Source organism: Cinclus cinclus, chromosome 17, assembly GCF_963662255.1.
Source record: "Cinclus cinclus chromosome 17, bCinCin1.1, whole genome shotgun sequence".
Taxonomy (NCBI): Eukaryota; Metazoa; Chordata; class Aves; order Passeriformes; family Cinclidae; genus Cinclus; species Cinclus cinclus.
Genome location: NC_085062.1, coordinates 11,212,480 through 11,339,437, shown reverse-complemented (window position 1 = coordinate 11,339,437; position 126,958 = coordinate 11,212,480). Strand labels below are relative to the sequence as shown.

At 40.2% G+C, this 126,958-nt stretch overlaps 4 protein-coding genes across 5 annotated transcripts; 1 reads left to right on the top strand and 3 right to left on the bottom strand.

The window, feature by feature from the left end:
* Positions 1 to 4,816: 4,816 nt before the first annotated feature.
* On the bottom strand, positions 4,817 to 15,304 carry RAB36 (RAB36, member RAS oncogene family). Its single transcript, XM_062504492.1, has 10 exons — positions 15,236 to 15,304; positions 13,997 to 14,085; positions 11,416 to 11,481; positions 10,648 to 10,749; positions 8,942 to 9,006; positions 8,303 to 8,354; positions 6,857 to 6,938; positions 5,774 to 5,864; positions 5,114 to 5,233; positions 4,817 to 4,881 (listed from the first exon to the last, which is right to left on the bottom strand). The coding sequence occupies exons 1-10, from the start codon at positions 15,302 to 15,304 to the stop codon at positions 4,817 to 4,819; spliced, it is 801 nt and encodes a 266-aa protein (XP_062360476.1).
* Positions 15,305 to 19,722: 4,418 nt separating this feature from the next.
* Positions 19,723 to 91,402, top strand: RSPH14 (radial spoke head 14 homolog). Its single transcript, XM_062504020.1, has 6 exons — positions 19,723 to 19,921; positions 21,178 to 21,280; positions 21,454 to 21,572; positions 88,662 to 88,887; positions 90,020 to 90,156; positions 91,143 to 91,402. The coding sequence occupies exons 1-6, from the start codon at positions 19,723 to 19,725 to the stop codon at positions 91,400 to 91,402; spliced, it is 1,044 nt and encodes a 347-aa protein (XP_062360004.1).
* GNAZ (G protein subunit alpha z) lies at positions 26,346 to 53,951 on the bottom strand. Its single transcript, XM_062504019.1, has 2 exons — positions 53,229 to 53,951; positions 26,346 to 27,091 (listed from the first exon to the last, which is right to left on the bottom strand). Exons 1-2 carry the CDS (start codon positions 53,949 to 53,951, stop codon positions 26,747 to 26,749), a joined length of 1,068 nt encoding a protein of 355 aa, XP_062360003.1. The 3' UTR covers positions 26,346 to 26,746.
* Positions 91,403 to 99,519: 8,117 nt separating the features above from the next.
* On the bottom strand, positions 99,520 to 123,604 carry SLC5A1 (solute carrier family 5 member 1). 2 transcript variants are annotated; one of them, XM_062504023.1, is made up of 15 exons: positions 123,515 to 123,604; positions 121,417 to 121,488; positions 113,929 to 114,033; positions 111,830 to 111,889; positions 111,381 to 111,485; positions 106,794 to 106,899; positions 106,447 to 106,527; positions 105,875 to 106,092; positions 104,797 to 104,932; positions 103,924 to 104,031; positions 102,848 to 102,998; positions 102,154 to 102,322; positions 100,945 to 101,160; positions 100,547 to 100,649; positions 99,520 to 99,743 (listed from the first exon to the last, which is right to left on the bottom strand). In XM_062504023.1, the coding sequence occupies exons 1-15, from the start codon at positions 123,599 to 123,601 to the stop codon at positions 99,520 to 99,522; spliced, it is 1,941 nt and encodes a 646-aa protein (XP_062360007.1). In that variant the 5' UTR covers positions 123,602 to 123,604. The 2 variants fall into 2 exon arrangements, with proteins under 2 accessions (XP_062360007.1, XP_062360006.1); XM_062504022.1 differs by lacking the exon at positions 103,924 to 104,031 and having other exon boundaries at positions 123,515 to 123,601.
* Between the last annotated feature and the right edge of the window lie 3,354 nt (positions 123,605 to 126,958).

Genomic DNA, 126,958 nt, shown 5'->3' with positions numbered 1-126,958 from the left:
TCATGTAAGTGCTGGTTAGTAGCAGGCTTGTCATTCTCTCAGTCCTACCCTCCTTGCCAATAAATGACAGGGTGGATTTCTGAGATGGGCAACTGGTAAATAACTCATACTGACAATAAGGGCTGCTTTGTTTGAGCGTTAGTCTCACTTTTGTCCTGTATGTTATTTAGCCCCAGTAACTCAGTCCCACACTTCACCTCTTGGTGAAGGGTGGCAAATGATTTGAACAGAATTCTGACTGCTGGGTATTGTTTTCCTTCTGAAATCACACCATCACACTTCCTTCTTAACCTTGCTTAAGGCATATGTCCTTCTCATGTATTAATTCAGCTTCTGAAAAAAGTGTAAAAATTACAACCCAAGTTCCATCTTACCTGTTTGGAGGACACGGAAAGGTGGTATGTACCCCTCATATCCCCCATAAAACTGTTTCTTTCATGTTTGTAGTGAAGCATATATTTTCTGGTAGATTTTGCTAGAAAAGAGAGTGGGATATAGCCCTGATAAGAACTAATAACATCCCAAAGGAATGAAAAGCACAACTCCACAGGAATAGCTTTCTTACCTTTGAGATACATCCTGTTTCAAAATCCATTAAGCAGTTTTCCTCTCCATGCTTTTTTATATGCTAATCAAAATATTTTGCAGTATTTTCAGCTATATCACAAATGGCTACTCATGTATTCACTTTTGCAGAGTTCATCCCTCTTGGTTTTTGTTTCCTGGCTTTTACTGCTCTTCCTACACTTGTTTCCTCAGCTTTTAACACATAACAGGCATTGGCTGACCTATATGGAAAACAGATTATAACCCAAATCATAATAAAATCTATATGTTTAACAAATAACTCCATAAATCTCTCAAGATGTCTCAATCTTGATGTCACAGAAATAAAAAAAAAAATTGCCTTTTGATACTATTTGTTTGCTCAGTGATAGTTTGACCAACAAAATTCTGACGTGCAATGTATTTGTAGGAATAATAAGATTGTACTGGCATGGTTATAAACAATGGCAGATATGTGACATGACTGGGCTATGTTCTGAATTCACACAGAACTTTTATTGAAGGCTCACCATTCTCATTTATTTCTAGAGCAGTTTCTATTTGAGTCCACTTTTCTGACATTTGTGTCCTTTCTGGAGGGAGTAAGAATAGGATGAGTCACATGAGGGATTGCTGTGTGCACACTTACCTTTTAGTGAATAATACTGTTAAACAACTGCACCCTCTTTACCTACTGAGGCAGCACAACTCCAGAAATTCCACTGGGAACTGTTCTCTGAATTTTTGCTGATACTTTATGCATTGAACAGAGCAGTATTTTAATTGGATACAAAATTTCTTTAAGACTACGGTGGCAAACACATACCTGTGATTTGAGGCTGAGAATCCTCCGATGAGGGGCTGAACTCGGGCCGGCCTGCCCGGCACATCCCCTCTGCTGGCCGGCGAGAGAACGCAAAGCGCTCCGAGCCGGCACGGATCTGATCCTGCAGTGACCGCCGGGCTCCCTCTTGTGGGAAGAGGAGCGGCTTGGCTCTGGGTACAGCTCTCGAGAACTGGTCCTCAGCATCATCCCACGCGAAAGGACCGCGGGTTTTCTAAGGACAAAAAACAAAACAAAACAAAAAAACAACAACAAAAAAACCAAACAAAACCAACAAAAAGTAGGACATAAGCTGAGCTTTTAAATTGAGAAATAAAACATGGTTTCTGATTAATATGTGGCTGAAACTTAAAAAATCATATTTTTCTTAAAGCAGCACTTTTGGTAGTTTGACAAAGCTGACAGGTCTTGGGAAGTCCCATCCAGTCTAAATAATTCTATGAACTCGGGGGAAAAAAAAGGAACTCTCTTTCTCCAGATTCAGACAATGGGAATTTCTCACTGTGAGAACAACTTTCAGGGCAAAAATACAGGAAAGTGATCAACCCGCTCCACCACCAAATACATATTCTCCTACAAGTTGCCAAACATTTCATTTTCACTAGCATGTTCAGAGATGTGATACGGAGTGTTGAGAGCATTCACCTATCAGTGTGTTACATTAGAACAACCTCTAACTATTGATGGGAAGCTGAAAACACACATAGAGGGACAGATTTATTAATGGAGAAATTACTCCAGTTCCACCACAATGTAAACGTGAACTGGGAACCAACAGAATTCAGACAGTTCTGAATCCTATGACCTATGTAAATATAAACAATCATACCTTAAGTGTCAAATAACTCAAAAGGAGAAATAACACCGTTAAAAATTAAAAGAGCAGGCTTTTATAGTAAGAAATTAACTACATCAGGTGGCTTTCTTACATGATTTTTCATCCATTACCAGAGGGATTGCTCAGCACAAATGCACCCACAATCCACGAACACGTTAGCTTTTACTTATTAAAGACAAGAAACAGCACAACTTCAGTATTTCTTTTGGGAAATGGATTGTTACAATTGCTCTTTGCCTTGGCTTCAGACTGACCCCAAAGTTTACTTCAATTTCTCACCTGCAAATTCCACAAGGTAGCAGAAACTGTGACTGTTGCCATGATCACTGGGGGGATTTCCACTGGTATAGAATTTGTGGTTTAGCCTGCCTATAGTTGAAGTTTTTTCAACATTGTTTTCCAAAATATTAAGGCTTCTTCAAAGTCAATTAAGTTGCTGATAGAATGGATTTACAGAGATAAAACACTGGCCAGGTAGAGCTTAGAGATTTATATTTATTTTCTATAGTTAGTCTCCTTTGTGCTTTCCTAAGCAACTCATCATTTGCAACATGATCCAAGATTCATTTTAGATGATAAATTATTAATATGGAGTTCTCTGCAGGGGAGGTTTCAGTGGTGTTAAAAACACCCTTAAAATCAACCAACCAAGCAAAAGACCCAAACATAAACACACAAACAAAAATGACGACAAAATCCCAACAAACTACCAACCAAAAAAACACCCAGTGTCTCAAAGCATCCATCATTTAATAAACAGACTCACACTATTGTCCCATGATAGCTGATGACTGACAGAGTATTGCATTTGTATATGAAGTTTTTGGAGCTCCAGATGATACCAAACAGTAATGACATCATGCAATGTGCTGAATCCCTACGAAAAAACTGTCCCAGCTGATTTTCCAGGCAACACGATCGCATTGATGAAGAGATTGCATCTCTGTGACTTTGTACCATAATTGAGCTCAGCAGCAGAAGAAACCCTTAGGAGGTATATTTCTTGGTGGGAAAAAAACCAAAAACTCATCTTTCTTTGATTTGTTCCTGAGTCATTTTGCAGTGTAAACACTGTCTCTCATGACAGCACTGAAGCCCAGCTAACCTGATTTGCTGCAGCAGAGTGAACCATCTCCACTCTCACTCAGGCTCAGGAAACACAAAGGCCATGGCCAAGCTGCCCACCCAGCACAGCAAATGCTACAAGCACAGAGTAAATTCACCTCCCATGTGAAACAGACTCTGGAATTGAACAACTGCACGGTTGTTCAATTGAACACATCGCACGGTTGAAATATTACACATTTGTGTAAAGAGCTCCTTTCGTACCCTCATAGATTCATTTTCTCCACCAAATGCTACATTTGTGTCCTTGCCTACGGGCAGCACAATTTCCAAAGTTAAGATCGTCTGATTAAAAAAGACACAGAGTTCCTAGATCACTGTTCATCATATTCTAGGAAGCTGCTCTAATTTACGTCAAAAAGAAAAAGTAATAAAAAACCATGTTCAAGCTATCTTTTCTCCCCTTTGTCCCATTTCTTATCAAAGTGGGAAAAATGGCAGAAAATTCAGAATATTTTCAGATTGATGCATTTTTTCATCAGCAGAAGTCTTTATTTCTCAGCATCTCAGATCTGAGTCCTGTTATAATTATTTTTAAAGATACTGTTTTTAAAAAGATTGAATAAATATCTCAATAAATTGTACTCTGTATTCACAGATTTTCTTCTCTCTCCATTTAAAACAACTGAAGTATGAAATTTAGAGCATTACATAGATATATATATATAATTTTTATGTCAGCAAGCCTCACGTTCTGGATATGAATCCTAGAAGCATGGAATTCTAAGTTAGATACAACAGAGTATTAGAGTTCAGAGAGCTACTTAAGAGAATGGAAAAGAACAACATTCTTATCTGGCAACGTTTTCAAAATATTAGACAGCTATTTTAAAACAACCAAGTTCCTACCTGGACTTCTTTTAGGCTTGGAAATATTTAATACTGGACTCTGATTCTCAAGTGGAAAATGAAAAGTAATACACATTTTTTCCAGGATGGAGAAACCACAGTGGAAACTATGCAGTCTACATTTGTGTATTTCCAGTCCTGATACTTAAAAAGATTTATTTTCAAATAGTGTCAAAACACTTGTAACACATAAAAGCAAATCACAGCTATTTTACATGATGATTTTAAAAGGCAAAACCATATTGATAGCACCCTTCATTCTGAACTGCCACTTGTTTTCTGCTCCCACAGGAATTACGACTCCTAGAGAATTATCAAAAAACAACACACTAAAATGACATCATTTTTGACTACAAGCCTTTCTGGCAGACAGGTGAGCCCATGGCATTGGCAATGTCTTCTTGCATTAAGACAAGAATGCTATGATTCAACAACACAGAGAAAGGTTTATATAACTGTACCACCCTGCACAGGGAGCCTGCAGCAGCAAGGGAACTCTCAGCAAGAAAGTTTGAGTAAGTTTTTCCTCCCTCATTTCTAAAATTAAAGCTCTCCGTTTCTGGTTTGAGAGCATTGTTGCAGAGAAGTGTGGCATTTGCAGAAACAGTTGACAGTTAGCAGCAACTCAGGCTGACTTGAGCTTTGTCTTCTGGAACTTCCATAATGTTCTTCTCTAGCTCTGTGGAAACAAAAAAGTTATAAAATCAACTTAAAAGAGATTATATCATCTGATACTAAGGGTAACAAAAGCTGGATGCAGGCCCAGTCACTCCTGTAGGCCAAAACCTGGGCAGACAATGATATGAATATGCTTGCAGGTATTTGAAACTGGCTCTAATGCTTGAAAAACCTCCCCAGTCTTTTGGACTATAAACAAGGAAAATGCACACAAAAAGCAAAACGTCACATACTGATGAGATTTCCTGCCCCAATTTGGGCCCTGTGCCCAGGAGTGTCCTCCAACTCCTTTATCATGGACTGTTCAAAGGCCAAGGCAGCAACTCGGGAAAAGAATTCTTTGACATTTTCTCCTGGGAAACAAGACAGAAATGATGTGTTTTTATAAAGGCACATCAGCAGAATATCATAACAAGCACATCTGTGAACAGCTGACTGCTCAATATTGGGGCAGAACAGGCCTCTCCAACAATCTGTCTCCCATTCTGATCACTGCAGAAATAATTTCTAATTTTCTTACTCTGGAATACTGTACCCTGTGCTGCACCTTTATTTTTAGCCAGCAACAGATAGAACTCATTTTGTGGTGTAATCTTTCTCCACTGCAAACGTTGAATAGTAGTGCACATGTGTATTTATGTAACTATCTATGAATTAAACATGCTCAGATACTGCAAAGCAGTTTGATGACTTCTTTCTGCAAACACGACAGTGAAAGCACACATACAAATTCTGAAATAAAATCAGCCATTAATAAGCCTGAAGTTTCTAATAGCAACAAAATGCAAGAAAAACAAACAAAAAAAAAAAGCAACGGGGAGATAATAAGCTCCTCCCACTGCAACATCAGCCCTCGTGGTTATGCTATTTTTACATCCTTCGCAGTAATTTACCTGTTTTGGCTGAGACTGACCAGTATTCTGCCTGCATCTCCTTGGCAAAACGGATGGCATCCAGCTCTGTCCTTTCACACACAGCATCTGACTGGGCAAACAATGAGCAATAACTTGAGCAGAAGTGGTGTGGCTGGGCTGGTAACAGCACAGGGCACTGCCATACACCTACGCTGTGATGCTTCCAGTTTTCTCAGTGGCTTTTCTGACCTTGCCTAGACTTGGGCAATCAGACATGACTGCAAGAATTTAGTACTGGTTTAAATGGAAGTCTCCACTCAGCTCCCACAGCACTGAAATGGAACAAGAGTTAACAAATGACTGGTATTTAACACATTCCGTGGTAAAGAGCTATCAAGTTAACAGCAGCTCAGTTAATGGTCTTGAAATCCTTATCACCCCATCATTCTCAGCAGAAGAGCTGTGGGACCAACTAGTAACAGAAGAAACAAGTTTGTTTTCAAAGCTTTAAAAATCTTTTCTCCACAGAAAGACAAACACAGGACTGAGAATTGTATAGAGAGACTGCATTCCCTCTGTTCTTTTAAAAATTATGTGATATTCAATTAAGTAAGAAGCCTTCCCTGTTCCTGAATAATGAACACACTATCCCTTAAAAGCCAATTTCTATTTTTTCCAATAGCTCTCTGAACTCCAATACACAGTTGTTAGTATCTATCTTAGAATTCCATATTTCTAGGATTCAAATCCAGAATGTCAGGCTTGCTGGCATAACAAACAAAAAACAAACAAACAAAAATGCTCTAAATTTCATACTGCAGTTATTTTAAATGGAGAGAAAAGAAGAAAACTTATGAACACTCACAGAACAAGAAGAAAACCTTCAAGATCACTATGTATGTTTACATATGCTTGAAAAATGTCATGCAAGAAATATTTCACTAACTACCCATTTTTTTAGAAAGCCTCTTCTTTAACTGGTTTCAAGTGTGCTGTTCAATTTACCTTTTAAGTTTTTCTCTCAAGGTCTTTATCTCAATGACATTGTGCACAACTTGCAGGGGAAATCACTTGAGGAACTCGGGAAAATCTGATTTCCTTATCTGCACTCAATTTACTCACCACCAAATCTTTTTTTGTTCCAACTAGAAAGATGAAGCTGGAATCTGGCTCGTTCTCCCTCAATGCATCTTCTAGCCACTGTCTGAAATACAAAAAGGAAATGACAGAGTCAGAGGGAACAAGGAGTACAGCAGAAGATGACAGATAATAGGGTCACAAAAAAAGTGAGTGGAAGAACTTATGTGAGTATCAAAAGCCTTTTATTCTAGACAGAGAGAGCAGCAGCTATTCCAACTCCTTTGAATACATGTCTCCCACTAAGGAAAAATCATACCCATGGCAGGGTACAAATTCAACAATCATTTTGGCACCTAGAGAGGATATTTCCCAGGACAAGGGAGAAGGTTAAGTTTGGTGCAAGATAAGGAATAAGAAAGCAAGAAGCAACTGAAAAGGTATGAACCACATAGCAGGTTAGACACAAATGGGAATAAAGAGTGAAATAATCTATTCAGCATTTTAAAACAGCTCCCTATGAAGGCTGTATGATTCTTGTCTCACAGGCTTTTATATTCTTGTTACTCTGGCAATCAAGTTTCTCTTGAGTCATCCAACACAAGTCAAGGAGGGAAGGGAGTGAGTGTGTGTGGGAAATCAGGTTCACAGGCTTCAATTACTTTCAGCCAAGCAGAGACACTAATATATATATTATTTTACAATGTCCTATGTAAATGAGCTAAGCACCATAGTACACATTCAAATAAGACAGAGTACAGGTTATAAAGAAGTCTGTACCTGCACTGCAGTCACAGCAGCATGTTAGAAATACATATGCTCTGAGCTGTGACAGCAATGTGGATCACAGATCTGTGAAGGGTTTTGCAGCCTGCACTAAAAGTAGAATGCATTTATTCATAACAATTAGTGTGTTATTGTAACCAAATCATTACAAGGATCAGAAGTAGTAAGTTTAGCTTAATCTACACATACTTGGAGTTTTTAATTTTCTCTCTTCTTTTTGACAGCCTGTCTCCCATCAGAGCCATAGAAACTAGAGAAAGAAAATTTTGGGATAACAGTGCACCTAAAAAATGAAAGGCTCATGAGACATTATGCATGAGATGCATCTCATCAATTTTATCACTTACATTAGATCCCAGCCTGTTATTCTATTTATAGCAAATGAAGTTTTAAAAAAAAAGCTTTTGGGGTGTACTTCATCCCTTCCTTCATGTCTAGCTGTGGAAGGATCAAGCTTTAACTGAAGTGCCTCTCCCTCTGCACTCACTTTAGAGGAAGTCAAGTGTAAGTGGTTCAAATTTATGCCCTGCATTTTCTTCAGAAAAATCCCTCCCCTATGTAATCAAAACTAGTGACTGTCATTTTTAATTTCTTAGCTCAGTAGAAAATATACTCATGATCCAGCAAGTTCTTAACACCTACATATGGAAGGCAATTAAACCTGCTGTAAAAACCTTTAAAAGATAAGCCAAAACAGAAACTCACTTGGTGTGATCCAAAGTTTGGATATCAGCCAGATCAAACACAGTTATTATAACTGCAATAAAAGACAAGAATATAAAAAAAGTAATTAAATTAGAAAGTGTATCAGCAGTCTCTCCAACCCATCTTCTTAAACAGAGATAATGTTTATGTATAAGGTTTAAGAACAGATTTAACACATAGGAGATGGAAGACTACCCATTTGCTCATTCCTTTTCTTTTTCTAGCGCCCAATAAGACCTAAGTCCTTAGTCTTCAACTTTATATCTGTAGTCTGCAGTCTCTAGTGCTATCAACCCTTTCATTTTGGAACCACTAATTACCACAGGATTGTCTCGTACCAAAGGGAAAGCCAGAAATATCTACTTCCAACTCCAGCATTAATCTCACCCAACCTCAAATTCTTTCCCCCCTAGTTACAAGTGCCACTTTCTATCACTGCATCCTCAGAACACTCAGAGCCTGCAGATGTGACAACACATCAAGTCATGAATGCCTTCATCCCTTCTGCCGTGCAATAATGGACAGTCCATTCCAGCACAGTGTCTAGAGGTACCTTCCTGAGGAGCATACGTGGATATACATTGCTGTACAAAACACAGCCTCCCAACAAAAGCAGGACCAAATTAATATTGTTCTCACCCTCTGCTCCTCGGTAGTAAGCAGATGCAATGCACTTGAACTTCTCCTGACCTGCTGTGTCCCATCTGTGCAACAGGGGAAAAAAAGAAATTTCAAGTTAATGAAAGCCAGGGTAACCTGAGTAAACATGTTAATGAAGCAGCAGACTGGTACAAGGCAGAGAAGAATGTGATACCAGAGAAGTGTCACCATCTGGAACATGTTATTCATTAACTACTGATAGAAATATACTAAAGCTTTATTAGTCAATGAAGACATGCAAACACCATTTTTACCTTTTCTTTAAAAATACTATATAATTTTGGAGACAATTCAAATATTTCTATTCTGCATGGTAATATTTTTTCCTTAAAACATTTTTTTCTTTCACCTATGTACTCTGCGTGTATTTCTAGGGCAATCTTGTTTTGTAAATTTGCTCTGCTAATTATAGCTAAGACATGTTAGAATCTTGCAATCTGCTTGAATAAGATATCTGTCCCTACATTACAAAATAGAGACCTGCAGCTCAGTCTACCAGGTACTAATGACACCATGAAATAAAATCAAGAATGTCCTTCTAATTAATGAACACAATATGCAGTGCCTTCAGCTACTGCCAGCACTACAGGTTTGGGTTTTGTTGCAGCCTTGTACTGCCAGTCAGGGATACTTTCAAATATATCTTGTAAGGAAATCTCTCAGCAAGAGGGGGCACTAGTGCTTATCATATGGAAATGTTCTACCCAGCTTCTGAAGACTTTGCAGATAATGCAACCTGACCTTATTGCTTCAGTTTGCAAAGTGTTGATGCACGAGTCTAGATTTTTAGAGGGACTCAAGTTCCAAAAGGATAGCACCTGGCAGAACTTCCCAAACACAACTGCGGTGAAATCAGTAGGAAATGGATTTTAAAGTATTTTTCAATAAATACCACGAGCCATATATTTACATCAGTGATCTTACCAGAAAAAAAGTGTTCCTAAGTAAAAAGGTTTTTAAGATTCATGCACTAAAATACCTCATGCACAGCACCTTATTTCTGCTCTAGGTCACACTACAGACGATTCCATAATGCCCTCCACTGTACAATACTGCTGGCCACCAGAAACACAAAGGGACACCACTCCACAGAACCAAAGCAGTAGAAGAAGGGCAGGACTCCCACTAGTCTGACAAACAAAGTTGAAAATCAAAGATACTAGGTTCACATTCTAATAAAACCACTCCAGCCTTTCTATGATATAGGGATAATTAATTAGTTGCTAATTAAGAGTTGTTGAAATCACTGGATACCTTAACATTAATTCCAGTGACTGCAGGAATGAAACCCCCAAAAGGTAAAGCCAAGTTCAGTGCTCATTGTGCCTACTAAACTCAAATCACAGACTGGGGTTACACTAGCACTGACCAAAGCTGTGGCAAAAGCTTCCACTTCCCTTTCATGAACGTTGAGTAAAAGAGACAGAAATCCACTGAAATAGTGCAGGACATCCAAGATGAATTTTCATTGACAAGCTTGTAATATTTTTTAGGGATGAGAAATCCAAGAGTGAAATTTCTACTAAAACTGCAAGTCCAGAGACAGAATCTTTTCTTCAGATCACATTATTATTTGTGCAATTGTATTACATTTTAAAAATCTTTATTCCACTACAGCCTGCAGCAATTCAGGCTCTGCTGAGACTGTACTCTATGCAATACTTAGCCATGCTCTTTCAACTAACATCTGGAGGTTATATGGCATTCCAATAATCTCAAAACGTTCAATCTCAAAATCGACTCCAATGGTTGCCTTGTAGTCTCGGTCAAAATTATCTTTACAAAATCTGCAAATTAAAAAAAAAAAATAAAATGATTAAATACCAGTAAGACAATTACAAATAACTGCAAAACTAACACTGCCTAGGGTAAATTATGAAGAAAAAAAAAACCTAACTGTGGATTTGCTATATAATGTAGAAGCAGACATAAAAACATAAAGACACTAACTAAAAGAAAAGGAGATACTGTTTAACAAACTAGAAAGCACATATATCTAGTAAGCTTTCAGGACAGTATGAGACTCAGAATAAAGCATCCTTGGGCTCTCCAGGGAGGTACAGTACCTTCCAGTTTTAGTTACAAGAGAATATATTTTGGGTCGCAAATAATGACCCAAATGAAACAGACTCAGACACTGGAATTTTTTTCCCAATTTTAGCCTTTAGACTGGATTCCTTAAGAAAACACTGTTGCATATTTGACTGGACAAAAATACCTCAGAATGTAACATATACTGACTGAAGTGCTAGAGCACAACTTCCTGTGCTGATGTATCAAGACTGTCTCATACTCTTGACTTCATTTTGTCTTCATCTGATAACAAAACCACAAAGTACTGGTTCAGATTCAAACCAGAGCCACGAAGCACTGCTCTAAAGTCAGCAATGGAAATGTTACAGCATTTCTTTGAGAAACAGAAGAATCAAACCATCAGCTGAGATATACTGTACCTGTTGATAAGACTGGTCTTCCCAACATACAGGTCTCCTACCACAACCACTTTGGATATTTTCAGCCTATTATAAATATTTGAAAATATTACATAGTTTTAGTAGCAAGTTCAACAGTCGCCTCCTAAAAACTCTGATCTAGATCTTTAAATTGCAAGTGAGGAGCACATGTACCTGTCACTTCAGTTTATGTATGTGCCACTGTGCTGCACAATCTGAGTCTTAAATTGCAAGAAAGAAAGCCACCCAAAAACCAAACACTTCTGGAGCAGAAATAGTCCATTTCTTACTCGGTTTATTTTTTTCTTAATTTCAATTCAGTAGAACAAATTTTATTCTATTAAAATTGCCTTGACTACAAGTATATACATCTGGCATATTTTTACATAAGTTTACACATAAGACCATAGTGTATCTGCATCCTTTGCATTCCAATTTACCCCAGGTTTCTCACTGATAATGACTTTAATAATACAAATGAAGTCCTAGTGCAGAAACAAGAAATTGCTGATAATAAAAGAACCCACTTCAGAACATGTCTCTGGGAAAAACAATCCACAGGGTTAGAGCCAATACATTTTCTGACTACCTGGAATAATATTAATCTGAACCTGGCTTCATGCAAATAATCCTCTTTACTCTAGGTCCTCCCACAGGATACAGCAGATGGGCTTTAGGTGATTCAACCTATATTCTTAAAATTGAAACTGTGTGTCCTTTAGGAGATCCAGGTGGATAAGTGAATTTAAGTTTATTTATTGACCTGAACTTGGATTGACATCTCCAGTGCACATGCTACAAAAACAGCTTAAGAGGTTTAATGTTCTTTCCTATCAAGGAATGGCTTTTTAACAAAGGAGTTAATCTTCTATTGAATACTATTTCTAGTTACATTAACTTCCATGTGACCCTGATTCTAAGTTATCAAAATAGCTGAAAAATTTACTGTAAATTGCATGACTCATATTTCCAAAAGAAAAGGAAAAAAAGACCCAAACTTATGTGCCAGTCAACATTAACTGGGTGACCACAAGCCCCTGTGCTTCTGATTGCTGTTAATGTGAAAATAGTGAATAAAATCAGTGACTTTAAGGGAAAAGCCAAAGACTAAGCATTGCCTTAGAGATGTGTGCTGCATTAATTCATAGTGGGGGGAAAAAACCTCCCTAGATCAGACCATTTAACACAATGGTGGACTATCAGGAGAGTATTAAATACAGCCATTAGCTACTGAATTTATCAGACTAGCTTTCCAAAGGACAAAGAAATGTTTTATTAGTTGGAATAATGGAAAAAGAAGACAACAGTTATTCCTGCCAAGCTTTAAAAGTACAGTATAAAACACTCTGGCTGCCCTTCCTACCCCCATTCCACCCAAAAAAAGGGACTTAAATGACCAAATAACAATCATATATGGAGAGCAGTGACAGAAAAGTAGTTTCATTCTATTCACAAAGACAAAACATACAGCTTTTTAGTTATACTCTGTTACCAGACTAAATTACATACAGAACTGGTTTATTATAGAAATAAAAAAATACTAATAATAAAAATCCCAAACAAATACATCTTGGAAATGGAAGGAAATATACCTCAATTCAATAAAGCATGTCTTAGTTGGAAAATTGTCCAGACACTTGCAACAAATTTACATGAAATTAAGATAGCAACTGTGTTTCTAAAAAGGAATAAAGTCACTGATGTCTCTCAGGGTGACATATTTTGGCTTAAAAAGTTTTTTTTTTTTAAGCAAGGCTCCCTTGTGAAATGAATAAAAAGTTGCATTTAAAGATGGGTATCATGACAAGTATCATGTCAGCAACTCTAGAGCTGGAGGAACAGTGAGCTAATTGTCAGTATTCATAGGAGCTCCACTTTACAGAGGATCCTTCACACAGAAACCAGAAGCATTTATCACTAAAATGTACAGCAATTTATTTTAACTGAATAGTGATAATTTCAACACAGTTTAGCTTTCTTGCCTTGCTTCAGAGATTAAATCAATAATAGTAACAGTTCTGGAGGAGAGATAATGCAGGGGAAAAAACTGACTTCAAGATTATTAGTAGAGCATAAATCAGCTTATTTTGATTTTTAAATACTATATATTTATCAGAATTTCCCTCCAGTTTTAAGGAGCCATTTAAGAGAATTTCTCAGCACATATACTTCAAAAAGACTAAAACCAGATTTCTAGATGTTTCAAGAAACTTTGAACTGCTGCCTTTATATCCCTCCAAAGCCTTTATTAACTGCTCCTTTAGAACACCTGCAGAGAACACAGCAAGGCTGGATCTGTTAGATCTTTTGAACTAAGTGTTTACTTAAAGGGTGTTAAAAAACTTTCTCATTTCTAAACTACTACACCATTTTTTCAATGTTACCTATTCCAGCAGAAGAGGCACTTGATTCATGTACTGTGGAACAGCTCAGAGACCTGCCCGTTCAGGGGCTTAGCTGCCTTGAAACATACTGCAGTGAGGAACATGAGGAATGAGGGGGGGGAAGCCAATGAAGAAAGGAGGCCATAAAGAGCTTAAAACACTTCCTTCCTTGCATACCGGGGTTACTGCAAACTTACCCAGCTGTTCCAGTGCTCTGCTGACAAGCAGCCCTGACCTGTGCATGGAAGTGCTCTTTAAACTGCAGACAGGCCTCAGGTGTGTACCACTGAAAAGAGAGAACAACTGCTGGGACAAACGGGGTGATGGCTACTTGGCAAGAAGCCAAACTGGCAAGGAAAAACAGATAAAATGACTGTTCCCAGGGTGTGTCAAGAACAGAGCTACCCTGGCAGAAGAAAACGGGTAGGCTGGGGTTAGAAGGGAGTAAGGTTTCCCCAGAGTTGTGTTTGGAAAAACTCCTTGGGACAACATCATCCTTTGAGCAATTTTTTGAGCGTCAGTGTCCAGCGTTGCCTAAGCCCCCATGGCCAAATCTGTTTGCTCATCATTCTGTACAACAGTAAGTGCCTTCAATTATCCCAACAAGCTAAGACACACAAGATAAACACAGAGGGGAGCACACCAGCAGTAAGTCATTATTACTACGAAGTTTTTAAATCCTTAATAAGTGTGATGCACTGTTTTTATTACTAGCCCTTTTAATGGGAATTAGTTAAAAATGAGGAAAATATATTTCACTTTGCATTTGCTTAAAATACCTGTGGTATTTTTCATAAAATTAAAAGCAAAATACGTGGCTGAGATCAAGAATGGAAAAAAGTGAACTCCCTTAAAAGGATCTTTTGAACAACTGAAAAAAACAAGCATTAATTCCTTGTCTTTCCTTGTCCTTAACTGTTCTATTATACTTCAAATACAAAAGTCTTTGGGGACATCAAAGGTATTTTGTCTGTGTTTCAACAGTGCCTAGTACATTGATCTACTTTATGACCAAGATTCTTCTAAAACAGAAAATTAAAATTGCCTCAAATTCTTTAACCAAAGCCTACTAATTAGATTTCTTTTGGGCAAATTAAATGCCAGTTATGGTTCCTCTTTTCCCTTGGTGTTGGAGCCATTTCAGCGTGTAATTATTACTGTTTTGCTGAAAAAATAAATATTGTAAGATAAAACTTCTGTAACAAGTCACTTTTGTAAAGGTTTGAAAGAAGAATAAGGATTATTATTAAAGAGATCAGCATTGAATGGGACTATGAGGTTACATTAAACTTTGAAAGAATCTTAAATAATTTTATTTTTACAGAAGACAACAAGTTGATATTAAATTAAATTAAAATACCATATTAGCACAATGGAAAGATAAATCAGTGTGGCAGGGTCTAGATACTGTGACCAAAGGGATAAAGAATGCTTACCTTGGGAAACTGGGAAATTCTTCTTTCTCTACTCACTGGGGGAACCAAATGCATTATGCTGGACTTCATCCTCCAAGTTGAATTAAATTCTACAAGACTGAAAATACGTAAAGATAAACACAATATTCAGGATTTACCTCAAAACAGGGACGTGATACAAAACATGATAAAAACTAACCAAGTTTTGCAGACCTGGTTTTTTTGTTTGTTTGTTTGTTTGTTTTTTTCCTTTTTGGCACAACTGTCAGTTCTTCAACTCAGTTTGCACGGAAGGAAAGCTGTTTCTCATGTAAAAAAGGACACCTCTGTGCATAGCTGTAGTAGCAAACAGTGGCCTTCTGAAACCACAAGGCACCAACTCTAATTCCCTGGGAGGGAGAGAATTGTTCACTTAATTCAACCCAAGCACTTGCAGTTTAGCCCTCAAAGGATTCTGCATGTTTAATTTAAAAATCTTTCTCAGCATTGTTTCAAATGCCTCTGCACTAAGCACATTAATTAATTTTAGGACATCCCAGATCTCATGTGGTCAGAAGAAGAAGGGAGGACATATGAAGCTGCCACATCTCTTGGCACAACATCAAACTTTCATCCAAGCTCAGCTCAGAAAGAATGAAATTCGTCTGGCATGGAAAAAGAATAATATTCACATGAAAATCACAAATGCATTCAGATGTCTCACCTGAGATATCAATTTGGTTATGTAAGGAAACCTCGTGGGTTGCTGGGGGAGGGGACCCTTATTAGGGCACCTATTTCTTACTGATGTTCAAAAGAACATCTCTAATGGGAGCATTTTCATTATGTAGCGAAGTGTAAGGAAGGACTCACCGAGCAGCAGCTGATGCAGCAGGATTCCAGCCGCACAAGCAGCTCAGCCCCCGCTACGTGGCCATAGCAACAGGTTTGCAACAATTCCCTTCCTCCCCTTCTTCCACCGAGCGGGAAGGCGGGGTTGGAGTAATTTAACTATACATGGAGCTGTAGTTTTAAAACAACAAATTCGTTTTAGTGGTCAGACAGATTCCTTTGATCAGAAACTGCTGCTTCATAAACCAAATGGTCCATCATCCTGGGTAAGGAAACAGTTCCATTTTCTTCAGAAATCGTTGTATATACGGGTACAAAGAGCTGGATTAACCTATTAGACAAGGAACTATTGGAGTGGGGAACTGTCACAGTGCTAATATTAAGCATAGCAGCAATTTTAAAGAAACACCCAAGGGATTTTTTCAGCATTTCAACTTGATTTCATCTCAGCTTTAAAGTCAGGATGTGCATGCCACTAATGAGACATTCTAAATTATATAAATGTCTTTCTACTCATTAATAATCTTGCTTTCTAATGTACAAAACGCCAAAGACAAGGAATAAGAAATTACACAGCTCTTTTGCATTACCTAAGTATTGTCAATTAACTCATTAATTTAGACAGTGTTTAGTAAGCCAGAGTGGAACTTAGGATGCTAGAAGATTTTGCTATGTATTTTATTAGGGTTTAAATGTTCAACTTTCAGGAGAAAAAAAAGCTCGCCCATTCTAACAGTAATATTTTGATAAAGCTGGAAGAGGCTTTGAACCAGGAGACAAGTCTCTCCCACTTCTGCAGCAGACTAAAAAGGTTACAGGGCACATCAAAGCAGACCAGTCATTTTAAACAGTGAGCAATACAGAAGAAAGAACCCTATAGTTGTGTTTTACCAGCACACACAATGAATAATGCCTAAGAAAATGGCTAATCCACTACCTAGAATTAATGCTTTATACTCTCCCATGAGGAATTGCTTTCAGACCACTTCAGGCACGAATATGATCTCAGTTGTACCAAGACAGCCCCTTCCCCACTAAGAACCCAGATGTGGAGCTGCTGGGTTATTCACCAAAGAAGGTGAGATTATAGTATTTATCTATCACCATATGGAGAGTTCTAATTACACTACTTGTGACCATATAAAACACGAGAGATCTAGACCCTTGTTATGGTGTGCTCCTGTCCTTCTGGCCAGCTTGAATGTTTTTATGGCAATTTTAATGTCTTAATATCAGAACTATTAGTATAGTTCTGCAAACAGAAACTCCACGAGTTGGTAGGAGTTTCAAACTTGCTTTCTGCATGTTCTAGTTGTAGTTCAACACCTCCTAAGCACAGTAAACACTTGTCATGTGTACATAGACTGAATCACTGCTCCTCTCCTAGAGCTCTTTTACAAATTAAGCCACAAAAACCCCAGTTCAACAATATCAGTGAACACAAAGTACAGGAGGGACCAAGGCAACCACACAGATATATTTCAAAATTGAGAGGCCATCTTCACTTACACTTAATGTATTTAATCTAAATCTCACACATACACAAGCATATCCCAACTTACCATATAAACAAATAAGACACACCATTACAGGAAAAGAACTTAAGAAATAAACAGCTGCTAAAAATACTGAGAATTATCCATATTTTCTCTTCTTAAAGAGCTGAAAGGGGATTCAGTCAGCATGGAGGGCTGGGAACACAGTGTCTCCATGGCATCACAACCCTCCTTATCTCAACACTGCAAGAACAGTAGCGCCAGCAGCTTGTGTGGATAGACAAAGGATGTGAGGAAGGCATTCAGAAAATAATTTAACGTCATGACCACTAACAAAATCAGTATTCCAAGCTATGGTGAGGGACAAGACAGAAAAACTCACACCAAAAGCAGAGGTAATACTAAGGGACAAGTCTCTGATTTGGTCCTGTTCTTTCTACACTGAGAGAAGTTCATGTTCTTCCTCTGGAAATCAGGTGAACTTTCACAAGTACATAGTGGAAGTCTAATCTAATTCAGGTAAATCACCTGTAAAATAAATAATCAGCTCTAAAATGTTGCAGAAAAATGAATCCTTTCCAGAAAACACCTTTTAAAGTAGCAATTTTTCATTTATGGATTTTGAAGATCAACAAATCAGAACCTATTCCCGTGATGCATTTTAATCCAGCTGATCAGAATTACTTTGGATTTGTTAAATCCTTTTTAAGAACTTTGATTATTACAATTGTTACTCAGACATAATGAAAAATATCTCAACGACTTCACTGTCAGCACTACCCTTCTATAGCACAAGCTGTTCAGATTTTTTCCTGACGCCAGGTAACATCTGACAATCCAGAACACCCTTAAATTGTGCCACAACATTGCAATGAACTGTTCTTCCCGCGTACCTTCCTCTGAACAGTTCTGTGAAACTAAGTAATAATGGAAACCCTTATTACACATCCTAGTCGTTCATAGTGTCATTCTGGAGAAGATTAGGAAAGAAAACCTAGTCCCAAACTACCTCCTTCCTTCAGCCCTTGCACCCCACGGCACTGGCCTGCTGTATTTCCGCCCTTAACTCGACCACCATTTTGTTCGCTCTGAATTTTCCTCGATTTTGTTCAAGTAAAATTGCTTTGAAAACAGGGAGGGACGAGAGAGGCTCCACACTTCAGCAGAGACCCGAGGTAGAACGGCCTCCGCTCCGGGCCCTCAAGGCGGCAGCCCCGGCCCCTCACGGGTCCCCCGAGCGGCCGCGCCTCAGCCGCCCCGCTCCCGCCTACGCCACTGCCGTAACTCCCGCAGCGCGGGCTCTGACAAACGCGGCGCTCACGCTGGTGACGCAGGGCCGGCCCCGGGGCTCGGCCGCGTTAGTCGCTATTCTCGAAGAGCCCCGTACGCAAAAAGCGGGCGCCGTGGCAACCGGGGCACGCGCGCGCTGAGGGCCGGGCGGCGCTGAGGGGCGGCAGCCGGGGGCTCGGTAATGGCACGGGGCGCCTTCGATCGTTTAGTCTGTTTCGTTCGCTTTGAAGTGAGAAGTGGAGTTGTTTAGAGTCTGTTTTAAGTTTTGGTTTTGTGGTCAGCTGTTTTCAGTGTTGGAAGTCGTAGTGTTCAGTCAGCTGAGGCGCTTTCCTTACTGAGGGAAGGGAGGGCGGGTGGGGGAGCCGCCCTCACGTATTCTATCAAACGTGACCGGATTCTGAGGACAGGTTTTAACCAGATCCCTCTAAAAAATGTGGGTTTTGTTTTTGTTTTATTTTTTTTTTCTTTGAGGAAAAAGAAGAGGTCTTTTTTTCCCTTTGCTTTAATTTTATTATTTTGAGCCGCCTCTGATTTTGGGCACTGGGTTGCTTCACTTAAACCCTTTAAAAAGCATTCCCTCCATGAATTTTAACATCCTTGAAATTTCAAGCTTTCTTTCTCTCCCTCTGTTTTCTTTACAGTGTTCAGTGAGAATTAAGCCAGATTAAGACAATTCAGCAGATGAACACACATTAGTGCTGATGATGCACGATTCCAGCCTCTTTCACAGCTTCGTGGCAGTGTATGTTTGCTGAAAGAGCTCCCTGGGGACACAGGGCACTCTTTAAAGTCAGTAGGAGTCCTTATGGTACATTATCTGCCCAGTCACCGAGTACAGCCATTTTAGAGTGTTTTTAGGGATAGGGAGAATCTTTCTCGGGAAGATTTGGGATGGCAACACCTCGTATCTCAGCCTGCCTCCCCCCTGATGTAGACCCCACCAAAGCTGCTCTGGCCTTTGGGAGGAGGGCCCTTCCCAAACTCAATGAGGAGCTGCAGTCTCCCGAGCTGCTGAGCCAGCAGCGGGCGCTGATGGCTCTCTGCGATCTGGTCCATGATCCAGAAAAAGTCTACCAGGCAATAGCGTTAGGTAAGCGATGTGTTCTCACTAGCTCTGACACAGTGGGGCAGGCTGAGGGGGGAACCCACTTTCTTCCATTACTTTCTCCTTACAATATCTTTGATGACGCAAGATGCCCAGGAAAAGTTTCCTGTTTGTTTTATCTTAGAAAGGTAAAGAATATTACAATGGCATATTCATGACAGTTATTTTAAGAATTATCATCACCTTAGGATTCATCAATGGCTCACTGTAAGTTTTATCAACCCCTAAATACAAAAGTACCGCAGAATCTTCTTTCCATAGAATCATGGAATTGTTAAGTTTGGGAAAGACCTCTGAGGTAATCCTGTTCAGCTGTAAACTCTGCCCTGCCATCATCACCACTAAACCATGTCCCCAGACTTTATTCTGATTTTAGCTAATTCCTAACATAGGCTAATTTTAAAAATCCCCACTTAATTATTTCAAAGTTAGAATCCCATCACCATCATCACCCTCTTGCCTGGAACTTAATGAGAAATTAGAAAAGAAAGGAATATAACCAAATTGATCATACTCATCAGGACTACATTGCCCACCACTTTTTTCAAAAGCCTGGAAGAATCCTGAGTTTCAGTTTTGGGGGGGAGAGGGGAAACCCCTAGCCACAAGTTTATTGCTGAACTTTTTGACAGTCTGTGGTGTATCTACACAGCTCACTATGTAGCACAGAAAACAAAAAATCCTAGTTCACTAACTGTTTTCTCCATTTACTTCCTTTGTATTTTTTTCCTCTCATAAAAGAGACTAATGTTCAAAATTTATCAAGTTAGTATCTGATGAAGAGTTTGATTACTAAAGCAATGTGAGATTGTTGTTAGTTTGGGGTTGTTAGGTTTTTTGGCATTGGTCAGTGCCATATGTGCATACGCAATCATTAATGGTTCACCACATTTATTTCTGTTCAAAAAAGACAAGTGAGTATCAAACCCGCAAAAACATGCTTTTCTAAAGACATCAATAGCTCCACTGACTTATTTTTAGAGTTATGTCACTTTGTATTTGCAGGATTACGATTTAACTTGATAAGGAGTCAGGAGCTTGTTTGCAGCATGACGTTTTTGGCAGCAGGCCTTGAAATTTGAAAGTTTCTTCTTTACTTGAGATATGACAATGAGAATTTCACTGTCAGGACAAGCTGAAAATTCTGAGGCACTTCAAATTGTGAGATGAATGATGAATATTGCTATTTCAAATTAATGCTGGAGATAAGAAATGTTAAAATGAACTCTGATGTCTCACAGGATTCTTGGACAGCCTGAAGACTTTGCTGGTGCATCAAGACCAAACTGTCCGGCAAAAAACAACAGAAGTTCTCTCTGTAATGGCTTTTCACAGTACTGGCAGGTGGGTGCAGTTCCAAAGTTTACTGAACTGTCTGGGAAGTGATGTTTCAATGAGAAATAAGAACAGAGTTCCTAAGTTCTGTCAGACAGATGTAGCACAAAGAAAAGCAGTTAAGATTGAATATCTCAAACATATACAAGTTTTATTATGTTGTGTTCCGTTGTTGTTTTTAGGGAAGGGCTAATACGAAGTGGAGTCATTTCTGCCCTCACTGGGCTCTTGGATGATCCAGTAGATATCTGTCGGAAGAACACCCATCAGATTTTTGACATGCTGGCAAAATTACCTGAAGGTAGGAAGTTTTAAGCAGTTAAGTATTCAAGTAGACAACACAGAGAGGAAATCAGGTGAATTCACCTATGCTCCAGATTTAATTTATTATTTCCCTTGAAACTCATATTTTAAAACAGTACCTTCTCTGTTTTTCCTTGTCTTCATTTTCCTTAGTTAACTTTCTTAGGTCTTATGCAAGCCAAGGCTACCTGCTCAAGATACAATGCACTGCATGCTTGAATTGGTATTTCAGAATCTTGCATCAAGATTTCCCTTTGTCCCTTCTGTTCAAGGTTTGGGTCAGCTGTTCGTTGCAGTGTGTTAGTTTCCTAAGTGTTCTAATCTGAACATTAGTCTTAAACTTCTCTTTCAGTTGATCAAATTTAAAATTTTTAAATTAAAATTTCAGTAGAAATTATTAGTTAAAAGCCATACTGTTCAAGTTTATAGCGAAGTATATTGTCTGAGAAATTCAGTTTAATTACTGATGCTTAAAAATAATTAAATTGATACTTAACTGCCTTGCTAAGTGTACACGAATTCTCAAAAATCTAAAGATGCATTTTTACATGCAAGTAATCCTTTCTAAAATCTTCAGTAATTCCAATCATATGAAGGATATTAATATGTTGGGCTAAACAACTTTGTGAACATCAGTATGGAAAGGTCTGTAAAAGCAGCTCTGAGTAATTACTCTTGGAAAAGGTGTTTTTTCAGTCATGTCTTCTGTTTATTTAGACAAAAATATAATGTATCTATAAAAATATACATGCCTGCATTTAAGGGCCGGAAGATAAATCCTGGAGCAGAATTGTGTCAGTGTAGAAAGGACCCATACACAGGGCTACTTAAAAGAAAAATTAAAAGATGCAAAAATTTTTTGCTCTGAGAAAATCTGGGGAAGTATCAGGGATAACCACAAATATTTTCTAATAAGTAGTAAGAATCCCAAGGCCTGACATAATTCACTTGGCACATTACAGATACAGAAATAGTCTCTGCTTGGTAATTCAGCCCTTTTCAGCTAGCCAAGAAAGTGTCTGTCTTTCTCTTCGCATTCACTTCTACACCTCTCCTCCAGATGATGAGATAGGAGGTACTTTGGGTCAGCTGGAGGAGGTCAGCAACTACTGCAGCACTCCACAGCTCAATTTGTGCTGTTCTCTAGAGCTGAGGTAATTTGCAGGGCCAACAAAGCAATGTGTTCTGTGCTACACAAAGAGGAACAGAAGCTGTACATGCCCTTGGCATGAAGTGTAGCTGTTTTAACTGCAACGTGGTCAGTGACTCCAGCTAGCTCTAAGCCAGGCCACCTGGTCTTTCTCCAGCCAGGAGTAATTTAGGAAAACGTGGTTATTTTGAGCAAATCCACTTACAGAGTATTTTTGATTCCTAAATTTAAGGGTGTGTACCAGTATCTTCCAGGAACTGTGGGACAGTTAAAAACCTTAAGGTGGGAGAATGCACAAAGACACTGAAGAGTAACTGAGGAGTAACATTTCCAGAAGAAATGACTTAGTGAAAACAATTAATGGGCAGAAAAAAGACAAAAATTGATAGGTGTATGTGTTCAGTAGAGAATACAAGAGGGAGAAGGGCCAGCAGTAGGAGAAAATTAGGGGCATTAAAGGAATTAATAGCAAAACTTCCTCTCTTTGTAGAAACAATTAGTTGACATATATAATACTTGATAATGTTAGTGAAAGGGTGTTATGCAATGATAAATGACCTTGGAAATAGCAACTGCAAAAATAGTTATTGGAAAAAATATCTTTCATTATGACATGGTTAACACTGGAAAGGTTTAATAGTTCTTACCCATTACCAATCCTGCCATTTATGGGTACTTAATCCTTATAGGAGAAGATTGAGGTGGAATAGATGGACCAATGGATTTTTAAGCTTGCCAGAACCTCTATTTGGGAAGGGCCCAAGAGATAATATTTCTCCGACACTGCTGACTCTTAGTATCTCCACTCTTTCACCCTTGAAAAAATCATAACAAATTGAATGTGTGGATAAGGACTCTTTAAGGATACCTTTTTCCCTTCAAAACTTGTTTTGCTGTATGGAGTGCAAATGCTGAAAAGACAGATGGCATTCTTACTGCAGCAGATGGGACATCTCTTCTGTGAATGTCATTGTTGCCCAGGTGAAGTGAAATCCCAGCTGTATTAATGCAGCTCTTTCAGGTGGCAGTGTACTGCATCACTGATAAACCTGAGAACTGAGAAAATAGATGCAAATTTAATTGCATGATTTATCCAGGTGGATGAGTAAGAGTCAAGGGATTTAATTTCAGCACCTGTCTTCAGCCAACAGACCTTTTAGTTCTAACTTTGCTATGCCTCAGTTTTCTTATACAATCAGAAAATTTTGTACAGAAAACTCTGTATAAAACATTTATTTTAACATCTTGAATTCTTCAGAGAGAAAACAGAGTAACCATGAATTACTAGGAATGGTAAAATCAAAAACATCATAGTAATTACATTATTAGAGTGTTAATAGCAAGAAATTGCTATTCAGATAACATGATTATGTAACTTGATTATTTAAACCTAATTATTTACTTCTTTGTTCCACCCCATGCCTCTCATTTTAAGCTGAGTAGGGCACAGGTAGTGCTTCACTTTCTTTACTTCTTTCCAAGACAGCTTTCACTCAATGAGGAATGGAACTGGCTGCTTTCCTGTAGAAATCCCCTTGGGCCTTTGCTAAAATGTCTAGGTTCTTCACTTCATCATCCCTAATACTTATGGTAGAAAGACCTTCTTAGTTGAACAAATATTTGGTTTTTAGTATAAATTGTCTGTGTTTTTATCCAGCTTTCTTACCTCAAAGCTATGCTGTAATGAATGCTGGTGTTTTCTTGTTACTTCTTTCACTAATCTGAAATGGCCGCAGTCCAGTGAAAGAAAGAGGTGAAAGAAACATAACATCTAACCCACCATTCATTAGAAGAGGGAGCCCTGACTCACTTCCCACCTTTTCCACAATTCAACCAGCTAGTAATTGGATATTACATGTAAAAAGCAAATTAAGCTAGAAATACTGCACTATTTCCCAGGTAAATGATAGCAATTTAATAGTAAACAAAGCTTAGAAGAACTTGCACTAACAGTTACTGTATATAGATTTAGTAAACTCACCAAGCCAAGCAGCCCGAGTACAAATATCCCAAGCAGGCAGCAGTACTTCCTCACTGCAAGTGAAACCTAAAAACTCTCTTTTATACCTTGAAGGAACAGCCTCATTTGCTTTTTTTGCCTCTACTCTTCAGGTGTAACAGTTGGCAGGGAATGCTTAAAGGGACCTCATGTCTTCAGTACAGGGATAAAATACTTGTTCAAAATTAGGCAGCTTAGAAGAAAACTTCACAAGCATCATCCAGTTAAGTGACTGTCGTAACACTACTTAATGAACACACTATAGACACATTCAGTATCATTTGAATTATTTATTTTTGAAGTGGACAATTTCACTGTTGATGTTGTTAACCATTTTGTTTTAATTTTCTTAGAGCCCTTGGCTGAGATTTCTTGCACTAATCATAGTACGTAAGGGGAACAAAAGTAGAAGGTGATTTTCTACTGTGCATGTGTGTCTGTGTCTCTGTGTACGTATGTGCTTTACAGTTATCAAACATATATTTACACACCAACTTTACACTGAAGTCTTTAAGAAGTCTTTTCTATGGCAGGGGAAAGAACCAACTGAACAAAGACTTAGGCCTATATGATCCATATGAGATTTTCCAGTATAGTCCCACAGAGCTTCTTATGCATTCAAACTTTTGCCAGAATGTTACTCCATCCAGTAGTGTTTCTTTATGAGATGAAACCTGGAACTGAGAATTGCATCTCTTCAGTTTCCTTAACTTCACTAAACTGTAAATAATTTAAATTATTAAATTGAAATATCAAGACATTTAGTTATTGTTCATATCGCTCATCTTTAACCTTCTAATAACACATCACATTTTAAAAATAATTTTAAAAACCAACAAAAAAAGACTTTGGAGGCTATATACTACACAATCTCCATGGCTCCTGCTTCTTGGGAAATCTGTTACAATATTACAATACCCAGAAGGTATTTGGAGCAGTGGAACAGAATTGTCCGTTGGCAACTTTCACATTCAGCAATCCAGACACTACAACAATAATTTAAAAAATTGCTTTGTGATTTATTTTTTTTAATCTGTATTAAAAAAGGAACACTAACCTACTTCTTAAATATAATTTGGTTTTCATGAAACACCACAAGATTTGGCAAAAAAAGATGTAAAAGAAGACTGTTTTGATGTATAAAACTCCTTATCAATAGAAGAAACACCGACCTTAATTTGGCCTATTCAAAGATTCATTTCATGTAGTTTTGCTGCATATTTGAAGCCATAAAGAGCAGAAGGAGCTGCTAGTCAGTTTGGAAATCACAAAACAGTTGCGCACCAACAATTCCTTTAGTAGGCAAGGTGTCCATGAGAAACAGTAAAGTAAAGCAGAGGTGTGTACATAGTATATGCTGAGAGTCATGTGCATGTGCATACATGATGGACGTGTACATACTCTTGACTGTGGATACCAGTATCGTGGGTGCATGCCCACTCTCTACAAATTTAAATAGTATTTTGCTTAAACTCTCTCATTCAGTAGCTTCTGGATTAAACTGGCTTTTCTCCCCAACACAAGCATTCTGCTCCACACCCTGCAAGCAAGTTCATCTGTCACTCGCCAGATTTATATTTTTATGTCAATAAAATTTTAGGACAACTGGATGAAGAGTTATTTCTTACACAGAACATGATAACACTCCCACTGTAGGAAATGGAAAGAAACAAATGGAATAAAAGTGCAGTGACTGTGGTGAAACATCTCCACAGAGTCAAGCCTCAATCTCTTATTTTGTTTTTGTTTGGGGTTTCTGAGTTTTTGTTTGTTTGTTTTTGTTTTTTTTTTCCACTGAGGGTGTTTGGTTTTCTTGGAGAGGAGGGACTCACTCTCCAGAACATATATTTGGGGAAAATGATGTAGCAGGTTAAGGGGGCATAAGAGGAACTGTGTTCATATATCAGATTTCCCCTTTTCTCTCCTTGGGCTATTAAGCATTGCCCAATTTCTTTCCACTGGAAGTGGAAGAGGTTAGCCCCTTTTTTAACACTCCAGGAACACAGATTACACCCAAGGATTCTTAGCAGAGGCCAATGTATTTGAGATTGTTCTGAATGATGACATCTGTCACTGCATCAAACACAAATTGTATGTTACTGGTATCAGTGGCACAGGTGAAGTGTGAATAGATCTCCTTGGTCTCCTTGTTGCGATTCAAGTCCTCAAACTGGCGTTGGATGTAGACTGCTGCCTCCTCGTAAGTGTTCTGCCCTTTGTACTCAGGAAAGCAGACTGTTAAGGGAATGCGTCGGATTTTTTCTGCCAGCAGATCTTTCTTATTCAAAAAAAGGATGAGGGAAGTGTTGATAAACCAGTTGTTGTTGCAGATGGAATCAAACAGACGCAAACTTTCTGCCATTCGACTCTGTAGGAGAGGAAACAACAGTGTCAGCAATAGTGTTCCAGCAGAACTGTGGAAAGCTCACAGCTCTGTCTGCTGCCCTGAGCAAGTAAACTCAATTTATGAACAATTGAGCATGACCACCACAATTACGTTTGAAAATTAGCATCCAATTCTGCTATAGACTGAAAGAAGAGAAGTCCTTTAAAAATCAGCGACTGTCTTGAATGTTCCTGAGGTATTGCTGTCCCTGGGACGCTTACACTGATGGAGCTGGAGCTGTCCATGGTACCAGGCTCTTGGGAGGCTGCGTTTACTGCTTGGTTTACACCTATAAGTAAGTGTAAATTGATGTAATGTTTTGAATAGAAAATGTTATAGATTATTAAAAGAATTATCACTCAAGTATTGTCAAAAGTAGATATAGAAAATGTCTTAATTAGGCATTTTTGGCAAGGTCAATATTTTTCCAGAATGCTTAGGTTTCAGAAAATGTTATGCATACAGCATGAGTCATGGAAGTGATCCAGGGTAAGTGAACAGCAGGGATTTGTGATATCAAAAACCAAGGGTATATTTGGTTTACAAGACTATTTGCAAATACGTATGTGTTCCATTTGTCTGGCTTGTGTTCAGAGGGGATGAAAATAATAAGAGTCTGGGCATTTTTGTTGTTTAACTGTGAAGTATTCTGGCCAGTTCTCCAGTTTGGAAGGAACAAACAGTGGAGGCAAGAGGATGACCTTGGCTTTTAATAGAAATAAAGTACTTTGGGCCTAATTATCCTAAAATTTTTATCTGTTGTGTCTAGTGCAACTTCCTTGACTTCACTAGAGTCACCTAGTGAGAGGAAGAGAAAATAATCATGCACTGTTTATTGCACAAAAATTAATATGAAAATATCATTTATTTTTTATTTTGTTTTATTTGGAAACAAAATGTATTGTACTGTTATTATTTAAAAGGAAATATGCAATAGTTTTGATCACTATTGTTACACTAAAGCTTTATACTGAAAAAACTTCCCCTTAAAAATGTATAGTTGCTGAAATAGGAGCAGACTGGTCTACATAAGCTTTTCAAATTACCTCTTATAATTTCCTCACTTTGTATTATTACTCCTTTTCATTTTCTAAGGATTGACTTGGTCAGAATGGCATCCTGTGTTCTCTGAGTTCCATGAAGGCACTGATTTAGCTCTGTGTTTGCAGTGAAACCCAAGGCTGGTGGCAGTTGCTGGTCACTCCCAAAGCCCTGGGAGCTGAGAAGGCTGGCACTGCCTTGGGGCAAAGCTGACTCACCAGCCTCTTGAGGCACACTGAAACACAAGCTCAGTCAGAGGGTTCTGATTTGGGGGCTGTTTGTTTACTTCATCTGTTGTAAAGTGGGATCATCTGACACTCCAGCTACTTCATATATAGACATATTTATAGGTGCAAAAAACACAGCTTTAAAAATATGTTTGAGCATTTCTTTTCACAGTGCAAATACTGACATAAGAGACAATCCCCTAAAACATCATAGATCTGTTTTCAAATACTCAGGATTTCCTTTCCTGATTTTGTAGCTGATAATGACCAAGCAAGACATTTTAATCTCAGTCAAAATGCTTTTGCTACTAATAGTCTGAAAAAAATCTTTTAGAGGTAATACAGGTTTTTGGCCAACTCTTAGAACAATCATACCAACAGGATACTGCATTGTAAGAGGTTTGTGTTCATTAGGGTATTTTGTAGTGAACCATAACACTGAACCCCCCAAATACAGGTCATAGTTTTAATAGCCAAAGAAGGAAAATGCATCACTGAACAATGAGGAAATGTATCAGAAAGAAAAACTCAAGTCTTCAAATCTTACAGTCATACAGTGGTTTGTGCTGGAAGGGACCTTAAATACCATCTAGTTCCAAATCTCCTGCCATGGCCATGGACACCTTCCACTCTCACCCAGCCTGGCCATGACCTTCCAGAGATTGGGCATCCAAAGATTCTCTGGGCTACCTGTACCAGTGCCTCACCACTGTCACAGGGAAGAGTTTCTTATTAATACCTAATCTGAATCTACTGTCCTTCAGTTTGAAGCCATTCCCCCTTGTCCTGTCACTGCAGGCTCTTGTATTTATACTCTCCACATCCTTCTTGTAGGTTCCTTTCATTTACTTGAAGGCCACAATGAGGTCACCCCTAACCCTTGTCTTCTCCAGGCCAAACAATCTAAAGTTTCTCAGTCTTTCCTTATAGGAGAGGTGCTCCATCCCACTGATCAACTTGGTGGCCCTCCTCTGGACTCACTCTAACAGCTCTGTGTTCTTCCTGTGCTGGGACCCCAGGGCTGCACACAGCTCTGCAGGTGGGTTCTCACCTGAGTAGGGCAAAGGGGCAGAATCTCCTCCTGCCCTGCTTCCCATGCTGGGGGATCAGCCCAGCACAGGGAGGTTTCTGGGTCCTGGCACACACGGACAGGGCAGGACCAGCCCTCACACACCAGCATCCCTGAGTCCTCCCCAGTACTGCTCCATCTCCTCATCCCACATGATTTCTTGCCATATCTTAAGAAGTGATACATCCACAGTTTTAAGGTCAAGGCTGACACTAAAAATACATTGTATATCCACTCATATACTCTTAGCACAAAAGGCTAATTTCTGCTTTTGACAATATTGTAAAACTACTTTACACATCATAGGGAAAGTGAACTTGAGAGGGTTATGGCTTATTATAATAAAAATAGAATAAATTGCTGTATGGCTCCCAAAGGTGTAATAAAACATAGTAAAATCATGATAGGCATTCTTCTCTGCAGTGTCTTTTCCAGTTCTGGAATCCTGAAGGGAGTATATAGCCAGGTGGTCAGAAAAAAATGTGCTGCTGTAATTTTATAATTATACAAAAGCTGGGGTATAAGCAAGATAATGCCAATGCCTTACCCAGATGGCCTTGTTGGGGGCTAATTGCAAATTCTTCTCTGAGCATAAGAACAAGGAATTGGTTGCTTAAGGGAAAGAACATGCTAAGGAACAGATGGCTGCTTCTATGCTTCCAATACTTTGCAGATGCACAAGCATCCCTGGTCATCCTCTGGAACAGTACAGGTGTGCTTAGCAGGAAAGAGTTCTGAACAAGTAAGCGTTTTCAAAAGGGAAGACCCAGTTATCAAGACAGCAAGTAATTAAAAGAACAGAGTTGGTAAATGGAGCTAAATTGTAATGTAGTATCTCCTTACAGCTTTCACATTAAAGCATTCTAGTCACAGGTAGAGAGCTTTGAAATTAAAAATGAAAAATTATGAAGAGAGAAACTATTACAAATAAGGGAATTAACTGCAATCTGTATTGAAAGCTTAAGAACTTCATATTTCAATTATTATATCTCCTTCATCATCATTATTTTAAAACTGGTAGGCACTTGGGGATTTGAAAACCTTAACTAAACCAAGTAAAATTTCTCTTGTGCAAGCCATAAACAATAATGAATAAAATTTGTGCAGGAATAGTAGTATTTGCTTTCCAGAAAAGTTAGTAAATCTTTAAATGCCAGTAAATCTTGGAATAACCAGTGGAAGCTGTTGCCATTTTCCTGTAGAGGCTTTCCTTGCAATAGTGGCTGACATTTAGCATATGCTGGTAGCTATGAGCTATTTCACAAAATGGCGTGAAACTCTCCGTTTCAAATATCTTCTTTAGAGATCCATGACTTAAGATCTTCTGAAGAAAGCAGATGAAGCTAAAGTATTTGAAGAAGTGGTAGTGGGGTAAAAAGATAATTGAATCAGCTGGATGTTTTTCCTTAAGGATAATAGACCAAAACCAATTCAATCCATTCTGAAATAAGGACAGTCTACAAAATAAATGAAGGAAATACCATTGCCCAGGACACTCATAGTCAAAGCAGTTCAGGAATTCAAACTATGCTTGAGTAAAGGCAGAGAGAAAGCAGAATAATTTCACAAACAAAAATACAGAAAGCAAGATAGCTTGGGCCAATACAAAAAGATACTCTTTCCTTGCAAAAAAAGACTACAGTGAGTGCTAGTTGAAATGTTCTTCCTGTGCAGCAGTCAGGCAGTCCTGACTGAGTGCTGGATAAGAGGCATACAAAACTATTTTATGATTCATCTTTTGTTCAAAGGAAGAGGGCTTCTACAAGAATGTATGTGCTCAGGTGGCTGCTGGACTAAATGGGAAAAATGTAATAATTTAATGAGTTTTAAAAAATTTCTTCCATCTAAAAATCAAAAAGAAGAAGCTATCTGTTGGAGAGAAGTAAATAGACTTAATCCAACATATCTCAAAGAAATTAAGAACCCCACTGAGATGGCATTAAACTGGGATAAAACACTTTACCTGGGTTGTCCTGTATATACCCATTTCTAGCCTTGACATCTCCCAGAAGAGATGGGGTAAGCAATAGGGATTTGACTAGACAAAATTGTTTTGGATTCCAAGCCTTTTCTTCCCAATCCTAGGAGCCCAAAGTTTTCCAGGAAAATGTTGGAATTCTAAACTGTCAAAATTAGAAGAGGTGACATAGAAAACTAAGTCCCACTGTGAATTCACTAAGAAGTGTTCTTAAGTCCCTTAGCAGATTAACTTACTCTGCCAGCAGACAAACTCATTATCCCATCACCCAAACGATTTGTTCCATTGTTTTTAAACCACGGCAGGAAATCCTGACCAGCCACATTGTAAACAAATTAGGAAAGAGCTCAGGATAATTAAAAGCAGCTATGTCAATACAGCACCTATCATACAGATGTATACATGCACACGACATCTATTTATGTCCTTCCTGCCAAAATGCCTTTCGGTGTCCTGCACATATGAGAACTCTGAAATGTAGAAAGTTGAAAACCTAACATAGCATGATAGCATGTTAGTTTATGCCACCACGATGAAGAGAAATTGAAAGGGATGGTAAAAGGTTTTACACTGTAGGAATATTGAATCTCTATTATGAAATGAGCTTACAGAAGGCTGAGAAACATAAGTATTATGAAGTGGAGCCCTGAAGAAATCTTGTGTGATTTTGATAGGGAGGCATCTATTTATATTGTGAGGGCAAAATATTAGTAAGTATGAAACAAATTTGTTTGGAGTTTTTATAAATCAGATTCATTCCTAAATCAGGAGGAATCAATATATTAGCCAAAAAAAAATTGTAAGCTACCAAATGAATTCTTTATTTTAGATATAATGTCCTGTAATTGTTCATACTTACAGTTTGTACATGGTAGAGGAGGCAGTAGTCAGTATTTGATACCTCTTTTTCAGAGAAGCAAGGGAAAATAAACCTTGTAAAGTGGCAGTGCAGCATAATATCTCCCACGATGGTTTCCTGTTGAATATTGCTATTGTCTTCACATAGAACTCTGTAGATGATAACTGAAACTGGCAGTGTGAATGAGAATTACAAGAGGACCTTTAGGCTTGGCTATTGTATAGGATGACAATGAACAACATTATGAATATTTTATCATGTATGTTCTCTGTGACTGAGCAAACCCTGCAGTGTTACTAAGGCTTACTGTGCACTAAACCAGACAAAGCAGATTTAATTGGGAGTATTACTTTAACAGAGCCCTGAATATTTGTCTTTGAAAATTGCTCCCAGAAACTTTTCAGGCCTGCAATGAAACAGAAAGTCATGTCTTAGGAGTACATGCTCAGTTAAACATTGGTATGTGTTTGTTACATATGTGTGATACGTGTGCCAGTGACAGACTGGGGTAAAGCAATCTTTAATACTATCTATCAAAACTATTTTATATATATTCCTAGATCAGGAAAAATGCAGATTTGTTAATCCCATGAAGTACAGTCTGACAAGCTATGGCTGTAGTAAAGGAAGCCGATCTGAAAAAGAAGTTTGATTAAATTTCCTGACTGAAGGATTAGATTTTGAGCCAGGGGATTTCCAAGCAAAGGAGCAGGAGAACCAGTGCTTCTGCTAGGACCTATAAATAAAAGGGAACTTAAAGAAAGGATGTATAGAAAACTCTTAGAAGAACAGTGGAAAAGGTTACTAAGTTCAAGGATCAGAAAGGGTGGGACATTCATCATTCCATAGAAATGCTAGAAGATCCAGATAAAGGCTACTCCTTTATGTCTGACCAGAGTTTTAAAGGCTGTTACACAAACAAGAAAAGGGGCAAAATAAAAATAGAGAAATACTCATAGACTGATTTATTGCTTGTGACCAGCTATACATGTATTTTAAGTAAGCTGAAGTACAGGAAAATTATATTTAGAAGTCACAAAATGGGCATGTGATAGGTGTTACATTTATCACTACCCATAAGAGAATTACAAATCCAGAGGAAAGTTCTAGAAATAGGTATGTTCAGGAGACTAGAAATATGGGGCAGTCAATATTGGTCCTATGCCTGACAGAACAGCCACACAAGTCAATGTTTCTGGGAAGCAGTAATAGGGCTAGACTGGCAAAAGTAATGCTGCTGCAGCTGGCAGAAAAACCTTAATGTCACAATGGGCAAGCTCATTAAAACCTACACATTTCCCAGACAGTGTCCAGCTAGGGCAGTGCTTTCCATCATGAAATGGGCTGGTAACTTGGTTTTTCTCCTTAAGTGAGTGCTTGCTGTGTTTCAGTTGCTCAGCAAACAACTGTTAACACTCTGTTTTACTGCCTCAAAGTTTTATGCTACACAAGCCTCTGGCTGCTGTATTATGAGTGCATATGCTCTGCTTCTCTGTGAATCATTTTGGGGCACAAGCAGTACTATAAGGGTGAACATCTCATAAATGGAATACAAAAATAAACCTCCAGGGTCTTTCACAGTGCCAGAAAATTAAGGTTTCCTGAGTACAAATTGGGATCTTCAGGTAGCTCTATGAAGTAAATTTACAGAATATAACACCTATGTTTGCTTTAGAGGTGGAGTTTTTTAAGCATTGTACAGTATCCCAGGCAAACTGCATATTTCTGGAGGTGTCCTGGTTTGAAAGACAGGTGTTTGCTAAGGAAAGCAGAAGCCTCCCTTTGAACTGAAAAATGTGATCCTTCCTTCCTTCCTACAGATTATTATGATTTTGAAATTAAGGGAGCTCTCAGGCAAAGATATGGGGATAGGAATAACAGTTCTTTACTAGTATATCTAACAGGACAAACAAGAACAACAACAGCTATGAAATTACCCACAAACAGAACAGTAACTCAGTCCCAGTGTTTTTTGGCTGCAGGCACCTTTCCCCTGAGCTGCAGTTCCCGGTGCTGGGGGCGGGCGGGTCCCGCAGAGCTGCAGGAGGGCTGGGGGTGATGGCAGCGCTGTCCCAGAGGGAGAGAGAGATGGAGAGAGCCCTCCGCTCATGGTGTGGGTTCTGGCGCTCAGCAGAGTGCTGGATGGTGGCAGGTTCCAGCGAGATGGGAGCAGGGCAGGGTCTGACAGCAGTGAGGATGGCTCCTGGTGCTGGGATGGCAGGGATGGGGCAGAGGCGGCGATCGTCCTTCTCGTCCCAACTCCACGGGGGAAATGGGGCGAGCCAGAGCCTTCCAATAACTCTTCTGGCTGTTTGAATCTCGCGGCGTTTCCCTCCTCTCTCTCCCCTCCCCCTTGTCACCAGGGCCCAGTCAACAGGTATCTTAGCATGACAATGGGGAAAATTCCACAGAGGGAAAAGGGAAAGAACCAACCCCCAACAGGAGGCTAGTAAAAATCTAGCTTAAAAACATTTTCTTGATAAAAGCATGTTCATTTAAAATGTCACAGTTCTTGAAAATATATTCAAAGTATCAATAACATCCATATTTCAATTGTAAATACCTGGATGTTGTATCCTTAGATAAAGCTTTTTATATAGAGTTAATAGAATCCAGCTTTTCTATTCCTGGTAATATATTTAATTTGCTTTCAGCACTTACTCAGTGTTTTCAGGTGGAGTGGGTTTTTTCTTCCAGACCTTTAGATTACTTGCTGAGCTCAAGGGCAAAGGGAGCATTTCAAGCACATATTCCACATAGCTGAAATATTGCATAGTTTTACACCAAGTGGTCTAGGATTTAGCTGTCCTTGTTTGAGAGCCTTAAGCTGTCAGCCTTCTGTGTCTAGAATCACAGAATGGTTTAAGTTAAAGGGACCTTTAAGATCATCTGGTCCCCACTCCTGCCATGGCAGGGACACATTCTGCTAGACCAGGGTGCTCAGAGCCCCATCCAGCCTGGCCTTGGGACACTTCCAGGAATGGGGCATCCTCAGATACTCTGGGCAACCTGTGCCAGGGCCTCGCCACCTTCATAGTTAATTTCTTCCTAATTTCCAGTCTCCATCTACCCAGAAGGCATAACTTAACTCTGCATCAACCTCCAAGGAGAAGCTGAGGGAACTGGGCTTGTTTGGGCTGGCAAGGAGGAGGCCAAAGGGTGACAGCCTATGATTACTTGAAGTAACGGTGGCACAGGACTCCTCCCAGCAGTATTAGAGGAAAGAATAAGCAGCAATGAACATGAATTGAAGTTTGGGAGGTTCAGATTATATGTTAGGTTTTCTCTGGAAGACTAACAAAGCCCTGCAACAATTTGCTGAGTTTTGTGAAATCCATACAGGATTTTCACTCAACTAACTGATAATGCCATAGCTGGCCTGATTTACTATTGGCAGTAGTCCAGACCTTTAGAGATCACATCCAGCCTACATTTCTGTAATTCCATGCAATGTAAAAACATATTTATAGTTGAATGCAGAGATAAGAAGTCAATTTTACACACACAGTTCTGAGCAGGTCTCAAACTTTGCCTCCCAAAGAGCTGAATTCAAACACAAGGGCTATCCTTTGATGAAAAGAGTCACAATCCTGTTGTTGAGGTGGGATGAAAAGGAAATAGTTAACAAATGGAGTTGTGGCCTTTGTGGAATACCCAGGGTTTATTGTTTTCTATTCTTTGATGCTCTCTGGTCCTTGGAATAGCCTTTAAGATATTGAAATTGTGCAGAAATCTGCAAGAGAACTACACAGGAATACACAAGTGAAGTGTTTATTCACTGTTTTCAGGCTACTGACTAACCTACCTTTTGTATGGTTTATTCACAACCCAAGCTTTGGCTGATACTGTATATGTAAAATACAATGTTTTTCATTGCACCTTCTCTGAAATGGGCATTTTTCTAATACATTTCAGGGTGGGAAAGGGTATTAATAGGGTGGATATTGCTTTCTGACAATTGTCTTAATTGAAGTAAAACAATATATTGGATACATAAGAGGAAATTAATATTTTTAAAGAAAATGAAAGGACTCCAATACTTCTGTCCACTAGTGTGCCACTAGAATGCACCAGCGAGTTCAGGAATTTTGTGTAACACAGTAGTGGCAGGGGGGCAGATTGCAAAATGCCTGTGAATGCCCTTTCTCTGGAGAAAATACCCATATGGTATAAAGAAAAGAGGGCTCTTTAAATAAGTAGGTTTACATTTCAACACACTCAAGTCCAGCTTTCAAACAAGACTCTCTGGATCTTTATGAAAGATGTAAGATGAGGAATAATTTGTAACAGAAGCATTAGAAAACAGAGAAAACCAGCAAGAATTATGATAAGCATGGAATGACTATCACGTGAAATTAAATAAACCAGTTCTTTTCAATCTGGAGAAAGAAATAGCTGAGAGAAAACACAGCAGAGCTCATAAAACCATGAATGGTATGGAAGTGTTGAATAGCAGATGACTTTTCCACCATTTCTTACAATGCAATAAGTAAGAAACATCAAATTCATTCATCTGACAGCACACAAGTATTCCTTCCATACAGTGCATAATTAAATGTAAAACTCTGTCATGAGATGTTAGAGAATCATAATGATAACAGTAAAAGTCAGAAAAGTATAATTGGGTTCAAGAAGCAATTAAAATAGAAGGGCACTTAAACAGAAAGATGCTGATGCAATCTGCTGTTCATTTACCTGGGAGGGTGAATTGCAGGAAATATCAGTGTATGTTTTATCTGCTCCATATTTTTCCTAAATGTCCATTGTTGCCCACAGTCAGACACAGACTGCTGCAGGTACTGCTGTGAGCACAGTACAGCTGGTCTGTGTGTTTAGGCTGTCAGAGCAGAGCTGTTCTGTTCCTGTTTATTTCCCTGTTGGTGAAAATTTCTTCTTTATGTAACCCATGTGAAATTCCTTCAGTTCCCAGGGAATTTTGCCTTTCCCCTTAATCTTGCCCAGTTCAGAAAAAGTTTTTTCACACACTTCACCATCATTTGAAGCATTGAGTGTTTTTCATTGAAAGGTAGGCAAAGACTCTTGGCACTAGAAGTACTGACCTCTAGTAATTTGCATTGTCCAATGCTGGAGTGTTTGAATGACAGGAAGACAGACAGACAGACAAAGAAAGAAACAAAAAAGAGAGAGAGATTGGTCCACATTGATGCTGAACCAATTTTCACCAGAAAAAGTTGGCCAGTACTCATTCTTCAGCAGTATCTGAACAATAAAAGCAGCCTATTATACATCAAAAAAAGGTAAATGGCCCTTTATGCTGAGAAATTCACAGCAGGGAAAAAAAATGTCCCACAAACCCTGAGACCATTTGTCAGACCAGGGACATCTGGAGAGGGATGCATTTTGCCCTCACAGCTTAGGCAGCTGAAACTTTTGCAGGAGCACTGGCTTCTTGTTTTATTGCACCTTTGAAGATATTTCAGGTAGGATGCTTACAGAGTTTAGTGCAGCAAGAGCTCTTGTGGGAGCAACAGCTGCGTTCCCTTTGTAGCCTGTCCATGCTGCAAGATTAAGGTAGCAGGAGCAAGTGGTTATTTTTAGCACCCTCGCCTGTAATTCTGACAAAGTTCTTCCCTTCCTGGGGTTTCTGTGGTCGCCTCCTACTAACCTGGAAGAAACAAAGGCAGAGGGGCACAAAGGTCAGTGTTCAGAGTCAAGAGTAAAAAGGCAAGAGGAAGAAAGTTGAAGGGAAACCACAGAGCAGCCTCAAGCAGAGGGTCTAAATCTGGGTCTGATCTAGGCCTTTTTTTTGCATAAACTGAGAAAAGTGCTAAGAGTGCAAAGCAAGCATGTTTAGCATCATGGAGAATCTTGTCTTCACTTTCAATAAATTCTTCCGTTTTTAAGCAACATTACTGGGATTCAGATCAAATCAGTTTCAAGAGATAATTTCTATGACATTACTTTAGAGCAATTGGAGAAGAATGAAAGAAATAGTGATGTATGCTGAAAAGAGTGCTTCTGTCATATTTGAGATGGAAATTTAGTCTGTTTGGCTGCAGACAAAAGAGTAAAAATAATTTTGTTTGATCAAGACTGTATTTAAGAAAACCCCAAACAACTCAACGCTGTGGTCTCAGGTTATAGGAATACATTTTCTCTTCACTGAACTCTGTCTCATTCAACTTGCAAGATGGACCATGTCCTGTGCTAGTCAATATTTGTCTTTAGAGCCACAACTCAATTTATAGATTCGTGCTTTACTATAGACTTGCTATTTATGAACTTCTCAAAAACCAGAATTACTGGTTTCTTCTCAAGCTTATAATTATTGTATCTGAGCATTTCATTGACTACATTTGTTTCCACAGCATGTTGTCAGATCAAGAGGTGCTGTTGAAAGGAACTTATAAATAGGGAATGAAACAATCTATACAATGAGAAATTATAGTTAGAAGGAACACAGTAATTCTAGACACCTAATCTAATTTTCTAGGACATAAGTTTTCAGTACATGTATTAATTTATTTAACAAAGTTTAACAGGTTTTTCAAGGTATCAGTGATATCTGGTATAGCTCTGAATAATCAGACCTACTACACAAAAATTCACAGAATGTCAAATTAGGTTCCTTTGAGAAAAAGTAAGGAAGAACTAGGGAAAATTGTAATTTAATAAACACATTTGGATCTAAAAAGGAATGTGGACCTATGCCAGTTTCTAGTACAATTTTTCAGTAGTGTTCCACTGCTTTAGCTGTATTAACTTTCTGTTTTCCTGCAACCCTGTGTTCCATTCATTTCACATTTTCCTCCCTCTGCTAGAGATGATGGCAGTGTTCCTGCAGTTGACAGCCTTATTTATCACATGATCCCCCATTAATCATATTAAAATCATTGCCTTCATTGACAGAGGCATAAAATCTATGGAAAAAACTCATCATCAATATAAAGTTGGAATCAAAATATACACAAACAAGACAGTAAAAATCAGGTTACAACAGCATTCTCCCATTTACTAACTCCTGATTATTTGATTACACCAGAGGATTTAAACTTCTCTCCACCTCATCCTCAACCCACAGTGCTTCACAATCTAAACTTACTCCCAACCTCCTCTCTCTTCCAGTTCTGTTTCCTCCTCTGACTCGTACATTCCAGATGAGAAACAGGGTTTATATAATTTTGTACCATTAGAGGCTGATCAGATCTCCATAATAATGGTTTGTACCATTAACACTAGCACAGAAATTTGCACAGTTTAAAATAATTCAAACTTGCAAAGGAATTAGGAAAGAGCCCCAGCACCTCTGAGACCATGGCTGTACCATCTGAAATATTGAGATATTGTTAAAATAGTGAAATTCTTAATTATTTTTATTTTTTAATAATAATGGTTGAAAATATTTTTTCCCTGTAAATTATTTTTTTTAAATCGCCGTACATTTTACCATTTGCAGAAAGGTAGATTTATTGTCTTCTGTCCCCAGCTTTCTCATGACTAGTCTAGTACAGTAAGAGTAATTTTGGTGTATTTAAGTGTGTCTCTAGGTATCAGGCATCTGATAAAGAATCTTGGCTGTGGCTACTTCTAAATGGATCCTCCTGTATTATTCTAAAATTCCTTCTCTCCTACACTGGGGAAAAGCTCTTGTGGTACTTTACATTGATCCTGGAATTTGCAGTGCTAGAAGACAGGGCTGTGCCCTTTATACATCCGTCACCAAATTTTATTATTCATTGTGTGTGTGAATTTCAGCTAGACTAGATTGTTTTTCCTCAAACTGTGGGATTCCATATGTCTAAGTACATCACATTATTTATTTTAACTTGCCATCTAATAATTCCAACTGAAATTGATAACTGAGATCAAGAGGGGTGTCAGATGTGCTGAGACTAATTTTGTTACACAAGAAAGTGTCTTGTGGGACTCTCCTGCTCTCAGGAGACAATAGAAACAGCATTATTGGATTATTTCAAAAATATTATCATGTCACTTGAACTGGTTTCAAGGGGATTCAAATGAAGTGCTGGTAGAGAAATGACAAGCTGGATAACAGAATAGAGCAACAGGAAAGGGGGGAAAAGCAGCTGTTGGAACATTTAATCTTCCCTGTTATTACAGAACTACAAGTCATACTAACTTTTTTCTTTTTATGTGTTTACTCCATGTGAGTAACAGTGCTGCAGCCTTGGCAAGTCTGCCTGATGTCTTTTGCAACAAGTCAACTTCTAGTGCTGTCTCTGTAAAATAACTCCTGTCTGTTTGGAGGACTCTTAAATTAATGGGTCTAGGAGTGAACCAAGGAAGGGACATTCTGCGAATTACTTATACCAGAGGAAACAAGGAACAAAACCAGCCAAGTTCCCAGCTTTTGCAGGCTGGAAGGGATTTTGTTTATTTGCAAGGCTGCTTACCACTTGTCCGTTTCTCAGATTTCTTAAGGAAGTGTGGATTAATTTTCTCTTCAATCCATTAAAAGGGAAAAGGCTTTTGGCTTGTGTACTGCTTTCCTATTTTCAACTTAGTGCTTAAATATTAGGTCAGAAATACAGCAATTAATTTTGTACCCAATTATAACCGGAAATCATTCTGGTCCAGTGATTCCTGAGCCTGTGCTAACCACAGAGAGAGAACCAGAGATGCCTTCTCCTCCAACTTCTGTTTTCCCCTGCATTCATTTCAAGTCCCTCTTCAGGTTTCCATGGAAATAGCAGAGAAGTGTGCTTATATTCTTGGCATTAAAATATTCATAAAAAGGGATAAAGAGATGGTTTAAATGGGAGATGCTTTATTGCTGAAGCAGGCAGTCAAATTTAGGGTTCTTGTCTGTAAATGGTCATGGGTGTAAGTGAATGTATTCTGAAGAGAACAGGCCCAGAACAAATTCCTCGCAGCAGTAGAAGGGATAGGCAGGACAAACCTGACCTGCAGAGAAAGCAGGAATGGAGTGCAAGATTTCAGAGAACAATGCAAAATAAAATGCTGCTAAGATTTTGCCATTAGAAGTTGAACCCTTTCTCAAGGAAAGAGAAGATGATTTCAACTTACTGAATTACAATTGTTAACTGAAAAAAAAAAATGCACAACTCCAAACTATTAAATTAATTTTTAAAATTTTACCTGTGTAAATCCTCTAATTCCTTTCAGTTCTTGCAAATAGAATATTTGATACAAAATTAAAATGTAACCCTTTCAAAAAGGTTCTCTTACATTTGAACTCTTGAGTACCTTTAATGTTCTAAAGTAACTATAAAACCTCAACATTCTTTTAATCTTTTTAAGCAGGAAATTCACTGATTTATCTATATTTTTATTCATGAATCTTACTCTGACTAATTATTTTGGTTGTTTAGTCATTATAGAGATTGGAATCTTGGGCACCACTAAAATTATTCTAGTACTATAAATAAGCATTTATATTCTAGAAAATCTGTTTTTCTGATTCAAAATATAAGCCCTAGTCCTTAAAAGACCATTGTATGGGCAGATTCCACTGCAGCACTTTGGCCCTCAAGGAGAATGGAGTACAGTATGTAATATAAAGGCAACTTTTAAAAATCTATGAAAAACAAACAGAAAATAGATGTATAATTTAAAAGCTTGCTGTTAGAACATTTACTGCATAAAGACTTGGTGTGGTCTTCATTTTCCAAGAGCAAAAGTATTTTTGAAATATAAGTTTATGAAAATAAACACTTCAATATGTCAAAATACTGTCCCTTTTAATAGTGGAAGTCATGAATGTTGTATTGGATTTTTTTGCATGAAGTTACTCTCAAAAAACTTGCAAATCATAAGGCAGGTGACCAGTGCATATTAATGAAGATCTATGCAAATGTTTAGTAGTTTTTCTCTATAAAATCAGCCTGACTTCTGGCATGTTTATTGGTAAATCCTTTTTCTGAAAGACATTCAAACAAGGGTAATATGCCAGCCTGCTAAACCAATTATCCAAGCTCTGCATGCAACAAATACTCTGGGACATTTTTATGCTAAGAAAGTATTTGAAGAAGCATCTCTTTCAAAAAACAGCTTTTCTTTTATAAGCCATGCACATCTGGAACTGAGAAAAGCGAAGACAGACAAGGATGATTAAGCCACTGATGCAAGTCGATAGAACAAACAAAAAATACACCTCTCATCTCCACTGCTCTACCACAGAAAAGGAAAATTATAATATGGAAAAGTTGAAGAATTGTTGTAGAGTCACTGCAGATGTGCTCTTTTGACTGCATTTATGAAGTTTAATAACTGAAATTTAAAAAATAATACACACCCTTTCATACACAATTCTGTATTATGATGCTGCCATTCAGGCCTCAGCTCTGGGGATTGGACTCCTTGAACAGCAATGTATGACATTAATACCAACACTGAATCAAGAGGAGCACATCAAAAGGAGCAGCAAGGACTTGGAGGAAGTATTTGTCATCTGCTGAACAAGGAGAGAGAACAGCAGGGCACTAAACAGCTATTGAAGGAAAGATCCTTTGAGGATACATCAGAGGATTTAGACAGCAATAGCTCAGTCATTCTTTATGAAAGGTGCATTTGTCATTCATATTACACTTCTATTTTTCAAAAACTTATCTTCTTTCTCCCACCAGAAATGCCACATGCCCTAATCAGAGCTGTATGACACAGATACCACTTTAGCACTTAATTTAAAGAACAGTGGAGGTATTTTATGTCCAGGATTTATTACTTACCATAGAAAACCTGTTGGTTTTCAGCTTGCACTTTTGGATAACCATGTAATTTCCCTATTTTTCAGAGGATAATCATCTTCATAATAGAGAAAGCAGTAGAATTATAAAAGCATTTGTCAAGCTGTTCCAGAAAACTCTGGTCACTTCTTAATGAGCATGCCCTAGAATCCTTTGTGTAAGGCTAACTGAGAAGGCACCTTGCAAAAGTCCTCCATGGGAAAAAGGTTATAATTTCTCTAAAATCTTCACATCAAGTTGAACCTGCTACTAACTGAAATCATACTGTCTGAAAAATCCATATTCAGAATATTCAGAATAATTTTCAACTAAATCTCTAGCCAATCACTCCCAGTTACCTTCCATTCAAGACAGATGCTGGCAAATTTGAAGCAAAAAACCTCAAAACATGGGACAGGCTTCCTCAGCAAAAGTAGTACTGCATAAATGTTAAAATCAGATTATTTATTAATCTTCCTGCCTCTAGTGCAAAATTGAAAACTAATTTATGCTATCTTTAATTTAATAATGATTCTTCAAAGTGGAATTAAAAATGAAGAAAAAAACAAGATTTTTTTTCTGGAGTTTTATGGATAGGAAAGAGTTCAGATACCAAGCAATAAAGAGTGGCAGGCATTAGCAATCTACCATATACATGGCCTGTAAATTCAATACATAATCATGTGGGTGGGCCAAGACTTTATCCTATAACTCATCTTCTCTTTGCTGGCCAGCTGCACCTCACTTAAGGTTGCCCTGCAATGTGACTGCTGACCTTTTAGCAGGAGCTCTTATCGATTTACGTCAACTTCCAAAAGTGACAGTGATATTACAGATGGGGGATGAATTCGGTGTACTACAGTCATGAAAAGAATTATATTGGTGAGGGAGAATGACTGAAAAATCAAACTGGGGGAAATCAGATTTTTTTCTTCTATATTTCTTAGCTGTACAGCGCCTCATGTCTCTCTGATATTGTACAAGAGCTTCCCTATTTATATTGTACCTATACATTCAACAATATAACAAATTGCCTATAAAACTGAATTCTAAGTAGGAAAGTCAGTTTTATGAGTCAGAGAGCAAGATATCATCCAGGATCTATTTACCAATAAAGGAAACAATTGAGAATGTGAAGTATTAATAAAGAAAATTCATACTAATAAAAATTAGCAATTTCCTCACAGCAAATAGTGAATGCAAAGAGCACAGAAATACAGAAGTATTAATCAGGAAAGCAAAATACAAAGAATTAAACTCTGGAGCCTGGTTTTGCTCATATTAAAATCAGTGGCAGTAATATTTTCATTCATTTTGTTGTTCGAAAACTACTGTCAATAAAATGAAATCAACATGTGCAATATTATCTGCTGGAATTCTGTACAATTTCCCAGTGCTTCTTCTCCAGTAAAACAAAGATTTCAACTATTAAGCTACATGTATGATGATATAAATACAAGGATTTTCATATCTAGTTGTATATTTCGTCTAGTTGTATATTTTACTGGACTCTTTATTAAGCGACTACACACATCCAAGCCAGGAGCAGACAGCTTTCCCAGGCAAGTTCTTCCCCACTGGCTCATCTTTTGGCATATGGGGACAGCCTGCCCTGCTCCTGTGCCTTTAGAATTTCCTTCTTGAAGGATGTCCAGCTTTCCTGGCCTCCTTTGCCCTTCAGGAGTGTCCCCTCAAGGGACTCTGTCAGCCAGTCTCCTAAACAGGCCCAGTCCAAGGTGTCAGTTCTGCTGAGCTCCCTCCTTGCTTTCGGAGAATTGCAAGCTCTCACTTTGTGATGGCTCTGCCAAGGCAGCCTGCAAGCACACATCACCTACCAGCTCTCCTATTCCTTCTGCAGAGTTTCTGGGCACCCCTCGCAGCACTCCAGCTGTGCCAGCCATCCCACCACATACATTTCGGTGGTGGCAGCTGTGTCAAGGTTTTCCTGCTGTGCAGTGCCTCCTGCCTCCCTGGTTTGTTGCCCATGCTGTGGGTGCTGGTGCACATGTGCTTCACTTGAGCTGCTGGTCCCACCACCTCTTGGGGGAAACAAGCACTAATTCCTACACATGACCATTCTCAGGCTTTTCCATGATGTCTGACACATCAAGAACCTGTATGTCTTTGCTGCCACCTGGGTCAGCCTTAGCTGCCAGAGCAAAGCTGGTTCAGCCTCTTTCCTAAAAATATAGAATTAAATCCCCCACTATTTCAAGCTGGTATTTATCTGGCCTCACTTCCAGCAATTTGCTCTTTGCCTTTCTCTGTTAGATTCAGTATTTCTTTAAACACTGAGCATTTTTTGCTCCTTCAGGTATTTATACACTAAGGAGGCACTTAATTTTTTTTAGCCCTTCAAAACTAATGAAACTTTTGAAACCTTTTTAAATGCTGTAAGTCTCAGTCTGAATTGCTGGATAGAAATGACAGCCACATGCTCTGCAGAACACTGCCTCCAGGACATTTTAGACAAAGCATTTACTCGTGTCAACTCTCTCTGTCTCCTTTTTTTAAAACATATCTTTAACCTCCTTTGTTAATCTCTCACATTTCCTATTCAATTGGATTCTTTTTCCTTTTTCCATGTGTAGGTTTTTGATGGGCTATTTATTTATTTATTTATTTATTTATAGTTCCTACTTTGATTTGATGTCTGAAGAACAGCAAAGGCACTCGGCAAGCTCCTGTTAGAACCATCCCTCTCTGTAGCACTGCCAGGAGAATGCACACTATCAGACTACACCTAATAGAGGCTTTAGGAAAATTAGTGTACTCTGACAAGTCCAATGACATCCCTAATCAGTATTATCAGGGTGCTACTGCATAAACATTTACAGCAGTGGAATTCCGACTGATGTGGGGAAACGTTAATGGAAATGAGCTCATTGCTACGTCGGAGTTGCAGTGGGAAAGCCCAGGCTGCTGGGAGCACTGGTCGCTCCGGCAGGACCCGGCTGAGCCATGGTCAGCAGCTGTGACACCGCAGCGCTGTGGTGGCAGGGAAGCAGCAGAGGGAGCGAGCATCAGGCGAACATCGGGGCCGGCTGTGCTGGACGAGCTGCAGCGCGTCTGACACCATCATGGCTTCTACAAATCACCTTAGGCACAAGCTTTCTCCCCATAACTGAGACACTGAAGGGTTCTTGATTCTCATTTTATGCTAAATTGCCTTAAACTGTTAGCAACTGTTCATTTTTGCTGATGGGAAATGGCTGGGCGTTAGTTCCTAGTTGCAAACTAAAATATGGCCAATCAGTAAATTATGGGAAAAAGTACACAGAGAATATGTGGACTGTATATTTTGAAAGCAAGTTGTTTCAATCACCTTAATAATGGAAAGGACAGTATCAAGCTTAAATATCTAAAAAATAAGTGACAGGAGTTAGAGAGCTGAATTAATTGGAGTAGAGGAGTTATTCATTGTCTGCTAATTTTGAAGTATAATCAGGGGACACTGTCATTGGTTGACAAGTTAAAAGTTTAACTGAGCATATTAATAGCTTTCAAAAATGCATTTTGATGCTCAAAATTCTTTTCCAAGATACAGGCGTACGTACTCAGTCTTGGCAGCACACAATCAAAAAAAAAAACCCAAAAACTGAAAGCAATAAAACTGCAGCAACAAGGGCAAATTAATAAATCTCTGCAAGTGTATAGGATCTGCTTAATGCCCAAGCTTAATTAATATCTTAGTTAATGAGAGAGTAACTGTAGTCACAGATATCACTACATTAAAACATGCCAGGAACACAGGCCAGGATTAAGACAACAATATAGCAGAATTAGAATTAATTTCAGCTGTATGCCAAGTAACTGAGATATTTTAAAATTCATGTAATTCAATTGCAGAATTGACAGAGAGTAGTCACTAATGATCCTTACAAAGGAAACAAGCAAAATGAGTTTCAAGTTGGATAAGAGTTTTGCATCCACAGAGTATTTTAAATGAAAAAAAAAAGTAAAAAAAAAGTTATACCTGAAATTATATCTGAAAAGGCTCTATTCCAGATTAAGTGCTGCTTCAAATATTTGTATTTGCAAAATTTTATAGCTTAAATAAAACTGGCCACCTCTCCATTAGCCTATAACAAATACCTATATTTTCTTATGTTGTAAAGTTTCTGTCAGGGGCTAGAATGGCTACTTTTACCCACACTGACTAACTAAGCCAGAACACCACCAAGTTTTGCCAGTGTTGCACTGCTTGGTATGAAAGGTTATTAGGATGATTACCCTGTAAGGATATTAGTGTAAAGACAGCAGACAGACTTAATAATAAATTTTTAGAAAGAGAACATGATGAATCCTGTAGCCCTCCAAGAGCAAGAATGCTCAGGGACCAGTCCATGGCCAATGCTGACCTGACAAGGTTGTTGACTTGATCTGCAAACTAAATTACTGACTTGTAATAACGGAAGAAAGTTTTGAAAAATCCATCACCACCCAAACTCACTTTGAAGCTGTATTAACAGTAAGGATCCTCCATTGTTCCAGCATTTTTGCTTGTTTTTAAGGCTAATTGGACTTCACTACTCTCTCCAGGGTTGGCATACTACAGGGAGTTGTTGCAGTTTATACATTTACAAAAATAACCCAAAGTAGCTGTTTTTCTAGACCAGGATGGAATTTTCCTTTTTTTTTTTCTTGGCACATTTCTGTTCACTGTGATTGTTAAATAGACAACATACAGAATTATGAGAGATGATATCAACACTTCTCTAAGTCTCTAAACTCAAACCACATTATTCTTTTTGTGGCATTAGGCTTCAGCGGTGTCTTGATCTCTTACAATGCAATCGAGTGAATTTCCAAGCTACACCTATATCATCAATGTTTCTCATGTCTTTTAAAAGTTGCTCAGTTTATTGTAAAGTTCACATTAAAAGCTACATATTTTCATCACAAAGAAGTAAAACTGATTGCCTGAACTATGCTATTCTACTTAATATGCATTAAGTTTCAGAGAATCTAATTAACTTCTGAAGACCAAACCTCTACATGTCCAAGAAGCATATTTTCCATAAGGCTAGGCTAGGCTTGTCACATGTGCCTCACAGCCCTAAAATTATTATAACTTTTCAAGGGATTCTTCAAGGACAAATTTACAACTTGCTTTCAAGCAAATTATTTGCAATAGAGTCATCCAGAGACTTGCACATAAAGATGACAATATGCTGTCAAAGAACCTTGGATTGCTCTGGTGTATTCCTCTCCTAACTCCTTGCTTGCTATAACCAGTTCTCCAATTTCACTTGGATCTTTCCTATGACAATATATTTGGGAGGATGTTTGTGACTTTCCAACCCCGTTGAGAGAGGCAGAGACATTCAGTTCCTTTTCTTCAGAAACTGATTCTTTATCCAACTGATATTATCCAGTGTATATGGATATGCACTCACTACAATTCTCCCCGTGCCTGACAGGTGCCTTGTGTTCACGTGTCTTATGCTGGTGGCTGCTTTAACCCTGCAGTTACAGAGCAAGCTTTGCTGCCTCTACACGGATAGGCATTCCTGAAATTCAGCTGGGTTTTGCTTGGGGTTTTTTCTTTCTTTTATAGTTTGAAGAGCAGTAGTCTTACTTGATCACTGAGATTTTAACAGAAGTTCATGTCAGTACCCATGTCTTTCCACCTAAGAACTATCCTGAGCCTGAAGTTCATAGGATATTTAGGAGCATTCTGCCACTCCTGATGCCTCAATGTTTTATTTACCTTAGTGCTGTAATGCTTGGAATTCAATTAAAAATCAGAGCAAAACACCTTGCCTAGTCTAGGAGTTTTGAATGCAGCAGGTCACAGAGTCCAAAACCAGAGAGTTACATCATCTCTCAGGCATTTGTCATGGGGGATTGGAGCCATTGCCTGCTGTTACCTAAATACATCAGGAAATTCAGTCATCTAATTCAGATGTAAGTCTGACAACCAGCCCTGGCTACCAAAGCTGACAAGTACTGCCCAGTAGGTCCATTACTTCTGTGCCATGGTTTTCCAAGTCTTCCTGGTTTTGCCCCCGTGAATTTCTTCTAATTAAGCCTATGCTCTACAGTGACAAAAATACTTCTTTATCTGTAGGTTTCCATATGGGGTTGATTTAGGGATTAATCTATTGACATGAAATAGATAAGCCTCACAGCAAAGCTTCACAGACTTTTGCAATCTGATACTGGCATCTTCCTGCAATCATACAATGGCATTAGAAGGAGTCTACTTTATATTCCATAGTGGGGCACATTATCATATTTTTTACTTTTTTTTTTCCAATTAGAGGAAGTAATTTAGTGAACATACAGACAGAATTATTTGCCTATAAAGTTACTCTTAGTATCTGAGGTTACATAGAATGTAAAGTTCAGGGCTTGGCAACAAATCCAAAATATGAAAAATTGCTGTCCCATGTGTTCTCTGTGAGAATATTCTCATAAGGAGCATATAATTATAATGAACAATGTAAACAAAAATAAATCTTCAGACTTGAAAGAATATCTAGTAAAAAACCTGTGAATTGGCAGTTGATCAATCCTTTCCTGTTATGTATATTCATTGTTTTAGTGCTGTTTACATATTTTAGGAGGTACATGCTTGGATACAAGTCTTGAGGCTGAAATTGTGATGCATTACTATATAAAGTTAAACTTTGGTAAGGGACTATATATATATTACTTGGTTAAGTGCAAAAAGGCTATCATTTCATTTGCAGTGCTGAAAGATTACACACATGAGTGCTGAAATCATCTAGGCTTTGCTCCCACACAAACTTCACTATGAAAAGTCTTGAAATGGAAAAGCTTCATAAAAAAGGAACAGTTTAGGTCAATCTTTTTCTAGGATTCCCAAGTGACATAGTTTGTCAGAATAAAGTTTCCAGACATGATATTTTACCACTGATAGTAACAGGTGGTAGAAGGGCTATGGGTACACAGATCACAATTTTCCCTCTATCCTGTTAGTATTAGCACTGCAGGAAAAGAGCTGCATGCCAGAAAGGATTTTAATACCCTGAATTGCTCAAAAAGCTGGACTGTCAGGAAAGGCAAATAAGCCCCTTAAGTATTTGGCCTCAGGGGAGAAAAAAAAAAAGAAAAAAATGTTGCCAATGTTATTTTCTTGATAAAAAAATTCCTGGCAGAAATGGGATTTCTGCTGAAAATTTATACAATTAACATATGGCAGAAGGCTTCCCAGTTATTATTAGGTAATTGAGAGGTTCCATTATGACCCCAGCAATTAGTGTTTCACGAGGCCTACTCCAGCCTGAACTGTTTGCTGCAGCATTTTGACTTTTTCATATGCATCTCCCTTTTAACAAAATACTAAAAAAGTAGCATCAAAAAGCCTAAAATTTAATTTTTATATTCATTTGCAGTGGCTGTAAGAAATAAATTACTGAACAAGTGTCACTTTTAGACCTGCACAACCTTTACTTGTATCTCCTGCACCATGTGAATCTCTTGTGATTACTGACTTCAGGAACTCTCAGGCACATGCTCATGTTTATGCCACTTCATTATGTACTTTATTATTGCATATCTAAAGTGTTTCTCATACCCTCAAACTGTGTTGCAGCTACAGGCTGTGGAAGAAAACCATCTGTGAGAATGTATAGAGGACAGAGCTGGACACACGGGGACACTCTCAAAGAAACTGCAAGAATCCTTTCCATGGGGACAGGCAGCAGCACTGACTTCTGAGAGTACAGTTTATTTAACATTCTTTAGCACACGTTCATTTAAAGAGAAATTGAAATAAAGATGAGACACTTAGATATTAACAGGTAGTACCTTCAAAGTGCAGGAAGCAACGTGTAAGAAGGCAAAAAATTATTACTAGATAATGTAACATTATCAAAGGCCAGAGCTGGCATCTTAACATGTAATAAAAGGTAGAATGGGTCAATCAGCTGCTAAGGACCATGAAAAACAAGACAAGTAATTTATCTGACATAACAGAAAAGAAATCAGCATGGGATATGAAAATTTAGGGCAACCTTCTGAGTGCTGTTCAGGAATCATAATCATACAGTAAATCAATAGCACTCCAAAGGTGCTTTACAATTTTGTGACTGTGTCAAAAGAAGAGACAGCTGTTATGTGGTTGAGTCATGCTAACTAGCTATGGTGCATGGAATGATAAAGCTGTATTTATTATATTAGATAGGGGAAAAACCTCCCAAAACATTGTAGAAACGAAACCACACAGAGATCACATTTCCAGATAACCCTAGATAAGCAGGAAAAATATTGTTACAGAGTGATGGAGAACACAAGGCAGAGGAAAAAAGTGTACCGTAATTCTTCATGTATCTTTCTCTTTAGTAAACAGCTAAATATCACATATGGTAAACTGTCAAGAAAAAATATTATTTTGTCCAGGTCTACAAACTGTCAGCTCTGGTGATTTTGTTCCTAGGAGTGATGTTACCCAGAACAAAGCATAGCAGGAGAAAGACAAAAGCCCCTGAAGAAGTCAGCCTTCCCCTTCTGTTATCTGTTTTTGGGCAGGATAAATTTAACATAGTCACTTAAAATTAACTTAGTCACACACAAAGGAAAAGTTGTCCAGGCAGCCGATAGCTCGGGTATTATTTTTGTTCTCCCTTCTGCTCACTGGTGTCACTACAACAATCTCACCCTCAGCAGGCTTCACGACTCAGTTATAATCAGAGCCCACAGTGTGCAGAACTGGCTTTCTCCTCATTTTTTACCATGTCTGTCAATCATTACTTCAACGCATCTTCAATAAAGACAGCGTTCATGCATAGCATTTCTCCACTTCTGTCAACAGGATCACAGAAGTTTTCATATTCATACAGATCATTTCCTCAACTTTCACAGTTTATAAATCAGCCAGATTCTTACATGCTCTCTCAAGCAGTAAGTTATGTTTGGCAGCAGAGTACTTTTATTTAGCAGCTCTCTTCACCACAGATACTACACTAGGAAGCACTTTACACTCTGCAACTCTATAACTCGTAGGGCTTTTCTCATGAGTGGCAGTCTCAGTGTTGCAATTCCAGTAATGTACCAATGTAGGCACTATTGTTGGTCCTGTATGGGCCAATGTTCATCAAGATTTTTCAGATTTATATTGATTTTTTTCCCTTTAAGGTAGTTCTTTTTGATTTTTCAATCTGAACTGTAAGGCAAGAAAAGTCAAAAGAATTGCAAGAAACTCCTAGTCAGGATATAGATGTAAAATACTTTTTCTAATATGTCTGAAAATGAGGAGAAATAATTAGTGGCAATGCTTCTCTCATGTCAAGAGGAGGTTACTAAACAAAAAGCAGATACAGAAATCTGTTACAATAGGAAGGTACTAATGCCAAGCAAGAATTTCCAGATAACGAAGGATAAGTCCATGCACAGAACAGTGGAATGGCTCATCAGAATAGTACAGAGAAGAAAACAGAAGTGCCATTTATAAACTAAAAAATCACTACCAAAATAAGAATAGGAAAATATTATATGCATGATAAGCTATACCAACAAAAAAGGGGCCATCACGTGTTCCTACCCACAAACTCCCTCCTCTTAAACAGCATGTTTTGCAAGGCTGTCAAAAAAAAATAATTTCAAGTAAAACCCGTGTGAAGCTCAATTCAGGCAATTTGAAAGTTACATCAAATATATATTTGCATATCTGTAAGCATTCATATATTTCCCGTAGCTACTGTATTTGTGTGCTGTAAAAACCAGAAGCTACCAACATTAAAAACAATTAAATGGGAATGGCTGTTCTTTGGACAAGGCAAATTGGCCATTTAACCCAAAACAGCCAAAGAAAGCTTTAAATATAGAAATGTCATACTAATTTAAAAACATGTTTAATTACTTAAAAAAATTAATTTCATCCCAAATTCCTACTGAAAATCCTGGAAAAACAGGGGGGAGGAAACTGTTACTTATTATTTTACTTTCGACATTTCCCAGGACCTTCATGGTGTCCAAATATACCATCCCTGTGCACCAGGATGTCACTACTGCCTACCTTTTTTAAGTGGTGTTTGAAGTAACAGTTAACCATGTAAACATTTAGCTAAAAGGCACCAGAAAAATAATACATGTGAAGAGCACCTCCATTTCCCAAAAGTAACATTAAATAACTAACTCTGTCCAGTGGGGAAAACTATCCAAATAAAGGAACCATTGCTTCTGGGTATTTATAATGACTGGGGATTACTGCCTTGGGAGGGAAGGAAGGAGGAGGAGATAAGAGACCAAATACTGGTGAAGGAGAAAGGAAAAGAAGGAAAGAGAACAAGGAGCAGAAGGTGCACTTACTGTTTGGTTATCTTCGTACAGCTTCAAGTCATACCCACTCAGCTCCACACAGAAAATTATTGCTGTAACCCCCTCAAAACAGTGGATCCACTTTTTGCGTTCAGATCTCTGTCCACCCACATCCACCATTTTGAAAGTCAGCTCTTTGAAGGTGAACTTATTTTCTACAATCCCTGTGGTCATGTCCCGAGACCGCAGAATATCTTCCACCGTGGGGATGTAGTCCAGAGCTGCGATCCGTTCCAGGTCGTTCAGGTAGTACGCAGCGTTATCCTCCAGGTGGTACTCGTTGGAGCGGCAAAAACACTCCTGCACACCGGGGTCTGCCCACAGCCTCTTCATCACCCCCAGCAGCTCCGGGGTAATCTCACCTTTGCTCTCGGCTGGGCCTGTCAGGGCAAAAAGCTGCACTGCATCGTATGCTCTGTCAGGATTGTGGAATTCTATCTTAAGGGTGGCCAGAGCCCGAATGATGCGTGTGAGAGAGTCAATTGCGTTATAGATAATCAGGGGTTTGTATTCCTTACAGGCCTCCAAGTTAAAGCCGCCGCTATGAATGATTTTCATCTGCTTTACAATAGTACTCTTCCCAGAATTGCTGGTGCCCAGGAGCAGGAGTTTTATCTCCCTTCGTTGTCGCTGGCTTTCAGAGCGCAGGTGGCGGTCAATCCTTCGGGACCGCCGCGCTGCCTCTTTCTCCTCAGAGCTTTGCCGACATCCCATGGTACAGCAGGCAGGTGCAGAAGGGAAGGGGTGCAGACTGGCTCACTCTGTTGGCCAGATCTCTCAAAAAGATCTGCGGTGTCCCTCAGTTCTCGTGCCAGGTACACCCCGAATGGGAAAAAGGTCACTATCCAATACCTGGTGATCCCCGATGCCTACAGCCACCTAATTGAGTCCCAGCTGTGGTGCAAACACATGCAGGTATGCAGCCAAAGAAATAGTCTCTTCAGTAGATCTCATGGCACTCCCCTTTCCAGTGCATAAACTGTGGCACATTCCTGTTAATGACGGGACACTTCCCTTTGCCACAATTTGGCTAGAACCATCAAATACCCATTTCTGTTCTGCATAATTATTTTGCTGCCTTCTGTCCAAAAGTACGAAGCAGCACTTTCGCCTTCTCTGCTCTAGCCTTTTTTTCTGATCGTGTTCTCTGGTTGCTGTGGTGATGCTGCAAGATAAAGCAGAAGCTCTTTTCACTGGTACTGTACTTGTTTTGTTTCTCTTCCCCCACTTCTTCAGCTGATCCAGTTCAGCTCTGTAAATCTGTGCTTTCCACCTGCCAAACAATGGAAAAAGAAATGAGACCAGGCTTCCTTGCACCAAGCCACTCACTTTTTTCCTCCTCTTCTAGACTTCTAAACTTTTTATTATGCCAAATGGAAAATACAGATGGAAAAACATGTAAAGAAAAGCAAATATCTAAAATTATAGTAAAAGCATAGGGACAGCTGAAGCTCACAGACTAAGAAAATGTGGTTTCTGAACAAAATAAATCAAATCTCCCTTTCAGCCTTCTGTGTTTTATTATCTAAACCTACATGAAAACAAACAGTGCTGAGCTGTGCCCCAATTTCTTCCTCAGCAAGAGCTTATGGCAGTGCTTTTCCTGCATAGTTCTGTCCTGACTTGTTTGTCTGAAGTAGAAAATGGAAACTCACAACTACTTTTCCCAGCCTCTCTATTTATATCAATATATTGTACTCAGACAGATGTCCTCCTGAGTTTTTGTAACTTATCTATCTCCACTGAACATTTAAATAACTAAATTAAGAAACAAAAGATGCTGATTAACTTTGCTTCATGAATTTGAGAAAGGAAGAGTTACTGAGCTTTGTAACAGCTCTTTTTTACTCTTGGAGAACAGTATTGTTAAACACTGTACCTGCATCTTACTTAATCAATAAAGAGATGCAAACTTTGTAAGCTTTCCATAGCCAAGCTAAGTGTTATTGAGCCTCCTCTCCTTCCATTTCAATACAGGAAATTCTGAGCTACAGTAAATGGGAACAGTGACTACAAGGTGAATTTTTCACACAAGAAGCACAGGAAACACCATCCCAAGCGAGGGCAGAGAGCTTTTCAGTGACTGTTAGAGCAATGATTCTTTCCCAGATTAGAGTTTAAGCCTACTAGCTGGAACTCTGCAGAAGGCAGCAGCAGGAAGCTGTTACCCTCGCAGAGGGAAAACCCATTACTAACTAATGATTGGTGATCATTTGCCTCTCTTCTAGGAAGGGCTTGCTGCTCCCACTAAGCTCTGAGCACAGTGGGCAGCGGAATCACAGATGTCACGGCTTCCTTCCCGAGTGCTGCCCCAGCACACCTTGGCACCTCTCCTGCTGCCTGGCTACTTGTGCCTAGAGGCTCCTCAGTGAGTGCATTTGCAAACCAAAGTACACAGCACTGAGATCCTTACAGAAACTTGCAGAGTCTACTAAAGAAAACTTTCTACTAGATTTTAATAAAACTAAGCCTCCCAACACCATTTTCAAAGTTGCCCTACAAGCCTTTAGAAGTCTTCCTGATTGAACTTACCAATATTTAAATACAGATGTGACAATAAATTAAAATACATATTAAAGAGAATGATTCCACACTACCAGGAGAGAGATAGAATGTTCCAAGCCAGATGTTGACCCTCAAACTTTTGTGAGAAAAGAAGTATAGCTACAACTACCTGCAACCTCATGTACTTAACTTTCTAACTAACCATATATGGTTATAGAATATGGTTAGGGTTGTATTCTAAACTAATCTTACTCTGAGTTGTTCTAAACTATCCAGTCAGTACAGAGTCACCTCTCCAAAGCAGTTTAAAGTGCTTGTCTGTTATCTTTGCCTGTAGGGACTACTGGCAATTCAAGCATTTTTGGTGTCTTAAATGTAAAGAAATCCAAATCCTTTGCCTCAAATGCACCATGTATTGCTCTTACCTGGTCTGAAATTCTACAAGAGAGTCTTAATATCTGCTATATTTATCTTACTTCTCTTTGTATGATGCTACATTAACATGTGAAGAACAGATTAATCAGTGAAAAATTAAAAGAATTGTACATACATTAATAGAATGGTTGTTAGCACAACTTTACTGACTCTGAAGATGTGGAAAGGAAAACCCTCCCAAGTGAGGAGTTACACTTTCTTCAAATAATTCACTTTTTCCAATAAACACAGAAAATGAAAAATTAGAGTTGAGGAAGCTGTCTCTTAATGAATAACATTCTAGCTATGCAGAGAAAATGAAATTTCTGTACTAGATATCAGGCCAGATTCTTATTTTACTTATATAAAAATCAGAGTTGCTTCCACTAATCTCTTATTCTTTCTCTTATTATATACACTTATTCTGACATGTTCAGGACATTTCAAACTGGTTCTCCTTTAAATCCTCATCATCACAGCCTCATTTTCATGTCACTGATAAAACCACTTGCTCTATTCTTTATGACATTTTCTATGTATCACAGTGATTTCAGATGAAGAATTTTGCAAGAAACCTTTATGGGACTCCCTCTTTTTATTGTAGCTCCATCCTGAACAAAAGAGCAACAAGCAGCAAAAGGACACACATTCCTGCCAAAAGGCAGCAGCACTTAGGACCAGTCTGGAGATTTTATGACTAGAGAAGACAAGATATGAAGTTTTTTAAGCTTCATGTTATTTGCCTCAAACACTTATGACAAATGGTTGGGCAGAAAGACTCTCTCACGAATACATTTTTTGCTTTCATTCAGCTCATACATTCTGCAGAGTATTTCCAATTGCATATTTCCACAACACATTCAGATGCATCATTCATATTCCAGTGTTTTACACATCAACTATTTTGTTTGCCATTCATTAAGATGTTTAACACCAAAAAAAAGGTAAAGTAGGACTTATTGTAGGAAAGACCAGGAGTATGTAAGTGCACATTAATGTTACACTCACATATTAGAGTGTAAATTAGTTTTATACTCTTGAAATTTTTTTTGACTTCTAGTCATTCCTACTGCAGTTGCAATACATTGCACTGATATTTGGATATCACTATTTCAAGTAGGAACACAATGAGGTGATTGTATTATTGCTTTGTAAAGCAAAGTAGTAAGTACTATTTTCAAATAGGCACTACAGTAAGTAAGTTTGGTTTATTTGAATAAGTTTTCCCATATACAATGCAAAAAATTTCTTGTGTTCAAAATCAATACTTTTTAAAATTCAGGAAACTTCACAAACTATTATACTACTACAGTTTACTTCCCTGGCTACATACAGATAAAATTCCTCTTACCAAGTTTACTTTTTCTTGGAATACACTCAGAAAATAAGGCAGTCCAGAATTTGCTGGGTTTTTAAAATCAGATTTCATATTAAACATATTAGTGTTTTATGACTGTAAGTTTCTAATTAGGTAATTGTATTTTCAGTTAATCTAGTGGAAAGCCCTGTTGCTTCCTTTCACTTGCACATTTGTCTAAAGTTTATTTTAAAAATATTATTCAAATGACTAGATGATACAGAATCTGTGTGTCTAAACTAACATGTTTGGCTTCTCCTGACAACTGAAGGCTCAAAATGTTAAAAAAACATGGGGTTTTTAGGTCTGACAATATAGGTGGGCTATTTTGCCATGACTAGAGTGGGTAGCTTTTCCCACAAGATAAGATTAACATGCCCCAAATCCTGACCTAACAGTGACATATTGCCATCATCAAAAGAGGAATGCTACCAATTCCTGGAGTGGGAAGGACACCTGAACAAAATTCTGCACTGGTTACCATGTTAAAACTATGTTAAAAATGTTACATGTTAAAAACTATGTTACTATTTAGGGTATTTAGTGCTACCACCTTCTGACCACCCATTTGTAGCCAATAAAACCAGTCATTATTGTTGGTTTCATATCTAGGCTCTCTCTTTGCCCCTGTCCATCACTTGTGCAAACTGATCTGTGTGGGTGCAATAGAAACATCCCTTTTCCCAGCAAGTTCCCAAGTTATGGCAGCAGATGGAGAAGAGGCATAGGGAAGAAGAACGACGCACCACCACAATTCAATTGTAAACACTTCCATAAGGAGAGATCTAAGCATTGTCTCTCCATTCATTAGCTATTGACACATCACCATGGAATGCAGAGTTACAGACCTGCCTGGAAAGGTTTCCGCTGCGATCCTGTAGAAAGGCAGTGGTGACTCCTAAGCTGAGAGCAAAACCGTGGCTGTGACTGTCACAGCACAGAGGCTGTGCATACGGCATGCTGCTGGCAGCAGGAATTTCAGCTGGAGTTGTAGGCACAAAGCTGCATTATCCCTCAAATGTAAGTGGTCTGATAATCTAGCTTCCTGACCACCAGCCCACTCACACACAGTAAAAAGCTTTTTACACCCATGTAAAAACAAACTCAAACAAATCTAGCAAGAAGTGGCACAGAACTTACATAAGACTTAGGAGTGTAAGCCAAGCTACTGTAATCAGTTTCTAATGATTATGCACATCCACTGAGAATTCCTGTACTTTAACAAAACCTTATTTCTGCATGTTTTACCTTTCAATCATTTCTTATACTATTAATGAAAGAGAAGAAGACACAAGGGAGTGTGATATATCAGGGCATACCCAAGGCATTTACTGAGGAAGAAATCAAGTGTTCTACTAAGCTGGGGTTTTTTTGAGGGAGAGAGAGGAAAAGAAAGGAACTGAGGTTCACAAGAAATGGTAAAATTGGTCCAGATTTTTGAATCTGGGAAACATCCAGGAGAGTCCCAGACATGCATGCTATAGAAGTATGAAGTTGAAATAACTTCACAGAAATTAATTTACTGTTTAATGTATGGTGATTGAAGTCCATTAATTGCAGAAGAAAGTTATTTTAAAACTGTGGCCACAGATATTACTGACATTCTCTTTATACAATCACTGAAACCTGAAAGACAAAGAAGTATGTTCAAGTTATGACAAAACTTTTAATTACACAATTAAGGCACTATAATCCCACCCAAAACAAAGGATGGGCCAGATGTAGTTATTGAACAAGGAAACACCAGAGAAAGCTGTTGTATTTGAGGTTTACTTATTGCAGCAGTTAAAATGTGTTTTCTGTTAGTCAGATGAGAGAAGGAAGAAGTGTCATTATTTAATTAGCTGAGTGTTTGACTGGACAGTACCAAATTCTGTCCTTTTTTTGTCATGGGGGTTCTTTGTGATGTCAATTTACTCCCTTAAGCATGTTTTCAAAGATTATTCCTGCTTGTTCTTTTCTTAGATATCCAATTTGAAATACTATTTGTGACAAAGAAATGCACTGAGTTTTCAAGTATGATCAGCCTCAGTGATAGCTGTGCTCTAAATATTCAAATATTGAATAAATAATCTTTTTTCACATGATCCATCTTGATCTCTATTTGAGAAATAGGGCCTAACCTCTATACCAACTCCCCAAGATAGAGACAAGAAATCATTAATGTCTGTGCAAAAGATACCAGAATAAGAGGAATAGCAAAGTCAGTCAAGAAATGCATATTCATAGCAGAGGATCTCAGCCACAGAAAACAACATGAAATAACAGAAGCTGCTGTCTAAGGTTGAGATTCTTCCAATAGAGGCTGTCAAAGAAGGTAGAAGGACAATGATTTTAAAAATTTAGTTCCGAATTCAGTCCAAGGCAGGGGATGAGAAGGACACTGATCAGAACTGGTGCCATACCATGAGCTCCTTAGTGTCACCAGCACTGGCTGTCACCAGCCCCAGCTGCTTTCAGCACCCTTGCAGGAAGAACAAATGGTAGGTCCATTAGGTTCTCATCTGTTGATTCCCACTGTGATTTTACAGAAATACTCAGATTTGTGGCATAAAATCTGAGCACAAGTAATAGAATTGCCACCTAGGGATACCATTCTGTGATACATGGCAGAATAAAGTTTCACAAGGAAATAATGGAGAACCCAAAGAAAACTACTTACTGTGTAGGCATAGACTTATCAGTATATAATTGTGCCTGACATGGGGTAGAAGAGATTTGCTGCAGTGAGGTATTATACTCATAATTTTCAAAATCTTTGTCTGTTCTTTGGAAAATATTCAACAAACTTTAGCAGTACCACAGTACAAATTATGCTGGTTAAGGATATCCATTAGCTAAGTATATCACCCAGCCAAAATATAGTGTGCAGGCTTCATCTAAGATGTTGGGAAACCTAAGAAGTTATAGCGAAAACATAGTATTTCTTATAAACCAAGTATTCAACAAGAACCTGTTGGTTATTTTTCTTTTAACTGTGCACACCCCATTTACTAAAGGAAGTTTGAAAAATAAATCCTGTGAAACATTAATACCTAAAATACTTGGTAGTTGTTTAAATTATGATGTGGTTTCACTGTTTCATAGTAGTTTATGGATTTTAGCAACATCCACAAACTACTGTGAAACAGTGAGAAGCACTAACACAACCAGACATGAGACTGACTGACTCTTGAGTAGAGCCAGATTCTACAACAGCTCTATTCTGAGCTGCATGGCCAAAACTCCAGAGCAGTGTCACTGACTGCACAGGGAGCTGCTGTGCTTCACAGCAGTTTGACTAAGCCCAGAGTCTGCCACAGCAGCCACTTTAGAGGTGACCTTTAGACTGGCATGAAAAAGCATTATAAGAACAAGAATATTACAGTGGGTCTAACAGTGGGTGTGCAGGAAATCCTGGCTGCTAGACAAGGGTGAGAAGAAACAACACACACAGCATCTGCTTTAGGGATGTACAAACATCAGACTTCTTTGAAAGTGTGCAGTAAAGCAGCAAACAAAATGCAGGAGCCACTCAGTGTTTTGTAAGTGCCTCGAGTGATGACAGCAGTGGAGGTTTTGTCTTCATTAACATTGCTGTTTGGCTTTTGTCATTAGTGGGACCATAACCCTTATGTAGGTGATTCAAGGGCTGTGATGTGGTTGCTCTTTCGTGAATCTTACAGGGCTAAGGAGATTATTTTATTACATAAAAAAGCACTAGTTAGCATTAGATTTTTTCATGAATGTAACAGTAAATTTCCTATCACTCATTCAACCTTATTGCACACAATACCTTATGAAAGATAAGGGCACCTTGGTAGTTATAGCACAAGAAATTTTAAGAGGGATTTGTAACAGGAGAACAGCATAGTGTTGTAAAAGAAAATTTCTCTTCCTGCACATAAAAGGGGACGTAATAAAGAAAAAACATGTTTTAGCTTTATTATGTTTAGCTGTTCCAATGACAGGCATGAGCTATGGGAATCTCTGTAGTGAGAACATGAGAGTCTGGGTGCAGATAACAGCGTCCTGAAGACAGGAGGTTTGTTTAATGCAATAGAGAAAAGCAGCCAGTGAAGATTCAAATATTGAAGCTCAAGGCCAAGCAAGAGACAAGGAGAAGATGCTCCAGGAAATGAGAATCCTGGAAACAACAGATGAGTTTTGTCTGTGATGATGCATAAGAAATCATCTTGGAGACAGAAATATATCACACTTGTCCTGCTGGTTTTAAGGGAAGGAACTGGAGGAAAGGCAAAGATTAAGGCAAGGAATGAGAGAATAAAGTCACAGAAGCTAGGTCAGACTTCTAGGGTAAATTAAATGGTAAATAAACACAGGAAGCAAGAAATCCTGCACCCATGAAAAAAAGAAGGGTTAGATAGCAATGGAGGAAGGAAAGATGAGGTGGGAAGCGCAGATGGGCACGTCTTACTATGTCATATTGGCATAAGATCAGCAGAAATCTGCACACAGGAAAAAAAAAACAGAGGGAAAGGATTGACTCAGAATCTGTAAAGATGGGTCTGCACATATGGAATTTAATTACACTAGGAGGAAAAAAAAAAGGAGACAATAAATCCAGGGTGTTTGTGGTGGAAGAAATTGCCTAGGACATCAGACTTCCATCAGAATGGTTTTGCTAGAGAAAGGACATTATTGGGGGTGGATCAGGACTGGAAAGTCTATTCTGCAAGAATAGAATAAACCTTGCAGGGAAAGGCAGAGCAAAAGGTTTTGGAAGGAGAAGAGCAGAATGCAGGAACTGTTTGTAGAAGTAATAAACACTGAATTTATGGAAAAGCATGGGAGGACTGGCAATGGGATAGTTAAAGCTGGGAACTAAGCAACAGAGAATGAGTAATGTTTCACAAAGAACAAATCAAAAGAACCTTGGTGAATGAAAAAAACAGAAAAACAGACAGAGGCTGAATGAGTATGCAGGAGCAGTAAGTTACCAACATGATAAAAAAATCAAAAAAGGATTCCAGAAGATACACATTAATTGTAAGGGAGTTCAGAGGCAGCAGCTCAATTAAAGCATGAGAGGAAAGAGCAACATGGTGCAGAAAAACCATCGAAGAGCTGATCAAAATGGAAGAGAGGAAGCAGTACAGTGAAAGAAAAAAGCCAATAGTTCTCATGGTGGTCTGATTTAGGGAAGGACAAGAAAACTTCAGCACTTTTGTCAGGTTATTAACCCACAACAAGACAGAATTACAAATTAAAATGCTTTTTCTAATATAATAAGAGAAAGAAACGAGGACAGTGTCAATATCAGCATAAAAGGCAGGGCTATCATCAGGGATTAATTTGGTAGGTAGGGCAGAGAGTATTTTCCAGCCCTAGGCCACGCATAAAATTGACCATATGAACTATGTCAGAAGGTATCTACATTAGAACTGTGGATTTTCCAGGTTTCTTCTTAACAACTCAAATTAAACATGATTTTATCCACAGAAGGGAGATGAGAAGTGGAAGAAGTATTAGACTGCAGTCCAGGGCCAAAAAAAAAAAAAAATCCCAAGAGGCTAAAGAGAATCCACGATGTTCTCAGAAGTGTGACTCATGGGAGAGGACTTGGATGCTACCAAGCACAGATTACAGCTGCAGCCTACGCCTGGTCTCATTCTGCTTCTCTTTTGAAATTCAGAAGCTTTGACAGTTGTACATTCCTGCTGCCTGCAAGAGCTTCAGCAGGTACATCTCAGACAGCTGAGCTGTTGTTGGAGCTACTCTCTAATTCAGAGGACCTTTTTTCATAAGATGAATATGAAAGAAGTTACCCAAGTTCTGGTTTTGACAGGAAATTGCTTTTTGCCAAATCCAAAGCACAGATATACTTTACTTCACAGAAAATAACTCTGCAACAAGAAACATTTAAGTACAACATTGTACAATTGTACATTGTACAATTGGTTTCAAAAGCCAAGCCAAGCCATCGTTTTGCCATCTAGATGAAGTTCTGTAGAGACCTACAGAAAGAGAGTTCTTTTTCACTCACAGTAAAGCAAAAAGACCTTGCTATCTGATGCATCAACTTCTTTAGCTCCCATTTTTCCTTCACTGACACCTCCCCCTGAACAAAACCAAAACAAAACACCAACACAAAACTCCACCACCCACTAATTGCTACTGCCAGAAAGACTCTAACATCCTTTAGAGGTTTAGCAGCTACTAGGATTTCTCTTCAGTCTCTCCTTTCAACTCCCTCCCTCTGGAGGGGTGATCACACCCCAGCTGCAGTTGCTGCAGTTACACACCCACCACCACACGGCAGAGGGATCCCAGGCTCTCCCTGCTGGCTCCTAGCTCATGATTGATTATAAGAAGCTTATGTTGAACATTCAATGAATATTAGAGGACACTGGTGTTGTTAAATTCCTTTCATCAGGCTTTTTGAAAAGTCTTTTAATAAGCAAGTTGGTCATGGGTGGAGAGGCATGTTGCAGATTTGAAGAGGCTGAAGGCCTGATTTATCCAAAAAGCTAAAGCAGCAAACATCTCTAGCAATAGTCTCAATGTGTTTTTTACCACTTGTGCTCTGAAGCATTTAAGTTCCCTAGACAATGTTAGGTTTTCCCTCTTATTCAACCTTGCTTTTTCTACTGAGATGGAAAATCTTTCTATGTGACACTAAATGAAAATGTAAAACGAGCTAGAGGAACTTAAGTAATTGTGGTGAAATGGCACCCTATGACAAGTGACACTTTGGGGTGAGGGTATTCATAGTTCTTCTTCATCAGAAACAGTGACAGTATTTATTAAGAGAAAAATAAGAGTAAAAACATTCCAAACCCTGTAAAGTGCTGTGGCTGTGATCCACTTACCATAAAAAGTAGTGGTTTTGTTGACTTCAGTAGGTTCTGAAATGAGCCTGTATTTGGTTTTGAACAGGTTGAAAATGAACACGATGTATTTAACAACACTGCAAGCAGGATACCAAAGTGCCAGCAGTGTAGACCATTTTACTGATGGAAATTTAGTATTTAGTGCATGATTCATACTGTTCATATATTGGAATATCTACGCTGAGAACTTCTGTGAGAACAGATATGAAAATAGTTTAACTTTCAGCTCCCTGTTTTTATATGATCTCAGCATGACTGTGTTTCTAGGAAATGCTGAAGCATGTTCAGTATCACTGTGTTTCAACATTAATTTCTTGCTCTGTGCACACATTCCCAACCTGGCTTCTGCTGGTATTCACTGTGTCTGTTCCTAGGTTTCATCAATCTCTGAAGAGCAGAGGGCAGATTTGACCACATCCATTTTGAGTCATGCTATGACAAGATTTGGTTGGATGTCTTCATGTATTCATAGGGCTATACTGATTCTGTCAAAATTGTGGGTGCCTTTCATGTCATTCCAAGAATAGATTTTTGTCTATAAAACAAATATAAAACATTAGGTATTGTATATTGATTAATTACTTTTTAAATGGATAGATAACAAAATTAGCTGCTAAATGTAAGTCCATCTTTCGAGGAAGCTTGTGTAGATTTTTAATCTGGGTATTTAACATAGGAGTACCATGATTTAGATTTAGCTGGGAAAAGTTCTTATTTTTCAGCCTCAAGCAAGCTTGTAAATTGCTACTTTTCCCCAAACCTAAAACCTCTGAATGATAGATGGATTCATTTTGTTATTAGGGATAAACCAAAATTGAGTAATTTTTCTTGATGTTTTATTTTTCATTGGTAACTGTACTACTAGTAGTAATATTTGCAGGTGTAGCTTCAAATTTGGTTGCACATACTGATGAGTTTTTGGTGTTCTATTAACACTACCAGTACTTTTCTGTGTGTACATGTGTGTGTGTGCGTGTATGTGTGTGGAGAGAGGGGGGGAACAGTGTAATCACTGCTCCTATTCAAGTTGTGTTGCATGTAAGGGCATTCTCATCATTCAGATATTTCCCCACATTTTTTTTTACTCTCTGTAGTCCTGCAAACTTCCTAGTCATGCAGCCAGTATGTCTATATTTTTAATTAACCTTTAGCCCTTCAGTTCTCTCTCTAAATAATCCATCTCTCTCTTCTCCTTTGCTGAGGTCAGAAAAGTTTCCCTTTTGCATCACATCCTAACTGGAATTGTCTCCTCCTCTTTAAGGTATATAGAGGTCAGCTCACCTTTTTGGGACCCTTGTAGTTTCATTCCTTTTGTTTGAAGCAGGCTCTTGAATCATATTTTGAGAATTGATGGGTTGATTTATGAGACTACGCACATGATCTACTGCTACTGTTAATAGTAAAACCCCCACATTTTGCAGTTTTTGTCTGCATGAGGCTCACCTAAGGGGGGAGCCTCACTGACCAGCCAAATGTACACCACCACCCTCACAGCACAGGGTGATTTAGCAGCATCTCAGGTAGTTGCTTTTCTGTTCCTTTTACTCTCAGTGACATCTCTTCTTGACTCAAGTAGCTGCAGCGCTAAAATTATCTGAAAGCTGAAAGGTGCCAATCGAGCTTTTAGTTTATTCATTATTCAGCAGTGGAGCCTTAGTTATTCATTTCTCATATTACCAGGAAAAAAATACTTCTGTAACACTCTAGCCTACTATTAAGATGGCACATAAAGCTGGAATTTTATCGCTGATTCCTAACTATTCTAGTTAGCATTCTGCATTTCACACAGATGAGATGTGCAGGAAAAAAGCTGATGACTCACCATTTTATTTCTTTCTGCTCACTAAAAATCTACTGTTGATACCGTTGTAAAAACAGCTCTGTGAAACAGGCACAGATCTGGGACACAAAATGATACATGTGGTGGGGGTTACCCACAGCACATCCAGACTTCAGTAGAGGGGCTGAACACAAATTTCTCAGCAAGCCATATTGGGTCAAAACAGTGCTAAAGCTAATGCAGCTGTAGGGATTCCAAATCCACCTTAAACTCACAAAGCAGATTTACCAAGGGGAGAGGGTAGGAGGGAAATATCCACAATGCACAGCAAAACAATAATTAATCTTGAAAACTTCATTAAAGGGCTACAAGGACATCTCTAAGGGCACTCAGATTACTTAGCTGACTAGGGTGAGGTGTGGGATCTGCATTTTCATTGATCTCAGGTACTACTGGTTAGGTATCACACTGTTCCATGATTGGTAACTACCAGGATAATTGTGCCTAAAAGCACAGCTTTTGTTATGTTTTGGTTCATTTACAGCATACCTCAAGACTTTTAAATTGAGGTTTTGGAGTCAGTATTTTAACTATGAAAAGATTAAAAGAGCTACTGCCTTTTAAAGCCACCTCTGACTTTCAAACATCTTTTGCATCTTTGTTGTAGCAAGGCTGAAAAATTCCCCCTCAGGATGCATCTCAGTAAGAGAAAAACTCATGATCTACCCAAAAAGCTACAGGCATTCCAGAAAAAAGGCACATAAGATTTCTTACTTCTCAGCTCCAGGAAAATATCTGATAAGGTGTCTCCCCACCTTAGCCAAAGGCACAGGGGCAAGCAATAGCTACAGAACTCACAACTGGCTTAGCTTTCAGCCCAAACCCACCTTATAGCCATTCCAATTTGGTTTTGATGTCTTCCAGCTGGCAGCAATCCCATTAGGATGCAATGCCACTGACACATGCCTACTGGCAGCCTCCTCATCCCAAAGAATATTTTGTGCCAAATACCTCAGGAGGGATAAACCCCAGTTTGTGTCACCTCTTTGCTGGCTGAAGGCTCAGTGCAATAGGGAAACATTCACTAAAAGCTTTAAGTAGTTCTGCTCTGTTAGAGACACAGGAGTGGCACTGAACAAGTCAGTACATTGTCATCATGAAACTGGTTGTGTTTCCTTGGCTATTCTGAGAACTCTGTTTTTTCCCAGTTCATGAGAATGAGGTACGATTTTGGTTTGTATTTCAGATTGTCATGTCTACTGTTAACCAGGGTTCTGCACAAAAATAATTTTAATTGTCCCTTCCCATTTTTTGTGTTGATTGCAGGAGGGAGCTCATTGTTAAGGGTGACATTTCTAAAGGTTTTTTCAAAGGTTAAAAGGAGGAGCTGTGACAGTTATAGCTGGTCTATAGCTGCACAAGGTAATTTGGCCATGATAGACACCAACTCAACCAGCCTAGCCTGTTCCAGAGTAAGAACAAGTCCCCGAGCACGTTAAGGGTAGGTTGGTTCCAAACCCAAGCAGGGAACCTCAGCCAATCCCTTTGCACCGGGAACGCACTGGTACCATGAGCCAGCAAGCTGGCTGCAGTTAAGACATCACCCAACCACATCTGTAATGTGGGAAATTTGAACCCCCTATAAAAGGAGGCACCTCAGTAAAGTCCAGCTGTTGCTGCATGAACTTGGTGTGTATGTCACATTCCTGTCTCCACCATCAGCCACAAAGAGTCAAGTCCTTGACCTCTTGCACACCTGTATTATTTTCTGAAATCTTTTAATCTTGATCTTCTTGTTCTTATATTCTCTTGATCACCACTTGCATCTGACCAATCCCAATAGAAGCTTAAGAAACTGTAGTGAAAAACAGTATTTTCTATGTATTTTGTAACTAGATAAATCTGAAAAAAATATCCTTTTAAATTACATCTTAGAAATCATGGAATCTATAATGGATGATTCTGACAATAAGCTGCAGACACCAAGTAAACAATGAGATTGATGTGCTGTTAACATACCTCCATCAACATAGATAAGGACAGATCATAAACACCATGTCTAAGAAATTCCATTTGCACCATATCTCACAACTGACTAAGAACAGTGCTTCATAGATTGACAGCATTCCATCTGGTCTCCTTTAAAACAAACGCTTCACTTTTTTCTTGAAGTGACTTGTTTATGTAAACTTTCAAGGAGGTCTATGAATAATTCTTGACAGGTTAATAATGAAAACATAATGTATCCAAAATCCAAAGCGACAGTTTTATAGATAAGTTTTGATGATTTACAGTCTCCTGTCATTGAAGGTTTCCAACACCACAACTAAGATACTGAAAAAAAATACCTAGAGGTTGTAATTGTGCTGTTCACTGAGTTCTCCCATCACTTGGTAATCAAGTCTACGATATTTAAAGGTACTCTCAGAGTTCCATATGCCTGTGTGCCCAATCTTCCCTTCAAAGCGCACTTTTATTATAACGGGCATCACCCATTTCTTCCAGATAAATTCTGCCTAAATGATTTGTGAATTAGAATATTCTGGTGTTTTCTACTTGGGGATCATTCTTTCCATATCGGAAGACACAGCTAGAAAAGCAACATAAAGTAATCAAAAATGCAGAGAAACTCCAACACATCTAGTCTTAATCTGAGGGAGAAAGGTGATGATCCATGATCATGATCCAGCCTTTTTTGTAGAGCCAGGTTGGGGCTGCCTAAATCGCAGCATGAATTAGAACAGTTTCCAGGTATGATCCCAAGAGGCCACAATATCAGTGCCTGTTCTTGGTTTCCTTGACTGCAGAAGTGGGAAAAGAGTAGAATTGCTATGCCATGGATACAGCAAAGAGAGACTTTTTTCTTGTCACAGAGCAGGGTAATATCCTCTGTAAACATTTAATTTTAGTTTATAACCCGCGTGTGCTGACAGAGAACGGGACTGTAAGAGATCCAATAATTCAGTTCTTTGTCTATATGGTAGGTTATTACTCTTATTACTTTATTGATGTTTTAGCTTCTGTTACATAGAATTTGCACCATTCAGGACTGCAGGGTACAATCAGGCCTCTGGAAAAAGGGAGAATTGTAGTCTGCAGTGTTAAAAGTCACTGGTTCCTACTTCTCCCTGATGCTACCTGACACTTTAATTTGTTTAGACCATTGTATATTTACTTGACCTGTGAGAGCAAATAATATTGTGCTGATACAATACTGAACTACATATCAACCTCAAGTCTTGCCACATTTAAAACAACTCTTGCTCCCTTAGGCCTAGTAGCCAAAAATTTGTTCCTGTAACTTAAAAAAATACATAAAGTCTTCAGTATTCCACTGCTTTTTGTGAGCACACATGCAAAAATCAAACTTGACACACCTGTGTAATCACAGCTATGAGGCAAAGTTCAGATTTGGTTTTGGGAACATTCACAGTGTGAAACATAATCAGAGGACTTATTGCACATCTAGTCAGGGAACAGAAACAATATGATAATAGAACAATTGTTCAAATTTGAAGTAGGCTAGCCTTAGAATTTTAAATACCTACATAAATGTCACTGAATTGCAAATTAAGGTGAGTTTATCTGCTCATGGACATAGATGGATTGAAAAAGAGATTAAAAACATGTCTCTGAAATGACTGATTAAGGTGAGGTTCTGCCATTACTGAGCAATGCAATGTGGAAGCTCAACAGATTATTAGCAGTGGTAAGAATATATGAATATCTTCCGATGACAAGTGGCGTCTACTGTGGTACCCTGAACTCTGCCAAATTTAAAAGGTCAGGCCCAGAAAGGCATGTTGAGAGAAAATCTTCCTGCCAAGGCCTTGTTGCAACCAACAGCTTGCTGGCAGTACAGAGAGATGCTCTGGTGCAACAGTGTTAATTCTGGAAAGTTTTAGTTTGTAATGGATTTGGTTAGCATTATATACACTCATTTACTGAATTGAGTGCTTTAAATGACATAAAAATTATTTCCTGTAGTACTGGTTTGAATCCTCTCCTATAACATAAACACTAGAGAGGGGCAACAGCCAATATCCTGGTCTTTCTTTCCTCATAAGACATCCAAACTAAAAAAAATATTCTAATACATATGTATGTATAAATAGATATCATATATCCAAAAGAAATCATATTTTGTTGACACATTCCAATATTTGGATTATATGAGCTGGTAATATTCAGAGACAAAACTCTTTACTTGAAAAATCCAGTCTAATAGCTCAAATTGTATTATCTTCAGAAAGATGTTCCCTTAGCTGGTAGTATCCCTTTGAATCATACACACACTTCTCTTTTAAAGGAAGGAATATAATAACCAGGTGCATGCCCCCTCTGAACAGCAAGCCCTCTCAGAGCTAAACACCCAGCTGGGCTTTTGTTACTGTGCCATGACACTGAATTGTAATCAATTCAGCTCCACTGTGTTGTTTCCTTCCACAACACAACTGTGTCAACTGTATTTGTACATCAACACTTGCTATGCTGCCTAATTGTATTTGCATTCATGTGGTTTATGGAGATAAAGGTGCTTATTCCATATTGTCTGGGCAAGGTTTGAAAATATAGAAAGCAGGCACAGAAAACCAATAGAAACACACTGGGAGTGTATGCTCGAATATTGCCTGGATCACCAGGAAAAACTGATAAACTATTTGGATTACTGGTGCTGTTGCAGTGAAGCCTTTCCAGTGCCATGACCAATACCATTGCTGAGATACTCTGAGGAGGAAGCCAATGTCAGCCCAGTTGCTATCAAGGAAACAGGGCTGGTAGGTAGGGAATGGCAACTGCATTATGACTTACAAATATTTATGGTGAACCATGAAAATATCTTCATAATTAACTAGTAAAGCTTGGTTAAACATTACATTATAGACAGTAAGAGTGGGATTCATCTGTGCAGATTTAGCATCTGCATGTAGGTGGCTATCTCAGAGTCTCAGAGCTACTCACTCAGTGCTTCCCTCAGAAGCAGTGGAGAGGAGCTGTCATTTCGAGAGGTCAGCTCAATCTCACACTAACATGGTAGTCAGAACCTGGTCTTGGTAACTCCAATGGAGATATCTCCTTTTCTTCCATCAGCTAAAAGGGAAGCCTTAACAACTACTCCATATGTACATGTCCATATTATGGATATCTAAAAGTGATGAGATAATTCCTTCCAACTGCCAAGTCATGGCAATTACTATTTAATAAATCCACTGTAAAAATAACAGATCAACCAATTTTATTGCTATGAAATTATTATTTATTTTCTGGTGTATTTATTTTGACGTGTGTGAGCAAAACAAATACTTAGAATTTTTGGGTTTGCCTCTTTAAGTTAATCTATTGGCCAAGACGTTGACTGGTAATCCAACAGGTTACTTCTGCAATGTAGAATCATGTGGAAGTGTTATCACATTTATATTTTTGATGTGATGCCTTAGGAATCCAGAGAAGAAACAACTCTCTGGTATAAGGGGCTTAAAGAGAAAACAAAAGGCAAATAGGATTTGTTGGCTAAAACTGTGTTCTTTAGTGATTCACAGGGTGTCTAATACTAAATAATGAAATGGGATTCTGAGGAGAGTCGAGCTTCTGATGAACCACAGAAAATGTTCTGAGCTGAAGAAGTAAAAAACCCCAAAAACACATAAAGCTGTTGTCTTCTGCATTTTTGCCTTGTGTCTTGTGAGTGGTGAATTTAAATGTATTTGATAGTAACTAATGCTTGGAGTCTGGGTAGGATGGAAGAGATGGCCCCATCACGAATCTGTTCCTTCCATCCAACTCCACCAGTGCCCTTCAGTGTAAAGGAATAGCAACAATTCAGAAAAGAGTATTTTCTCTGTAGCCTTCATGTCAAGGGTTAAATTCTGTCTTTGATTCCACTTGAAAGCTAAAACAACTTAAATTGCTAATATGTGTCAACTCCTGATTCAATAACAGAATAAATCAAACTGAATTTAGCCCTTCTCTGTCATCCTGTCTATTCCACATAGCTTAAATTTCCAGGGAACTTTACAAAGAGAATTGATTTTGGTTGCTTTGAAACAGTATAGTTTTTCCCATTTGGGATTGTTCTTTCATCAATATAATAGTTGAAATTTGGACTTCCTAATCACCAGTCTTGAATTCTGGGAAGTTTAATAGAAATATGAACTTTGAATATAACATACAAAATATATGTCATATTATCCCATCAAGCAAGTGAAGGGAATCTGTTGTAGCTAGTAATGGAAGTGTATTTATTCTGGATACTATGGGGATCACAAAGAACAAAATTTAGTCTTCTATTTAAATAAAAAAAGGACAATTCTCTCTAAGTATAAATATAATTGTATGCACGTAGGCCAAGATTTTGATTTTTAAGGGCCTTTGAATAAGTTTTCTCTTAGAGAAAAGAAAATAGTTGATTGCTTGTGTAGAAAGTTACTGCTGAGGGTGGATACTGTCAACCTTAACATGGGAATAACAGTCCCATTTTCTCAGTAAAAAAAAGCATGATTCAAATAACAGATAATACATGAATTGCAGTTTGTGATGCAAGTAGAGAGTTACTGAATTTGTCATTGAGCCTTGCTCAAAGTGAGTGACCTCACTGAAACCAGCTACAAAACTGTTCAACATTGTTGTTCCTAAAGGCAAGGGAGAACCTGATCAGTGAAACTGTGTGTGCTGGGCTCTCTCCAAAACTTCCAATGACTCCTGTGAAAGCAGGACCAAAACTTTAGCAGAAATAGTCAGATTCAACTCTCATTTTCAGTTACATAAATCTGAAGAGTGGGATTACTGTGATTTAACCCAAAGGAACTGAAAGTATTTTTCTTTAATTCATGGAGGGAAAGAGAGAAAAAGACATCATTCCCTTATATTGCTTCAACCCTGTGTATCAACTAAGGCTCTATCTGCAGTCAAAATCCTTATCTGCTTAAGTTGGAGAGGAAGAGCTGACTTCACCATTTAAGGATTTGAGCTTTTATTACCTACAGAATTTTCTGTTTTGCTTATCCCCTTCCCCACTGCTTAGCAGGTAGATTCTTTAAGAAGGGACAAATTTCTGTTTCTAGCTACGGTCCTTAAAATGTAACATACCTTGTTCCACCAGAGCCTAATCAGAACTGAGAACACTTTCACTTCAGTCCTTCAGAGCTACCTGGTTGCTTATTTTTAGATTATCACCACTAAATTCAAAACCAAGGCCTGCAACTGAAACATGAAACTGTACTGGAAGCTTACAATATTCAAGGTAGTACCTCCAGAGGACTTATTCAACTCTGCTCACCAGTAGCCTGTGAAGTGACAAGCACATAACCTCAGCCAGAGGTGTGGTATTCTTTATGTACAGGCCAGGTTTATTCCTCTCTGTAAGGTCCATTGTCAGAGGGAAATTTCCATGGCTTACACAGAGTTAATCAGCTTTTTTTCCTTATAAGAATACATACGTACACAGAAGGGAATTCTTCTCTGCAAATGCAGTCAGTGCTTTAGTAATGAAAGATAGCATGAGTTTTTCTCCTAAATATGCCTTAGAGCTAAGAGGTTTTCTTTTGATTACACCTGTCACTGGCTTCTTGAAGACAGGATCTTCATCCTTCTATACACATAGGCCTCTCCTCTGATAATGTCCTTTATCCAAGGGCAGGGATCTGTGCTTTTTGCATGATAGCTTCCAAATAAATGATTTGATGGAGACAGCCAAGTTAATGGCAAAACACTCTCTGTTCTGCAGAGCTGTGTCTGTTCAGCTGTCAAATCTGTGCCTGTTGAAGAAAAGTGAGGATTTCTGTCTATAACAGCACCTAAGGCATCATCTCGGACTTCAAATGTCTATATCCATAAAGTCTCCCGTAAGATTTTAGAAAAAAATTTCTCCTAAGTCCAAAATACACTCATTTTTTGCCCCTTTGTGATCCATAAGTAGGTATTCACAGCACCTGACCTGCTGTTGTAACCTTTATAGAGGAAATGTTGATGGCCACCCAAAGGGTGTGACCCACAATGGCGCGAAATACTGAGCCCAAATAAAAATCAATTTGTGGGTGTGAGACTATCAAAAAATGGATACAAACACATATAAAGAAATGCTGGAGGGAAAACTGGTGATTTTTTTTTTTCTCAAATCTTCCCAGGAAAATGTTGAGATAGGTCACTCTCTTGCAGAATAAATACTGCAAGAACACACGTTAAACAGCTTCTACAGTGAAAAAGCCAAAAGCAGAGCAGATCAGTTCTACGAGCAGAAATTAAGCTGACATCTATTTATCTGCAGCTCTCTCCGCTAACATTGAAGGCATGGGGGTTTTGGTATGAAGCTCACCAAAAATGCAAATGCAAAGATACCAAAACACTTGTGGTTCAGAAGTGCAGATGAGAGCCGTCCACAGGTGCAGGTTAATATAAACCCTCCTCATTCCTTCACATGCATGGGCACACATGGAGAGGGAACGCATCCAGGCTCTGCAGAGCCACACATCCTTCCAATGAGCAGATGAGACTGTTACCAGGAGGATTTATTACAGAAATTTGGCAGCAGGAGACTTTTCTGATAGAATGTTATCCAGGCTGCATTTCCCTGGGAGGAGGTGCTACATAGCATGGAGGTCTTCTCACAGCAGGCAGGATCTAATGGATTATCTTTCTGAATCATTAAGGGAACGCAACAGATCTTATTAAGGCTCAGGTATTGGCTATTAACGGGTTACAATTCAGGCTAGGATAGGGAGACTACTTCATTTTAGAAAAAGGGCCCAAGCTGAAGCAGCAGCTAATAGAAGGCCAGTATGCCTTGAGAAGGTCATTTTCACTATAGCAGCAGCCTGCCTCCCCTTACTATTTTTTGCCTACACATAGCAAAATGTTCCTGCCATGGTGACACTCATATTTTTTATCCAGCAGAAGCATAGCTTATTGTTTCAAAATGACATTTCTTCCTTCTTGGTTCAGATGTGCCTTTTTATTTTGGAAATGTTCATCACTGAACTGATATAAGAGAGAAGGAAATGCGGAATTGCACTCACCTCTTGAGTACCAGGCAGGCAGCCTCCACCTCCTCAATCCATCAGTACAAACGCTCGCATCCACTGACGCCTCTCCTCTGCTTCGGCCCTTTTTCACATCAGCATCTGCGATTTGCCGAGCAGACACACCACGGCTGCAGGGACTAGCCCCGCAGCCCCGGCAGGAGCAGGCACCTGCCCTCTGCCATCCTCTCCCTAGAAAACACAACCGTAAAAACCCGGGCCGTTGTAAAGGCGGCAGCGGGAGCACTTGTCCGGCGGCCCCCGCGGGAGACAGGGAGGTGCTCCGCGCTCTCGCTGGGGAGCGGGGCAGGGGGAGCGGGGCTGGCGCTGGAGGAGGAGCCGGAGCCGCCAGCCCGTTTCCACGCCAACCGCGGGGGTACCGCGGGCGGGGCGGCGGCGCGGCCGGCGGGCGGCTCCGCTCAGCTCAGCTCCGCTCCGGCTCCGGCTCCGGCTCCCGCCCGGGGGGCGGCCGGGCCCGCAGCCCCCGCCCCGCCCCGCCGCACAAGGAGCTGGGTGTTGGCGAGGGGTTTGCGGCTCTTCCGCGGCTCGTACGCTCCGCTGCACTCGCGCGTTACATAATGTGCGGTACAGACGTGCCGCGGGCTCTGCCTCTGCACAGCTGCATCCGCACCCGGGCCGCTCCGCGGGTCCACGTTCGCTGCAGCGCGGCAGCGCCCGGCTCTGGCAGCAGCAGGAGTTTTAGGAGCGATTTAACAATGCGTGTTTTAGGGCGAACCAGCCACATACATGTTGGAAGGATGCGGTCAATGGTAAAGGGAGAAAAAACAGTTTCTTTAGTTACACGGAATTTATCTACTGTTTGCTTTGCGTTTCTACCATCACTCAGTTGCTCTCAGTCTCAGTACTGGGCATTTTTTTTTTTTTTGGTCTGATTTTCCCCTTCTGCCTTTTGCATTTGTGTGTGAAATTTACTACTGCCTTTTTTTAAATTAATGACGAATGTCATTTTCTTTTTATCTCATTAAGGGATTCACCCAATTTGTATTTTACATTTTTCCTACTGGCTTTTTCCTTTTGGCTACATTACTAGTTGCATTGTTGAATCTGCAGCCCTGATCAAGTAGCTGATTTCTTCCTACACTGCTAATTTTATAAGCTTGATTTGTTACTGATACACTTATGCTGGAGATAGCAACACAGACTCACACACAGACGGGATGCAGGCATTTTTTCCCACAATAAGGCTAACATAATACAAAACAGAAAGCATTTGATTCCTGTAAATGGTATCACTTCCAGTACTGATATTATCAGCAGAGCCATAGCATTGATAAATTATAATAATGAAATAATTTCATGTAAAAATCTGTATAGCATCACATCGAGAAAAATTTCCTATCATAAAGAATCTTAGATGTTCACATTAAAATAGTTTGCCAGTACATCTAGACTGGTAAATTTGTTCTAGTAAAATTTGTTAGAAAAGAAGTGTCATACACATAACTTGCATTCTTCTCTCAGCAAAACAGTAATATTCAAATAATAATTTTGACCTGCTTTAATAAAAATATTTCTACAGTCTTATTTTGAAATTTTCGCTTTCAATGTACATGCAGAAACATCTTAGTGCATTTATAAGATCAGATTGTAGTCAATTTAGAACTTTTAAGTGTTTTGTTTTTCATATATGCTTTTTACTTGCAAGTGCATAAATCCCTGATATAGTTATATTGGCAAAGGAATAGAATAAAAAATGTATCTGTGGTAACTGAGTAGTCTAGATAATAGGATAAAAGAACAATAAAAAGGTGTACAGGTTTAATCTGCAATTCCATAAAGAACAAGTAGTTACTATAGAAACTGTCACATTACATGTATCTTTAGTATAGTACTTGATATGTGAGAAAAGGCATCTTCCACACACTAACCAACTGTGGCAGAAATAAAGCAGCAACCACCAGCATCCTGGCTAGGATGATCATCGTTTGCATGCTGTCTACAGAGAGAGCAATTTTAAGCATTTTCCATTTTTTATAAGTAAACACCTGCTTTCCTCCAGCTTTGAGGGAGGCACCAGAGCATGGATCAAATGTTGGCAGTGAAGGAATGACAAATATGCAATACCTGAGTCATGGGACAGGTCTGAGAAGTTTAGGGGCTATTGTTTTAACACCACCATATGGGAGCTTGCTGTTGATTAATGGTAGAGTTAAAAACCAACTTGTCTGAAAATGCCTCAGCAGATATGTCTAAGTTTTCTTCAGTCTTACCTTGTCTTGCATCCAGAAATTCTCAATTAGGGCCTTTCAGCATGTATTGATTACATTACATGTAGCTAAGCTCCCACAGGAATTTAAAGAGAAATAAGTCTCCAAATAGCCTGGACAGGTGATTAAATGCCAAAGTCAAACAGCACAGAAATCCAGGTCCTCAGCCCAGGACTCTGAATGCTGTGCTTTGTAAACAGATAGACTGAATACGCAGAAATAACTATACAAAGTGAATAGTTTGTGTGGAAATATAGAGAGTAATTTTAGGAACCTGTGACAATCTGACTGGATTTCCATTTCCTCCTCTATGTCAGGGAGGTCACCTTTTTGCCTCCACCAGAGCAGGCTTGAGTTTGAAGGGAGCAGCTTTCAACTGTTGAGGTGCAGTATCCAAGACACAACTCCTGGGTCCGTTGGCTGCACAAGTTTCACTCAATTTGCCAGTGCTGTTCATTAACCAAAAGCCAAAGCCTTGCCTGTTTACTGCTGCTTTCTGCTGGATCAATCAGAATAGATGCATTTGTACATGTTTATTTTGAAGACAATAGTGCTAAAATAAAAATGTGCTCTTCAGTGGAAAATCCCATAGGGATTTTTCTAATCAATTACCCTTTATTGTACCATGACAACATGAAAATATTTATATGCACACATGCAATGTTCTTGGTGAATGTACATCTCCAAATGATAGAGGGTAAATTGAGAGGCCGCATCTGGCCTGTAATAAAAATATAATAAAAGACATTTTGTATTTCATTCAATCTTCTACCAAACACTCTCTTTTTAACAAGCAATTGTAGATCTGGGTTAGATATTTATAGACAGGTCTGTGATTCTCTCAGCATGAAGAACTGAACAGAACATTTAAAGAAGAATAAGAAGGCTGTATTTTTATTTTTAACCATTTTTCTCACGTGGAAGAGTTTAAAATAGCATCATGTACAGATGATTGGGATCTGATATAAATATCTATCTCATATATTGTTGCTTTGTATCAGTGACTGTGAGATGGTGGGGAAAAAATCATGAATTCACCTTCTATCAGGTGGTATCAGCCTGACCTCATTTGGCTTCTATCATTTAGGATGAAAATTCACTTTCTACCAGGATTTCACCCTTTTATCTTCTCTCACCCTGCAGGTAACTGAGGGTTTTGCTTAATGTCAGCAGTTTACTCTTCCTGTGAGAGCAAATCATGAGAGACGTGAGAGCAAACCATGAGAGACATTTGAGAATGTGAACCCAGACAATGCATTACATCTAATATCACAATCAACTAAAAAAGAATTTCTTTAAAAAGAAAGCAACAACAAAGCCCTACAAATGTTGAGTGCTTTCCATCCCTTCCTTCACAGTTCTGTTATGTACCTAGTGTATTTGCAGCTCACTATTTCAGCTGCTGCATCAGCAGCTGCTACCGAAGCTGAGAAAAACAAACAGTAAATCCAGCAGCTGGAGGAGACCTGCTGTCCCAGAGCCCTGGAAGATAGCTTGGCTTTCCTGTGCAAGAAACTTTCCACAGCAGTCCTTGCTTATCCTCAGCTTTGGGATGGATCCATGCATTCCTATTCCTTCAGAGCCTCCATGAGAAGAAAGCAACAGTGATACTGTGAAACAAGATAAAGGAACATAGTCCTTTGTTAAGAGCCCTTCAAGACTGCATTATTATGTTATTTTAAAAAAAAACAAAACAACAAACAAAGTTGAATTAAAGTATTCTTTGCTCATTTTTCGCTGTTAAGGGCAAAGGAATGGGGAAAAAATCCAAAACAAAACCCCTCAAGTGTTAACCCAAATTGGGGATGACTTAGTAAGGTATACAATAAAGAATCTGTGAAGGTTGAACAGAAAAAGTCACCTGAGATCAAAATACAGAGGTCTTTGGCAATGACACACAGGAGATGCAATTGAAGTGCGCCAGGAATTTTTTGAAACCAAAGTTTTAAAACAAATTGTACCAGCTTCAGATCTTCTGTTAAAGTGGTCTGAGCAACAGGTTGTTGGTTATTCTTAGGGTACCCTCTTCCCTCCTGTGATCTTCCTGGCTGGTGGTTTTCTACTTCATAAGAATGCTTAAATATTCACTGGAGAGTGCCTTGAAAGTAGGTCTCTCCCACTTGAGGACATGGGTAGGCATTTAGTGGGGTTCTAAAATTCTTTGTAATAAAAAACAAACAAACAAAAAGAAATCTATCCATTTCAAATATATTTAGTTTTGCCACTTATCTTCTTACCAGCGAAGAAGTATAATATTGGGCCCTCAGAAGGATTATATATGTTTTAATAGATACTGAGAAAAAAATGTTATAATTGGACTTCACATTTTCCTGTATCTTTTAAGTGTGATAATTCCACTTCATGTAAGAACCACAAGATATTACTACAATTTCATCAGGCACTGTTATTCATCTGTTCTATAACTTCCTTGTGTCTGATTAACAGAAATTATTTGGTAGTTAATAAAAAAGAAAAAGGGTGACAATTTTTTTTGAGGACACAAAGGTAACACTGGGGAGCTGTGGAAGAAGAATTGGGAGCATCCAGGTAGCTTTACTATGGGGACTTCAAATGCCAGTCCAGTTCTTAAAAAATCTGGAATATTGCAGTCTGGATTCAGTAATTGGTTTAGACAATTGTCCACGTATTCAATGTCAGGCCCTCAGGTGGTTTTGCATCTACATAAACTCTAGGAATTTCCCATCTATCTACCTACCCACTTATAAAGTACAAAGTAGAGACACAAAATGTGTTCTCTGTTTCTGTTTAACAGTGTTTTGAATCCTCTGTATATAATGTTCTTATAGATAAGCACATTAAGTACTACTGTTGAAGTGCCCGTGCTTAATCTGGCATGTTTACAGAAGCTAGACCTAATATTTTAGTCCAGGTTAAGTAACAGCTTCACATTGCTGTTGTGCCCAACATTTACTGGGGAGGTACTTCAAAAAACAAATCATCCTTAAAGCAGTCCACACCTTAGCAGGATGTTATTCAATTAGGATTTTTTAATTTTTCATTGCTTGAAATAAAATGTAGGCTAAAAGACACTGGAAAGCAGTACTGTAGAGTCAGAACAGAATGAAATTTATGCTGAGTAGCACAAAGCAGTTTTCCTTAAGAACATGGCTTCCCATGGAAAACATGGAATCTGCAAAGTAGAAGGTCTGAGTGGAGAGGGGAGCTCAATCTGCTTTTCCACCCAGCTCCACTCACGTCGTGCAGCCATCTGGGCCTGTAGTTCCAATCAAGATGTGTTTCTTCTGCTCTCATTTCAAACAAAATTGCCAAGCAAGAGCATCTGAAGCAGGAAAAGACTTCACCCACCTGTAGTTCTGTATTTTTTTTTTTCAGGAGGTTTTATCACTCCTCACCAGTCAATTGTGCTCATCTTGACACCAGTGGAAGCCGTGTGAACTGTAGGATAAAATTGCCTTATTGCAGCTTTGCCAGCAGGCCTGACCAGCAAACAGCAGCAATGGATTTTTCAGCACTATGATTTCTCCAGTCACTTTTTCTTTGAAATTTCTATCAGGTCATTTAAAAAAATAACATAAAAAATAACATAACATTAACATAACATATCCCCCACCCTTCTAACAATGGAGAAAATATTAAAAACTGCTTACACAATGAGACTGAATTCATGTTCCCATTAATTTCTTCCTTTTGTCTTCTACCACTATTTGCAGTCTTTCAGTCTGTTCAGTTTTCAATCTGTGCAATGATTCATATCTTCAAAGCAAGTTTATGTTAATTTTCAGGACAAAATTCTTCAGAAACACAATTAATTCTAGATATTTGGTTGCTTTAAGCCTCTCATTTTTAATGTTCAACAGGAGCATAATCTATCTCTATAGGAAACATTCTCACTATTATACCTCCTTTCTGATGGATTGTCATTAGTTGTACTACGGAAGTTCAGAGAATACTTTCACCATCTAAGTGACATATTTCTCCTAAAGAACAAAACTGAAAAAATGTTCTTTAATGCCTGAGCATTTGTGGGGTTAATTCACTGGTTACAGAAGGTGAACCTTGAAGATAACCAAGATGTTCTAATGGTCACTTGGCTGTGTAATGCCATTTTATAATGCAGAATTCCATTGCACAGGCATAACTTCCAGGTATAGAAATTCAAGATAGTTGAGAAAACTGTTTCATGTTGCTTTAATTATTTGGCCCCCTGCCCCGAAAGAGGAAAGATTTATTTTTCTTTCAACCTATTTTCTCATTAGAAGTTCTGAAAACTTGCAATTGTGCACTGCTGTCACATTAGGGGCTTTAAGACAGTTGGACTTTAAAGTTTAAAACTTTTTTTATTGTTGTAAAATGGCTCTGAATGGTTTCTCAGCTGTTCAACTGACTTGCCTGAAACAAATGTTTGCCTCTCTCCTCCCCATGCACTCCTTCCACCCCAGCCAGTCAGCCAATGTTCTCTGTAGGAAATGAGCTCTCACATCTTTCCAGACCTCTGTGACTAGGCAGACCTTTCTCCACAGGAATGTCTAAAAATTGCTATAATGGAAGTAATAACCATATGAACATTTGTCAAACTAATAATGTCATGTTCACCTTACAGCATCATTTTTTTTTTGTGACTGAAACTTGCTACAGGAACTGTTAACTCTTGCTGTACATGCTTGGTATAAAGTACAAAATCAAATATTTAAGTTGGTGTTTGTGGACAGGTCCAGGTTCTCTTCTGAATGTTTTCTGTCAGGCACAGTAAGTTCACTGCCTTGTGTGAATGCTGTGTGTCACAGTGGGTACTTGTGGGACCTGGAATTCAAGAGTCTCTTATGGTTAAAGGCTGCACTGGTTCCTCTTAGTCTCATCTGAGAACTACATCTATCTATTACTGACCAGGAGAAAGAAAAAAAAAAGGACAAATCCTGACTTGGAAAATCTGAAATGGGATAGCTTCAGTGGCTGAGGCTCAGCTTTTTGGGATTACTTATCTTAAGGCTTTCATTTTCTCTACAGTTATTGATCTGAGGACTTTGGCATGAGCAGTGCACATGTCAGATTGTTTTCCTTTTTTCATGTATTTTGGCAAAGACTTCCCTGTAGAGGAAATTAATAAATTTCAGGTGACCTTTCCTTCTTCATCTAAAAGAACAAGAAAAAAATCCCAACCCTCTGGGTGAAATGTTAGGTTTTTTTCTTTGATTTTTATTACTTTTAAAAAATGATAAAGCTATTTTGTCAGATAAATAAAATCCAAGCAATTTCCCAATTTATGTGATCAATCTGCATGGAAGATCAGTGAAATGCACGCTGTGTGTGTACACATGCATCCACACATTTGGGTACATAGGATGACTCTGAGGGTCTACAGATAAAGTTACAAATTTAGAAAATGTATCAAAATTTACTTAAAAGGGAGGTGCAAGCAGCTGGAGTTCAGAAGGGCTGAATAAAACCCCTGTAAAGATAGCAACTTACAGGCAGACTATCAGCAATTAGAGCTAGGGAAAAAATTATTTCGCCTTCATTTTGATTGTTTGCTTTCTTACATGTGATTACAAGAATATAGTTTCAGTAAAAGAAGAAAAGATTGCTTTCATTTTGGAGACTGCCTTCAGATCCCATGTGAATGAGCAGCAATCCACAGTTTCTGGATTATGCACTATTACAACAGAGAACACGTTTCATTATTTCCGCCTTCATGTTTTGGGGGATTTTCCACTGAAGGATCTGACACTGCCATCGGTCAGAATGAGGGGAGTTATCTTGGTCAGCTGTTGATCTTGAACTGTAGGTAATTCTTGTACAAAACCAGAATCCAGGTTTTATTTCTCATTTTGGAAAATTTCTACTTGAAACACAAGTCTATTCTAATTCATTCCCAGAGTTTTTAGAGATGTAATAAAATACATTCTGTAGACCAAAATTTTTTAATTCTTTAGATATTATTCCTCTTTTCATTTGCCATAAATGATTTAAATAGTTATACCTGCTCCTTTCAAGCAGGTGGTCACAGGCAGTCTTAATTACTATCAAAATCACAATTTTTTTAAAGTAACCAACTTCTTAGATTTCTGAATTGTATCAGAGAAGCTAATGCAGATCAGACATAGTTTCTATGTTAATTTTTTCAGTGATGCTTTGATATTACATTCGCACCACTCTAAAGCAAAGTTTCTAAAAACAAAAACAAGATACACAGGAACCTCATTCTTCACTGAGGCTTAGGAACCTCTTGCTTATCAGACCAATCTTTCCTGTTCCTTGTTAATGCTGGAAACATTTTGGGTTTTTAAATCATGCCCAGAGGCAGCCACATTATGTGTTCCTGCAGGGTTCTGCTGACTTTTTAATATTTTTATAGCCTTAATTTCTGTCATATCTTTCATTCAGACAGCATCCCAAAATTGTGAGTATTGGAAAAATATTCAGTGGCTTCAAAAGCAGATCACATAATGCTTTTATAAAGCTTATAAAGTTTTATAATGATCTTGTATTTTTAATGAGAATCTGACAGACACTACTGTTGAGGTTGTGATTTTGTACCTGGTGAATCCCTAGGGGTCTCATAAGATAAATGCATCCAGTCAGTGCTTCTGTTTGAAACGGTTTGATACAGAATTGTTTACTATTTCTAGTCTGATTCAATCTCTGCAGTGTTTTCCTCAGTTCTCTTAATATCCCAGTAGCTCTTCAGTTCATGTAAACAGGGACTTCCCACCCCTCAGTCCTTTCAGATAAGAGATAGCCTCTATCTCTAGGCACAGTTATCCTTTGGGACACTGCTGTTTGTTCCTGTTAAATTGTCATGGAAAGACAGAGAACTATTCTTGCAAAGAAAAGGAAAATATTCTGACTTTCAAAGACATTGAGAGAATTCCCCTCTTCAGGTAGAAGGCTTGGTGAAGCTGATGGGTTCTAGGCAGCTGAAGCTATAGTTCATTGAATGTGGTCTGCATCCTTCTCCAAACTCACCAGAAAGTCCAACCCACTTTTATAGTATTTCTAGTATTATGTTGAATCTACTCCCTGACACAGCCATAATGCTGGAAGCACTGAGAATCAAAATGCTGAATCTTAACATTAAATAAGCTACTACAAGGTTCTCAAGCTGTGCTCTTGTGACAGGTGACTCAGAGACCTTCCCAGAATAAATTATATTTTTTCCACTTAAACAGTAGTGAGCAAGGAGTCGTTAAGGAAGGTGTGCAGGGGCAGCATCCCCTGTGCTCATCTTGTCAGTCAAGGTGTCACTCTTGGCACAAAAGGAGCATCACCCGAGGACTGTGCTTGCCTGTGTCTATGGTGGCACTCACAAGAGTAATAAACCCTTTCTTCCCTCTGTAACGGTGATAAACTATTGCAGGGGAAGCAAGAGAGCTACTGCTCTGGGAGTTTTGTCAGGATCACTTGGCTCCTCAGTCAGTGAGCTCTCCCCAGGGCTGTCCCAGCTGGCTGTGATGCCAGGCAGCAGATTCCCTACCCATGGCTCTGCTCTACTTTTCCTGTGTGCCCCCTTCCTAAGCACAAATGCCTTTACTGAGCATTTCAAATAGTTGTGTGACTGTCGCAGAGAGACATCCAAGGTACCAACAAAGATTCATATTCTAGAGAATCTGTGTTTCCATATTATTTTTCTATGTTCTATTACACCAATCATCACTTTGTGGCCATGCATGAGGCACACGCTTCAGACCAGACCATTTTGAGTTGAAAACCAGCTTTTTTAAGGAAAATTATTTGCAATGTGATTTATGTAATTGAAAACCAAAACAAAACACCACTGTTATGTACTGTAACATCTTTGTCTTCTACAAAATTTAATTTGTTTACATGCCCTGCAGCCATACTGAGAGAACAGAATAAATGGCACTTCCTCTTTGGGCCTATTTGAAAAAAAATCAGGAAAGGGATGATGAGAGTGGCCAGAGACTTATGAGATGGAAGAGATGAGTGCTCAGATAAAAAACAGCCCAAGGGAAGATTACAAGTTCTCAGAAAAACAGATCAATAATGACATTCACAATGTAGCTGCAAATGCAACTATTTACATTTTGAAAACATTTTTCCCAACTACTGCACTGGGCCCATGGTATCTAGAACACTCTCTGCAATAGACAAATCCCCTTTGAAAGGGCAGTATTTTAATTAAAAAGTCAATATCCTGAGGATGTCACTGTATTTTTCAGTACAGGATTACTGGGAAGCCCAGCTTACCTTCCCCTCCTATTGCTCACTCACTAAGACCTAAGGATCTGGGACCACTCTCATTTACAAGTGACTTCCAAACAATTTGCCACTGATTTTGCCTCCTCCCTTTTCCCTCCCTAGACCTTTCAACCTGTGGTTCCCTTGGGAAAACCATGACGAATTTCCACGTGGAAATTTCAGTCTCAGTGTTAGGTAATCTCTTTTTGTTGTTGTGGATGGCCTTTCCTCTCCACCACATTGAGATTTTTGACAAGGTCAAACAATTCATCTCTGTTTCTATATTTATATCTGGGAAGCTCCCTCTAGTAGCACGACAGCATTTGAGCTCAGACAGCTTGACAAAAACAGTAGACAAGAAAGCTCCTGGTACAGAGACCTGGCCTGGTAAAAAAAAATAAATTAAAAAAAATTTAGAACATCCCAAGTGTTCAGACAAAATGAGCACCAGTAGCCCCAGAATAAATATTTCTTAATGGCTGCACAAAATCAAAGCTGTCCTAGATAACATTGTTATCTCAGCAGCTGGTAGACACAGATAGAAAATGGATTTGTTTGGTTTCACACCCAGGAACTGCAGTGCCATAGTAAAGGCCAGCACCAAAAGAAGACATGAAGTGCAATGAATGAGGGATGACTGAGGCAAAGAAAGTCAATAAACATTAACTGGAAGGAATAAAGCTAAGGGCCAATGAAAGCAGCCCTGGCTGGATGAATGTATTGGTAGAATACATTAAAGCTAATTGAAACACCCAGACACAAAGAATGCTGGTTATACTTCCTGGCTGTATGATGATAAAGTGATCAAGAGACTTGTGAGAACTTAGCAAGGAAGTCCTGAAAAAGAGGGAATCACAGCAAAGTGAAGATGAAACTTAAGCTGATAGGTTAAAAAATGGCTAGTAAGAATTTGAAAGCATGTACAAAAAAATATGAAAGAGCCAAGTACATCTCTCAGCACGAGGGAGGTAGAGGGAATTATACAGCAGCATTGGTTATGGACGGATGGAAAGTTAAGTTAAATCCAGCAGTAGATTCTCTGGGCTCAAACCACAGTGTGTCTGCACTGTGAAAAGAGGGTTTCCTTACGGACTGTCCCAAGAAACATTGGAATCCATGTAAGTTAAAGCTACACACAGGTGTTTGAGACAAGCAGTGTGAGCTTAAGTGTGTCACCTCTGATTTATTACTCTTCCTCTGAAACTGTAGCTCCAAAACTGAGATTCTGTACTGATTTCCACAGCAACCCAGAATTTAGAAGTGCATGTGGGGACTGTGGACAGTCTGGGGATCCCAATTTCATGCACTCAGGCCACAGTTTCTTTTCATAAAACGCTTTGTTGGGAGTTTTAAAAGTTGCATGTGAAAAATTTTGCATTTCCCAGGCCATTTCAAAAGACTTTTGGGAAGTGTGGCTAAAGGAATTCTGGTTATGGTTTAACTGCTTTAGACTGCTTCCTTGGGAGCAGTTCACTAGTGACTTTCATATTGCCTGGCATTCCATAAGGCATGGAGAACACCCAGACATACTCCTGCTGTTGTCTAACCTGCCAAAACCTTTCTGTATCTATAATGTACAATCCAAACCCCAGTGATCCTTGTCGAGAGTGTTGATGCAGGTGATGGACGAGCTGGGAAGGGACCCTCCAACAGAGTCTTTGGCCAGAGCAGGAGTGCAGGTGTCCTTTACACATCCTTCTGCAGGGACAGTATAGATGGGCTGGAGTTACTCTTTGACAAATTTCTTTTGTTCCTCCAGGGAACAATATAGGCTTGGTTGGATTGTTTCACTGTGAAAGCACCAACTCCCCTGTGTAGTGACACACAGCCACAGCTTCAAAGAACATTATTTCACTTTCCTTTCTGGCACAAGGAGAAATCCTTGTAAAATCCTTGTAAAATGTTTGTAAAATACTGTTAGCCTTCAAAGTGAATTGTCTTGGAACTGGTTTTCCGTATTTATTTGAATTCTCACAGAAACTGACCCCCAAATGTAGCACAGGTAGTAGAGCTGTAATATCACCCCAAGGCATTTCTTTGCCTTGGCATTGTAACGTGGATCCAAATAAGTCAGTAACATAAGAAGTTACTCAGTATTAGCAAAGCCTCAAATATGTACAACAGAATAACCTCTAGATTAGAATCCTGTTTTTCACCCAATTATCAAGGTGAGGGATTTCTCCTATGCACTACCAAGGGTCATTAAAATCTCTTTCTCACTTCTCTCTGCTGTGGAGAGTCATTTGACAATACCTTGATGACTCTTATCCACAAAACTTCCTTATCTAACCATATATGAATCACTTTGAAAGGAGCCACATTTCTCATAGCAACCAAAAAATCAGTCTTAGCAACAAGACAAGCTGGAGAATTTTGTTTTCACATAGTTACTTGTGGACAGTACGTTCTGCTTTCCCCTGGCATTGCTGTTGCAGTGTTGACTTAGTAAAGGGTAAGAAATGGAATAAATCAGACTCTTGTTCATAGCAAAGACATCACTTGCAGGGCAAGTTATGATCTCTCTGCCTTTGATGGCATATTTTAGGAGCCAGTGCAAGAGTACTGACTGCTGGAAAGTTCAGAATTTAAATTTTTGCCTTGACAGAACTACTACAAAGAAATGTGTGAGGAAGCTGACAGTTCCCAAAATCTTGGCTTCCCCCCACCAGAAAGCAGCATAGAGAATCAAAGAATGAGCTCTAAAGGCCAATGTCTCTGCTTCTCTTAGCACCTGTTCATGTTGAGAACAGCTAGAAAGGCTGCATAGAAGGTGACTTTGTAATGTATATATATTTCCTATATTTTCCTTGCAAGGATTATTTTGGGGAAAATATTATAGAGAAACTATAGAGAACATCAAAGCAATTGTCATGTTGGTTATTACCTGGTCTTGATTTCTTTAGAGGACTTCTGGGGACGTTTCCCAAAGAAGCAATGCTAAGATGACATTTATGCAGAGGTCAGTGTTGGAGTATCTTCCATCTCTCAATCCCACTTCTCTGTAAAGAAATGAATTCCCACATGTATTTTGATCCCCTGAAGAAATTCCAGGTGCAGGTAGCAGTAGTAACTGCACTCAGCTCTCATCCACATTCCTTCCCTGTCCCCTCTGCAGGGGCTGGCAGTGTCCTGCGGGCTGGCTTGATTCCCACCCTGGTCCTGAAGCTGAACACAGAGTTGGATGAGATCCAGGAGCTAATCCTTGATACACTCTCCAACTGTCTCCGTGTGGAGGTTTCTGAAGCCCTGGCAGCTGGTGCCCTTACTGTTCTGAAGGAAAAGCTCTCACACCCCTCCACAGCCATCAGGAGCAAAGCAGCCTGGGTCCTCTTAGAAATCAGGTAAAGAAACTTCTCTAATGCTTAAATCCAAGAAAGAACTAATTGCAGGAGTAAATAAATGCCATTCATTCACAGCTGTGTTCCACTACACAATGAAGCTGCCACATTTCACATGTAAAGCACTATCAGCCTGAATGCATACATGGGTAAAACAAAGTGGGACACATGGGGCTTAAAAAATTCCTAACTGCTGTAAATCACTGAAGAAAACAGATGCTGATCAGTCATTCCTTCTCCTTCTGTTTGTTTTCAGTATTGGTAGTGGAATCAGGATTTTTTTCCTGGTACAGCACCGCTAGGAAAAAAAAAATGCATGAAAAATCTTGTAGAAACACAATTCTGACCATTATGGAGGTAGGGAGAATCTCCCTTATGTTTTTGGAAAAGTGCTCTCTCAGAATATTAGAGGTCCTTGGGAACTTTCACTGTGATTGAAGACAGAAATAGTTTTCTGCCACAGGCTGCCACATACAGCAGTGATGGATCAGAAAAAGCAAACTTTTTAATCAGAAAATGGATGAAAGGAGTAACTTAAGTCCACTGTACTGCAACCAGAAAATATAATAAATGTTCAACAAATGTCTAGTCTAAAAAAGTCTGCAGATGATGTAGTTTACATGTCAACTGGCACTACACATTTCCTCATGTCCATAATAAAGAGAGGTCTTAGAGAAAAGGAGTACAATTAACATGAGTCATAGAAAGAAAGCAAAAGGCAACTGAAATATGGACACGAGCTATGTTCTAGGTCCCTGCAATGGCTGGGCCATATTAAATATTCTCCTCATTAGAGAGGCTGGAAAGAAAGAGAGAAAAGTTATCTGGGAGAAAAATTAATTTCAGCCCTCTGATTTAGCAGGTTCTTAAATCTCTAGAGGCTTCATCAGACAGGTTTCTAACTCCATTGCAATTAGGACCGGTAGCACCCTTAATCCTACATCCTGTTACATGCAGCTGCCCATCAGTGTCCAGTGTACCATAGAAAGCTTTTTTAAAATCCAGCACAGCAAGGGTGTGATAGCACTGGTGGCACTGGGGACTGGGCTGGGCTCCAGGCTTGCCCAGAGGCCGGGGGGCTGCAGGAGCAGCAGGCACAGATCAAGGAAGCAAGTTCACCATCTTCTCTCTGCAGTTCTCATGCCGAGGGGAAAACTGCGGTGTGCAAAGAAGAGGTGATTCCCGTGCTGGTGAGCCTGCTGGAACACACAGAGCCCGAAGTTCAAGCTAACTCAGCAGGAGCGCTGATGTTTGCTGTTGTTACACCTCAGGGTGAGTGACACAGGCAATTCTGTTGGGGTACCTCCTGGAAATGCTATTCTAGGGCAGCTAAGTAACAAAACATTTGCCCACCCCACACTCCCCAAGTCCTCAGTTTGTGACAGTGTTAATGCTCTCAAGAAACTCTAAGATTGGGACATTTCTTTGTAAGTGTCTTTAGCAACTATTGTTGCTTTGTCACAGTGCCTGGGGGGGACAGGATATTTCAGATTTCATTCCCCTAAGTAGGTCAAGAAGTTATTTATCTACCTCACCTGCATCAATTCCCTCCAGAGGGGGAAGATTTTCCATGCAACTCCGGACCACACAGAGATCCACAAACCTGTGGCTGCACTGAATTCATCAGTGCTCAGCAGAGGAGCGCTGCTCTCTGGAAACATTCTGGGATTAGAGGCAGCTCCTCTCTCACAGCTGGGAGAGTAATGCATATTAATAAGATCTGTATCTCTCCCAGGTAACTTACATGTCACAGAAAATACTAACTGCTAAATTTCCAGTGTGATGAATGAGTAATTAGACATAAAAGACTCAATAACAGCAGTTGTGTTCCAGTCCTCCTCTGCAAACCTTCCTCGAGCTTCCAAAGACAACTCAGGAGTGGATCTCGGTCTTTGAAGTGTTTTTAAAAATGAAAGACTGGAGGATGTTCTTAAGGGCATCTAACACACTCCACTCCTCACCCCCATGCAAAACATAGTTTATTCTATCATTTGGTGCCTCGTATATTTTTATATAATTTGTTGCAAATTAAATACTAATGTGCAAGACAGATGAAGTTAACCATGAAAGATCTTTTTCCTTAAAAATAACCAGCTGGGAGCCAACCTTGGTCTCTGAAAGAAGAGCATGTTCTGCCTCTGCACTGCACCTCCAGGGCTGTTCAGAGCTGTAGCCGGGCAGGGAATGGAATGTGTCAGTCCAAAAGGATGATGATTAGATGTCATAACACATTTCAAAGGCAGTTTCTTTCCCTACAGGGAGATCCTCAGCCATGGGTGCTGAAGCCGTTCCACCTTTACTGGCGCTGGTTGCTGAGGAAACCAGCAAAGCGCGTTTGAACGCAATCCAAACCCTCACCCTGCTGGCTGAGCTGCCAGAGGGCCGCAAGACGCTGCTGGGTCACAGGGGCGCGTTTCAGCGGTGTCTGCACGATCCCAGCGAGGCCGTGCAAAGAGCTGCCGAAATCGCCATCGCCGTGATCGACTGGAAACCCTTCTGCAGCCGCGATCTTTTCTAGAGATCTATTGCCCTCTGTTGTTGTCTGGCTGTAAAAGGTACATGATTATATGAGACCTTCAACACCAGAACTCTCTTCTTCACTTAGTCTGGATCAGTTCGTCCTGAAAAGTCATTTGGCAACATCTATATTGCAGGTCACAAGCAGAAAAATGGAGAAGAAAATTTAGTAAGTGTGGAGTTGTGGAGTTTTCCACTTAGAGTTATGGTCCAAGTTACCAAGATTTTCCTATGATATAAGGCACCAACCCTTTTTGGTTTTGTTTTCTTCATAATGTTCTCCTTTTTTCCTTTTTTTTTTGAAACCTCAGCCTATCAAACACTAATCAATAATTAATTATATTAGAAAGGTTCACAATCAACCCCTCCAGCAGTCTTGCCTGTATTGACAAATTGATCTAACAACAGGAATGTACAATAATTTTGCTGAAAACATTTGCTGAACGTTGGATTAAGACCAAAGTCAGAAAGCCTTTACTAGGGTAGCCCTTGGTAAGGCTGTGTTGGGGCCTCTCCAACAGGAGAGGGTTCTGGTCCCTAATTGCAACTGCTTATAATAGGGAACAAAAGCACCTCAGGGCTTGAGCTGAAGGGCAGTGGAAGTGGTGAGAAGTTTCAGTAGTATTTTATTCACCGGGAGTTCAAGGCTAGTTGCTACAGACACATTGCAAACTTCTGTCTGCAGTCACAAGAGGGTAATTTAAGAGACTTCAACGAGACGCCTGGGCAGAGAAATAACACAAATGAGCAGGACAGCCCTGGCCATTCTCAGCCACCAAGGAAGATGTGACAGAGCAGCTGGTGCAGATTCACAGCAACTCCCATTTGTTTTCACTTGTGTTCTTACATGGGAGCTTTATACCCAGAATTGTAGCTACAGAGAAGCTGCATCAGGTTTTTAAAAGGAGTTGTCAGGGCTGCTTTTCCATTCAAACCCACGGTCACACTGCAAACTGCATTACCCTTACACACAGTATAAACTCTTCCTGTAGGAGTGTTTACAGTTAAAATGCTTCTCTTCCATAACCTAACCAAAGGGTGAATTTCCACTCCTATAAAGATGTGATTTAAAAGCATTGAGTCAGTTGGATTCATTCCCTCCAGGCAGGATCTTGGAGGAACTCTGCCTTTTAAACACATAAGGCACTCACATGTAATACATATTGGTGCCAGAGTTCATCCAACTCAGTAGGAGCAGTCAGGCAGCTTTAATAACATGTTAAAGGACTAAAGCAGCACAGTGTAGGCTCAGCTGCTCCTACAGAAGAGCAGGAAAATCTGGTAAAATTCATCATTTTAGCCCAGGTACAACCTTGTCAGAGCCTTCCCAGATAATTCAGATATCACCCTTCAGTGAGTTCCCAGAATAATTAGCTTGTTAGATGAAGAAGACCATCCACACTGAACTGCTCTGACTTGAAGAAACTACCTTGGACCTTAAGTACTGCATTCCAAGTATCTTCATAATCAATGCTTTAAAGAAAATATAAACTGTTCCCCAAAAAGCCTCTACATGGATCAGTATTCTCATCTTACACACGCACTACAGAAACAGAACAAAGCCTCAGGTGAACTCTGAGGTATGGACACTACTGGGGCCCTCCCACATGTCAGCTTTTGTCTCAGCAATTCTTTGGCACCTGTCAGCATGAAACCCCCACACTCCAAACTCGACAGGAATTCCCTCGGGCTATACTGACCATGTGCTGCCTCTGCAAATGCCAGAATTTAAAGTCTGTGTACGGAACAGCCATGAACTACTCTTACTTGGGGTTTTCTACCTACAAAGCTGCATTATTGACAAAAAGGTTGCAGATATAATAATCAAAAGTCCCATGCTGTGCTGAGGGCTAATTCCCTGCTTTGGGATAATGGACAAGAGTCCCCATTTCATGAGGCTGGGAATCAATTAGCACTGTAGGTGTCAATAGAACAATTGGCTGGATCAAAGGAACACCTGATGAACACTTCTCCTGGACTGACTTAGCTTTCAGTCAGGAATACTCCATAATAAAGCTGCCACAGACTTGGTCACAAAAATACTGAACATCTTTCTGAATTGCTTCATACACATTATAAACACTTAAATTAACATATCAGGATCTGGCACCTCACACCCTAATTAACTAACCCTAACTAAACTCCAGGTTTCAAAGGAAATGCTGTGTGTACAGCAAGTCTCTGGTTTTAGCACTGTGCCTTCCAAAGTCCTCTACACTCCGATGGCTTTAGCACCAAGGCAGATTTTTAACATCAATGAAATCCATTTGCTTTTTTAGCTGGAAGCCAACAGTTATTAAGGCCCAGATATAATTAATGTGGTCCCGGGTCAATACTGGAATTAATGCAGTTAAACTCTACACGGATTGAGTTTTCAAACCAGTTGCCCAACAATCCTCACAACACCAGAAGGCAAGACAGCTGCATCCATGAGAAACAAGACTTCCCTGTGGAGTCTTGTGTCCCACCTAAGCAGAGGTCACATTAAATTTTTTCTAACCCTTTCCAGAAGGTTAAGAATGTTATGGCTCTTTGTTCTTGCAACAACAGAGTCATTTCCCCTGTCCCTATACACTTTCAGAAGGCCAAGGAATAGAAATCATTCTGTCCTGCTCTGGAAAATGGCAGCTTTTAATTCTATCTATGTTTCAAAGCAAGGAGTATATTTGCTTCCCACCACTATGTTTTCTATTAAAAAAGTTAAAAATCATATAGTGAGAGATTTGTCTAACAAGATAGTCTGGCAAAGTCAGATTTAGCTAATGACATTAAACCAGAAGAGCAGAGACAGCCACACACAAAGCTAATATGCTCAAAGCACAGGAACTATTTTTAGCAAGACAAATTTTGCAATTTGAATGAATAAAAACCATTTTAATAATTTGTCTTAGCTTACCTTGCATATAAGCTGCATTTTAAAAATTATAGGCTCCAATACTGTAAGCAATAATGCTGCACAGAGTGACAAGAAACTCACACCTCAGCCTGAGGCTCTTCCAGGTACCTTCAGAAAAGTAGGGGAGGTGCTGATCCAGGCAGGCACAGGTACTCTGACCTCAATTCTGCCAGGTGAGGAGAGGGTGGGCCCAGGAGCTCAGGGGGAATTACTCTTTCTCACAGCTGCCCATGGTAGATGGCAGGAAGGAATGTTCTTCAGGAGGCACAAAAAAGGCAACCTGTATTATTACTAATAAGGACAATAACTTGAGGCACTACTTACATTGTCTTGCATCAGAACAACTGGTAGAAATTGGTGGAGTGAGTGAAGTTTTGCTCTGTCCTTTAGGTTTTCCAGCACAGGCCTACAGTACACACTCCATGTGAAAATGCCACAAATCACCAAATGAAACCAGGGGTTTTTTGCATTTCTCATCTCCTTCAGTAGTTTATTGCCCATGTTACTAAATCTGGGACTACAGATTCTCAGTGCAGCACAAGGGAAGGTCTCCGATTGCTGCTCCCTTCCCTCTCTCTGGGTTCTCTGCTCCCCCAGAGACCACTGTAGCAGGGCACAGTAACACCTGCAGCTGGCACATTTAAACAATAATTTAAACAAATTAAAGGAGCCAGCAGCTCTCCTGAGAGCAGTTTTGCTGTCACCCCACAGCCTGTGCCCAACCCTTGTCTGTGCAGTCTGTCCCCAGAATTGTCAGCTCTGAAGCTCTTGGGCTCAGCACTTCAAACCAATGAGCTCAGGTGCCCTTCAAATACCAAGACTAACAGTGCATGGATTTATTGTCTACCTTTGCTCCTCATTTTTGTGCTGGCTTTTGCTTTACAAGAACACTCCTGGTTTTACCAATACAGGAAGGTCAGGGAGCTGTCCCCAGGCAATCCCAGCTGCTGCTGGACTCCAATCACCACAATTTCCTGCACCTGAGGAGCTCAGCCTTGTGCCATGGCCTCATTCACCATGGCCAGACAGTCTGCTGAAAACAAAACCATGGCTACTGCAGAATTATTCCAAGCCAAGTCACACACCTTCCCTCCCTTGGCATTTCAGTGCTTGAGGTTTTTCAGTAACCAAGTAGGAACAAACCCAAATTCTCAGTTGTAACAATAGGGTGTTCTCATCATCATCAATACTAAACATTTGTGAGATATTTAGATACACTTTTGTGGGTGATACAGACTAATTAAATGAAGAGTGATTACCCTTTTCCAGGATTTTTCCTAAGAAATATGTAGTATTTCTTAAATGGAAGATTTTGTTTAGTATGTGTTCTTTACAGAGCAGTGTCACAATTTGCTGATAGTGCTACTAAGTACGTATTTTATTTTCTTTTATTTTAATTTATTAAAATAATTCTGTATATCTAACTAAAGCCCACTAAAATAAGCTTTAACTGTGTATCTCACCTGACAGGGTAAGCTGGGATGTCTCAAGATCCCCTGAAACAGAGCTGTGTTATGCTGTACATGACGTGCAGGTACTTGGACCTGTGAGCCAGATTTATTTGGAGTCTCACCACTAACCAGAAGTATTTAAAATATATAGTCAGACACTGGGGAAAAGGATGGGCTCACAGTTCCCATCTCTAAAGCATGGCAGTGCCTAGAACAGTGTAAGCTACTGCTTTTATCTGAGTGTCCCCAACAGCTCATGGACAGAGCTCCCTTGAAAACTGAAAAAAAGTAATTTCCATCCTTAAAATTGTGAATTCAATAGCTACCAACCTGAGCTGGCATTTAATGTTAGCTAAACAGTCCAATTTTTTCAACAGTTCATGATATAAGGCAATTTTTCTTTGAAATTCTACAAAATTACTGGAGTCAACAGTAGCTGTCAAACTTTATGTAAACATTTGAGTTCTTCCCTCCAAAATATCCACCTTCAGACCAGACTAAAATCAGGTTGCTGAGGACAGACAGTGAATATCCCTGGGAAACTGTGGGTTAGATTTTCATAACTCTGTAGTTCTGAGGGGGAAAATCATGTAATGATGCCTGATTAACCAGGAGGTCATCCAAAGGCTGCTCAGACTGCCAGGAAATCACTTGTGTTATTTGTCTTTATCCAAATAGCTTGTTTTTCATCCATTACTATTGCCCAGAACCAAAACCTAAACACCAAATGAAGTTTCTCTGTCTTCCATTATATTATATAAAAATCCCATCACTTTGTGGACACCAAATACTTCAAAATATACAATTACTTTAATACATACAAGTCTTCATAGTTCATTAAATACAATTAATTCCACAGTCTTTAAAATACTCTATCACTGTGTTAAGGTTTGCACTGGAATTTATGAAGTATTGATTTGATCTGGCCTATGCAAAGGACCCTGCAGGGATTATGCTGAACAGCATCAATTCTACTGAAGAGCAGCAATTCTGCTGGAATCCAGAGAATCTGGCGTTAGATCCAAATGAAGCAAAGATCCTGTCAGGAGATGAAGAAATGGGAGTGCTGAAAGCCCAGGAGGCAGAGCAGTGTGCTGTGGCACGTGTAGGGGTTGCCCTGCCTTCCCCTTCAGCTGCACTTGCTGCCAGTCCTGCGGCAGAGCCTCGGCAGCGCTCTGGGTGACAGAGCAGTCAGTGCCACCAGCACAGCACAGTGCCACCAGCAGAGCACAGTGCCACTAACACAGCACAGTGCCACCAGCACAGCATAGTGCCACCAACACAGCATAGTGCCACTAACACAGCATAGTGCCACCAACACAGCACAGTGCCACCAGCACAGCACAGTGCCACTAACACAGCACAGTACCACCAGCACAGCACAGTGCCACCAGCACAGCACAGTTCCACCAACACAGCACAGTGCCACTAACACAGCACAGTGTCACCAACACAGCATAGTGCCACTAACACAGCACAGTGCCACTAACACAGCACAGTTCCACCAGCACAGCATAGTGCCACTAACACAGCACAGTGCCACCAGCACAGCATAGTGCCACCAACACAGCACAGTGCCACTAACACAGCATAGTGCCACCAGCACAGCACAGTGCCACCAGCACAGCACAGTGCCACCAACACAGCATAGTGCCACCAACACAGCACAGTACCACCAGCACAGCATAGTGCCACCAGCACAGCACAGTGCCACCAGCAGAGCACAGTGCCACTAACACAGCACAGTTCCACCAGCACAGCACAGTGCCACTAACACAGCACAGTGCCACCAGCACAGCACAGTGCCACTAACACAGCACAGTACCACCAGCACAGCACAGTGCCACCAGCACAGCACAGTGCCACCAGCAGAGCACAGTGCCACTAACACAGCACAGTTCCACCAGCACAGCATAGTGCCACTAACACAGCACAGTGCCACCAGCACAGCACAGTGCCACCAACACAGCATAGTGCCACTAACACAGCACAGTGCCACCAGCACAGCATAGTGCCACCAGCACAGCACAGTGCCACTAACACAGCACAGTGTCACCAGCACAGCATAGTGCCACTAACACAGCACAGTGCCACTAACACAGCACAGTGTCACCAACACAGCACAGTGCCACTAACACAGCACAGTGCCACTAACACAGCACAGTGTCACCAGCACAGCATAGTGCCACTAACACAGCACAGTGCCACCAGCACAGCACAGTGCCACTAACACAGCACAGTGTCACCAGCACAGCATAGTGCCACTAACACAGCACAGTGCCACTAACACAGCACAGTGTCACCAACACAGCACAGTGCCACTAACACAGCACAGTGCCACTAACACAGCACAGTGTCACCAGCACAGCATAGTGCCACTAACACAGCACAGTGCCACCAGCACAGCACAGTGCTGCCGACGTGCGCAAAAAGGAGCAGGGATTTGTGGCACTGCCTGACTGAGCAACTAGCAGCTTCTTTCTACATTTGACTCCCCGGGAAGCTGAATGAGATGAAAAGATCTATTGCTTTTTGCTTTGAAGTGTTAAATCCGTCTTTTCCTGTGTCCCCAGCTGGTACCAAACTTATCGAGTGGAGACAATCAGCCTGGCTTAGCTGATATCCCACAGCTGTGACTATTCTCCTTCCTGAACTGCTAACTCATGCTGCCATGCAGCAGGAATCCTATTTCTCAATGAAATCTTCAGAGGAAAGATTTATAGCTTTGCAGAAAAGCAGTACAGAGCCCTTCAATGTATTTACAAAATGCAGCTCAGCATTGCAATGCTGTGGATGTTTCACCATGGGCGTGGGCTGGTTTGTAGCAGTCCATAGAGAGAGGCAGTACATTGACTCCAAGCCCACAGTAAAGACATCCTTGAAACACCAGGGTAGGAACTGGTCAGTAAGAAGTAAATATGTATACACACACATAAAAATATATTTTAAATATATATAATATATAGAGTGCATGTACATAATGTATTGTCTGTGTATATATAATACATGTATTTTGTATAAAAAGCTTCACATTCAAGTATAGGTATATATTAAAATATCAAGAGAGGAGGACCTTTAGAAGTTAACCTTAAACAGATAATCTACTGTAAGCAAAATTCTTTTTAAGATTGAGACAGGTGTTCCCCAATTCCAAAATGTGATCAGTTCAGAGGTTAGTGTTCCACTGACAACTGAGAAACACAACCCAATGGAATGTGATAAAAAAGGGGGGAAACTAATAATGGGATATATACATAAATCCTTTACTGAAGATATCCCATGTTTGGAGGGACAAAAGCAATGTTTTGAGTCTGTAATACAGTCCCTCAGTGGTTGTGGACTTTTTTCAATCAAATTATCACAGCCAAAGGAAAAGGAAAATGGAATGATCAGAGGAAGGGTTGAAAATCAAAATAGTGTCATCAACCCTAAAAGATAGTTCACAAAACCTGATATGAAATATGGCTCATGCAGCCTTGTTCAGAACCTAAAATATGAAATGTATCATGAGCAGAGAGAATATTGGATGGAAATTCTGAACCTCAGTGCAGGATTGGTTCAATGTCTAAATAGAAATTCTCTCTCTTGAAATCCCAGTGGCCTTCATCTTTAAATTGTTGAAATTATGATCACAAAATCAGTGAGTAAATCACTCTGATGTTTTACAAAGGTAGATAATGAAAATACAGTGTGTATCTAATTGTGTAAATCTACAAGCCATCATTTTTTGCTTGAACCATGCAGTACAATTTCAGGACTGTGATCAGGGGGTTATGCAAAGTAGGCATGGCAAAACACAGCCACAGTCAAGAGGATGATGCCATTGATATTCACAATGTTTCTCCACAGTGGCACTTCACTGGTGTCCATCAGTTTTTTCTTCATTGCCTCTTCTTCCTCCTTACTCAGTTTGGGGCCCTTCTGCTGGTCCAAGCCACAGAACCAGTTGTAAGCTTTCCTACAGCATCCTGGGTCCTCCTGGTTTTCCTCATTAACTGGAAGGAATAAATAACACTCAGCTCAGGAAAAATGAGTACAGATCACGTCACACACTTGATCTCTGGGGCTGAGGACATTCCTCTTCTGATTTATGGTCAAAATTCAGTGGAAGCATTTTAGTAGAAAAGAGTACAAGAATCGAGTTAATATTGTGTTTTCACAGTTCTCCTGGGAAAAGAGGGATTTTCTACACGTTCCAAGAGAGCCTTCTGCAGAAGACACTTGTGCCTTTTGCAGCCCATGGACTTGGCCTGGCAAACTATACTTCAAAGCTTAAACTCCATCTTTTTAATACTTTCTACACTCTTAATTGAAAATTATTGAATTAATTCCCAAATAAATTAATTTGAGGATACTGATGAAAAGGAACTTGGGAGCAGGACCAGAAACCCAGAGAAGAGAGCAGGTGAATTTGCAGTCTGCTTTCATGGTGCCTTCAATCCTGACCACAACCCAGGCTGTTTTATTTCCAGGTGAATTCCCTCTGAGTGCTGGAACCACAGTTCTGCCAATGCACAGAGCCTCTGACCCAGAGCACTGCCATTGGTTTAGTCCTAGAGCTGCCACCCAGCTACCAAGAGAATAAGATTTTCTCCCTTCAAATCCACTTCATTTCTGATTTACACTGAGCTTGAGAGACTGGTAAAGGCAGCTAAAGAGCCATTTAAATCTGTGGGGGCTGAGGATTTGTTGGTGGGGGAGAGAGGATGTCTTCGACTATCAGCATATTAATGTTCCTTCAGCAATGGAACAGGGATGCTCAAGCACATGACAGAATCTCTAGGTATTCAGTAGTTACCTGATTCATCATCTTTTTCATCAGCTCTGTCCTGCTTCTCATCTGCATCAAGATCAATCCGTTCTTCTTTGCTGTTCCGCAAGGACCAGCACAAGCGGTAAAGCTGCCACGGAACAAAAGGAGTAGAATTGATTATGGGCTGACTACACAGAGACCAACCAGCCTGGCCAGCACCTGAGCTGGCTGTGAGATCACAGCATCCCAAATGTCTGGAGTGTCTAAGGCTATTAGGAGTCACTGAAGATCTGTGACAGGTAAATGAAGACTATTTTCTTTGCTTTCTTACAAGAGTTGTATGCCAGGGTTGGCTGAAGTGTTGAGAGGTAACACACCAAGTGCAAACTGCTGGTTTGATTGTGTTCCATTTCTTAAGGAGTAGGAAATGCAGTAATACTCACATGTACATCAGGAATGGGCTTGGTCATGAAGGAGACTGCCAGGATGACGATGGCGGAAACCCCGAAGAGGATGATTGCAAAGTAGAGGTAGTGAATGCCACAGATGATGAAGGGGCAGTTGGAAGGGGCCACACAGCTGCCAGTTCCGTAGGCAAACTCTGTGATCATCCTGGCCAGTCCGGCCAGCAGCCCAACAATTAGGCCCCAGAAGGCACCCTGCAGGCAAGGGTGTGACAAGAAGGGATCAAAATTAGTAATTTCAGGCATGGAAATAAACTCTGAGCTCTCAAACAGTTGCTGGAGGAAACATGAATGTAATTATGTGTTACAATGGCCTTGGCACGTGGGTTTTAACCCAGATGCTTTCAGTGACTTTATTTACAGCTCAGTGGATGAGTACTACTCAAAGGGGCAATGAACACTCTGAGATACCAGGCACACCTCAGGACTGGTCCAGACCATTTCTCACAGTCCACACAACTCTCTCCTTTTACAGGACAGGTTTCAGACATGGATTGCACACCCCAGGGGCTGTTCTCACACCTTTTTACCTTTGAGGCCTTAATCCCTGACAGATCTGGCATGCTGGAGCCAGTCTGAATGTTGTGTCATCCTTCCTGAAATGTGTGTCTGGTTTACCTGCTAATGGTCCTGAGAGTAAGTGATTAATTCTCAGTACTGTTGGTGGGTGTACAGTACTGCAGCCCAAAGTGTAACAGACACACAGTTTGTGTGGGCACAAACTGAAATATGGGAAATTCTGTTTAAACGTGGGGGTTCTTCTGTTTTACTGTAAAGGTGCTTGATCACTCCAACAGGTTGCCTAGAGACACTGTGGAGTCTCCGCTCTGGGGAATATTCAAAACCCAACTGGACAGGAGGCGATTTGTTTGGTAAAGCAGCTTGGTGACCAATATCCTAAATGATAACTCTCAAATATATGTTCATAGATTATGCGTTTAACACGCTTCTTGGCAAAGTGATAGGTAACCTATGCTTCAGAGCTGTCTATGGTGACTGTTTATCAGACTATGAAAGAACTTTTTCAAATTCATTTCTGAAACCTCAGGCTTTGGGGTATGGAGACACAAAATCCCTGGGCTATACTGGGTTAAAATAAATGAAAATAAGTTGCTCATTACAAAAGCCCCCAGTTCTCACAGTTTCTAAAGGAACATGCAGCATACCTGTTTCCTAATTTGCATTTACCTGCTCGTTGACACGCTTGCAGAAGATAGCAAGCAGGAAAACAGCAGCAATGGGAGGTCCTAGGTAGCTGGTAACAGACTGAATATAATCAAAGAGCTGCCCACTCTGAGCTGACTGCACCACAGGAACCCAGGCAATGCTGATGCCAATTAAGAGTAACATAAATGCCCTGTAAACATAGCCAGATATTCAATTAGCCATCTGCTTAGAAGTATCTATGATCTATCAGAAAGAGAAAAGAAAAACAGCAATTAATCAATAATTTACATGTTCATTTTGTATTTCAACCAGTGAAATCAATTATAATGGCCAATTAGCACTGAACAAACAAAAGAAATCCAAGTTGAGTATTGTGTAGGTCAAATATCCGTCAGCATATGGTTAAATATGCAATCAAAACATAGAAAATCACTTTTCTCCTGTGCTTGTTATGTCAAGAGACAAATCAATAACAGATAAACTAGAACTAGTTCATTGATGCTGCAGCCTGGTGCAGCACGGAGCCCAGGAAGGTAATGTAAAAGATTTTCCTTCGAACAGCAGCGGGAAGCAGTGAGAATTAGCTCGGCTGCTTTCCGCACAGTCTGTTCCTCCGGGAGCGCGCTGTGCTTTCCCAGAAGGAGCGCGCGGGGCGGGACCGGCGCTCCGGCCGCAGGAGGAAGGCGCAGCTCCGGAGGAGCTCGGCCGCGCTCACCTGCCAGCCAGCATCAGCTCCTTCTCAGACGGCCGGCTCCGAATTTTGGTGTAAATATCCATCGTGAACAAAGTACTGGCACTGTTAAAAATGGATGTCAGGGAGCTCATAAGGGAGGCCAGCATGACTGACAGCATCAGACCCCGCAGACCTGGAACACAAAGACGGGAATGGGGATGAGCATTCCGTGGAGAGTGTCAGTAGCCGGCACCAGGTGTTTGTCCAACCCTTTCCATCGGCCAGCTCTGAGTGTGTCTGGCACATTTATGTGCCTGACATAAAATTCTGCCTGACATTCCCTTGCTGGGGAAGCAGAGCTTGGAAAATGCTATTTACAGCAGTGCCAGGGAAACTCTTGAGCTTTTAGCACGTAGGTACTTCCTTAGTGAATGCTGCCTGATTAAATGCTGGAATAAAAAGAAAATAATATTAAGCAGACTTTTCCCAACAGTTACAAAAATAATTCCTCTTGTTTGCAGGAGAGTGCTCACTTGTTTGTAGTATATTTGTGAACCAGGTATTCGCCCAAGGATAAACAAGTTTTTCTTGCTGTCTGAAAACTAGAGGTAAGCCACTTCTCCAGGTGGTCTGGTCTGGTCACAGAGCATGGCAAAGTACAGTAGGATTTTAACAAGAGTCATCAAAGGATGAGAAAGTAGCAAAGCTATCAGGGAAGTGCCATGGTCTCAATAAAATCATATCCTGGATTTTTTGCCTTATGAGCCAGCACCTACTCCTGTGGGATTGGCAGAAGGACCGCAGGAATAGGCCTCCAGCTGAAAAATCCTGGCAAAGAGTCTTTTATAAATCATTGGCCAAGCAGGTTATTTTTTACCTTCACAAAAAGGGAGCTCATTTACCATTTCAGCACCCAGTATTTGCCAGCTGAGAGCTGACATTGTCAGTGTGGAGCTATTCTGCACCTACAGCTAATACAGACAACTCCTTTGGTTAATTGTACATAATTCTGGCAAGAATTTTGGAACTAAATATGGGTCTTGGACTCCCTCTATCACTTGTTTTTACAGTCTGGCTTTCCTAAAACAAAGGAACAACAAATACAGACAGTGTCTTACCATTTGGCATAAGCTCCACTACCAGTTTTGGGTAAGCAATGTTTGTGCAGCCCACTGCGGTGCCACAATAGTGCTGACAGATTTCAGGCACAACACAAGCCACCACATCTGAGGAGAGGATAATGAGAGTCTGAGACAAGGTCACAAAAACAACAGATTGCTCCCAAATTAATAGAGCTTCTAGAATGTATCTCTGTGTTGAGCCACCGAATTAACACGTTTGATTTCATCCTTGGTTTGCTGGCAGGAAGGAAGGTGATTCTAAGACTCTTTCCTTCACTTCCTCTCTAAAAGAATATTGACAAGTGCTGCAGGTCAAAAGAAAATCAGCACTCATTTGTCAGACCAGGGCTGAACAACACAAGGAGACCAAGTAGGAAAACAAGCAGAAGAACACAAAACCCACTCCCTGCAGCCTGAACCCCTCTCTTCTGCCTGCTGCCAAGCACAGCCAAATTCTCTGCTGGTCAGGGAGACGGGAATGTGGCATTTCCCCATGCTGCCCTTGGGACTGCCCGTGGCCCAAACCCTGCAGTCTGGGAGTGATGGCCCTGTCCCTCCAATTGCCAGCAGTGTATCTGTCCTGGACGGCATTTTCCACTCATTCAGTCAGAGTGGGGCTGTAACAAGCAGACGGCTGGGGAGGGATGCTCTGGAATTTCTTTCTCCTAAACCAGACAGCAAAAGTATTAGCAGAAAACTGGAATTTGGGAAAACAGGAAGGCATGTGGCTTCTTACAATGCAGTTAGCTGAAGGTCCCTGGGATACTTGGATGAGAAGATGACAATCTAGCAGATATTTTGGAAGGGACAGAGAGATCGGCAATGAAAGGCAGGCAGCAAGAACTTTGCATTTCTGTATCCATATCATACCTGGGTACAAAATCCTGCTGATCATTCCAGGCATCACAATGATAAACATGGGCAAGAGTTTGAGGTACCCACACAGGATACAGCCAGCCTTCACATGGGACATGTTCTTTCCAGAGAGACATCTTTGGACAATGACCTGTCAATGACACATGGCAGCTATAGCATTTCCATGATCACATCATGCCATGTTCCAGATACAAGGTACTTCTTAACTTCTGTGATAGCAAAAGAGCCTATTTAGCACTTCTGCTGCTAGGAAAAATGAAAACTACTTGAAAATCAAATTATATGTTTGAAATAACTAAAGAAAAATGCTACTTATCCTGTGTGTGTTTGAGAGGTAAGACTTCTCTCACAAAAATTTTTTAAAGCAGACAGACTAAAAAGCCAAAAAGGAATAGAATACTTGACTGAGTAGTAAATACAGTTACATTGGGGATTTTGTTAATTTGTTGAGAAATCATGAAGATTATCTTTCTCACAATTCAAGATGCAGACAGATAATTTGTTAGAGATACATTCACACATTGCAGATGTGCTCCTACACCTTTTCTTTACTCATGTCAATGTGACCTCTTGGGGAAACTGGACAGTAGGTTTTCGGCAGAAGGAAGGATGATAGGGGAAGAGTCTCCTGGCTGAAAGACCAGACATATAAAGAAAATCCCCCAAAGACTATTCAAGCAAAGATGAAAGCTGCACATATAAGAAGCAAACTTGTCTTACTGAAAAAGGAATGGTATCTAGGCCCAGTCTAACAAGGGTCATTTGTTGCATGGTTTCCTAACTAAGCATTCACAGCACAACCTCTCTGTGTTCTCACACATGGTCGCAGACAAAAAATGAGAAAGGAGGCAGACACAGGATCTGATGAGCAGACATGGGCAGGAAGATTAGAAAAAACACTTATTGAGTTTTCTGACATGTGAGGAGTGTCTAGAAACCAGGAACTGAAAAGTCACTGACCAGTCTTGAAATAACAGCCAGTTCTGTGGCTGTTTTGCGTTACAGGGGAAGATCACACTGGAGCACAGAGTTCTGTGTCTGGTCTTTGCAAGGCACTGGGCTCCCCCATTACCTGATCTGTGCACCAGTACCACAAAGAACTGATGCTCAGGCCAAAGATGAGCCCTGGCCACGGCAGGTCCCCGGTGGGGTCTCGGAAGATGTGGAAGGCGTCACTGCGAGGAGTGTAGCACTTGGGATCCACCTGAGTGTCCCCATAGGTGATGTTGGATGGAATGGCTGCCATGTACTTCTGCATGAAAGCCTCATACCCTCCTACTTCAGTAAATGCTGAAACATAGAAAATAAAAGTAGCGATAAAGGTTTTATTGCTGAAATCTCAAACGGAGCTTGATAGCATGAAGAGAAAAGCCTCCTTAATATGGACATAAAAATCCTGTCATGGGATACTGTTTACTACCTTACACATTCACTTAAGCTTAGGAGACAGAGTGACTCAGTGACTAAAGGGCTTTGGCAATATGCTTGACTTTTGGTAACATGCCTGTTTTCTTCCCTGATAAATACATACAAGAGCTGAAACCTCCTGGTTAAGGTAACAGTTTTACACCACAGGATTCATTCCCATAACCACTGCAAGATTTGTGGGTGAACATTCCAGTTTAATTAATCTGATTTACTTACCAAATCCTGTGAGAATAATGGATCCCACTACCATGATGAATGTTTGTAAGGTGTCTGTGTAAATCACAGCTGCAAGGCCACCTGATGGCAGAGAAAAGTCAGGACAAATAAGTTAGCCCTGGGCAAATGTCTCAGTGGAAATGCATTTTTCTTTATGACCCTTTCCTCACCACCTCTGTCTTTCAAATGAAAACATGAAAGGGGGGTTATTTACAGTGGTCTTTCAAAGACCACTATAAATAACCTCCCTTTCATGTTTTCATTTCTCCCTTTTTATCCACTTCTCTCTTCTCTTTCTTCTGGCTCCCCTGACATCTCTGATTTATCAGATTTCTCTGCAAACTCACCTGTGATAGTGTAAAGAGCAGTAATAGCAAGCAGGATAATTATGGCCACATAAAGATTGAGCCCTATGGCCAGCTGGATAAATACAGCTCCAGAGAATATGTCAGCCTAGAAAAAAAAATTAAAATAAAATACAGGTTCAGCAATGTTTAGGTTCATGATGACGTGTTATAGTTCCATGATGAGGGCACCGAAATACACAACTCTGCCCCTTGTAGCACTGCACACACAAATCAAAAAGAAAATAGAAGCAGTTTTTGTGCACCTGCAGTGTTCCCTCAGAGCTGTGGAGTTCTTAGCACCAGAGATGCAACATTTCTCAGAGAATTTCCAGGCCTTTTTTAACAGGGTTGTTTTCTCTAGACAGTCACCTCACTGCTCAGTACTTAGGCACCAAGAGACAGATTCAAAACAAGCTGCTAAAAAGTGAGTGTGCACAGGGCTGGACTGTGTGACACCTCCAAGACACAGCACAATTCTCTTCCTTCAGTGCCACCCTACAAATCTCTTTCCATTTACTGTTCACATGTGGTGTAGCTTGTCTTGCTGGTTCAGGACAAACGGTGCATTTGCATTAAAGGTAAACATCTCATACGGTTTCTATTTTTAAGTTCCTGTCAGAAGAATTAGTAGTTGGCTAAGAGAGGAAACCTTTAGCTCTTGCATAAGGAAGGAATTGTTCAGGTTTCAGAGTAACACTGGGAGTTAATTCCATTAAATCAGTTCCTGATTTAGAGATAATTGGCATCAATGTTATTTATACAATGTTGCAATCAGAATAATCTGCCCCAGTGATGCATTTGTGGTGCCTTACTGTACATTATGTTTTCATTCCAGGTTACTCCCGGGCATGCAGCTCACGGGCTCCTCTGCAGCTCGGCTGCCCTTTTCCCTTTGCCCCCACACCACCCATCCGAGGGCTCTGCACAGGGACTCCCATCCTCGGCCGACAGCAAGTCCCCGTGGGGTTCACGAGCTGAAGCAGAGACACCCGGCTCTGCCCGAGCCCTGGGCTAAAGCCTCTCACCCCAGCCCTGCGGGGGCACACACCACAACAGGGAGTGATGCAGCCGGGAGCTGGGAGATGCCGGAGAGAAAAACCATCTTCATTGCCGAGACACGGAAACTGAGACTGCAGGGCAGGACCTCGCCCTGACTCCTGATGAAGAACAAGGAAGAGGCCTGAGCTCTGCGGCCTCACTGCTCTGGCAGCAGACAGCTACTTCTGTGGAGCAGAGTGTGAGTCACAGCAGAGGTCCCACTCCCAAAACTCTGCCTCTGGAGAGATTTCTTACAGGCTTTAGTTTGGAAATGGGAACCAGCGCCTTTAGCTCTAACCCCACTGGCTGTCAGACCATATCCTTTGCCCCATCTCTCTACGGTAATTTGTTTCCTGTCTTTTCACACCACTAATCAGTCCATGTTCCAGACCTTTCTATTACTGTTCTTGGCTTTAGTTTAGCCTATGTATCATTAAATATTAAGGGACCTAAAATTATTCCCATGAAGTAATGCATAGTTAATTATTGAGCATTCTGAGCAATGTATCAGCTTCTTCAAATTGCTGACTTATCTCCCAGCCTCACTGCTCCTCCTTTACAGTAAGATTATTGCCTTCTAATATTTCCTTGTTTCTCCACTGATACTCTTTTATAGACAATCATTATCCAATCTCTTATTAGAGTCATTTTATTTTATGCTGCAGGCTGCCTCTGTAAAGGCAGGGATCACAAAGGAGCAGCTGGCCAGACACATGCAAGCTGAGTGTATCCTGTGAGTACCAGAGCAGGAACACCTACTCTTTAACCCCTGCACTGTGCTCTCCTAGGAGAAGGTTATTCTTCTCTTCCTCTTCCCCCTGGCAAGCCTATGCCTGGAGATTTCCTACTGAAAGTATGTACAATGAACAGAAAGAAAATGCTCTAATGGATCTAAAAGTTCCAGTTTATGATTTCTGATTTATTTGAAAACATTCAGACCTTAATTCCCTTTTGTCTTTTCATAACTTAATCTATTACTATCCATCAAGACTTTATTTTTACCAGACCATTTCCTTTGCTGTAACGACCAATATCATCAACACTAGTGGCTAAAAAACCTCTGCAAGCTGCTATGGGCACTACTCACAATGTGCTGCACACTTAGGGAGCAGGTACAGGTGAGGTCCCTGTATGACAGAAATCCTTTGGGCTCAAAAACCATGTGTCTCCTGATCCCAAGGATGAACTCCTTGCAGCGTATCTTTGTCTGTCAAGCGGCTGATTAGCCACAAAGCAAGGTAAGTAATCAACAAAACCCACAGAAAATGTGCAGGGAAAGAGAAATGGCCAGGCCATTGTAGAGGTGTGCAAAGGGAACCTGATCCTCACATGGTGTTGTCACTGTGCCAGAAAACACAGCAGGAGTCACACAACCTGGTATGTGATATTGCTCCCTAGAAAGCATTGTTGTAATTATATTATTAAGTACACTACACAATTTTTCAATATAGCAAGGAAGAAGCACATGAAATAACTACCCCAGGAGCAAGAGATGCCACTCTTCTGCAAGGATAAGGGGCAGTGAGAATCGCTGGTGGGTGTGACCTCCCATTCAGGGCAGGGCAGGAGCCCATCCCTCTCTATCAAATCTCAAAGAGCCCGAGATCACAAGGGAATGTTTGCCGAGGCAGCACTGAGGGCAACAAAATACAATGGCTTGTCAACACGTTGATGTGTTTGGATATCCAACGTGTCTGTGGGGAGGGAGGCCTGTGCTCCCTGCCTCTGCTTACACCTCTCCCCACAGCACAGTTCCCTACAGCCCAGCAGGGAACAGCCCTTCCCTCCCTGCTCTGGCTACCATGTGGACATGGTGTTGCACAGCTTGACATAGCAAAGCCTACTCTGAGACCCTCTGACATGGCATAACAAAACCTGCTCTGAGACCCTCTGACATGGCATAACAAAACCTGCTCTGAGACCCTCTGACAGCCCCTGAAACCTCCAAGGCCTCGTTGCTCTGCCTAATCTGAACCAGACAGAGCAAATAAATCAGTCCTGGGCAGATCCTGCCCATCCAAAGGCAGTGACATGAGGCAGCCATGCAGAGACCTGTTTGTACACTACAGGAATCTCACTTGTACAGGCATAGACACTGCCAGAGCTGCTCGGGGCAACTGGGGAAAACAAAATAAATGCTTAGAGGAAATTGAACACCATATTTTTCCCCTACACAGCACATGGCACTCTGGGACTGTGGCACTTTCCATTGCACTTCCCCACAAACACCTGGAATAAATGGGTTGATGGGAAGCTGGGATGGGTCAATGGTAGAGTGGGGCCCAGGTAGCCTGGTGCTGTATGGATCCCTTGACTATGGAGAGGGTGTATGATCCTCATGACCACACTGGAAGCTTAAATGCGGAACCTATTTTTCCTAGAAACAGGACACTCCAACTGAAACAATGAAAAATCCCATAATCAGACCCTTAGGCATGACACAGGCTGTAAATCAAAGCTGGATAGTAAATTCAGAACCTAGGAGCACCTTGATAAGCTCACTACAAACATGTGTGGCTGAAAAGGACTGACTGGAGGAGTTTCTCTGCTGCTGAAATGCCCAGAATTCTGTGTCGTACCCAGATATGATAGTTGAGCACAACTACAACAAACTCTCTAATCCTTTTGAAATATACAGAAATCCAGCTCTGAGGCTAGCTCATGCTACCAACCTGTTTAATTTATAACCTCTCTAAGGATCAGTTATGATGTGAGAATGAGAGCAAAAGGCCAATCTTTTAGCTTAAATTGCACTATTATCACTCAGTTCCCATTCAGAGGGCAAAGACTAATCTGCCATGACAAGTTCTGCAAAACAACAGACTGAGGTATTCCTGAACTGTGGACTTCTTTAGAAGCTTGGTACTTTGAAAATATAAGGAAAATACCAGTTCCCTTTACTACGCCACAGAAACACATCCATTTACTTAATAAACATTAACTTCATAGCACCTTAAAGTTTACACCAACCACTTGTCCATTAAGAGAATCTCTCCTCTTCCCTCCTTTCACCTCAGCTGCTACAATTTCCCTAATCTCAATTTCCCCACTTTTCCATTTCCTAATTCTTGTTATTAATTTTTTTTTATCCATGGTCCCCTTGTTCTTTTCCCTCATCTATATCACTGATGGCATGTTCACCAGAGGATACTAAAACAGATAAATAAGAAATCTAGGGGCAAAAATTCCTGCCCCAGGTTTCACAGATCCCTAAGATAACAGACCATAATATAATACAAGTTTCCTTCCACTCTGATGTTTTCTAGAAGAGAGCAAATGTAAAAGTAAACCCTAAAACTTTAAAAAGAAGACAAAGCACAGCAAGCATCAAGAGACAACACCAGGAAGAAAAAAGCCTTGGACTGCATCACAGAGTCTGATTGGACAGAATAAAGAAAACACAAAATCATACTTTTATAGTTCAAATTTATACTTCAAGAGCTCCAAACCTGAAATAGTTGACCAGTTGTGAGAACAATATTGTAAAAGGGTATTTCTTTTCTTTAGATCAGTGTAGAATAGAAGAAATGCTGTAGACATTTCACTTACTGAGATCTTTGTGAAAATATACAGGATCAGGGAAAGGACGGACAAGTAGACCTGGATCCGTTTCCCTCCAAAACGCTTCTTCAGGTACTCTGGCATTGTCACCACCTGTGGAGGCACAGTAGATTTTAGATAAAGGGGAACAGGTACAAATCAAATTAGAGGAAGATTTTTGGTACTCAGACACTGTGACGGTGAATCACAAAATTAGGAGGGCTGCAATTGCAGTTTCAAGGAAGACCAGCTCCAGGAATCAAAGGAGAACAAGGAGAGAGCACCAAGTAGTTCTCAGCTCAGGTCTTAGAACACAGAATCCTCATTTTTCAAGTACACAGATATGGCAAAGTGCTGTTCTGGCACATTCGGATCTCGTGCCATTCATGACTTTGCAATACTCCAGCCCTGACTGCAAACATGAGCACAGACAAGTGTGATGTAGTGGTTTGACTTACCCCAGCTTTGATGTAGATGGGCACAAAGAGCCATCCTAGAATCACCACAAATACCAGAGCCTGCAGCCAAAACAAGATCAGCTGAATTAGCTTCCTATGTCTACACACTGCTCCCAAAGACCATCTATCAGACCCAACAGCAGCCAGAGACCAGTGAAATCACAAAATCCTGGGCACTGCAGGGATGTGGGGAGAGGACGTTCTGCTCTGTCCGTTGATTTACAGTTGAAAATCTGGGGACAAAATCTTGGCTAAAAACTTCATCAGCAATAATGCAGCCTGGGTTTCATGCTGGCTGTCCCAAAGAAGCACACGTGATTACGTATTTTCTACAAAACCAGCTGATTTCTCCTCACAGGATTCCCCTCTACTATTGAATCACAACTCCACCAGTGGCACCAGCCTATCCCAGCTCTCTTCAGAGCAAGCCCCAGATGGCTGAATGTTTAACAATGATTTCATAGACTGTACAGGATGTACCACATGCAATTGGTAAAATATTCTGTATTTTTGTATTACTATTTAATAATATATTTTGTGTATCCATGTGTATTCTGTGAACTACTGATCTTACTGTATAGCTGTGCCAAAGTTTTCTGACTTAAATGGCTGGAATGTTGTCCAATATCGAACATTACATACTTAAATCAACAAATATAAAACAAATCCATGCCCTCAGAGGTGCACTCTCTATTTATTTTGTCCACAGGACTTAGGGGGCTTTTAACCTGTATCTTTTAAGTTCTGCCCTTAGGTCAAGACTGTAAAATGGACAAGAAATATTGAGTCAGTTTCTGCTGTCATTCTGATACAAAATAGAAATATTTTCAATGGAACAGGGATACACAAGCGTGACAACAGTCCAGTTTGGTATTACTTTCATTACTTCTGTTATGTCTGTTAACTGTCCCACTGTAAGTCATGAACTCTGCAGTGTGTCTGCTCAAACACCCCACAGACATCATTGCTGCTTCCCAACCAGCCGCTGTTGTACACTGTGTATTGATGCTGGTCCAGCAGGGATCTCCCAGGAGATAACGTAGAGATGTTTGAAGGAGGATATGGGCCCTAGAGATTTGTGCTCTGTTCGGGTTTGCTTTCTTTTGCTGGAGCACGAAAGAGAATCAGGTCTGTCACAGGCCTGATATAACCAAAAAGAGGGAGTTGACAGTATGGACATCTCGTATAGTGCATTTTAAGCTTTGTCCTTTTCCTTAAACATTTATATCATACCAGTACTTGATTATTTACAACAACCATTTACTTGCTAAGAAACACAAGCCAAATCCCTCAGGGATTTACTTGCTAAGAAACACAAGCCAAATCCCTCAGGGTGGAATGATTCTTTCATTGCTCACAAGTAAATATGAGGGAAGTGTCGTCCTGTGGAGGCTCATTCAACCCTTTGTGTCCCAGCCTAATGCCTCCCGGAGGGTGAATTACGCACGATATTGTCAGCCACACCTACAGAGCTGACCTCGCAAAGGACTGCAGTCCTTCACGGGAATCTCTGTGCTGCAGTTTACACTGACCCTGGTACTCCGGGAAGCTCATTTAAGGTCAGCTTGGATAGCTCTAACCTGTACTGAAACCGTAAGCAAAACACGGGCGTAATTACAGAAAGGAAAAGGTAAAGAGGACAAGATTTTTGGAGTGCAGGTACTTGTGAAGGATGTTCAAAATTCCTTACAGCCTGTGAACAAAAACAAAGCCCCTCCAATAATTTCTACTTAGCAAAATGCTGAAAAAATTACCATGGATTACAAAACTGATATTTTTTTCCCAGCATCCTGCAGTCTGAAAATGTTCTTCACAAATACTTTAAAAGTAATGAAACTATATGCATGGAGAAGAAAACCCTCCAATTTATTTGGTTCAAATGCTCTCTAAAAAGCCTCAGCTGAAAAGTGTCATCATTTCCCAGTAGCTTGGACAGGTTAAATACTAGATTACATTGGCTCTTACTGGTCTGTGCAGAAAACAAGTGTTGCCAAGCACAAACTTTGATAGTCCTAAATTAGTAGGCAATGTTCTTTTGATTGAGCTCTGCAGATAATGCAGATGTCACAAGTACTTTCACTGACACATGTGCCACTTACATTCCACTCAAATCCTCCGATGGCAATTCCTCCAGCTGCTGCTGTTCCTGCTATTCCCACAAAGTGCCCACTGCCAATGTTGCTGGCAAACAGAGAAGCACCAATCTGCAAAGAGAAAAAGCAAATATTGGCTCTTATGTTCATGGGAATTTTTTAAAAATCCTCTTCATTTGGCACATTGAACTCGTGCCTATCTGTGGTGGTCATGATGATGAGAATGACTGACAACCAACTTCCTTGATGACTTCCAGGACTTCCATTTATTGTTCCCACTGAAACCAGAGCCTCCAGCCATTGCATCTACAATAGTGAGGAAAATAGGATTGAATAAAATAACTTCCACTTGAGTCAAAAAATATATTACACCAATATAAATTTTAGAATGTTTGCAAAACTTGCCAAACTGACACTGGGATGATATCCAGGCAGTCAGGGAAGAAGACTGGGATCTTCCTTGATAGAGGAGGAAATGACAAGGGCATCCCCACTTGTCAAACCTGCACTCCCTGTTCCATATTGCACAGCTTGTGCATCCAAAAGTGTCATTGGTGAGAGCTGGACTCGGTTCACTTTTAGCCAAAAGGCATTTGATTCCTGAATTAAATTCTGAAAGCTGCATAGCAGAAATGTCTGCTGAGAAAACAGAAGCTACAAACAATAGCAAATCAAGGAGTTCTATTTAAGAAGTGCTGGATCTTTAAGACCCCCAAATATTGCACTGATCACACAATCAGAACAGTAGGGAGAACACGGGATTGATGAACAGGGAAAGATTCAAAAATGAAAGGTTCCTGTTGGTTTACAGACAGGCAGGAGCCATTCACAAAGTTTTAATTCTTAATCAAGTATCTTAGACAATAGAAAAGATGAAAAGGAATGAACTTCATTTCCTCCAAATGAACACATTAAAGGGAGCAGAAATACCCAGTGATAATTTACTGGGTCAGGTGCTGAAGGAGGCAGACTGAGAAGTCAAGCATGAGAAAGAGGTTGGATTGGATTGAGTATTGTGGGCAGAGGACAAGGAAGCTGGAGGAGTTCAGAGAAAAAAAGGAAGAGAACATTTTTCTATTCTCTTCTGTTTTTTTCTTATGTCCTCTGAAATTTAAACAAACAAACAAACAAAAGCCCCCACACCCCCCCCCCCCCAAAAAAAAAAAAAAACAAAACAAGGTTAAAAAGAAAACCACATAGAAAGCAGGCAAGGGAACTTCTGCTGACCTCTTCTAATGCTCTCATTTGAATCATGGAATATCCTGAGTTGGAAGGGACCCACAAAGATCATTGAGCCCAACTGATTTGAATAGCAGCAAATATTCATTCAATGTTTCTGGGAGCACAGGGATGATGAACCTGAGTTTTGGGAGGATGAAGGATTTCATAGAAATCTACCTCTGCAGAGCAGATTTATTCTATAGAGCTATGCCCTAGCCAGAAATAGCAACCACGCTTTTCAACCCACAGTCCTGATCTGATAACAAATAAATTATCCTCCCCTGATTTTTATTTGCAACACACAAATAAAATTCAGAGGGTTCCACTCTTTCTTTTCCAGGCTTACTTTTTTTCTCTTTCCTCAGTTTGATCTCCTGATTTCTTCAAGTTTTTTTGAAGACAAATTGTTCTTTTGCTGTGACAGGAAATTTATGATTCTAAGTTCACTCGGCTCTGGATTTGGGGTTTTTTTACACATTTCTAAAAGACATTTGTGCCCTACAGAACTGTAACCAGTTTGTCATATGACATTTCCACATAACTGATAAGTTTTGCAACTGACACTGGCAAACAAAAGCCCTCTGTTTCTTCTAACATCTTCATTACCGCAACAGGTCTCCAGAAATGATAGTGAAGAAAAAAGTACCATTTATACCAAGCATTAGCACTGTTGCCCAATGCTTTCCTTGGAGATAAATAATTAAACTTAAATCTAGGTTACTAGAAATGCAATCATCACAAAATATTAACCACATTAATCTCTGATTTTATTTAATGTGTTCCCTCTCCTGTTTCAAGAGCTTAAAGGCAGATCCAAGTAACAAAAGCAGTTAAAGAAGAACTTTGAGAACAGACAAGCACAAGCTTTGGCTTGGTGCCTGAGACCCCAGGACATACTGCAGGCAATGCTGCTGATGCTGTGTTCTCAAATTTATCTAAAATACTATTGTATTGAAAGAAAAATACAAAACCAAACCAAACCAATGCAAAACTAGCAACATATTCAGGACCATCACAAGAACAAAATAATGTGAATGCAGACCCCACACTCACAGCCTAATTTTTTTCCTCTTAATTAGGGAACATCCAGTGCAGCAGAACTTTAAGATTAACATATACTAATAATGGATGCCATTTTAAAAATGGCATTATGTCATATGCCTGGGAAGGGAGAACATGGCTTCATAGACAGGAAAATTCAGACTACACTTAAATCTGCAGCACAGTCACAGCAAGAAGAGTGCTGAGCAAACACCCTCACACCCCATCGGCTGCTGATGCCAGAGGGGAAAGAGATATTCCCATCTGCCATATTTTAAGGATGAGGAAAGAAGGCAGATGGTCTCTGGGCCCAAGCTGCCTTGCTGAAGAATTTACTGCTGTGGGACTTTTGTACTGGAAAGGCTGATGACTGGAATTCTTGATTTGCCTTTGGTAGATGCTGCTGAACATCTTAAAAGCTCTGGGCTGAAACTGGGAATGGAAGAGAGAAACAATCTTCTGGAAGTGTTAACTGTTCTCAGTGAACCAATTGACTTTAAAGACAGATCTAGGAGGAAAGGTGAAGAAGAAAGCTGTTTGAAAGGGACCAAAGCTGCTAAGAGGGAAAGAGGATGAAAAACTTGAACTAACCTGAGGAAAATGTGGAACATTAACTCTTTTAAAATATTTTAAGAGGTCAGGTCTTAACAAGAGCACTCTGTTCAGCAGAAGTACCACCACCCTGAAACAGATGATGATCACTGTGTTTTTTCCTGTTATTCATTAACTGTTTCACCTTGCTCTTCTCATCCAGTGGAGGATGCAGTGACGTCCCGGCCCTGGCCATTCCCAGCTGGATGGATGCACTGTGCAGGCCAGTGCAGTGACAATGGCCAGTGGCAGCTGTAGTGACAGTGTGCAGAATGCACAGCCTGCGACTCCTGTCCCTGCCAGGACCTGCCAGCATGTCCCCCTGCCCCGTGCCCACCCTCCTGAAGGCATCAGCTCAGTACCAAACCCTTTTCCCAGTGGATCCTTAGCCCCATTCCAGAGAGCAGCAGGGGCTCCTCTCACCCCAGGGTCCTGAACCATCCCTGAGCTATCACTCCTGCAGAAGCTGCTTCTCAAATCCCTCTTCCCTAACACAATACTCATTCCTACTCCTTGAGACTGTTCATGCTTTTCTTTCTCTCACAGCTCTTCCTGCTACATGTGACTTCACTCTGATGCAAAGGCATTATTTTTCCTACCTGAGTTTTTGGGACCACCCTTAGACACTTTGGAAAAATCAGTACAATGCAATATTACTACCACACTTCCATGGCTCTGAGACCCAAAGAGGGAAGTATGGCATTTTATTCTTCTTTCCCAATTAATCTGAAAATTCTACTAATTGCATTATTACCAATTTAACCAGATCTATACAATTCCCTAAGCAGGAGGGATGGACGTACAATACTCATAAAAATGTCTGTGCTCCAACAAACCCAATGGCTGCTGGAACAGCTCAGGCTCAGGAGAATCTGATACCTCCCCACTTTGCACTCTGAGACAGAAACACCTTCCAGCCAGCTGGAAATTCTCACAGATTCTATAGAAATCCATTTCACTGAACTTGACAAAATAAGGTAATTTCTCATTCTACTTTACCTAAGAAAAGGAAATGCAAATCTTATTCGCAGCAGAATTGTCGTTCCTGGTTCCTCATAGCAGTGTCAGATTCAGTAACTGGGGAAAACCCTGAGACAATGTAAAACATAACTGGCTGCAAAGATCAGAGAAATCATGCCAGTGGTCAGTTCTGATGGCCACAAAGATAAGCTGTGCATGGCTGAAGCAAGAATCTATTGGGTTTTTTCCCCTAATTCTTATCTGTCTCACAAAGATCTAAATGTACATGACCAAATGTACATGACAAACGAGCTGAGTTACATTTCTTTTGGAGTGCCCTTGGCCCTGCACCCTTCCTGCCTACTGTTCAGTAAATCTTTCTAACAGAGCTGGCCTTCAGATGCCCAGCAGATACTCTTTGTCCTGTTATCATTCATGCCTCAGGAATTGAGGTGTAGAAAGTAACCCATAATTTTGTGCAGACAGCTCTGTCTGCCTGCAAAAATACAGAACCTGATGAAGAAAATTCAAAAGCAGGAAAGCTTCAGAAGTTTGGGGGTTTTTAGTTGTGCTTGAAGGGCTGTTAATCCTGTGAGAGTGGCTGCTACCAAAGCTACCTGCCCTGCAGGAGCAGATACTTCAAGGCCTACAATGGCAGGAAGTATTTGGCTGATCCCAACTCCTTCATCTGGCAAAGGAAGTTGAAGTTGGCAAAACCCATTGCTACAGAGCTGTCACTTGCCTTGAACTTCTCTGAGTCTTTTTGAGAAAAGCAGAGCTGATTATGAGGATTTAAAGGGCCATATGAGTCTTCCTGAAGATATTTCCCTCAAAGCCCAAGAGACCAAAACCAGTCTCTTGAAGATTCTTCTCAGTTTCTGCAAAGACTGTGGAAAGGGCACAGCATTCCATACCATTATGACTAACCAATGACAGATTTCAGCTTTGGGTAATCTGTGAGAATGTTCTTATACATACCTTTATCCCTAATTAATCACTGGAACTACTGAGATGGCTCAGCCACTGCACAAGGGCAGTGATTCCAGTGGAGTGAAGTCTCACCTCAGTCAGAAGAATATCTCTGGGCTTGGTTCTGCAAAATGCTGAACAATGTTTTTGGATTCTGCTGAAGCAGAACAATCAGAGCCAAAACAGGACAGATTTGGCCCAGAATGTGTCTTGGTCCTACTTTATACATTGAGAAATTGAATCGCAATCACAGTTTGCCAGTGACTGGCAAACATTCAAAATCTGTATTAAAAGTAGGAATAACCTCTAGCCCTTCATCACCAGGGTCTCCTCTAGTCTACCAAACCACAGATATTACATGTTTAAGTGAACAGAATCCCTTGCCCAGCCTGTCAGTAAGAAATCCTAACACCCTGCTAATGAGCCTCCTTCCCTGTAGGGTCAGAAAAGCCACTTGTGGGTGCCCTGCAGAGCATATAATACAGACAACCACTGAAAAATACAATTAGTTTAGGGAAATTAAGTTTATAGCAAGTTTGTGGAAGGGGTTTTTTTCTTCATTTTGTTCTGTTCCAGAAAGCAATTACATGACAAGGGTCATTATCCTGAAATGGCAGGGGAGAAATCTGACAAACAAGAGTCCACTTGCAAAACAGCTTCCCCCGCCCTGACTGGGGAAATGCACTGGAGCTATCCAGAACTATTCCAGGTTAGCCCTGACATGGCACAAAAGAGAATTCAAAGCACAAAAGTAAAACATCACACACAGCTTTAGCTGTTGCGGAACTGAGATCACATCTCTGACTAAACTTTCTATACTTTCATTGGTTTCCTCATCACTTCAACCCACTTTGTTCTGAGTGATGGACATCCCATCTACCTGCTAAGCTGTGAGAATTGGTGTTTTGGAATCTCTTTTTATCCAAGGCAAACTTTCCAGGGTGATGCTGCTGACATGGTATTTAGTTTGTGGTTTTGGAGTGCTTGCTCTTTGTTTATTTTGTGTGATATGAGGAAGAATAGCAAGAAGGATTTATTTTTATGACATGGGAAGACACTCCTGGCATTCCAAATGGAAGGATTGAAGAGGAGATCTAGGACTGCACTGAGGATTAGCACTTTGTCCATGCTGAGCTCACAGAGTCTGGGAAGGAGAGAGGGATTCTGGCAGGAACTGTGGGGTGATCCCTGTTGGCTTCCCACTGGAGGAGGGGAGCTTGCTGAGTCTGTTGAGTCTGTGTTTGCAGAGACTCGGTGTCAGATCCTCTCCCCAAGTCTCAGGGGAATCATCAGGAGTTCTCAGCACCACTGGAGCAAGACAGAATTTTCTGTGGTGAGTCTTTGTTGCCTTGCTGCCTCCATCTCCATTTACATCTGCACAAAAGGGTATTCATATCCCCTTGACAGGCAGGCAGAATTGCACAAGGTTAAAACCAGCCCAATGATTAAAGTGACAGTTAAGCAGAGTAATCTGTTTTGGGTTTTTTTTTTTTTTTTTCTTTTCTCCCAGAATTATGGATTTTATCTTAAAACAACTTGGAAACTTTCTCTTTCCTCAATCTTCCAAAGGAACCTGAATTTTCTTAGATCTGCTATATCAGATGAAGAAACCTTTTATTTTCATTGGCCTTTAATCCTTTTGTGTCCTTAAAGAGGCTGTCCCAATGCCTTCTAAAGGCAGAGAGCAGCTCTCTGAAGCACAAGAGTGAAAGGTGTGTAGGTATTTCTGCAGCCTACTTCAAAAAAAATCCCAAATCTTTAGGAAACCAATATTTACTCTCAGTCTTCTGGTCCTGTAACTGAATCAATGTGTGTGGAGTCTTGACTCCCAAACCTTAATGAAGTGCAGAAACATTTTCTGAGACTGAACACAAGATCAGGAGTGTTGAGGAATTCCATTTAAACAAACAGAACAATGTAAAAACAACTCCATTTTCCAGTATTCCAGTAATAGAGAAAATGCAGGTTTGTCTAAGGGTTCTGCTTTTTGTATTAAAGAGACTGTATGATCAGGAAGAAATAGATAATTCTTTTTAATATAGTTTCTGCCAAAGGCTTGATGGAATGGATGGCTAAGAACACTTGGTATCTATGACTCCTGTTGTCTACCTTGGAAGATAATAAGAGATCCACAGAAGACAATGAATGTAAGCCACAGCTAATCACTAAATATATTTAAAATGTATTTTACCAATAACATATCAGAATATTTCTGGGATTTTTCTCCTTGTACAAGACCAGAACTTATTCCAAACTTGTTCCAAAGTAGGAACAACAGAGCAATAAAGGGGGAAATTTCAGTAAATTAATTCCTGTCTGTGATAACCTTAAAATAAGCCAGCTTCTTTTAGTGCAATGAAAATAATAGAGTCCAAATATTGAAGAGTCTTAAAGTGGGATGAAAGGCAAAGCACAGTATTTGTCTGTACTGACATTACCAATGTATTTATGTTCAAACAAGTTGATTACATAATCAAGACAACTCAGAGTTGAACACAGACAACTTCCCCCAACACTTTTCTCTGCCCATCCCATGCCTTTGTTTGTGCAGTCTACCCTGTGACACCACAGCTAGAGAAAGAGTTGGATTTGCAGCCACACAACAAAGCCATCACAACCTCAGCAGTGTCACAGAGATGCTGATATGTAAGGGCTGGACAGTGCCAGGGGTGCAGATACACATCCTGTGTTTTATACACACGCAGCACTCACCGGCCACCAAACCATGCTCCTTCCAGCCAGGAAAAACCCACCCACTGTGCCTCGGTTGGTGGAGTACATAGCCTGGAAAAAAAGGAAAAAAGAAAGTTTTAATCGTATTTCAAGTGTACTAGGCAAGCTATTCACAGGCTGAGAACAAATAGCTAGAATGAAGGTATAATAAACACATGGGCAGGGTAAAGAGAGAAACAGAGCAGCTAAAAAGAGCAACCTTATGATGAAGAAAATAATGCAATGGAACAATGATTCTTTTATCTAGGTCTGCATTTTAGCCTTTCGAGTTTCATTTCTTCACCTTCCATTATAGTGTGAAACACTAAATAAAATTAAATTTAACCAAGAAAAATTGTTGCTTAAGTAAAAGCTTACATGTGTTTTTCAATGGGGTGAAAAGCCTTTGATTTCAGGCATCAAAACAGACTAGAAGGTGCAAGTTTATTAACAGAAAGTATGCAGGCTTTTACTCAAAACCATCCTGCCCCTACAGGTATCTGTTTTCTTGTGATATCAGCATTGTGCCTGATTCCCTCTGAAGTTCCAAAACAAGAAAACAGCTAAAATTTCCTTTACACAAACTCATGTTGTCTGTCAAGGGATGGGCTTTAGAGGGAAGTTTCCTCCAATTTTTGTTCATGACCCTGAGCTATTATTTACCGGAGTTCCATTGTCTTCTCTGATGGACTTTGAACAGGTAAATAAACAAAGAAGATATGGAAAAACTAGCCATATATTCTCTTCTGATGCAGAAGAAAGGAAGTAAATATGATGGATTTACATTTAACTACACAAAGCAACTGAGCAAGTATTTGTCCAATAACGATGTCATCATGGCTGGGAAGAAACAGCTGCAGGAATTAACTCAGCACACAACTCTCAGCCAGAGACTAGCCCTTTATTGTCAGAGATCTTTAACATAAAGTTCAACTACAGCAACAGACAAACTCTCATGGCAGGACGCATCTCCCTCCTGCCAAATAAGTGGGCTGGGCCTTAAGATTTTTGGCTATGTGTTTTGGCCTCTGAAGAGGCAAAGAAAAGGTTGTGTCTGCTTTGCGCAAACCCTAAATTTTTGGTGCCCTTCAAAATATTGCCAGGCTGTTAGAACGGGGTCATTGTTCCGCAGCTGACTTTTCTGCACTGCACTGTTCCTGGACAGCAGAGGATTCCTGAGGGGCAATCCCTCCCCTCTGCTCCTTAATGGTCAGGTGTCCAGGAGACCGGGAGGGCTTGCCCCAGGGAAACCCGAATTCAGTGACATCGCCCCATTGCTCAGAGTATCGGCCCATTCTCTCAGACGCTTCAGCCTGAGGTGCCAGCGCTGGGCTGGGAGCCGCCTGGGTCCCCTGGCTCCGGGGTTCGTGTCCCTCGGCTCCGGGGTTCGTGTCCCTCGGCTCCGGGGTTCGTGTCCCTCGGCTCCGGGCCGCCCTGGCAGGAGGCACCGCGGGGCTCAGCCCCAGCACAGAGGCGCTGCCCCGCAGCCGCTCCTGCTCACAGCCGCAATGGCTCTGCACCCCGGGGCCGAGGAACAGCGGCGGCAACGCTGCCTCAAAGCCGCTCACGGACAGGCTCGGCCGAGCCTCTGCCGTCCCGTCCCAGTCACCGTCCCCGTCACCGTCCCTGTCACCGTGCCGGTCCCCGGCCGGGTGCAGTCTCACCGCCGCCCACCCCTCCCCGCACGCCGTCCCCTCCGCTCCCGGCCCCGCCGCTCCCCCTGCCCGCTCTTTCCTGCGCCGTCGCCTCACACCACCCGTTCTCCCTGCAGCCCCCGTGCTCCCTGGCCAAATCCCACCTCTCAGGTCCAGCCTGGCTGATCTTTACCGATCCCATCTCTCGGCTCCGTCCCACACAAACCCCATCGCTCCACCTTCCCCACTGGTTCCATTCATCCCCCCAAAGGGACGCCTCCCTGGGTCACCATCCCCTCTAATGCAAATAAGCGCCCGCATTTTGCCCACCGTGCGCTTGTTAACTATTTCAATTAAGCGTCAAAGTCTTTATATAATTACACATTCTCACTTACTAAGCCGTTTTGCCAAGACTCTGTAATCCACCTGTTCATTAAGTAAAACAAAATAAAATCCCAACATACCCATAGTCCCACTGCCAGAACTAACAAAAAGTAGATGACAATAACAGAGATGTCCGCAGGATTGTTGATCCTTATGATGGATTCCATTCTGGCTGCTTCTCTGGTTTTCTTCTTCTTTCTCTTCTTATGTGCTTCTTGCAGAGTTCAGGTTAATGATAAACTGCTGTCATCACCTACGTCTTATATAATATATAACTTCAGATTCACTTGTCTCCAATGGGACACAAGAAGCTGCTGCTTTTCCTTGGACAACTTTTTTCCCAAGAGTGCTCCTCTGTTACAGGTGCTGCAGATTTCAGTGTTCAGTGTCCCTGCCAAAGGTGCTCAGGGTTTTAACATCCACGAGCAGATGTCTGAGAAGGAATGACATGGAAAGGAGTGGCTTGGCTGCAATAAACCTGCATATTTACCTCACTGTGGGTGAATGCTTTTTTTTTTTAAGTGGTTGTACCTGTAAATCTAGTCGTGGAAGATGTAGTTATTTTAGTTGATGGTAAGCAATTATCTGTGAGGAGTGACCTGGCACCTGGGGAAAACCCAGGGGTCCAGGATCTGGGACACTCTCTGTGTCATCTCTCAACTCAGCAGCATTACTCAATGGGGAAACAGGCCTGTGTTTCTGGGAAGGAGAAAACTTGAATCTGCTTCCATCCCTCACATGGATACAGGTAAAGATGCATTTGAACACAAGATCTGGTTCCAGGAGCTTACTGGGCTGAATTTCAGGCTGTTTAGACCATGGTGTTGGCTCTCTCTATTGTAGCTAATCAGCTTCACGTTTGAGTAAGTTCAAAGTTCATCAGAGCTTGGGTCTGCTCTTCCTTTATTTGCTCCTCTGACTTCAGAATTAAGCTAAGCAAAGCGACTGGTCACAAAGATGTGGAACACACTTATTATAGACATTTCCTCACAGCTCTGAGTAAGGAAACTTCCCCAAATGATGCCCATGATCCTCTGTTTGAGCTAGAAGAGGTTAGAGAAATCCAGGGTATTTAGAACAATATATCCAAGTGCCAGGCACATTTTTCGGCTCTGAGGATATCTGAGAGTCCCATTTCCTGCTTGATATTAGGGAATCATTATTCATTTACAGCCTTTTAGCTGTAAAACGTGACCTTAAAGTTACACTGAGCAGTACAAGCAGTCCAGCAGGGAAGCACAGCAGGCCTGGCTGAGATTGCAGGTGTTATTTCCTCAGAGATTAAATCAAGGACTGGCACTCTGTCCATTGGCAACGATTTTTTCCTAGGTAAACTACCCTCTGGCAATTATGGTCAATAAAAAGCAGCAAAGAACCTATAACACAATGGGATTACTTATGAGAGTAAAATTTGAAAATCTCTCAATTGTTTGAGCACTTTTACTCATATAAAATAGTGCTACCCTTGGATAGTTCAGGCATCTCTCCCCAAACGCATTCTTCAGTTTTTCCTACGTGACTGTGAATTGTTAGCTTTAAATCCAACAGAGAAAAAGTTAACCCTGGAAGCATCCAAAATTCCCATTAGTTCTGATGTCCCCTGCTGTGTATTTCAGTGGAAAATAAAAGACTTATTTACTAACCTTAATTATCAGGAAACAGTTTGCCTAAGATAGGCTGCAGATGGCACTTCTTTAGAGATTGATGCATATTCCTCTGGGTCCTTGCAACTAACAAAAAGTTTGGTTGTAATGAATTCCATTTCTCTGTCTGTAAAACGTTAGTCAGGAACTGATCTACTCTAATTGCCTTGTGTTCTCACCCAGGCCTCTGCAGAAGAGAGCTCAGAGGCTGAGCAATACCACAGCCTCTGTCCACAGCTCCTAGTGTGGCCACACCAACAAAATGCCAAGGTTTGAAACACTAATGGAGAATCAACGTCTGAAAAATAGTAATCACACAATTCCTATCTTTATGTATAGTGGAAATAAACTTAATTGCTTTTTTTAATTTCTGCAGGCCACAAACAGAAACTAAGCAGAAACCAACATCATCTGCAAGACTGTCAGAAGGGGAGACAGCTTTGTCAAGGCTCTGAATAGCTCATCTCCACATCCTCATATCTGCAGCCCAAAGAGAAATCTGGAAACACTGTAGGTTTTTGGAGTACCCAATGATTCACTGCATGAATTCAGTGCATACAAAAGGTCTCTGAAAGGTCAGGTAGGTTTTCAGATTGGAAATAGGCTAAATCTTTCTTTGTGTTAAAGCTTTCAAAGATAAGCATGCGTTAATCTCCTGATGTGATGAGTGAACACAGCATCAGAACACAGCAGTCATTTCTTTTCCTCACTCTCATCAATGTGTTTCAGTGGGTCTCTCATCATCCTGGACGGTCTCTTCAAGCAGGTTTAGATTTCCAGTAGTAGACAAATTGACAAATAATTTGATATACTGAGGGTATATCTCTACTCTTGCCTGTGAGCCAGGGTAATTTATTGAAGTAGGAGAGATTTTAACAGAAGTGAGAAAACCAAATCGTTTAAGTGACATAACTCAGTGCCTGTGATCCATGTCTATAATGATTGCTCCCCGTGGATAGAGCCTGGTGACATTTAGCTTATCATTAATATGTCTGTTCATACCTGATAGACAAAACAGAGAATGGAGGAGAGGGCAATTAGCTACAGACCAGTGAGGAATTGGTTCAAATTCCCAGCCCAGGCTGATAAATGTCATGGATTTGCATTCTGACTGAGCAGCCACAGCTCTCTGCTGGGGCACAGGACAGCTCAGGAGCTGTGTAGAAGCTGCAGTTGCTGTGGTGTCCTCAGAAAATTGAATTTGAGCACAGAAAATTTGAGAGGTACTGGCACTTAGCCAAGTCTCTTACAAACTTGTGTGTAAGTCTTCCTCCTGAGGATGAAAAATGATAAAGCAATAGTAAATCAAATAAACTACAAACAAAGAGAAAGATGCATGAGCATGCAAAGTACCTCCTACAGAGGAACAACTAATCTTCTCCCTGACATTCCTCCACATCTTTTGATAAAGCCAGTAGATTTCTTTGGGGATGCTCTTTAGAAATGCTAACTTTAAAAGTATCCTTTGTACAAGTAATGAAGGACAAACACAGACAAAAAAATTCAATTATTTTATTTGCAGAAGGCTACATACTATGTTAGTAAATTCTCTACTCTCCTTTGACAGATTCCTAGTCATGCAGTATGAACTTGGAAAAGAGTTCATATTTGGAAGTGGAAAAAATACAAAGTCAAAATCTCTCAACACAGCTTTCCTAAATGGTTCTAATAACGGAGGGTGACAGTCAGAGAATTGTTCTACATCTTTTTTTTTTTGTGCCAAGAGTCCTTTTTCTCTTTCTGGAATCTTTATTAAGTGAGCAAAACCTGGTTCTAATTAGAAGAATTAGTCACAGAAGGATGACAAAAATGTGGGAAACTAAGACATGCGATCAGTTGAAGAAGAATTACTAAAAGGAAAAAAGATCTGAAATCCAGTAG

Coding starts and splice junctions, on each gene's coding strand:
- RAB36 (XM_062504492.1), bottom strand. CDS start 15,304: ATGAAGTCCAGCATAATGCATTTGGTTCCCCCAGTGAGTAGAGAAAGA. Junction 6,939..8,302: donor CAAACTTTGGATCACACCAA/GTGAGTTTCTGT, acceptor TTTGTATTTCAG/ACAGTGGCTAGAAGATGCAT. Junction 5,234..5,773: donor GTCAGTCTCAGCCAAAACAG/GTAAATTACTGC, acceptor CTTGTTTCCCAG/GAGAAAATGTCAAAGAATTC.
- RSPH14 (XM_062504020.1), top strand. CDS start 19,723: ATGGCAACACCTCGTATCTCAGCCTGCCTCCCCCCTGATGTAGACCCC. Junction 19,922..21,177: donor CTACCAGGCAATAGCGTTAG/GTAAGCGATGTG, acceptor GATGTCTCACAG/GATTCTTGGACAGCCTGAAG. Junction 21,281..21,453: donor GCTTTTCACAGTACTGGCAG/GTGGGTGCAGTT, acceptor TGTTGTTTTTAG/GGAAGGGCTAATACGAAGTG.
- GNAZ (XM_062504019.1), bottom strand. CDS start 53,951: ATGGGATGTCGGCAAAGCTCTGAGGAGAAAGAGGCAGCGCGGCGGTCC. Junction 27,092..53,228: donor TGTACGAAGATAACCAAACA/GTAAGTGCACCT, acceptor CCTCTCCTACAG/AGTCGAATGGCAGAAAGTTT.
- SLC5A1 (XM_062504023.1), bottom strand. CDS start 123,601: ATGGAATCCATCATAAGGATCAACAATCCTGCGGACATCTCTGTTATT. Junction 111,486..111,829: donor CCATCTACATCAAAGCTGGG/GTAAGTCAAACC, acceptor GTGCCTCCACAG/GTGGTGACAATGCCAGAGTA. Junction 104,032..104,796: donor CAGCAGGATTTTGTACCCAG/GTATGATATGGA, acceptor TCCTCTCCTCAG/ATGTGGTGGCTTGTGTTGTG.